This window comes from Vigna unguiculata, chromosome 7, assembly GCF_037176805.1.
Source record: "Vigna unguiculata cultivar grain cowpea cultivar isolate G323 ecotype 2 chromosome 7, ASM3717680v1, whole genome shotgun sequence".
In the NCBI taxonomy this organism is placed as follows: Eukaryota; Viridiplantae; Streptophyta; class Magnoliopsida; order Fabales; family Fabaceae; genus Vigna; species Vigna unguiculata.
This window is the reverse complement of record NC_140798.1, coordinates 43,550,620-43,693,903: the sequence shown is the minus strand read 5'-3', so window position 1 is coordinate 43,693,903 and position 143,284 is coordinate 43,550,620. Positions and strand designations below refer to the sequence as shown.

General features: G+C 30.6%; 15 protein-coding genes across 26 annotated transcripts; 12 read left to right on the top strand and 3 right to left on the bottom strand.

Moving 5' to 3' along the window:
• Positions 1–4,206: 4,206 nt before the first annotated feature.
• On the top strand, positions 4,207–9,778 carry LOC114191415 (amine oxidase [copper-containing] alpha 2, peroxisomal-like). The gene is given in 6 exon segments (XM_028080587.2): positions 4,207–4,988; positions 8,142–8,439; positions 8,441–8,527; positions 8,608–8,721; positions 8,925–9,463; positions 9,574–9,778. Coding segments are annotated over 6 exon segments (2,025 nt in total).
• Positions 9,779–24,978: 15,200 nt separating this feature from the next.
• Positions 24,979–30,899, top strand: LOC114192035 (amine oxidase [copper-containing] alpha 2, peroxisomal-like). The gene is made up of 5 exons (XM_028081584.2): positions 24,979–25,820; positions 29,053–29,437; positions 29,515–29,628; positions 29,834–30,372; positions 30,477–30,899. Exons 1-5 carry the CDS (start codon positions 25,009–25,011, stop codon positions 30,679–30,681), a joined length of 2,055 nt encoding a protein of 684 aa, XP_027937385.1. The 5' UTR covers positions 24,979–25,008; the 3' UTR covers positions 30,682–30,899.
• Positions 30,900–36,946: 6,047 nt separating this feature from the next.
• On the top strand, positions 36,947–38,464 carry LOC114191414 (amine oxidase [copper-containing] alpha 2, peroxisomal-like). The gene is made up of 4 exons (XM_028080586.1): positions 36,947–36,951; positions 37,417–37,801; positions 37,882–37,994; positions 38,194–38,464. Exons 1-4 carry the CDS (start codon positions 36,947–36,949, stop codon positions 38,462–38,464), a joined length of 774 nt encoding a protein of 257 aa, XP_027936387.1.
• A 5,758-nt stretch (positions 38,465–44,222) lies between these two features.
• Positions 44,223–46,754, top strand: LOC114190870 (amine oxidase [copper-containing] alpha 2, peroxisomal-like). The gene is made up of 5 exons (XM_028079934.2): positions 44,223–45,041; positions 45,162–45,546; positions 45,634–45,747; positions 45,875–46,413; positions 46,499–46,754. The coding sequence occupies exons 1-5, from the start codon at positions 44,269–44,271 to the stop codon at positions 46,659–46,661; spliced, it is 1,974 nt and encodes a 657-aa protein (XP_027935735.1). The 5' UTR covers positions 44,223–44,268; the 3' UTR covers positions 46,662–46,754.
• Positions 46,755–47,746: 992 nt separating this feature from the next.
• On the bottom strand, positions 47,747–50,376 carry AO1 (amine oxidase 1). Its single transcript, XM_028081759.2, has 4 exons — positions 49,164–50,376; positions 48,980–49,093; positions 48,328–48,866; positions 47,747–48,183 (listed from the first exon to the last, which is right to left on the bottom strand). The coding sequence occupies exons 1-4, from the start codon at positions 50,334–50,336 to the stop codon at positions 48,030–48,032; spliced, it is 1,980 nt and encodes a 659-aa protein (XP_027937560.1). The 5' UTR covers positions 50,337–50,376; the 3' UTR covers positions 47,747–48,029.
• Positions 50,377–57,608: 7,232 nt separating this feature from the next.
• On the bottom strand, positions 57,609–61,352 carry LOC114190205 (uncharacterized). The gene is made up of 7 exons (XM_028079002.2): positions 61,037–61,352; positions 60,802–60,919; positions 60,332–60,420; positions 60,168–60,214; positions 59,943–60,031; positions 59,314–59,447; positions 57,609–58,687 (listed from the first exon to the last, which is right to left on the bottom strand). Exons 1-7 carry the CDS (start codon positions 61,133–61,135, stop codon positions 58,049–58,051), a joined length of 1,215 nt encoding a protein of 404 aa, XP_027934803.1. The 5' UTR covers positions 61,136–61,352; the 3' UTR covers positions 57,609–58,048.
• Positions 61,353–75,702: 14,350 nt separating this feature from the next.
• Positions 75,703–76,781, top strand: LOC114192567 (uncharacterized). Its single transcript, XM_085675341.1, has 2 exons — positions 75,703–76,049; positions 76,380–76,781. The coding sequence occupies exons 1-2, from the start codon at positions 75,977–75,979 to the stop codon at positions 76,520–76,522; spliced, it is 216 nt and encodes a 71-aa protein (XP_085531467.1). The 5' UTR covers positions 75,703–75,976; the 3' UTR covers positions 76,523–76,781.
• Positions 76,782–82,293: 5,512 nt separating this feature from the next.
• Positions 82,294–87,750, top strand: LOC114190009 (D-aminoacid aminotransferase-like PLP-dependent enzymes superfamily protein). Its single transcript, XM_028078746.2, has 8 exons — positions 82,294–82,542; positions 83,647–83,783; positions 83,894–84,365; positions 85,034–85,151; positions 85,837–85,943; positions 86,536–86,621; positions 87,127–87,236; positions 87,309–87,750. The coding sequence occupies exons 2-8, from the start codon at positions 83,693–83,695 to the stop codon at positions 87,405–87,407; spliced, it is 1,083 nt and encodes a 360-aa protein (XP_027934547.1). The 5' UTR covers positions 82,294–82,542; positions 83,647–83,692; the 3' UTR covers positions 87,408–87,750.
• Positions 87,751–93,332: 5,582 nt separating this feature from the next.
• LOC114191644 (putative serine/threonine-protein kinase WNK9) lies at positions 93,333–97,004 on the top strand. Of its 2 annotated transcripts, XM_028080948.2 has the most exons (8): positions 93,333–93,350; positions 93,618–93,755; positions 93,852–93,889; positions 94,077–94,304; positions 94,441–94,661; positions 94,812–94,969; positions 95,063–95,501; positions 95,629–97,004. In XM_028080948.2, the coding sequence occupies exons 2-8, from the start codon at positions 93,681–93,683 to the stop codon at positions 96,663–96,665; spliced, it is 2,196 nt and encodes a 731-aa protein (XP_027936749.1). In that variant the 5' UTR covers positions 93,333–93,350; positions 93,618–93,680; the 3' UTR covers positions 96,666–97,004. The 2 variants fall into 2 exon arrangements, with proteins under 2 accessions (XP_027936749.1, XP_027936748.1); XM_028080947.2 differs by lacking the exon at positions 93,333–93,350 and having other exon boundaries at positions 93,404–93,755.
• Positions 97,005–100,368: 3,364 nt separating this feature from the next.
• On the top strand, positions 100,369–103,420 carry LOC114190192 (pentatricopeptide repeat-containing protein At2g22070-like). The gene has a single exon (XM_028078990.2). It carries the CDS (start codon positions 100,539–100,541, stop codon positions 102,885–102,887), a length of 2,349 nt encoding a protein of 782 aa, XP_027934791.1. The 5' UTR covers positions 100,369–100,538; the 3' UTR covers positions 102,888–103,420.
• Positions 103,421–105,150: 1,730 nt separating this feature from the next.
• On the top strand, positions 105,151–108,288 carry LOC114190156 (imidazoleglycerol-phosphate dehydratase, chloroplastic-like). 2 transcript variants are annotated; one of them, XM_028078942.2, is made up of 8 exons: positions 105,153–105,471; positions 105,549–105,673; positions 106,176–106,280; positions 106,601–106,693; positions 107,163–107,237; positions 107,333–107,395; positions 107,695–107,804; positions 108,102–108,288. In XM_028078942.2, exons 1-8 carry the CDS (start codon positions 105,240–105,242, stop codon positions 108,127–108,129), a joined length of 831 nt encoding a protein of 276 aa, XP_027934743.1. In that variant the 5' UTR covers positions 105,153–105,239; the 3' UTR covers positions 108,130–108,288. The 2 variants fall into 2 exon arrangements, with proteins under 2 accessions (XP_027934744.1, XP_027934743.1); XM_028078943.2 differs by lacking the exon at positions 108,102–108,288 and having other exon boundaries at positions 105,151–105,471; positions 107,668–107,804.
• A 963-nt stretch (positions 108,289–109,251) lies between these two features.
• LPA19 (photosystem II 11 kDa protein-like protein) lies at positions 109,252–111,184 on the bottom strand. Of its 7 annotated transcripts, none has more exons than XM_028079384.2 (4): positions 111,044–111,184; positions 110,467–110,587; positions 109,643–110,046; positions 109,252–109,526 (listed from the first exon to the last, which is right to left on the bottom strand). In XM_028079384.2, exons 2-4 carry the CDS (start codon positions 110,546–110,548, stop codon positions 109,389–109,391), a joined length of 624 nt encoding a protein of 207 aa, XP_027935185.1. In that variant the 5' UTR covers positions 110,549–110,587; positions 111,044–111,184; the 3' UTR covers positions 109,252–109,388. The 7 variants fall into 7 exon arrangements, with proteins under 7 accessions (XP_027935185.1, XP_027935186.1, XP_027935188.1 ...); XM_028079385.2 differs by having other exon boundaries at positions 110,715–111,172; XM_028079387.2 differs by having other exon boundaries at positions 110,467–110,529; positions 111,044–111,159.
• Positions 111,185–114,457: 3,273 nt separating this feature from the next.
• On the top strand, positions 114,458–125,524 carry LOC114192359 (RNA recognition motif XS domain protein). The gene is made up of 3 exons (XM_028082058.2): positions 114,458–115,468; positions 120,531–120,838; positions 124,670–125,524. The coding sequence occupies exons 1-3, from the start codon at positions 114,654–114,656 to the stop codon at positions 125,023–125,025; spliced, it is 1,479 nt and encodes a 492-aa protein (XP_027937859.1). The 5' UTR covers positions 114,458–114,653; the 3' UTR covers positions 125,026–125,524.
• A 4,262-nt stretch (positions 125,525–129,786) lies between these two features.
• Positions 129,787–132,692, top strand: LOC114190403 (FRIGIDA-like protein). 2 transcript variants are annotated; one of them, XM_028079270.2, is made up of 4 exons: positions 129,787–130,795; positions 130,887–131,062; positions 131,656–131,682; positions 131,791–132,692. In XM_028079270.2, the coding sequence occupies exons 1-4, from the start codon at positions 129,901–129,903 to the stop codon at positions 132,295–132,297; spliced, it is 1,605 nt and encodes a 534-aa protein (XP_027935071.1). In that variant the 5' UTR covers positions 129,787–129,900; the 3' UTR covers positions 132,298–132,692. The 2 variants fall into 2 exon arrangements, with proteins under 2 accessions (XP_027935071.1, XP_027935072.1); XM_028079271.2 differs by lacking the exon at positions 131,656–131,682 and having other exon boundaries at positions 129,788–130,795.
• Positions 132,693–138,294: 5,602 nt separating this feature from the next.
• LOC114189807 (cysteine synthase-like) lies at positions 138,295–142,103 on the top strand. Of its 3 annotated transcripts, none has more exons than XM_085675666.1 (11): positions 138,295–138,437; positions 138,907–138,960; positions 139,076–139,185; positions 139,307–139,364; positions 139,645–139,908; positions 139,992–140,129; positions 140,265–140,316; positions 140,745–140,845; positions 141,407–141,466; positions 141,616–141,696; positions 141,861–142,103. In XM_085675666.1, exons 2-11 carry the CDS (start codon positions 138,919–138,921, stop codon positions 141,951–141,953), a joined length of 999 nt encoding a protein of 332 aa, XP_085531792.1. In that variant the 5' UTR covers positions 138,295–138,437; positions 138,907–138,918; the 3' UTR covers positions 141,954–142,103. The 3 variants fall into 3 exon arrangements, with proteins under 3 accessions (XP_085531792.1, XP_027934305.1, XP_085531791.1); XM_028078504.2 differs by having other exon boundaries at positions 138,344–138,500; positions 140,766–140,845; XM_085675665.1 differs by having other exon boundaries at positions 138,344–138,500.
• The last annotated feature ends 1,181 nt before the right edge of the window (positions 142,104–143,284 follow it).

Below are 143,284 nucleotides of genomic sequence, written 5' to 3'. Positions count from 1 at the left end.
CAAGCAACAGTCTTATAGACTTTTGTTTTTCTAAATTAGCATGATAAAAATGTGTAGTTTTTTATTTATATTTTGTTGAATAGCATGATAAAAAATGTGTAATATTAGTCATATTTTTTTAGACTATGTGGACACTTCCTTGGAAACAATTCATCATATATTGGTGGTGAACATAATGAAAACATTGGTTCTAAATTTTACTTTGATTGTCATGTCATTGGTTGCTTAACAAATTATTTAAATATTTAAATACTTAAAAATAAATACATAAATAATTTTTTTATGTGAGTTGGTGAACCAACCCACTTAACCTACCAACTCATAGTAGATTGAGCTGAGTTGTAAAATTTCGGGCTCACTATAAAGTAAGCCGGGTTGAGTTCACTCATTTTCAACCCGACTTGTGATGAGCCAACCCATGTGACTCAGTTTGACATGTTGACCATGACAAATGTTAATATATATATATATATATATATATATATATATATATATATATATATATATATATATATATATATATATATATATATATAAATTATATTAATAAGATAATTTCGTGTGTTCAAAAAGCTCTCTTTGAAACGTATTTTATGTACGGATGTTTTTCATAAAACTCATTGCAAAAGAGTTTTTATGAGTTTTAGAAGTCTTTTTCGAAAAGTTTAGTTTTGAACATATTTCATATGTTTTAGAAATTCTGTTCTTAAAATTACATCATACGAAATTCGTTCCAGAAATTTTGTTCTGCACATTTCATTCCAAAATGTTGTTTTGGAAATTCTGAAAAACTTTTGGAATATATAATCTGAAAATCACTTTTTCTGACGGCAAGATTAATTTCAAAAGTTTGAGGGGTTCACAAAGAAATCATAGAGGTGCAGGAAGTAAAAGTCTAATGTTTATTTCTAAATACAGTTGACTTTTTTAAGGAAGGCCCATTTCTAGCAGCAAATGTAGGTACTCCTTTTGCATGAGTGAGGGCCCAATATGTATTGTCAAGGCGTAGCTTCTTCATGTACCTCCGTACATTTCAACTTGCACCCTAAAGTTGTGAAATAATCGGTTTACCCATTGCACCTTCTTTTTCCTCTATCAACACATCCCTCTCGCCATTTTTTGTTCCTTCCAAATGCACCCCTCTCCCCTCTTCTTCATCCTCCACCAGCTCATCTATTTCTGCCACCCTTCAATTTCTTTTTGTTATTAAAAAATATTTTTTAGGTTGTATAACTCAAAATATAATTTTTATTTTATATTTTAGAATGTACACGTTAAACTATAACATCTATATTTTAAATTATACATTCTGACATATAAAATTTGTATTTTAAATTATATATTTTGAAACTCAAAATGAAACTTAAGAGTAAAATTGCAAGAATCAAGCTCAATGTCTCAGATCCACAAATGATAACCCACCATCTATAGACCAATCCAACTCAAGCTTATTCCATGCCAAGTTATGCAGTGGACCACATTTAGTGCATGATGAAATACAAACGTGTACTTGACATTTAGTGGTATATTAAATTTTAAATGATCATTTGAGTTGAAATTATTCAAACTTGGCATATGTGAAAAAAATATGATTTTAATTAGGTAGTTTGATCTTCTTGATTTAAACTATTAAAATAAATTGTTGGTGGGTTTTGAAAATGTTTTGATTTATAGTATATGTGTGCATGAAAAGACAACACTTGAACACTAACTTTATAAATTTCTCTTTATACACTTTGTGAGTAATTAATATAGTTATTTTGTGTGTTAATAATAAATCATGTTTATATTTAATGATATAACTATTAATGCTTATATATTATCATACTATTTATTGTGGTTATAATCATAATAATTAACTTAAAGTTGTATATCATGTTAAAGAAGAGTTTTACCGGCTCATGAAATTCTTTTACTTTTTTAAACTAAAAGGAAACCTTGTATGATGCTTTACGTCTTTAATATTTTAAACAATTAAAAAGGCCCCCCTATGTCGTTTTACAACTAAGTATGAAGCACAGAGTCATATCATGTACTATGTTACAACTTTCATAAAAAGGTAGTTTAAAATAATAGAAAATAAAATAAGTGCATAAATTCACTATTTCAATTCTAAACTCTTATTTCTCATTTAGAACTTATCCTAATTTAAATACTTCATAAAAAAAAATGGTAATCACAACTTTTTGAAGAGTAAAAACATAATTTAGATTAATATCTGGTTGATTTCCACATTAACTCACAATAACAATGATTTTTAATCACTCAAATATTATAAATAATCTATTAGACAGTTATTTTATAAAAATAAGTCGCTTTATCCATTTATTACAAAATTATGTCAATTTATTAATTAAGTATATAGTAGAATCAGATTTGACTAATTTTTTCATAAAATAAATCGTTTTGACCTATTTACTAATTAATTATCTTGCAGAGACAGTTTAGTAACGATTTAATTTATTTTTATTTTTTTAACAGTTATAATAATTTCTAAAGTTTATATACTTTATTTAAAAATAAATTTTTAATAATTTGATTAAAAATATTTTAAATAAAATTTTATTTTTGTAAATTTATAATAAAATGTAATAATAAAATTTTAAAATATTAAGTTTTAAAATATCAAAATTTTAATAAAATTTTATTTAAAATATTTTTAATCAAATTTAATTATTGTAAATTTTATAATAAAATTTAATAATATTTTAAAATATTAAGTTTTAAAATATCAAAATTTTAATACAGTTTTATTTAAAATATTTGTAACCAGACTTTATTATTGTAACTTTTATAATAAAATGTAATAATAAATTTTAAAATATTAAGTTTTAAAATATCAAAATTTTAATAAAATTTTATTTAAAATATTTTTGATCAAATTTTATTATTATAAATTCTATAATAAAAATTAAAATATTAAGTTTTAAAATACCAAATTTTAATAAAATTTTATTTAATATGTTTTTAATCAAATTATTAAAAATTTATTTTTAAAAAAGGTATATAAAACTTTATAAATTATATAAAAGTTAAAAATGAATAAAGAGAAGTCAAATCATGTAAACTCACCCAGTCATATAATTAACTAATAAACTGATCCATTTTTGTAATAAAGGGGTTAAAACCATTCAGTTTTGTAAAGAAACCCTATTACACACTCGTAATTTTTTTTATTTCTTATTTATATATTCTTTTTAGTTTGGTATGTTCAATAGAATCATTACAAAAAAATTATCAAATAGTGATTAATTTTATGACAAAAGATAAGTTTAGAAACTAATTTTCTATTTAGAGACTAATTCTTATAATAACCAAAACCTCTAAAATTGGTCATTAATCAAAATTTTTTTTGTAGTAAATGTTCTGATCTCAAATCTGCTGAATAACATCGTTAAGTAGTTGTCTTCCATTTTAGAATCTAAAATTTTGTCATAGTTTTATTTTTAAAATACATCTTAAAAAGTTGAAGAATAAAAAAATATTTAAATTTTTCTTGATCTCGAAACTAAAGAATGAGATTCTGTTATTAAACATACCGGTTAGATAAAAATACTAAACTTTAAACCCGTTGTTTCAAAAAGATGATACCAAACCATTGGTTGGTAACAAATATTCCCCAGCCATGCCAATTGTGTGTTGTCTTTCTTACAACTTGTCTTTTGGAAAATTGTTACCAACTCATCGATTGGCAACAAATTTTCCCTGCCACGCCAATTGCATGTTGTCTTTCTTGTAACATATCTTTTGAAAAAATAAAAATCTTTCTTACTACACCTTAGAAGTCTAACGAGTAAGTTAAAAAAGCAATTAGATTTTCCTTAGCACGAATTTGTTTAACCTAAGAATCAGTCAAACTAAATCATTACTTAAGCAACCACGTGCTTTATCAACACTTGGATTTTATTGAGAATAGTCTTCCGTTAATTATCGGTAATTTTAATCAAAAGGCTTTTCATTTATAAATTTACAGGAAAAATAAACAAATAATGCTATCATTCCTTGATTAAAAAACAAGGTTATTAAATGTAAGTATATTTTTGGTGGTTGATGAGCCAGGGGATTTCTTTACTTTATCCCTTAGATTGAATGTGAAAAGACAAATTGTTTTCTTTTTATTACTTGAACGTAGAGAGAGTGTGACTGGTATATAGTCCCTCTAAGTTGCAAACAGCACAACCAGGGTTTGATTCAATTTTATGAAGAATGAAGCTGCTGGTTTTCTTATTTCTGATAACTCTGTTCATCTCTTGCACTACTTCAGCATCCACCAATAAACACCCCTTAGACCCTTTAACACCATCTGAGTTCAAGTTGGTTAGAAGCACAGTGCAAAAAACATACAAAGCTTCATCCCCCACACTAACCTTTCAATACATTGGGTTGGACGAGCCAGACAAAGCGTTAGTCCTATCATGGGAATCTTCAAAAACCAATAAAACCAAAGCCGCGACACTACCACCTCGTCGTGCTTTAGTCATTGCCCGTTTCAAAAAACAATCCCTTGAGATCACTGTTGACCTGTCCAAAGCCTCCATTGTCTCCACCAAAGTGTACACTGGGCATGGCTTCCCCATGATCACGTTTGACGAGCAAGACTTTGTTGCGGCGCTTCCTTTTAAGTATAAACCCTTCATGGAGTCAGTGCAGAAACGGGGTCTGAATATATCAGATGTTGTGTGTTCAACAGCCTCGGTGGGATGGTATGGGGAGATAAAGAGCAAACGGAGACTGAAGCTTCAGTGCTTTTACATGAAAGGGTCTTCTAACTTGTTTGCAAGACCCTTAGAGGGTATTACAGTGGTTGCTGATCTTGATGAGAGAAAGATAGTTCAATATTTTGACAACTTTAATATTCCTGTGCCCAAGGCTGAGGATACCGAGTACGTAGCTACAAAGCAAAAGCCACCGTTTGGACCAACGTTGATGGGAGCAGCTTTTGTGCAACCAAACGGACCAGGATTCAAGATCGATGGCCACTCTATCAGGTTATATAGTTCATACCATCCCTTTTTTAGCACTGTCACTTGATTTGAGGGTTTTTATTTGCATGGATTTTTAAAGGGTTATTAATCACACTTCTATTTTTCTCTTAGATTCAACTTACATCTCCAAAAGTTATTATTTTAACATAATATTCAGTTTAAATATTTTTTTTATGTTACAGTGATATTTTATGCAACCCATTATTATTAAATGGATATAGAAAAAAAAATAAGCAGTGTCAAACAATGCTTTTTCTTTTGTAAATTATATTGATCTATATTTTCTGCGTTGTTTGTAATGCATACACCATGAATTTCTTGTGATATAGATACTATCTATTACTATTCATATTTTTTTGAAGGGTTAGTTTTATAGGTAAATATTATTTGCACATAAAATTTTACAATTTTCTTATATTTTATTTTAATGAGATTTCTAATTATTTAGTATTTTATTTTAATTAAATTTGTTATTATTTATTATTGTTTATTTTGTTCTACTTAGAAATACAACTATCCATGCGAGAAAAACACGATAAACAGACTTATTTGTATAGACGATTTCTCAATATTTTATTTTATATGATCTTTTAAATTATTAGTGTTCACAAAATTTAGAAATATTTTATAAAATTCAGATATTTTTTGTTGGACTCGATCTATCCAACAAGATGTATCTTGGTAGAGATACTATTGTGCTTGTCCGAGCGATTTCAATTCAGACTTTAATTCGTCACTGTTCTTTTATTATTTTCTTTTTACAAAATACGGATCATTTCAAAGTATGCAAAGAAAATAATAATATAATTCTTCCAACTTCATATTATTTCTAATAAGAGTGACCATCGAGATCGGTCTGGCTCATTTAAGTTCATTTCACACTTGACCCACAAAATGTGGGTAGGATTGGCCTGCTTCGCATAAGTTCTGGCTCGTAGGTTTGCGAGCTGGTTCACTTTTTTTTTAATTTTTTATGATAAAGCTTTTAATATTTAACAAATTGAAAAACTTTAACAAGTTTACCAAATTAAGCAAACATTTTACAAAGTTGAATGATAAATTGATAATTAAACATTTTCATTATATTCATATTTGTACTTTGATATACACGATGTATTCTTCAAATTTTAGCAAGCTCAAAAATTCATAACACTCGTCTTTTCCACTCATAGAATAATTTTGGAACGATTATACATAAATCTAGAAGGAAAGTAACCAATATACACAAGTGCAAGTTTTTTTTTTTATGTGGGTCGTGGACCAACTCGCGCAGGTTGCAAGTTATGCAGGACGAGTTTTTGCGGGCTAGCGGACTTAATATCTTGGTCCACCCTACATATTTTTAACAGATCTACGGGCTAGCCTATTGGGTCAAGCCCACATTACTACTTTTGATTCCTAAGGTGATATGTGTTTGACAATCAAACTTTATGTTTTGAAATGAAACTCACTATTAGTGCACTAATTGACATTCATTATTGACCTTATAAAATCAATATTAATAAAATATAATGAAATTTAAACAATATACTATTAAAGAAATATAACATCATAACTTAACAGTACAAAAAATAACATGCTTTTAAAACATTAAAATCAAATATATCATACAATTTAGATTTATGCATCCACAATATATAATAAATATATAATAGTACACTATTATAAATTTTCATATGTTATGGGATTTTAGTTGCAAATTTATTATAAAATTTTACAAAAAATTACTATTTTTCTTATTTTTTTAAGAGTTTTAATTTACAGATGATTTATTTGTGGATAATCATTTCTTACAAAATTATAAAATTTATAAGTATTACAAATTCTTTTGTGAAAAGTGTTTGGTGCAAAATATTTTGTAAAAAAATTAGTAAAAATTTAATACAAAATATTATTCATAACAAAATTTATAAGTATTTTCTAAAATAAAAGTTTGTAAGAGAAAATTGGCAAGAAATTTAAATTTTTTTAGTGGTGTATTTTTTAAAATTATAAGTTTTTTTTTTTGAAAAAAAATACTTTTTACTTTTTCATTTTCAAAGAAGAGAAAACAGAAATAATATTCTAAAAATATTCTTTGTAAAAATCGTCAGCATGCTAGATGAAATTTTTAGGTTTATAGCTTTATAAATTTGAGGTTTAATTAATTTTTAATTACCGATAAATATTGATATGTTTAATTAAATTTTTCTTGAGTATTCAAAATTGTTATACTTTTTCAATTGATTTATTTGTTTTTTTTTTAATTAGGAGATGTAATTATTATTTTGTTCCATTATTTTATTTATTTATCTTTAGTTATTAAGACAAACAAAAAGTTATCAAAATGGGTTGGAATTCGCAAGCCAACCTGGCTCACCACGGGTTCGGGTTGGGTTGGGTTGAAACTTTTTTACAAATTTTAATACGGATTGATTTTTGATCCAACTCACCTGGTTTGAACCCGTGGTGAGCCGGGTTGGTAAAGGATCACACAAGTATTTTTTTTGTTAAGTTGAGCTTTGTATTTGGGTCATGTTATGTTGTTTTTTTTAGTCAACACACAGATAATTTGTATTTTTGTGATTTTGGTTTGTATTTGAATTGTATTAAAGTTTATTTAGATTTTAATTAGAATTATAATCTAGTTTTGACTAAAAAAATTGTATTTTTTAAATTAAGTGAGCCCGTGAGCTAACCCGTTTAACCCACCAACCCGCGGTGGGCCGGGTCAGGTTAGAATTTTTTTTGGCTCGCTAATAAGTCAGTCGGATTGGATTGACTCACTAAGTGATCAACCTGAGGTGGATCAAGCTGGGTCGGGTTAGGTTACCCGTTTTGACAACTCTAAGCAAAACTTTATGATTAATATAAAATAATACCACGTTAATTGTAATAAAAAAATGTCATGCTTCCTTGTTGCCTTTCATATTATCATCTATAGTAATTAAAATAGTAATTAAATGATTGTTCATGTCACTGTATATTATTAATAAAAACTTAAAATTTAATTAAGTCTACTAATAATAAATGTGATCATTCATATATTTCTTTTAATATACTTACACATATTTATAAAATGAAAATTAATTGGAAATTATCCATAAAAGAAAAATCTGAGAAAAAACTGTGAAATATATCTGAGTGAACTTTTTGTTTCTTTGAATGTACGACCAGTTGGACTAATTGGAAGTTCCATGTGGGATATGATATTCGAGCTGGACCAATGATCTCCTTAGCATCGATTTATGATCTTCAACAAAAAAGGTATCGACGAGTGTTATATAGAGGATATATATCAGAGTTCTTTGTGCCATATATGGACCCAACTGCAAATTGGTACTTCAAGACCTTTCTTGACAGTGGTGAATTCGGGTTTGGCCAATCCATGGTGTCACTTGAGCCTTTCGCTGATTGCCCACCCAATGCTGCATTTTTGGATGCATATTTTGCAAACGAAGATGGTGTGCCAGTAAAAAATACCTAATGCAATTTGTATCTTTGAGAAGTATGCTGGGGATATCATGTGGCGCCACACAGAAACAGAACTCCATGATGAGGAGGTAATATGCCCTGATGTTTATTAAATTTTTAAACTTTTGCTATTAAATGTATTAGGCATTCATAAATTGAACTTTAACAGATAAGGGAAGTTAGGCTTGATGTGAGCCTAATGGTGAGAACCGTTTCAACTGTGGGAAACTATGATTATATCATAGATTGGGAGTTCAAGCCAAGTGGTTCTATAAAAATGGGGGTACGTATGATATACATATTATGAAAATTTCTCATCTTCTCAAACTCTTCGTATAAATAATACATACATATATTAGTATTTATACAATTAGTAGTACATGTATGAACTCTTGAAACAATTAGTAGATACATTATTTATTAAATGCAATGTGTCAATATTTTATGTTTTCTGATGTTAAAAAATTGTGTTCGTGTGTGTGACAGGTTGGTCTGACAGGAATTTTGGGTATCAAAGGAACATCATACACCCATGTGGATCAAATTAAGGACGATGTCTTTGGCACATTGTTGTCGGACAACACCATTGGTGTGCACCATGATCATTATCTCACATATCACCTTGACCTTGACATTGATGGCCAAGCCAACTCTTTTATGAAGACCAATTTGGAGACCGTGACAGTAAGGAATCACAGTTCACCAAGAAAAAGTTATTGGTCTGTGGTGCGTGAAATTGTTAAGACAGAGGCTGATGCTCGAATCAAACTTGGTTTAAAGCCATCTGAACTAGTAATTATAAACCCCAACAAGCAAACAAAGCCTGGAAACAAGATGGGTTATCGTTTATTCCCAAGCACAGTGGCTCACCCACTTTTGCTCACTGATGATTATCCACAAATTAGAGGTGCCTTCACCAATTATAATGTGTTTGTAACACCGTATAACAAGTCTGAGAAATGGGCAGGTGGGCTATATGCTGATGAGAGCAGAGGAGAAGACACTTTAGCTGTTTGGAGTCTGAGGTATATACAATTTATAAATAGTTGAATTGAATATGTATAACAAAGATAGGTATGAGGTGTATTACTGGAAGTGTGATTGTTATTAAATTGAGAGTGTTATTGTAATGCAGGAATCGAAGCATTGAAAATAAGGACATAGTTATATGGCATACAGTTGGGATTCATCATGTGCCATGTCAAGAAGATTATCCTATTATGCCAACACTAAGTGGTGGATTTGAGATAAGGCCAACAAATTTCTTTGAGAGAAATCCGGTTCTTAAAGCCAAAACTCCAAAACTTGTGCTTTTGCCCAAGTGCAACTCTCAACCCTAAATTGTTTTTCTACGTTGTTCACATTTTATAATTTCAATTTTACTTTTTACTGTATAATTATTTGTTAAATTTTTATAAATTAACAGTTACTTTTATATATTTTTTATACGGATAATGATATTTTGATCCACTTTTTTTGACTTACTTTTAACCCATCACTTCAATCATCCTTAGATCATCACATTATACCACTACAAAAAATCAAAATAGATAGTTGAAGGCTGATTGAAGTGATGAGTTAGAATTGGATCAAAAAAAGTGGATCAAAATATCATTATTCTTTCTATAAAATTGTCTTCTATAAATTTGTTCATCTTTTCTTTTATTTTTCCTATTCATCTGTCAACATTTATTTTCTCATATTTTCTCCATTCATTTAACTTTATTTTTAATAAATATAAATTTATTTTATATGTTAACTTAACAACATTATAATATCATCACTTACTAATATAATATCATACATATTTAACAAATACATACGCGATAGAGTTTATGTTTATGTTAATATATAAAAAAAACATTATAGAATAATATAAATTGATTACCCTCATTTTTATATATTAAAATGTAGCAATTTTTAAATATTTATCATATAAAATTTGTTATTACTCTATTAAAATTACAGCATTTTTTATATTTTAAAAAGTTCTAAAATATTTAATGAGATGTATTAAGTATTCCAAAGTATACACATTGCTTTTAGCAAGACTAATGTAAATACTTATTTTATTGGTTAAAACATATCTACCAATTTTTTTTTTTGTCAAATTAGTTATAATTTTGTTTTTGTGCTCAAATAGGTCCTATTTTTTGTTAATTTTGTTCAATTATGCTCAATTAGGTCTTTTTTTTGCCGTTTAAATCATTAACGATAATTAACCGTGATTACCAGGTGTCACTTCGTGGTTTTTTAATTTTTTTTAACTTTATTTAAATGCACATGTGTCAATCCAGCAATGTGTCACATGTCAGAGTCAATGTTTTATATTCAATTTGGTCCCTATATGTATGATTTATGTTAAATTTAGTCTCAATTTTTGTTAACATAAATCAATTTTTGCTCTCTCCAAATTATTAATTTTTATATTAAAATTCACATTTTTAAATAAATATTTTTACATAATATATTAAAATTCACATCATTATAATTTTTATATAAAAATTAAATTTGATCTCATCTTGACAAGAACTTATTTTACAAAACTTAACGAAAATTGAGACCTAAAACATATTTTAACCTATTTTATTTTAATACTCCTTAATTTAATAAATAAATATGATAAATAGGAAAATTGAACTATTATTCGATTAATATAGATATTTGTTGCAGAGAATATAAGTAGAAAGATATATAATAAATAAATAATTTATTAAAGTGACAACCTCTATCATACTTTTGCTAGTACCATGTCTAATAAGACAAACTGACCTATTTTAATTTAACTAATTAAAATTTCAAATGGCTTGTTAAGAGATTTTATCCAGTAAAAATTGTGCGCAATTTCATCGGAAAAAATCAATTGTTTTATATAGAAAATATTAAATATTTAATGATTTGATTAATTTATTTAGTTGTTGAATAGAATAACTTTATTAACAATTTTATGCTTCTGAACTTCTAACATATACATATGCAGGATAAGAGCATTATTATTGTTCAATTGAAATTATGAATTTTTAATCAAAGTTTCTAAATAATTAAAAATGTATAATAAGGTGCATTTAAAATGTCCTAGTATAATCACTTGTACACTTCATGTAAGTAAGTATTTTTATTTTTAATAAATAAAAAAGAAAAATAGGAAAATGTTAAATTATTATTTAATTCATATAAACATGTATTGTAGAGACTATAATTGAAAATGGAAATAAATAAATTATTGAGGTGAATAGTGCTCTTCGTATGCATTGTCCCTAATCTAATCAGGCCGTAGATGTTATTTTTGCTAATAAAATATAAAATTCTTATTATATCAGTGACTATTTGTTATGTCAAAAATAATATTAAAAATTATTTAATAATAACATTCTCTAATTATTATTTTTCTCAGCCACAGTTTTCTGAAAGGTCAAATTTGTGTCCTTATTTAGAATAGTAATATATATTCTCAAAATATACTAATTAATTTGCTATTAATATAATTACTTTAAAAGGTTCATATTAAGCATATTGATTAAGAAGTTAATACCTTTATTTTTTTTTAAACCACCCAAAAGGTGCATTGAAAACATGGGGACTTTATTCAATAAAAAATCCAACTTTTAATTTCTTAATAGTACTTAAGACTCTAGTTAGTATTTTCAATTATTAATTTATACAATTAATGCGTATAAACAATTTTGCATATAAAAAAAAAAAAAAAAAAACACCCATCTGAGTGTCTAAAAGTATTCTGTATTCATGTATACTTTCTGTCGGTTCTTGTTCAAAACTTTGTCCATGAATTTCAAGATTAGAGTATGCACAACATCCTTGCCAAAATGGCTTTGTGTGCAAATTATGTAACCATGTTTTCTCGGTCTTTCATGCATTCATAGTTCATAGAGTGTCTCATTTAGACATTACAACAAAACTCAACTGTGAGAATTATATATAACAAAACTCAACAAATTACTTTTACTCTGGCCCGTTTAGGGTGGTGTCTATATGGGCCAAGCCCAGACCACTCTGCAGGCTAATGTGTTACTCCAATGATTTTTATATGATGAATTTGTGCTCTTAATATTTTTGTTGCAAGTAGGATGACAAAAGACCTTCCAAACTTATTTTGACTCGACTCATTGTTGACCATAAATAAATCGGTTCGATATAAAAAAAAAGAAAAACAAATTGTAACGTGTCTCTATGTAAGTTGGACCGACAGTCTCATCTATTATTTTCTTAGTCTTAATTAGTTGGCTTAATTAGTTGGAACATATCCAGTTTGGTCTCAAAGTTTCGAAATGGTAGTTAGTTTTAAGTTTGTTTCAATTTAGTACTCAAATTTAAAATTGTGCATTAATGTAGAGTACACTCCGTTAATTTTTCGCAAACGCCGTTAACTACGTATTATGTGTCAGTCTCTATTTTTTTTTAATTTAAAAAAAAATGCCATGTGTCAAATCATTTGTGTGACACGTGGCATTGTCAATGACACGTGGCATTGTCAATGACACGTGGCATTGTCAATGACACGTGGCAAGGTACCTGTCAAGTGTCATTGTCATGATTTTAATTTAGTCCCCACATGTGTCTATTTCTTTCAATTTAGTACCCATATATATTTATTTGTTTTAATTTAGTCCTCGCTCTATTTGTTTCAATTTTGTCCGAATATTTTCTTACAAAATAGAGAAATATTGTATCTCCCTTAAGACCAAATTTATTATCTATATAAATGTTATATTTATATTTGTTATTAAAAATGACTTATAAAATGAAATATTGAAATTTATATTAAAGTTTAGTAACAAAAGTCATGAATAACAAATTTACCAAAACTTTGTTATTCAGGAGTATAACAAATATCAATATAACAAAACATAAATTTGTTATTTATGACTTTTACCATTAACTTTAATATAAATTTCAATACTTAATTTTATAAGTCATTTTTAGTAACAAATATCAATATAACATTTATATAAATAATAAATTTTGTCTTAAAGAGAGACAATATTTCTCTATTTTGAAAAAAAAAATATTTGAACAAATTCAAACAAATAGAGCTAGGACTAAATTGAAACAAATAAACATATATGAGTACTAAATTAAAACAAATAGACATATGTGTGGACTAAATTGAAATCATGACAATGACACTTGGCAAATACCTTGGCACGTGGCGGTACCTTGCCATGTGGTGGTACCTTGTCACATGTCATTGATAATGCCACGTGTTATACCAAAGATTTGACACGTGACAATTTTATTTTCTTTTAAAAAAAATAAAATAAAATTTAAATTTAAATTTAAAAATTAAAAAACCAAAGGCTGACATGTGGCATGCCGTTAACGGCGTTTGTGAAAAATTAATGGAGTGTACTGCATTGACAATTACGAATTTAGATACTAAATGGAAACAAACTTAAAATTGTGTACCATTTTGAAACTTTGGGACCAAAATAGGTATGTTCAGACTATTAAGACTAAAATATCACCTTTTTATTTATTTTTTATCTTTTTAAAAGTTATTTTAATTTTTTATTTTTAAAACTTTTTTATATATATACTTACAAATAAACATTTAAAACATATTTAATTATATAAATTCTTTTCAACTTTTTTTTATTAATTTATATTTTTAATTGAATAAATTAAAATAATTATTATATTTACATATTAAATTATTTTATTATAATTAATAATTAAAACCTAATTTATAGATATTAATGATTTAAATTATAATAATATTATATATTTAAGTCTTTAAAATAATATAATATAAAAAATTTACTTTTTTTTTAATTTTTAATTTTAATTTTAAAATATAAAAAAATAAACGGATCAATGAGTTAGGGGCGTACACTAACACAAAAAAGGCCTTTAACGTCACTCCAATAACGTCTGCCTAAAAAAAGCCTAACGTTAAAAATGAGCGGTGACATTTTTGTAAATAATGAGACATTTTTAACGTCTGACGTGGAGCGGGCAGACGTTACTTAACGTCTGTTCAAAAATACCCCGACGTCACTCAAAAAAGGACGTCGGCCCCCAGCTCGACAGACGTCAAGGGACGTCGGACCAGCGCGCGCCAGACGTCACTTAACGTCGGCCCCTCCCACCCCCGACGTCACTTAACGTCGGCCCCTCCCACCCCCGACGTCACTTAACGTCGGACATAACACCCCCGACGTTAAGTTTTGCTTTATCTCTGCGCGAAACGCAGAAACCCTCGCGCTGTTCATCGTTTTCGCGAGAGTTCCCGCCGGCGACGCCATTTCCGACCCCCTCCAGGTGAGTTTCGAAAGGTTTTCGCCATCAAACTTGTTGGGGTTTAATTATGGGTTGATTTTACGCGTTTTGAACCGATTATTTTCTGTTTTCATCCCCATTTGCAACGTTTTGAGATTCGTCCCACTTGCTCTTCGTTCCCATTTGGCCAACAGTGTGCGGAGACCCTAGACTTCCTCTCAAAGTTCGTCTTTCAATTAGAGGAGGTTAGTTTTTCATTGTATGTATATATTTGTTCATTGTATGTATAAAATTACTTGTATTAATTTATAAATGTCATTATAGTTTTAGTCTTAGACTATTTTTTTGTTAATTTTTTTGGCCTATTTTTATATTTTATTTAAAATTTTATAATAATATTTGTAAAATTAGTAAATAAAATTATATTTATTATTAGATATATGCATTTTAAATAATTCTCATTGCATTTTATTTTTGAATATTATTGTTGCAGTGTTATTTTATATATGTAGATTTATTATACTTATAGTATACAGTGAGCGAAACTTAGTTCCCGTTTGAGATTTAATACAAATGATTAAATTTTTAATCGTTTGTATTAAATCTTGAATTGTCCGATTGGACAGTTTGAAAAAATTATTTTTCATAATTTGCTACAATGTGTACATTGAGGTTTACGCATAAATTTCATAAAATTTCGATTGAGGCTAATTTGTGTTGTTATCTGGATGCATACTTGATTGTGATCATGATTAATCACTTTCATTTCGTGTACTTCAGAGACCAATGCGAAATGCTGTCGAAATTTTGTGAAATTTATGATGTTTGACTTATTTGTACATGTGTTAGCAAATTATGAAAAATAATTTTTTCGAATGGGTAGGGCCTCACCTTGTGAGAGTTAAAAGTTTGAGACTGATTTTCAGGTGTGTGGATATTGTAAAAACAGTCAAATTTTTTAAAAAAAATGGTGCAGTTTGACGTCTGGTGTGCCCTGACAGACGTAATTTAACGTCAGACTGTACCAGGGCCGACGTAATTTAACGTCTGACTGTTGCAGGGCCGACGTTATTTAACGTCTGACAGTCTCTGACAGACGTTAAATTGCTCAGGTTTTTCCCTCTTTCTGGTGCAAAAATTGACGTCTGCTATTACTGGCCCCGACGTTGAATAACGTCGGACTCTCAAAAGGACCGACGTCAAGTGACGTCTGCTATTTTGCCGACGTTATTTTGACGTCACCCGATACGACGTCGGTGTTTTGACAAACATCAAAGGTCGAAAATGTCGGACGTTAAAAGGCTTTTTTGTATTAGTGGTACTAACCCACCTTTACCCTATCAATTTAACAAGATAGATAAACTAAATCAAAATAATTGACGAATTTAAAATTTCAATCAAGTCCGTCTTATTTTAACGGATTGAACTGCAAACTAAAATCTCTTTTAACATATATATATATATATATATATATATATATATATATATATATATATATATATATATATATATATATATAAATAAGTATATAGGTATATGACATGTATTTACCGAATGGTAAAATTCATATTCATAACAATATCATAACCCTAGAGTTATGTTGAATAATAAAGAAAACTTTTCAGAAAAATGAAAAATTGACTTCAAAGTGTACAATAATGCACTTTTTTTTTCTCTCTTATCAATAATAAATAATTTTACATTATAATAAGATACTTAAGACATTTCAAACTTTTATTTTTTATATATACAAATTATAAACATTAAACTAATGTGATGTTCGCCAATATAAATAACAATTTTTTATCACAATAAATTTATGTAGATCAATTTATGTATAATCTCCGAAATAGTTATGTACGAGATAATTTAAAAGGCAAATAAATAAAATGGTATTGATTTATTATAAATTATAATATGAGTGGATAAATTTAAGGATTAGCATAGTTAATATGTCAAAGTTTATTCTGATGTCTAAAAGGACTGTATTTAAATTGAATTTTGATATTATAATTAAGGGTCTTGTTAACCAGTGTTTGAATACTAATGTGATGTCCGCCAATATAAATAACAATTTTTTATCACAACAAAATTATGTAGATCAATCTATGTATAATCTCCGAAATAGTAATGTACGAGAGAATTTAAAAGGCAAATAAATAAAATGGTATTAATTTATTATAAATTATAATATGAGTGGATAAATTTAATGATTAGCATAGTTAATATGTCAAAGTTTATAATGATGTCTAAAAGGACTGTATTTAAATTAAATTTTGATATTATAATTAAGGGTCTAATTAACCAGTATTTGAATACTAATGTGATGTTCGCCAATATAAATAACAATTTTTTATTACAACAAAATTATGTAGATCAATCTATGTATAATCTCCAAAATAGTTATATACGAGAGAATTTAAAAGGCAAATAAATAAAATGGTATTGATTTATTATAAATTATAATATGAGTGGATAAATTTAGGGATTAGCATAGTTAATATGTCAAAGTTTATAGTAATATCTAAAAGGACTGTATTTAAATTAAATTTTGATATTATAATTAAGGGTCTTGTTAACCAGTGTTTGAATACTAATGTGATGTTCGCCAATATAAATAACAATTTTTTATCACAATAAAATTATGTAGATCAATCTATGTATAATCTCCGAAATAGTAATGTACGAGAAAATTTAAAAGGCAAATAAATAAAAAGGTATTGATTTATTATAAATTATAATATGAGTGGATAAATTTAAGGATTAGCATAGTTAATGTGTCAAAATTTATAGTGATGTCTAAAAAGACTGTATTTAAATTAAATTTTGATATTATGATTAAGGGTCTTGTTAACCAGTGTTCGAATACTGCTAACCAGTATTCGGACATCGGTTAAAAATAATTAATAAACATTAAATTTTACAAAACTTCATAATTAATTATAATATTAAATGAATTCTAACCATAACATTATTAATGCAATCTTACTTTATTTAGAAAATAAAAATGTGTAAAAGTATTACACAAATGTAGTTAATAATTTATTTGATGCATACAACAACAACAAAAATTAAAAGATTATTAAATAATAAAACAATTATAACAATGTTATACCGTTTTTTTGGTTTTTTTAATTGTTTTTCTTTCATTTTAGTGTTGCTATAAATTAAAATATAATTAAATGTTAAAAGAAAATTAAATTAACATAAAAATCAACAAAAGCCAAAGTAAGCAATCCGGTGTATCAACTATAAGTGATAAATGATTAAACATGTAAATGAAGTAAAACTACATTAGTGAACAAATTTGTCCTCTAAATTAAGCAAAACTACGTTAATAATTATTAAAGTCAGAATTTATTTATTAGAGTCAACTATATAATATTTATGGATTTATATTATTTTAATTAATGAAATTAATTATTCCAAATTTAAAATACATCATTAATTATATATTAAAGAATGACCTTAGTCACAACAGGTTAGCATTCCCTATAATTAAATATTAGATAATTTTTCAAAATGTGAAGACAATAGTAACAAATTTTTTATTCATAGATGTTTTAAAATTGTAAAATGTATTAAATTAAATTAATTAATCTATTAAATATGTTAACATTTAATTAATAATACACTTAAAATATCTATCTTTGTATAGTCTATATGTTAAATATTTATACTAATTACACAATAATTACCATTTTCCATCATCTTTATCTCTTTTATATTTACTAAATAAAATTTTTTTATATTTTAAAGTTATTATATTTAGTTCTAATTTAATATTTTCTATATAAAACTATTGAATATTTAAATATTTTGTATAATTAAGGTCACATTTACTCTTTCTTTTTAAGTTGAGTTAGATTATTACCGGGCATAAAAATATTTTAATTAACTCTGTCTGCATTTATTAATTTACTTGTTAAACTAAATTAATTATTGAGTCGGTCAAGCCTATAAGTTTTGATAAATATTTAAAATAGCTTGATACTTCATTAAATATTTCTTTTGGAACACATTCATTACATAAATTCAATTTAATACCTTTAAAAATAATTTTTAAATAAAATGGTTAAATTTTACCTGCAACATTGCATTATTACATACATAAAGTTTATATAACTTAACGTGCATGATGGTTAACTTAATATAAAACATTGAACATTTAATAATGTAATATAAATATAAAGAGTTATCCAAAGATATGACCTGATTTTTCCCTCATTTTTATATAAAAAAATGTTTTAACTGAAAAATATAGTATTTTTTAATATTTATCATACAAAAATTTATTATTACTCTATTAAAATTACAATATTTGTTTTACTTTTAAATAGTTCTAAAATATTTATTAAGGTTTATTAAATATTTTGTAGTATATACACATATTACTTTTAGCAAGACTCTAAATGTAAATACTTATTTTAATTTATTATTTTTCATTTAATAAATAAAAAGATAAATTGGAAAATATTGAACTGTTATTGAAATAATATAAATGTTTGCTGTAGAGATTAGAAGTAGAAAAATAAGTAACTGAATAAATAATAATTTATTAAAGTGACAAATTATCTAATCCAACATTGATTTTTTTTAATATTAATTAATTAAAATTAGGCCTAATTTTGTAGAAAGATTTTCAATCATTTTATTCTGAAAATATTAATTAAAATAAAAATATAATATTTTAAAAGTATAAGATCAATCAATATATTTTTAATTAATGTTAATATTCAATTAATGTAAGAATTTTTCATAATTATTTAATTAATGTTAATATTTTTGCGTATGAAGTTTGACTGAAAAGACAAAAAAAATCGCGTATGAAAAATATTAAATATTAAATGATTGGATTAATTTAATTTAGTTATTGAATTGATTACTTTATTATGAATTTTATGCCTTTGTAGGTCTTAACATATACGTATGTAGGATAAGAACATTATTATTGTTATATTGAAATTATGAATATTTATTCAAAGTTTCTAAACAATTAATGCTTAATAAGTTGCATTAAAAATTTCCTACGTATAATTACTATTAGTAAGACACTTAGTGTAAGTACATACTTTTATTTAATTATTTTTTTTAATAATAAAAAGACAATTAGAAAATGTTAAATTATTATTTAATTCACATAAATATGTGTTGTAGAGTCTATAATTGAAAATGGAAATAAATAAATTATTGAAGTGATAACACTATATTCTTCACATGCATTGTAGCTGCTGATAAGGCACCGCAAATGTTTTTCTGTTATAATTAAAGATGTCACATAAACTTTTTTTTTTAGTATTGTCTGAATCTGTTCTCGTTTTGATGAGAAATTTTTGCATTTACTGAATATAAGTATGAAGATGAAGAATTTTTTACTTTTTCAATTGCGTATGGAGATGAGTATGTGGATGTACATGAGAACATATATTTTCCTTTCACACGAGAATGTTTAATACTCTCAATTTAAGTATTTAATAGCACAACCATTTCATTTATTAGGTAATATAAAAAAGCAGTTTTTTTCTTATTATTATTAATTTTTGTTTCATTTAAGAACTATTTTGTTTCGCTAAAACAATTTTTTTTTATTTCTCAACCATTGAATATATATGTTGATATTTGAAAAGTTTTATTAGATCTCTGAGGTATTTTTTATCTTATAATATCCTTAATTATACATTTGTTTTCCTTTGTGCAATTTATTTCAATAGTCTTTCAAATTGTTTCTAAACATTTGTTAATTTTTTAATATTTTTATTTGTTGTTTATTTTCATCATGTATAATACTATTTCAATATGTTTTATCTAATTATTTTTTATTTTCTAACTCATTATCAATCATACTGTAATTTTTTCACTATAATTGTATAAATAACTTTTATTCACAACAATATAAATATTTAATGTAATTGTCATGAATATTTTTTTATCACCATCCAACATATATTGAAGTTCAAAAAATATAAGATATATGTTAAAATTTTATTGTTATGTTTATTATTATTTTTTCATCATTTTTTATCAAGTGATGTATTATAAATTTTATTAGTATATAAAAAAAAGATTCATTAGAATTTAAAAATTGAAGTAAACAAACATTTACAATATATTTAATTTGAATATTTGTTTTCCTTTTATATTTTTTAAAAATATTTTTAAATTTTATCAACTAGGTTTCATTAATGTTTGCAAATTTAATAAATATTTTGGTTCTCATGAAATTTTATTTGGTATTCTAATATAAAATGTAAACAATTATAATTTATTTCAAAGTATTTGATAACGAAGAAACAATCATCCTTCTAATATTGAATATTTGATAATATTATGTTTCTTTTACTGTAATTTTTTATTATTTTATAAAAATCAATTAAAATTAATATTGAAGTAGGAAAAAAACAGGTACGGGTATGGGTAAGATATTATACCCGTTATCCGGTGGGAATGAGGATGAGATAAAATTTTGATACTCGTTCAATTTGAGTACGAGGATTAATTTTTTTTGTTACGAAAATGAGTATGGAATAGCGAAATCTGTCCTCCCTCCACCCATTGTCATCCCTAAATATAATAAAGGAAAATTATAATATGACTCTCATTTTTCTTTATTCTCATTATTTACTTTCTCATGTGACTGAGTGTGTGTCATTGATTATTTTAAAGGTAAAAATAGTGATATACGTTCATACTAAATCACGTCAAAAAATAAAAGATAAAAACAAAAAAATAAGAGTCATAATATAATAAAATATAAAATTCTACTTATTATATATATTCGTGAGTTGTTTATTTTGACCCTATACAATTAATGTGTTATGTCAAAAATAATATATTTTGTATGTTGACCACTAATTTTTGTTTGGCCAAACGCGTTTCCCTTTCTTGGAAAAGTAATATATATTATATACTGATTAAAATATTATCATTATAATAATCTATTTAAAAAGCTCTTATTAAGCACAATGATTAAGAAATTAATGACTTTAATGTTTTTCAAAACCACACAAGAGCTGCATTGAAAACCATGGGACTGTATTCAATATAAAACAAAACTTCCCATTTCTTTATTTCTTAATAGTACTTAAGAGCTCTAGTTAGTATTTTCAATTATTAATTTATACAATTAATGCGAATAGACAATTTGGCATATAAAAAAAACTCATCTGAGTCTCTAAAAATATTCATGTGTGTTCTTGTCCAAAACCATGTCCATGAATTTGAACAACACGAGCTTTGAGCCTGCTGGTTTCAACTATGGACATCATCCTCACCAAAATGGCATTGCGTGCAAATTATGCAACCATGTTTCCCCAGACTTTCAAGCATTCATAGCCCACACAGAGTCTCATTTTGCTCAGCAAAACTCTACTGTGAGAAGGATGTATTCACCAAACCATGTCAACTCTCAAAGGGAAATCATTCCCAACCCTTTGCGACCAAATTTTCATAGGCCAACGATGATGCAGGAAACAAGAAACTTTAACAACACAGTTTTCCAGACATCACCACTGCAACCTGTGTTGATGCCTAGACCGAGAACAAACTTATTTTCTCATACTAGGCAACCGGTGATTGCTGCTTCACAATCTTTTCATGGTCCACCTTTAGGTGTGTCGTTTGACAGGAACAGTGTTAACAAAATGGCATTGTTTCCTTCTCCGCTGATCCACCAAAGAGAGATGAAGACTTCTCCAATTGATGGAACTAAGCCATATATCAACTTGCTGGATAAACCCATAAATAACAATGGATTTTTCAAGTGTGCTATCGTTAGTGCTAATCCATTGGATCTTTCATTGAGACTTTAGAGCCTTAAGGATTATTTTCTGTGTCATCGATATCAGATATTTTTTAGCTTAAAATAAGGTAGTTTTAATTCTGTCGTGTTGATTTTATTTTAGCTTAAAGATGTTAAAATTGTAGAGAATGAGATGAGAAAAGTTCATATTGAATAGAAATGTCAGTTTGAGATTTTATTAAATGAAAATTTTTTTTTTTTTTACATTATACCGGTTGATAATTTATTTTTAGCGTTTTTTTTTTGTAATTAAAAAGGTTATTTCTTTACTTGTAAAGAAAAAAGAGAGATTGAAAGTAAAATAATAGATGTGAAGTGTATATAAATATTTATTGGGTGTGAAAATAGTAATTTTAAATATTATCATGTTCAATAATTAAATTAAAGTTAGAATCACAATTAACGGGTGGGATTACGTAAGTATAAACAATCTGGCAACGCATTTTTTTTATCCTGACTTTTTACTATTATTTTTGTTGTGAGATTTTTCTTTCCTCTCATTGAGTCTTATTTTTTCCTATATATTCGATGTTTAAAATTGTAATTATAGTGACAACTGAAATGTGACGACAAAAACATACGAGTTTAATTAGGTCTAAAGTTTGAAATTCACGATTCCCATCTTGACTAAAGATATTAATTTCTGTTACTGAAAAGGACTCGTGAACAATAAAAATATCGACCAAGGTTTTTCATTATTGAAATTTTCATGTGACATTTTGTCTTTTCTCTTAAAGAATCTTATGTTTCATTTAAAATTTTCAATTATAAGTACAATCATATATAGCGATTTAACCCCACATACAATAGAAAAATAAAAAATATACCTATTTATTATACTACAAGAAAATCAGAATAACAAAATATAATTAATTATTATTGTGACAAATTTAAATATTGGTTTATAAAATAAAAGTTATTGATAATAAAAAGTTTTAAAAATTATATAATTAATCTTTAAATTAGTAATCAATTAAGATAATTTTTATTATGAATTAATTTCTAAATTGGTCACTAATATTAATTACTAAGATGTTTATTATCTAATAAATTGGTCATTACATTGGTCTTTAAGTCGAAAATGGATCAATAAATATGTTTTTTGTGGTTATTATTATAATTTTTTTTTTGTAGTGTTACGGTTTGACAATTTCCTACTTATATCAAAATTAAATGTTAGCCACTTAAAAATAATAATGAATTATAAATATGTTAGTTTGCTTTATTATATTTAGCCTTTTTCATGTATTATTACGATTTTCTTTTTTCTGGGTAGGTCCCTCCATACTGCACAATAAAATCGCATCTTATTTTTATTTTAATTGTGAATCACTATTTAACATTTTAAGCAAAATTGTTGTATGTCTTATAATATAAAGTGAATAAGAATATTTTATTTTACTTTAATAAAAATAAAATGTATGAAATACTTTATGTTGTTTCGACCAGATTAATAGTTTATAAATGATATTTAAGATATTAAGGTTGAGTTTTGATCCATAAATAGAAATGTCATGGGTTGGTTGAATAATGACTACTTGTAAGTCAATTTTTTATAAAATAAAATCCGCTATCTGTTTTATTATTCGTGCGGATAATTATTTAAAATATATTTATAGATTTTTTGAAATCCACATGGTATCCGCAAATATTTTAAAAAATATATTTTATAAATTTTTAAAATAAAATATATTAAATTTAATATAATAATATATAAATTAAATTTTAATTTTAATTAATTTTAACTTAATAAAATATTAATTAATTTTAATTTTTTATGGATAATGAGTATTTATGAATACGGATAGTATGATATCTACACCTAACCTATTTGTAAACGGATATTAAAATGTCCGTTACTCGCAAATAATAAATACTCACAAATACTAACTATCCGCCATAGATTTTATTTGCGGATATTCACGAATACGAATATTTTTATTATTCTGTAAAAAAGTAATTCTACTTGGTTACTTTAGTTATATTATATATCAAATCACTTACTTAATTAGTTAAATATTAATTTGTAAATATTTAAATTTATATCAGTATATTGCAATTTCAATTCTTTGATAATCAGAATCAAAATTAAATATGAATAAAATGTTTGCAGGCTCACAACATATCATAGCATTAAAAATAATAATATAAATCTGTTAGCGAACTGAAAAATATTATTGATTTTTACATTATTCTTATATTCGTCATGTTTTTGGGTAAGAATAATTAAAAAAAAAGTATGAAGAAAAGTTTGGAAAAGAAGACGAAAATGGAAAGTTTAAAAAATAAAGTAGAGTGACTGGTTGTATAAAAATAGAGACCTAGGTAGGTTCCAAGTAGTTTCGAAAGTATTAAATAATTTTTGAGTTGGAAGTACCAATTATATTGGCACCATATTTTTGAAAAGTATGTACTAATTATTTTATTATTGTTAAGATAATATAAAGAAAAGAAAAAGAAAGATCACTGGAAGGGCTACATATAAACCAATGTTTTGTACCATTTGTATAAAAAATTAGTAAGAATAAAAAGGGGATGTTGATATTGACGAGGAAAGCCATGGATGCAACAACAAAAGTTACACTGCTCAGTGTAATGCTCTTTTGGAGCTGTGTAGAATGCGACCATCCTCACCCACTTGACCCTCTAACCTTTTCTGAGCTCAACCTTGTCCAAACCATAGTCCAAAACGCATACCCAGCCTCAAAAACCACCAACCACAACCTCACCTTCAACTACGTGGGTTTGGACGAACCCAACAAGTCTCAAATCCTCTCATGGATATCCTCAAACCCCAAAACCAAACCATCTTCTCCTCCACCTCGTCGAGCATTCGTCGTAGTTCGGTTCGAAAAACACTCGCACCAGATCACAGTGGACTTGTCCACACGTTCCATCATCTCAAAGGACGTGTACGAAGGAAACGGGTACCCTATGCTGACCTTCGGCGAGCAAACCGTGGCGTCACAGCTTCCATTCAGCTACGAACCGTTTAAGGAGTCTTTGAGGAAGAGGGGTTTGAACGCGTCTCAGGTTCTGTGTGCTTCATTCACTATTGGATGGTTCGGAGAAGCAAAGACCAAACGGAACGTGAAGGTTAAGTGTTACTACACGAATGGCACTGCAAATTTGTACGCCAGGCCTCTGGAAGGGGTGGCTGCAGTGGTTGATCTGGATGACATGAAAATTGTTGGATACAATGATAGATACGTGATTCCAGTGCCCAACGCAGAGGGTACTGAGTACAGAGCTTCAAAGCTGAAACCACCGTTTGGTCCAAAGCTTAAGGGAATTGCAGTCACGCAACACGGTGGACCTGGATTCACCATTGAAGGCCATTCCGTCAGGTACCATTAATTCTTTGAAAAAAAAATTATTTGACACCATTTGATTATTTTAGATTTTATTTTCTTCCTTTCTTTAAGCATTTCTTCCTTCTTCGTGATTCAACTCAAAGTGCATTTTGAAAAAAGAAAATTATGCTTTTAGGGCGTTATGAAACAACTATTTTTTAACCAATAATTAGTATATTTAGTGATTTCACATCATTTTGAAAAAAGTGGGTAGGAAGAAAATATGCGTTATTTTTGTGGATGAGATCCATTAGCGGTGTGATTCAATCATAAACTAATACCGACATCATCTCCTGTGTCTAAAAGAATTATTCCTTGATTTTTTTTGGTGTTTTTCACGCCGGTATTAGTTTAATTTAATTTCATGTGCACTATAAAGTTTCGTGAAGAAAATTATTATATCGATAAATTAGTTAATTTAATTTTTATTTATAAAAAATAATATAAGTGATTTTGTATATTTATTTAATTTTTTTTATAAAAAATATAATTTGTTTATGTTTGGTGAAGCATAAATTTTATCATAAACTTGGTGTAATTACTTATAATTTGTATTTTTTTCTAATAAATTTTCATATAATTATAAATAATTGATGGAGGGATATCAAAGCTCCTATAATTTATATTTTTTTAGTGAATTTTCATATAAATAATTGATAGACTGATATAAAAAATAATGATACATGGACTTATTTGAAAAATGGGCCATCGGCAACGCGCAGTCCTCTGGTCCATTGAACAAGGCTGGCTTGCGTATAAAACAGGATCATCGGTCGATCGGTCCCACAGATGAACTATATAGCACCATCAGTCGATCGGCCCCACAAACATATCACATGTTATCCCAAAAGGGACCATCAGTTGATCGGTCCCACAGATGAATTGCATGTTTTCCCACAAGGGACCATCGGTCGATCGACCCTACGTATGAATCACACGATAGTCTTTAAGGGACCATCGGTCGACCGGTCCCAGAGACGAACCACGCGTTAACTCGTAAAGGACCATCGGCCGATCGATCCCACAAACAAACCTCTCGTTACCTCACAAAGAACCATCGGTCGATCGATCGATCCCACAGACGAACCACGCGTTAACTTGTAAAGGACAATCGGTTGATCGGTCCTCAGGCCGATCACGCATCAACCCATGGAGATCCATGGGTCGATCAGTCTTACAGATGATTCGTGTAGCGCCTTACGTATGACTATCGGTCGATCGACCGTATAGATTAATTATTCACTTAAGGTTGTTAAAATCAGAAGATAACCAGCCTAGTCAAGCGACCATCGGTCGATCGGCCAAACAAGGCCAGTCAGCTGGATTAATTAACATTAAACAAGTCAGTAATTTTGATTAGAGGATCATTGGGCCGTGATTAAGGAACCCTAATCACAGGCCCACACCGGAAACTATAAATAGGGCCCAAAGGTAGGTTGGTGAGGATCTTTAATTCGCATTTATTACCGCTGTTATACCTATACACCGATCGGTTCATCAACTGACTTAAGCATCAAAGCCTTTTAGACAGGTACCACGATCGTCTGTTCAACCGATCGAGCAAGGAAGAAGATTTCTTGGTGAAGCTATTGCAGATTGCAAAGAGAAGAGACTTAAAGAGGAAATGAGTGAAATTGAAATGGCTCTTAGTAGGCGCTTGGTCCCTACGTCCGAAACAAAAAAGATATAATAACATTTTACATTATTAATTTATTATATAGGGAACTGTAGACATATTATTAGAATAATGGTGACAAGATTATTTCTTACACGAAAAATTTGACCACTTCAATTGGACGCAATCTGGCTGATTCGTCAGGAGCGCTGTCGTTTTCTTTCCCGTGTTCTTTTAAGTATTGGCCATTGGTAAGCGGTAAAACCAATATATCCGATAAGAATTATTTTGGTTAAAATACTTTTTTGGTCCCAATTTTTGTCAAGTTTTTTTAAACAAGTCCTAATTTTGGTTTTGTGTTCAAATAGGTCCCAATTTTCGTCAATTTTATTCAATTGGGTCCTTTTTTACTAACAGCGTTTAAATCATTAACGGCCATGAACAGTGACTAACACGTGTCACTTCGTGATTTTTTTGAATTTTTTTTATTTTTATTTTTTAAATTTTTTGAATTTTTTTTTTTAAATTTTGTTATTTTTTTTTTAAATGTACACGTGTCAACTTAGGAGTGTGCCACATGTTACTTCGTGATTTTTTTGATTTTTTTTTGAATTTTTTTAAATTTTTTTTAAAATTTTTTTAAAATTTTTTTTAAATGTCCACGTGTCAACCCAGTAGCGTGCCACGTGTCAAAGTCAATGTTCTAAATTCAATTTGGTCCCTATATTTGTTATTTTTGTTCAATTAGGTCCCAATTTTTGTTAACATTAACCAATTTGGTCCCTCTCCAAATTAAAACCAAATTTAATTTTTATATTAAAATTCATATTTTTATTAAATATCTTTATTTAATATATTAAAATTCACATCATTATAACTTTGATATAAAAATTAAATTTGGTCACATCTTCTATAGGGACCAAATTGGTTAATCTTAACAAAAATTAGGACCTAATTGAACAAAAATAACAAATATAGGGACCAAATTGAATATAGAATATTAACTTTGACACGTGGCACACTACTAGATTGACACGTGGACATTTAAAAAATAATTCAAAAAAATTCAAAAAAAATTCAAAAAAATAAAATAAAAAATTCAAAAAAACCACAAAGTGACATGTGGCACACTCATAGGTTGACACGTGTACATTTAAAAAAAATTTAAAAATATTTTTATATTAAAATTTAAAATAAAAATAAAAAAATTCAAAAAAACTACGAAATGACACGTGGCAGTCACTGTTCATGGTCGTTAATGATTTAAACGGTGTTAACAAAAAAGGACCCAATTGAACATAATTGACGAAAATTGGGATCTATTTGAACACAGAACCAAAATTAGGACTTATTTGAAAAAACTTGACGAAAATTGGGACAAAAAGGTATTTTAACCAATTATTTTTTAACAAAGTTTTGTCCACAATTTTTTTACAATGATACATATTGGACGGCATTATAACGGATGAAAAAAAAAATTGATGTGATTTAAAAAAGAAAAAAAATTGATGTAGGTCAAAAAATATTGTCACACTTTATTAAAAAAAAAGTTTATGAAAGTATCATATTCCTGTAACATTGAAGATGATATTAACCATTTTGTGAAATCAGTTGGGCCAATTGGGATTTTCACGTAGGATTTGACATTCAGGCTGGTCCAATCATTTCTCTGGCTTCAATTTATGATCTTGAGAAGCAAAAACGTCGTCGGGTACTATACAGAGGATTCATATCAGAGTTGTTTGTGCCATACCAAGACCCAACTGAGGAATGGTATTACACGACATACTTTGACTGTGGTGAATATGGTTTTGGACAATCAATGTCTTCACTACAACCTTTCACTGATTGCCCTCCCAATGCTGCATTCATAGATGCATACTATGCTGCTTCAGATGGTTCTCCTGTAAAGATACCTAATGCCTTCTGCATATTTGAAAAGTATGCTGGTGATATCATGTGGCGTCACACAGAAATTTCAATCCCAAATGAAGTGGTACATTTTCTTTATTTTTTCCCTTACTTCATTTTGTTTTTCAGTTCATAAATATTCATCTGTGTTCTTTTTTGTAGATAACTGAGGTCAGATCAGATGTAAGCCTAGTGGTGAGAATAGTTTCAACTGTCGGCAACTACGACTATGTTATAGATTGGGAATTTAAGCCAAGTGGAAGCATCAAAATTGGGGTATGATTCAATGCACTCTTGTTTTAAATGTTTTATATGTCATGTCTGAGATTTGAAGTATTCATTTCTGATTCTCTTGTTGTCAATGAATGCGACATTTACGCAGCAGCTAATTCTTGACTGTCTATTTCGAAGAAAAAAACTGTCTTTTTATTTAACAAATCATGATTTACATTTTACATTGAACTTGTGATTGAACACATAGGTTGGACTTACTGGGATATTAGGGCTTAAGGCAGGGACTTACACGCACACAGATGAAATAAAAGAGGACATATACGGCACACTGTTAGCAGATAATACCATTGGTATCTACCATGATCACTTCTTCACCTATTATCTTGACCTCGACATTGATGGCGAAGTGAACTCTTTTGTGAAGTCTAAGTTAGAGACAGTGAAAGTGAAAGATGAAAACATAGGAAGGAAGAGTCGTTGGACAGTTGTAAGTGAAACGGCAAAAACAGAAGCTGATGCGAGAATCAACCTGGGTTTAAAGCCATCAGAGCTACTAGTGGTGAATCCTAATAGAAAGACAAAGCAAGGAAATAAAATTGGGTACCGTTTGCTTCCGGGCCCTGCGGCGCACCCACTTTTGCTTGACGATGATTATCCTCAAATTAGAGGTGCCTTCACGAATTACAATGTCTGGGTCACACCGTACAACAAATCTGAGAAATGGGCAGCAGGGTCATATGTGGACCGTAGCAGAGGTGATGATACTATTGCTGTTTGGAGTACCAGGTGTGTTACGTTACGTTGCTTACCACACTTCAATTTCTTCCCTAAAAGTTAGGTTTTTTTGAATGAAAATGGCACGTGTTTGACTCTGTGAATTGAATGAGCAGGGATAGGGAGATTGAGGAGAAGGATATAGTGTTGTGGTACGTGATGGGATTTCATCATGTTCCTTCCCAAGAAGATTTTCCAGTTATGCCAACACTGAGTGGAGGGTTTGAACTAAGGCCAACGAATTTCTTCGAGAGCAACCCAGTCCTTAAAGCAAGTTCACCCAAGCCTTTGCAATGGCCTAACTGTACTTCCCAACACTAACTATGTTCGTTCGAAAGGTTTCTACTGTTTACGTGTATCAGAGAAGATGGATTTAAAAATATTTTGTGTTCTCATTTAACGATTTAAGTAGAAAAGCGATGGCTGATTTGCGGGTTTATTCTAAAATTCATCCCCTCAACTTTGCAGAAATCTGGGATGATATTCAAACATTTACTTTTTTACCCTCTTCATATATATTACTAAGATGGTGTGTAAAAGTGTGTGAAATAAGGTGGTGAGTGATTGCAGCAGTGGTGTGTGTGAGTGAGAGGGCACCGGTTAACCGGTGCCTAGAAGACCTTAACACCGGTGTCGACACCGGCGCGTATGTGTTTTTTTTTTAACTTTTTTTTAATTTGTTTTAATTTTGTTTAAAAATTAATTGTGTAACTTTATTTAAAAATTTAATTCTATAAATTTCTTTTACATTCATAATTTTTTTTTAAAAAAAAGTTTCATATAATTTTAATATTTTTTTAATTCGTATTAATTAATTATAATTATTTTTAGGTTAAAATACCTTTTTGATCCCAATTTTCGTCAAGTTTTTTCAAATAAGTCCTAATTTTGGTTTTGTGTTCAAATAGGTCCCAATTTTTGTTAATTATGTTCAATTGGGTCCTTTTTTGCTAACATCGTTTAAATCATTAACGGCCATGAACAGTGACTGCCACGTGTCATTTCATGGTTTTTTGAATTTTTATTTATTTTAAATTTTTAATTTTTTTTTTAAATTTTTTTAATTTTTTTTAAATGTACACATGTCAACCCAAGAGTGTGTCACGTGTCAGTTTGTGGTTTTTTGAATTTTTTTGAATTATTTTTTAAATGTCCACGTGCCAATCTAGTAGTGTGCCACGTGTCAAAATCAATATTCTATATTCAATTTGGTCCCTATATTTGTTATTTTTGTTCAATTAGGTCCTAATTTTTGTTAAGATTAACCAATTTGGTCCCTATAGAAGATGTGACCAAATTTAATTTTTATATCAAAGTTATAATGATGTGAATTTTAATATATTATATAAAGATATTTAATAAAAAATATGAATTTTAATATAAAAATTAAATTTGGTTTTAATTTTTTGGAGAGGGACCAAATTGGTTAATGTTAACAAAAATTGAGACCTAATTGAACAAAAATAACAAATATAGGGACCAAATTGAATTTAGAATATTGACTTTGACACGTGACACGCTACTGGGTTGACACGTGGACATTTAAAAAAAATTTAAAAAAAATTTAAAATTTTTTTAAAAAAATTCAAAAAAAATTCAAAAAAACCACGAAGTGACACGTGGCACACTCCTAGGTTGACACATGTACATTTAAAAAAAATTAGCATAATTAAAAAAAAAATTAAAAAAATAAAAATAAAAATAAAAAAAATTCAGAAAAACCACGAAGTGACACGTGGCAGTCACTATTCATGACCGTTAATGATTTAAACGGTGTTAGCAAAAAAGGACCCAATTGAACAAAATTGACGAAAATTGGGACTTATTTGACCATAAAACCAAAATTAGGAGTTATTTGAAAAAACTTGACGAAAATTGGGACCAAAAAGGTATTTTAACCTTATTTTTATAACATCAAACTATAAAATCATTCTTTTTTTCCATCAAGGGTATTTTGGTAACTTTCTAATTCTATATATTTTTACAATTTATTTTATTTATCACATCAATCAAATCTTTCACTAACTTTCATAAAATTTATCTCCAAATCCACTCACTTTATCCTCTAAATCCACTCAAAAAAACACAAATATCCATCTTCACACTCTCCCCCATATCCATCTATAAAAAGGAACACACCCTAAATGTGTATTTCGTTTTTATTCAGGAAGCTAAAACTCAACTTTACTTTTATATAAGTTACAATATTCGACAGATTTTTGTTCTTTTTGACTAAGTTCTAAAGATGGATCACTTTTACAATAAAAGATTTAAGCTGTGTTCACTTTTGTGGATAAATTTGATAGATAGGGAGTATATGGATTTGAGTGGATTTGAAAGTGAATTGTGTGTTATTTTTTTTTAAAGATTTAAAGGTGATTGTGAGTATATTTGAAAGTAAAGTTTGTGAAAATTTGTGAGTAATTTGATTGATGTGATATATTAAAAAAATATTTTAATGGAAGTAATAGATAAATTACTATTTTACCCTTTATATAATAAGTGTATAAATTGATAATTTTAGGTGTTATATTTATTTCGATAATCTTTTTACCAATACAATGGTAAAAAAAACCTGCAAACAAGAAAAAACAACCACGTTTAGCCACGAAACAAATCAATTCTAGTGTATGAAGATTGGATCCAGTGCATTAGGGATCAAATCTACAAATAATAGGATCGGATCCCTCCATTTCGAACAATACATAGGATCAGATCTCTTCTCTATTGGATCAGTTCCAACATTATAGGGATTGGATCCCTTGTTGAATGGATTGGTTCCACACTTGATTGATCGGATCCAATTATCTATTTATTTACATGCATGTGAAAAGCAAGTACATGGAGTTAATTGTCTTTTCTCATATAATCCTCTTAAATATGCTCATAATAGGCCAGCTTGTAAAAGTATAACATCCCGCAAATACTCTACTCACTCTCGAATCAAGCCAAACAAACGTGTTTCTTACCTCCTATTCCATCTTATCATTTTCTTTGAAATAGTAAATTATCTCAAACGAACATAGCATTAATTACTCATTTGATTCCTAATTCGTTGATTTGGTTTATTTTAATTTTTTTATTATTTTTTAATTCAATCTGGTTTCTTAATTTTTTAAAAAGGTTTAATTTGGTCATTTTCATCGTTGAGTTGATGTTAACACTATATCTGTATATATCACGTGTCATTTTGTATAATTTTTAAATTTTTTAAATATTTTTAAACTTTTTTTAATTAAAAAATAAATAAATTGTCACGTGTTATGTGATGGTTGTGTCACGTGTCAATTTGAGATTATTTTTAAATTATTGTTTATAGAAAAAGAAATTGCCACGTATAAATGATAAAAAATTATTTTAACATTAATATATAAGTTGTAATTAAGCTTAATTATTAATTTGGTCTCATATTAGAAAGGACAAAATTGAATCATTTAAAAAAAATAGAGAACTAAATTGAATTAAAAATAAGTAGAGAGATTAAATTGAATCAAAATTTCAAATAGAGAGACTAAAGAAATAAGTCACTATGTTAGCTTGACATGTGACACAATCATGACATGCACGTGACCGCTTTTTTTAATTAAAAAAGTTTAAAAAATTTTAAAAAAAATCTTAAATTGATACATGACACATGACGTGACACGTCACACGTGGTAGTTTAATTTTTTTTTTAAATTAAAAAATTAAACAAAAATAAAAGTTTCACAAAATGACATGTACCATGTATAGACATGGTATTAACATCAACTTAACGATAATGACCAAATTAAACATTTTTAAATAATTAATGAATTAGATTAAAAATAAAATCAAAATAAACCGAACTAACAAATTAATAAACTAAATAAAGAATTAAGTTAAAGTCAAAATTATAAAGTTCTAGAGTTTCATTCGAGCAAACTTAATTTTTTGAAGTGCAATCCAAACACCTAAGTGCACCGTTTCATTCCACTCAAACAACTCATCTAAATTTTAAACATTCGTGTATTCTCGAATACGTATCTTTTTTCTTCCTTTTCCACAATTCAGCTAATAAAGAAAACATACATACTATCTCCTATCACTCTTTCATTTAATACTTACCAATTTTTGAACACTTTGTTTAAGTTATTTTTTGGTAAATTTTTTAAGATGTATGAATAATTTTTATTTAATTTTTAAATTATTTAAACATTATTGATATAACTAGAATAAGATGGTAACTTATAGTTTTGAATTGTCTTAAAACTTTATCATCGGTTTGTTCTTTCTGTAACTAATATTTGCGATACATTAATTTTACGAAAAGTATAAATTCAAAAATAATATTAATGTAATGATATGATATGTTTAATTATATATTGTAAGAATTTTGAGTTGGTTAAAACGTGAATTAAATGCGTTTCGTTGAATAATGTTATCTAAGATTATTATTATTTCAAAATAATGTATTTGTTATAATTATTATATTAAAATTTAATTAGTAATTTGGTTCTTTGTTTTGTTTTTCATATTTTTTTATTAATTGAATCTTAATATTTATTAAATAAAATGAATTTAAGTTCTTATGTTAAATTAACGGTAAAACATGAATTAAATGTTTGTCGGTATTTCAGAATAAAATTATATAAAATTATTATTATTTCAAAATAATGTATTTGTTATCATTATTATATTAAAACTTAATTAGTAATTTTGTTTTTATTAATTTACTTTGCTCCGTATATGTATTTTTATATTAATCGAATATCAATATTTATTAAACTGAATCGATTTGAGTTTGGGTTCTTCTATCAAGACCTGAATTTTGTTTAACTGAAAGTATTATATGTAAAAATCTGTTTCACATAAACTTTTATATTTTAAAAATTCATATAATTGTAATATATATATATATATATATATATATATATATATATATTTTAATTCGTATTAATTATTTATAATTATTTTATAACATCAAATTACAAAATCATTCTCTTTTTTTATTAAGGGTATTTTGATAATTTTCTAATTCTATATATTTTTATAATTTATTTTATCTATCACATCAATCAAATCTGTCATCAACTTTCATAAAACTTATCTTCAAATCCACTCATTTTATCCTCTAAATCAACTCAAAAAAACACACAATAATCCATCTTCACACTCTTTCTCAAATCCATCCATACAAAAGAACACTCCCTTACCCTGTGTTTAGATCCAGGTGCATATTGTCAAAGATGAAAAATTTGGAAAGAAAATTGGAAAAACAATGATTAAAATATTAATAAAACACGAAATAATAATAAAATAAAAATAATTTATAATTTATAATTTTTAAATAATAATAATAAAATTATAATTTTTTATTTAATTAAATTAATTTATAATATTTTTTTTTCATATTTATTATGTCAATTAATTCAATCACATTATTTACAAACTTTCATACACTTTCTTTTTATTTTCCTTCATTTCTCACTATCTTTCCCTCAATCCAAATAACATCATCTTCACCTCTATTTCTTAAATCTTTTTATTTCCACTCCCTCAAATCTATCATCTAATCTAAACACACCCTTATGGTGTGTTCTTATGTGGGTGATGATTTGAAGGAGAGGGAGATGATTGATTTGGGTTGATTTTGAGGTGATATTTATGTTGTTCTTTTTTATGGATTTGGAAGTGATAGTTGAGTGAATTTGAGAGTAATTTTTGTGAAAGTTTGCGAAAGATTTGATTAATGTAACTAAAAAAATAAAATAAATTTAATAGATGAAAATGTAGAATGACCAAATTATCCTTGGTGTTAAAAGTAATATAAAATGATATTTAGATGGGTTATTATTATTTTTGAAAACATTTTTTATGATGAATGAAATTATTAAAAATAATTTATAATTGAAATAAATAAAAATTAAATACATCATACTATTTAGATTTATGGCTCCACAGTATATAAAATTATACTATTAGAATTTTTATATTTTATGAGATTTTACTTGTAAATTTATTATAAAATTTTACAAGAAGAGACTTTTTTCTTATTATTTTTCTTAAGAGTTTTATTTGACAAATAATTCCTTTGTGAAAAATTATTTCTTATAAAATTATAAAATTCACAAGTATTTTCTACAATTTATTTTTGTGAAAAGTGTTTGATGCAAAATATTTTGTAAAAAGAAAAATTAGTAACAATTTCATGCAAAATATTATTCATAGCAAAATTTATAAGTATTTTCTAAAAGTTAAATTGTGAGAGAAAATTTGTAAGAAATTTAAGTTTTTTTAGTAGTATTTTTTTAAAAATATATATCTTTTTTTGAAAAAAAAAAATAATTTTTACCTTTTCATTTTCAAAGAAGAGAAATCAGAAATAATATTTTAAAAATATTCTTTATAAAATTTGTCAGCATGCTAGATGAATTTTTTTAGGTTTATAGCTTTTTAAAAAGGACAATGATACTTTAACCCATTTTTAACCCACCACTTCAATCACCATTAGATCATCACATTACATTATTAAAAATAATCAAAATAGATGATCTAATGATGATTAAAGTACTGGGTTAAAAATAGGTCAAAAAAGATGGGTTAAAATATAATTTTCCTTTTAAAAATGAGGTTTAACTAAATTTAAATGACCGATAAATCTTGATATTTTTAATTAAATTTTTATTGAGTATTCAAAATTGTTATACTTTTTTAATTGATTTATTATTGTTTTTTTAATTAAGACATATAATTATTGTTTTGTTTCGTCATTTTATTTATTTGTCTCTAGATATTAAGATAAGCAAAACTTTATGATTAATATAAAATAATACTTCGTTCATTGTAATGAAAAATGTCACCCTTCCTGGTTAAGTTTCACATTATCATCTATAGTAATTAAATGATTGTTCAAGTTATTATTATTAATGAAAACTTAAAATTTAATTAAGTCTACTAATAATAAGAGTGATCATTCATATACTTATAAATATTTATAAAATGAAAATTAACTAGAAATTATCTATTAAAGAAAAAATTGAGAAAATCTTGAAGTATGTATGAGTGAACTTTTTTTTGCTTTGAATGTACGAGCAGTTGGACAAATTGGAAGTTTCATGTGGGATATGATATTCGAGCTGGGCCAATAATTTCCCTAGCATCAATTTATGATCTTCAACAACAAAGGTATCGCAGAGTGTTATACAGAGGATATATATCAGAGTTCTTTGTGCCATATATGGATCCAACTGCAAATTGGTACTTTAAAACCTTTCTTGATAGTGGTGAATTCGGGTTTGGCCAATCCATGGTGTCACTTGAGCCATCGGCTGATTGTCCACCCAATGCTGCATTTTTGGATGCATATTTTGCAGACGAAGATGGTGTACCGGTAAAAATAGCTAATGCAATTTGTATCTTTGAGAAGTATGCTGGGGATATCATGTGGCGCCACACAGAATCAGAACTACATGATGAGGAGGTAATACACCCTGATGTTTATTAAATTTTTAAACTTTTGCTATTAAATGTATTAAGTATTCATAAATTGAATTTTGGCAGATAAGGGAAGTTAGGCTTGATGTGAGCCTAATGGTGAGAATTGTCTCAACTGTGGGCAACTATGATTATATCATAGATTGGGAGTTCAAGCCAAGTGGTTCCATAAAAATGGGGTTACGTATGATACATATATTATGAAAATTTCTCATCTTCTGAAACTCTTCATATAAATAATACATACATATACAAGTATTTATACAATTAGTAGTACATGTATGAACTCTTTAAAGTAGATACAATATTTATTAAATGCAATGTGTCGATGTTTGATGTTTTCTGATGTTAACAAATTTTGTGTGCATGTGTGTGATAGGTTGGTCTGACAGGAATTTTGGGTATCAAAGGAACATCATACACCCACGTGGATCAAATTAAGGAGGATGTCTTTGGCACATTGTTGTCGGAAAATACCATTGGTGTGCACCATGATCATTATCTCACATATCACCTCGATCTTGACATTGATGGCCAGGCCAACTCTTTTATGAAGACCAATTTGGAGACCGTGACAGTAAGGAATCACAGTTCACCAAGGAAAAGTTCAATAAGAGTTGATTTTATTAACAAAAGATTGTTAAGATAATGGTACAAATCTATATTATCATGTAATACGGGTTGATAGATAAATGGTAAGGAATTTAGTATATTTTTGTAAGCTCTAGCGAAGAAATTTAGTCTAAAGGTAACATGCAAATTTTGAATTTAAAGCTCGGAAGAACTTAATTAGCTAGCATATATATATATATATATACTACATATATTTGAGAAAATTTAAAAAAAAATTGGGGGACCATGACTCCTTATAACACTACTAAAATCCATTTTTGTATGTAAGTTAAATGAGCGGAATTCAGTTCAATTCGCTTTTAAAAAGATAAAAAAAATTCAACTTAATGTCATTCAAATCTTTTATGAGCCATATTGACTCACGGGTTAAAACTCATTTTAACATCTCTAAATGGAACGGGACAGAATGGATCTACACCTGTAATAAAACACAAAATAATTATAATGTGTAGTATACCAAAAATACCCCTGGAAAATTAAAGCTTCATTTGTATTCCTTGTACAATGAAATTCAAAATCATTCTTAAATCATAAAATTTCAAAACATAAATGGTACTAGTAAATTGAAAGGGAAATCAACGCCACATTAATTGCTAGAGAATTGCTCATGGTTGAAAAGTCACGTGTTAATATTGCTTTAAAGTCAATTGCCCCGGTTGAAAGAAAGTAAAGTTAAGCATCCACATGTTATCATTTAAGTACTTCTTTTTAATCATAACTGTGACTTTTTAGACATGAACGAATAAATATATTATTTCACACTTTTTACTTTTATTATAGGAGGGAGTGCTCCTGTGGACAGGATTACATTGTCCTCAGTTTTTTTTTTTTTTTTTTTTTTCACAATGCATGCATAGAATGAGAATTAAATTATGCCACTTACTTAACATAATTTCTAATTTGTTTTATAATTCTCGTCATTAATTTTAATAAACATTAAAATATGAAATTAAATAGAATTAACAACTATAGAAGGACATTCTAAATGAGAATTAACAACAATAATCCTTCGACGTTACCTAAGACTTTGAGACAAGAAAAAAAAAACTTAAAGTAAAATTACATGTCTCCACCTCTTCTCCATGTTAATCAATTTGGATGAACGTCAAATTCAAAACTGTTCTAAAATTCTACGATTTTAAAAGCAAAAAGTACATTAATTAAAAACTAATGGTCCCAAATTAAGTTAGAAGAGAAATGCCCCCAATTGAAAGTAACAAGCATAATTTTCAAGAACATTATTACTACAATGTGAATTGCCCTCACTTGAAAGGGAATTCAAAAATAAAGTTGGGACTTTCTTTATCACTAGTTGCTCATTACTCTTTTTTTTTTTTTTATACACTTAAAGTTGTAAAAACATATTTTTCTAAATTGATTTATTATGAGACTTTCTTTAAAAATAATTGATAGTTACACCTATTTGTATGCCTATGAAAACACGAAATTCACAAACAATTACTAAATACAATTTAAGAATTTGACAAAAAAAAAATACCTTGCATTAAAATAAATATTATATAATAAAGAAACAATTTTCATAATAAAAACGAAGAAGAAAATTTCACATGCACATCTCTTTGTTTCTCTACCCTGTCCAACACTTAATAAAAAAATAATATTTATACTTTTCTAATTAATTCATCCAACTTTTTTTTATATTTAAAATAAAAGTGTTATTTGATTGGTGATGAATGAAAAATTAAGTATTTGTATATCATCTCCCTAAAAATAATAGTTACCTAATTGTATGAAGACCGTGTGCCTTGAAAAATGTTATTAAAATCGATCATGTTTGTATATATTAGTATAAATGAATATTTTTTATCGAAAGATTTCACCAACTTCACATGCTAAATGATAAACACATAGAGATGTCAAAATGAGTTTTAATATGTGAGTTAGTCTCATTCATTATGGATTTGAGTCAGGTAGGATTGAGAAAAATTCAGTTTTTTCAAAAGTGGTTTAAATTTAACATGACTCACTTAACCCACCCGTTAAACGAGTTGAAGGTGGGTTGACCCACTTAATCCACCAACATTTTTTTTTATTTTTTTTTAATAATTATTTACTACTCCTAATTATATAAATTCACAATTTCATACTTTTAAATGCTCGGATGTTATTTAATAATATTTGAATAGTTTGAATATTTAATTAATTTGATTGTCAAGTTATATACTTTGATATTTTAATCTTTAACTATAATTTTTATAGTAAATTATTCAAACAACCGTCTTATAAATAAATTTTTCTAATTAGCATGACAAAAATATGTAATTTTTTTATTTATATTTTGTTGAATATCATGATAGAAAATATGTCATATTAGCCATGTTTTCTTAGACTAGGACACTTTCATAGAAACAATTCATCATATATTGGTGGTGAGCATGATGAAGACGTTGGTTCTTGATTTTATTGTGATTATCATCTCATAAGTTGCTTAAATAATTATTTAAATATTTGAATACTTAAAAATAAATATATAAATAATTTTTTTATGTGGATTGGTGAATCAACCCACTTAATCCACCAATCGGTGGTGGATTGAGCCGGGTTGCAAAATTTATGACTCACCATAAAGTGAGTCTGGTTGGATTCACTCATTTTTAATCCGGCTTGTGCTGAGTCAACTTGTGTAAGCTGGGTTAACTCAAATTTTTAATTATATATATATATATATATATTATTTATAAATATTTTTTTATTCATTACGTAAAATTAAAAATTATATTTTTTTAATAGTAATTGAAGTTAAATATTTGTAAAAATCAAGATAAAAAAACGAGATATTGAATAACTATAAAGATAAATCTCATTAACTATGAACTTTTTTTAATTCATTAGTTTCTTTATTAACCCTTTAAAGTATATGCAACACTTTTTGACGTGAGCTTTTACAAATAATATATCTTATTTAACATATTATCATTATCATTATGCATTTGATTAGGTTGCCCAATTTTTATACAAAGACCTTTTATTATTTATAAAAGTAATATTACTTATTCACCTTACTTTAAGAACCCATATTTAAGTAAAATCATTTATACAATTTTTTTCATTCATGCGAATTATTTATAAATTTAAAATATAAACAATTCATTTAAATATATATGTATTTAAAATTTTCTAAGTAATTTCTTTTGTGAAAGAAAATTAAGATATCTATATATTTACTTTCCCTATTTTACTTCTAATAATACATAATTCTTAACTGATTTTTTTAGGCCGATACCATACCTATATGTAAAAAAAATACGCATTTTTTGTATACACATCTAATTCTTCTATTTTACCTCTAATAATAGATTTCTTAACTGATTTGTTAATGAAAATATTTATTCATAAATTTGTCAACACTTTCAATCTTACTCTTTTATTCATTCATTCAACTGATTTTGTTTTCTTCATCTTACTTATAAGTTTTAACTTTTATTTACATGTACTTCTTACTTATCTCATTGCATTTATTTTTTTTAGATATTTTTTGCTTCCTTTTTATCTAAATTTCATTGTTCACATTGAAAATATGAGAAAAATATTCATAAGTAAAGACGAAGAGAAAACCAAAACTGCAATATACAAATTAAATGACAGTGAAATACATACCAAAATTTACGCCCAATATTTTTTTGTTATGAAAGAAATAGGTAAAAGGTAAAAGCAATATTTTTGTTACGAAAATAAATAAGTAGAAGGTAGAGGCAGAAAAAACTAAAACATAGAGAGAGAAATTTTAATTTTTTGTACAATGAAGATATTTAAAAAGATATATAAACACATGCACGTATTAAATGTGATTTAATTTTCATACTGTATTATTTTATATGTACTATGATTCAAACAAAATTTGTATTTATCTTATATTTTTTTAAGATTTAATTATATTTTGAGTTCTTATTAAATTTCAAAATTTTTAATTGAGTTTCTATTCATTTTTTAAAATTTATTGAGTCCTCAAACTTTTAAAATATTTTAATTAAATTTCTCTATTTAATGACAAGAATGTCATTCCTGAGTCGAACGTATTTAATGAAAATTATTTTTAAAATAAATTAAATTTATAAAATTAAAAGATAAAAAATATTTAAAGTTATAAAATATAAAATAAGATTATTGGGTAGTAATAAAATTATTTAGTATAAAATAAAAAATATAATTTTATAATTTTAGTTTCATAACTTTTTAATTATCTAATTTTTCTGGTTAATACTTTTATATTCTATAAGCCCTTATAAATTTATAAAAATATAAAATTATATAATTATATAATTATGAAATTGTAAAATTACAAAAATAATAAAATTATGAAATTATAAGATTAAAAAATAATAAATTTTTAAAATTACGATAGTATTATATTATAAAATTACTAAATTACATAATTGAAAAGTATGAATCGTAAAATTAGATAATTAAAAAATTATGAATTTTTTTTAATATTTTTTAGTTTAATAAGTTTGTTATTATTTAATTTTATATTTCAGAATTTAATATATTTTAATATTTCTATTATTTTTAGTTTAATTTATTTCAAAAATAATTTTCGTTAAATATAATAAATCTTTAAAAGAAAGTCTTTTGGTATTACATATAAACATTTGAGTAAGATGACAATAGAAGGTAACTGACATGTCATATAATTAACATTAAAATATTAGGTTTAATTAATTTATTGGTGTGGTTAATTTTGGTCTCTTTATTATTTTTTTTTCAATTTGGTTCTCTAATTTTTTTAAAAGGTTCGTACATGTCACATTTCATTTTGTGGAATTTAAAATTTTTTTTTAAATTTTTTTAATTTCTTTTAAAAAAATTAAACTGCCACATGTCACGTTGTGCCACATGTCAATTTTATAAAAAAATTAATTTTGATTATTTTAATTAAAAAAAAAGTGTCACGTGGCAAGTCACGATTGTGTCACGTGTCAAACTAACATTGGTTGTTTTCAATTTAGTCCCTCTATTTACAATTTTGATTCAATTTAGTCCCCCAATTTTTTAAAATGATTGAATCAATCTAAAAAATTTGGGAACTAAATTGAATCAAAAATTTAAATAGAGGACTAAATTGGAAACAACCAATGATAGCTTGACATGTGACACAATCATGACTTGTCACGTAGCAATATATTTTTTGAATAAAAAAATCTTAAATTGACACGTGTCACAACCATAAAGTGACACATGACATTTTAATTTTTTTTAATAAAAGTAAAAAAATTACAGAATTTCACAAAATGACACGTGACATGTACATAGACGTGTTAACGTCAACTTAACGGCAGAGACCAAATTAAATCTTTTTGAAGAATTAGAGGACCAAATTGAAAAAAAAATAATAAGGGAACCAAAATGAACCACACCAACAAATTAGGGGATCAAAATGATAATTAAGCCAAAATATTAAGAGTAAGATCTAATGGCATGAGTTAATTGAAAATTTTTAATATTTTGAGGAGAAAATTTAAACTAAATTGAAAAGTTCTTAAATTTATTTGATTCAAAACATAATTAAGTATTTTTTTAATTATAATATGACGAAGAAGATATTTTTTTCAATTATCATTTAGATATGGATTATGAGGTGGTTAATTGTGGCTTATCAATTATCAAGTGGTTAATTGTGATTATCAAGTGGTTGATGAAATCTCAAATCATCCTTTCTCTTTTATATGTCATTCACAGTAACTACCTACCACCATGAAATTAAATTCTCATTTCATTTGTCAATTGTTACAATCTATACCTTTTCTCCATCATGCATTACACTATATAAGAGCAAACTGTGTCTTAGAGATTGATCACAAGATGAAGGTGACATTGTTATCAATTGTCGTGCTCTTTTGGAGCTTTGCAGAATGCAGCAATCCTCACCCACTTGACCCTCTTACCCCTTCCGAGATCAACCTTGTTCAAACCATAGTCCAAAAGGCATACCCAACCAGCCACAACCTCACCTTCAACTACGTAGGTTTGGACGAACCCGACAAGCTCAAAGTCCTTTCATGGGATTCCTCAAACCCCAAACCCGAACCTAAACCTAAACCCAAACCACCTCCTCCACCACCACGTAGAGCCTTTGTCATAGTCAGATCACAGAAGCAGTCCCACGAAATCACAGTGGACTTGTCCAAACGTTCCATCGTCTCAACCAAAGTCTACCAAGGAAATGGCTACCCTCCACTGACCGCAGGTGAAATAGAGGAGGCAACACAGTTACCACTAAATCACGAACCGTTTAAGGAGTCTTTGAGGAAGAGAGGTCTCAATGACGTGTCTCAGGTGCAGTGTGTTGCCTTTACTCTTGGGTGGTATGGAGAAGCCAAGACCAGAAGGATTGTGAAGATCAAGTGCCATTACAGAAATGGCACTGTTAATTTCTATGCGAGGCCCGTGGAAGGTGTGGAAATGGTCGTTGACATTGACGACATGAAAATTGTAGGTTATAATGATCGATATGTGGTTGCACTGCCCAAGGCAGAGGGCACTGAGTACAGAGCCTCCAAGCTGAAACCACCCTCTGCTCCAAAGCCCAAACAAGATCATGGACCTGGATTCACCATTGATGGCCATTCTGTAAGGTACAATGAATAATAACAAAATCTCTTTTCAATTTGTATTCTTTGTTTTTCTTTGTATGGTTTGTTCTTTGTTTATTTGTTATTTATACATACGTTTGATAGACCATTTCCTGCACACAGTTGGGACAGTTGGGATTTTCATGTAGGATATGACAGTCGAGCTGGCCCAATTATTTCTCTAGCATCGTATTATGATGTCCAAAGGAAAAAACATCGTACAGTACTATACAAAGGATTCATATCAGAGTTGTTTGTGCCATACCAAGACCCAACTGAGGAATGGTATTACAAGACATTCTTTGATGGTGGCGAATATGGCCTTGGACGGTTTATGTCTCCCCTGAAAGCTTCCACAGATTGTCCTTCCGATGCGTCATTCATTAATGCATACTATGCTAGTTCAGATGGAACCCCTGTAGAGATACCTAATGCCTTCTGCATATTTGAAAAATATGCTGGTGGCATAATGTGGCGTCACACAGAAGCTGCAATCCCAAATGAACTGGTACCTTCTTTTAAAACATCTTTTTTGTTCTTCTCCCCTTTTCCTTTAATTTTACTTCATGAACATTCATTCTCTTCTTTCTGGTAGATTACGGAGACTAGATCAGAAAAAACCTTAGTGGTGAGAACAGTTTCAACTGTGGCCAACTACGACTATATCACTGATTGGGAATTTACGCCAAGTGGCAGCATCAAATCTGTGGTATGATTGCCTACAACAAAAAATAGAGACTGAATTAGACTAAATTATATCCATATATTCAAAACCACAATTTATAATTTACATTAAATTTGTGATTGAACAAAGTAGGTGTTATGTTTTAAAATAGGTTGGACTTACCGGGATATTAGCACTCAAGGCAACGAATTATACGAACACAGAGGAAATAAAAAAGGATATATACGGCACATTGGTAGCCGATAATACCATTGGTGTTAACCATGATCACTTCTTCACGTATTCTCTTGACTTTGACGTTGATGGTGTAGCCAACTCCTTTGTGAAGTACAATTTCGAGACAGTGAGAGTGAAAGATCGTAGCATACCCAGAAAAAGTTACTGGACAGTTGTAAGTGAAACGGCCAAAACAGAGGCTGATGCGAGAATCAACCTGGGTTCAAAGCCTACAGAGTTACTTGTGGTAAATCCAAATAAAAAGACGAAACAGGGAAATAAAATCGGGTATCGCTTGATTCCGGGACCAATGGCACACCCACTATTGGTCGGTGATGATTTCCCACAAATTAGAGGTGCTTTCACGGATTATGATGTTTGGGTGACACCGTACAACAAATCTGAGAAATGGGTAGCAGGGTTATATGTTGATCGTAGTCGAGGTGATGATACTTTGGCTGTTTGGAGTCGGAGGTGAGTTCTTTAGTTGTACATAATTTTAGTTTAAGGTTTTGGTATGAGAAATGATGAATGTTTGGTGTGGTGAATTAATGTGCAGGAATAGGAGGATTGAGAACAGGGACATAGTGATGTGGTACACGATGGGATTTCGTCACGTTCCTTGCCAAGAAGAGTTTCCAATTATGCCAACCTTGAGTGGTGGCTTCGAGCTCAGACCAACGAATTTCTTTGAGAGAAATCCAGTCCTCGAAACAAAATAATACCACCCTGCTCACTTTCCTAACTGCACTTCTCAACATTAGCTCCTCTGCAGTTTACTCAATTTACTGAATAAAATGTTACTGTTTTTTTAACTCCAACTGCTTCACTTTCTATGGTGTGTTGTTAGATTGTTTTCACATGAATATCAGTAAATTATCACTAAGTGATCTATTTTAACTTGTATTCAACTTAATTAAGGTAATATGAAAAATCAAGATCAACTAATGAGTTTATTAACCTAACATGTTATGATAAATAAAGGAAGAACACCGACACTTTAACACAGTACTATTTTTTAATATGATTTGATATTATCCCTCATATTTGTAATATATATTTTAAAATAAATATGATACAAAGAGAAAGTGTATCTTATTACCTGGTATAAGTTAAGAAGTTATTTGAAAAATATATTCAGTGGAAAAAACAATGTGTGGCATAGAAGAACATTAGCACATTAAATTAATTCAAGCTAAGTAGTATCAAACAACGCAAACAACATTAGATCGATGAGTAACAGAGAAAGTAAATAATACTTACATAACTCATCAAACCATAATAATTTATCTAAATCTAATGTGAATACCTAAACAATAACTAAGCTAAGATTAAGAGTTATTTGGACCACCTCTATAGATCTCCGTAGGTAAAAATCCATTAAAAATAATGTAAATAAATAGTTACCTAAAAGCATTGACCACTGATATATTACTCATTTATTGTTTTATAATGATATTCAATTTAAGTAAAATTTAAAAAAAAAAATGTTTCTAGGATTAAGACAATTATAAAAAGATAATTCTGTTTTACTATAACTATCTGTACAATTATTTAGAACTAAGAAATAAATTATTCCTGTATAAACTCTAAGCTTATTGCGAATATATATAAGATCGAAACACTTCTGCATAACTTGGTTATTGTTGATAATGTTATCAGTTTCGGAGTTTTGTTTCGAAAAAATTAATAAAATCTTAAATTGATTTTTCTCGATATCCCAAACAAAAATGGTGATTTCAGAGTACATAATTATTTTTCGTTATAATAAATAAAAAGCTAAATAGTTTTAAAAATAATTTAAATATAAGTAAAACAAATAAAAGATGTTACATGTATTAAATTTTGAAGTGTATATATTTTTTTAATTCTCACAAAAACTCTTAAGTTTTTAATTATGTGACGTAGTATAGGAAAAGGACAATAAACACGTCTCTTGATTTGAATTAAAATTTATTGAATAACATGCTTGCACGTTACAATATTAAAAGAACAATAACTGCTTAATTTTTACAGAACCTTTCATCTTATTTCTGTTTAGGAGTAATGCATGACTATTAGTTTGGTTAATCAGCTGAACATACTCTTATTCAAAGCAATGGAGTGCTTTCAAAAAAGTTAGCTGGCCTCAGTTCAAATCCACCATGAATTGCTGGCATTGCTGGAAAATCTTCCTGATAAGGAACATGATGGATCCCAATTGTGTGCCATAGCACTATGTCTCTATTTTCAATCTCTCTGTTCCTGTATCAATCATGATCGACAAGGTCAAATAAAAATTTATAACTAGACTTTTTCTTTCTATTTTAAGAAAAAAAGGAAAACTATATTAAAGTACAATTAATTTAAACAACTGAAATACACTAAAACCAATAAACAGATTTTTACCTTTGGCTCCAAACAGCTAAGCCGTCATCTCCACGGCTCCTATCAGCATAGAAGCCTCCAGCCCATCTCTCTGACCTGTTATAGGGAGTGACCCACAGGTCATACTTGGTGTAAGATGCTCTTATTTGAGGGTAATCATCATCAGACAACAGAGAAGTAACCGGTTGTGCGGGGATCAGCCGGTAACCCACTTCATTCCCTAGCTTTGTCCTTCTGTTGGGGTTTACTATTAACAGTTCAGCTGGCTCCGAGCCCAGCCGAATTCTACCCTCGGCTTCCCTCTTGGCAATTTCTCCGACAATCGTCCAGTAACTCTTCCTGGGTGTTCCAAACCCAGTTGCTCTTGCCCTTTGCAACTTAGCATTCATGAAAGAGTTCCTATTATCATCAATGTCAAGGTCTAGATAGTAGGTTATGTGGTGATCATGATAATTGGCTATAGTGTTTTCTGACACCAATGTTCCAAACACCCTTTCTTCTATCTCCTTTTTCTCTTTATAGGCTACTGCTTTCATCTCCATTATTCCTGTCAGATCCACCTATGCATGTAACACACAAATACACAACGTAAGTTCCCTTTTGTTTCACTACAACTAAATAGTGCAATTTTTTTAACTTGTCATATATGTGTGTGTCGGAAGAACAATCTTACCCCAACTTTTATACTGCCACTTCTTAAGAATTCCCAGTCAAGAACATAATCATAGTTACCCACAGTAGCAACCATTCTCACTACCAAACTAATTTCAGCTTCTCCATTTCTTATCTGCACAAAACCAAAACAAAGTGAATTCACATCAAACAGAGGAAATTCCATTTCTAATACAACAATTTACCACTTTTTGGGGGTTGTTGATTTCCATGTGCCTCCAAGCCACATTGCCAGAATTTCTCTCAAAAATGCAAATAGCCCTGGGAACCTGTTGCACCTCTCCGTTAGGCCCTGCCATGTAGCCATCCATGTACACTGCGTTGCTCGGGCAATCTACCCTCGGTTGCAAGGTATCAGCCGCACGTCCAAAGCCAAATTCCCCAGCATCCATGAAAGTCCTGAAATACCATTCTTCTGTAGGATCCATGTAAGGAACAAATGTCTCAGACACATGGCCCCTATATAGAACTCTTCTATACGCGTTTCTTTTGGAATCAAATACAGAAGCAGTTGATATGATCATTCCCGCACGAGCATTGAACCCAACATGAAAAACCCAATTAGCCCATTTCACCTCATGGCCATCCACGTTGAACCCAACATCTGACACATTACATGAAGCAGATGTTTTGGCCCTGCTGTTGCTGCTTGAAGATTGAAAATCTGTACCTTCAGGTTTAGGCAAAGGGGCGACGTACCTGTCATTGTACGCAGTAATCTGCATTGAATCAACATCAACTAGTACCGTGATTCCCTCAATAGGCCTTGCCCACACATTAACCGATCCTCCCCTGTAGAAACATGACACTTTGAGGGCTCTCTTTGTGGTTTGTTCTCCAAACCAACCTACGGTAAATGGTACACAAGAAACTTCAGACAAATTCAAGCCCCTTTTGGTTATGGAGTCTTTGAATTTGGAGTACGTAAGAGGCAATTTGCTGGCTTGGAAAAGCTCATTGAATGTGAAAGGAGGATATCCATGACCAGTGTAGATTTTATCCGATACAATGGAGCTTTTGTTTAAGTCCACTACAAGCTCGTGTGTGTCACCTTCGGCTCGAACCACTACCTTGGCTTGGCGAGGAATGGTAGATATGTCTTTTGTATTTGAAGATAACCACTCTAGGACATGTTCTTTGTCTGGTTCTTCCACATCCACGAAATGATAGGTCAGGTTAGGAATAGCACCAAGGTAAGACCCTTCAACTATGTCCCTTGTTTTGTTGATTTCAACTGGGGAGAGAGGGTCTAAAGGGTGAGGCAAACTATTAATGGAGTTCAATCTCAGAAAAATGAATACAATGAGACTTTGAACAATCATTGGAACTGCTTTATCAAACCTTGATCTCATGATCATGTTGTCCACAGCACAGTTCGTTTGGGTATATAATATATCATACGACAGCCATGTTACATTTATACTACCATATTTTAGGTCCCATGGTAACCATGAATTTTGAAGTATCCTATTTTATTCACGTTGAACTTTCAGAATACCGAGTTCATTTTTTTAGAAAAGCTGTATTCTTTGCATTGAAGTATTGAATTGTTTTATTTAAATTTAAAAGACAATTATTTAATTACAACTATGGTTTTTTATTCAAATTGTATTGTTTTATTCTAATTGAAAAGGTATGTTGCATAAATGACAATTCAGATACGAAAAGTGACTTTCATATTAGCTATCAAAGGAATGGATTGAGATTTTAAAATGTTTGAAAGAATGTATAGATTTATAAGAACAAATCCGTTGACTTTTAGAAAACATGAAAAATGATAAGAGTCAACAAAAAAAAGATACCTGGCTAAATATAAACTTAAATCGTTTTATAACCTTTGTTTAGTAATATTGAAAATAATTTTTTTATTCAAATTTAAGATTCATTACAATAATATTTTTCAAAGAAAATAACCAAGTACTGTACATTAATTTTTACCCCCGATTTCGTATGATAGTAGAAAAAGGAAAGTGGCACAACCAATAGAAAAATAATTGAAAGAAGCCTCAATAGTTTAGATAAAATTGTTTGATGAATACAGTATTGATACATTGTATTAAAAAATCAGATGAAATCCATTAAAAACTTTTTAAGCAGTTGATTCATCGAAACCAATATACACTTTTGAATATTAATGAAAAAATTCAATAATATCTTAATTAAATACTATTAGAATTTGTCGTCCTTAAAAAAAGTATTAATTATCCTAGTTTGTACAAGACTTGTTATATTATTCTTCGGTCTTTATATATTTGTTATGTAGTAGTATTGAAAATGAAGATCCGTTTATTGGTTTAATTTTGAAATATACTATAATGGCATTCTCAGCAAAGAAAATTACCAAGTAAGAAAGCAAATTCATTATAACACATGAATGTTTTTACCACCTTTAACTAAGACATATTAGAAAGAAAAGTCTTTTATATATGGTTTAGGTGAGTATGTTTGATAAATATAGTATTTATACATCTTTACCAAAAAGTTACATTGAATTTATTGAAATTTATATACTTTTGAGTACCAAGAAATTTTTCATAAATTCTAAAAAATCCCAATTAAATATAAACAAATTTGACATTCCTGTTTAACAAAAAAAAAAAAAGTATTTATTCTAATTGAATAACACAAAACTTAGTGTATCATTTAAAAGTTTTATTGAGCATCATAAAAAAGTATAAGAGAATCATGTAAAATATTTTGAAATTATCATTCAAATGTACACACACACCTGAACGAAAAATGTGGAACTTTCTATTGAAATTTATAATTTATATATATATATATATATATATATATATATATAATAAATTTTAGTCAATAATAAAAAATGTATTGTAAAGAATGTGTTTAAGGAATCTCTTTGTTGGCATTTCTCTTGCATAATAAACATTTCAGTAAGTAAGCTTCGCGAATGAAGTCATCGTGTTTAGCTTGATTTAATTTGTATTGCTAAAGAAAAAAGACTTGAGTTTAAAGCAGAGAACATCGCAGTTTGATTTTCAACAAACTGTTATTTCCTTGCGTTCACAGCAAGAATAATTGATTAATTTGATTGCTTTACTTTAACAGTGAAACAAAAGAGTATGATGAGATCCTTTGCGTGCATATCTTTGATGATATGGGTTGGTCTTTCTGAATAAACCCCGTCAAGTTTGAGTTTCAATTTTTTAAGATTATTAATAACTTCCTTTCTTTTTTTTTTACATTTTGTTTTAAAGCTACTAACGACCTATAATTAATTTAGTTATTTTTTTTCTTATTTTTAGCTTATTTTCTACATTTTTTTTTCTTTCTCTCTATTTTCCTCGTCAAAAAAATTGAAAGACACCTTTATTAAAAATCTAAGTGTAAGTCTAAATTTCACATTGATTAGAAATGAAAAAGTAGAGCATTATATAATGATAAAAATTCATAAATCTATTGTCTTAAGATTTTGGATTGACAGTGGTGTCAATGTCTTATATGATTAAGCTCAGGTCTCGATGTTGTATCTCTCCGATAAAATTTTCTCTATAAATCTAACAAATGATATCCGAACTTAAAAACAAAGGACCATAGGGTAAGAATTTGAATAAGTAACCACTTTTGCTTGTGTTGTATATATTATTATTTTAATCCCGGTATCATTCCATGAACTGTTAGTTGAATTGATATCTTACTGGCTCAATTTATAAGACTGAATATTCAATTGACTTTACAAAAATATAACTCACTTCTAAGTTGTTTCTTTCAAACTCTACAAATGAACTATTTTATATCTCTCCATCACCATATAATTATTTTCTCAATTATATTATTGTTATAAAGTTGCTTTACAATAGATCAGTAATATCAGTTATTTACCTTTTCATTGTTTTATTAATCCAGTAGAAGACATGTAACCCAAACAATTGACCTAAATTAAAAAAATTGAATAGAAATTCCTCAGAAGAAGATGATTGTGAAACTGAGAGTAAGAGAACTGTGACGTATGGTTACAGGTGGATATCACATCATGACAGAATGCATAATATCTGAGTTGTAGTCAAGCCGGCTAGAGAAACCTAACTTCAAAATTTAAACTTTGACTTTCAACTTCCCTAAACATTATTAAATTCAAAAATTTCAATTACATCTGTATAAATCCATTTCTTTCTAGTTTCTCAACAAAACAATAAGAGAATAAGTCATCAGAAAAAAAAAAAAAAGGCTTTGATTCTTTCCATTCAATGAATTTTGGTGATGGTCCCTATTATGAAAAAAACAATTTTTTATTTAATCCATTACTCAAGATTATTTAGTACTACTTCTAATGAAATGGTCGTGAAGCCACCATTTATGGTGGACATACAATTAGTCCCAAGAAATAAGTAAGAAAGAATTCTTATATAAGAATTTGAATTTTGAATAAAAAATTCGCTTTCATTACTTTCTCGTATGGCTAATTTATACGATTAGAGTGTTTCTTTAAAGCAAGACATACTAAAAGAGCAAACACTTATTATTTAATACCATATATAGACCGTATTCAAAGATAATCCATTTGCACGTTTGAAATAGTTTTATACATACACTACACCGGATTCACCTTAAAGCAAATGAAAGAGTAGAACTACAAAATCAAACAAAAAGGAAAGACTAATAAAAAAAAAATACCTCTGACATTGTAAATATGGTTATGATCAAGCTATAGTAAAAGTAATTAAACATTAATATATCAAATAAGATTTCAGATTTAGACGGTTTCTCAGTGAGATCACATAAAGGTTGAAAAATAAAAAACCATACATAGTAAATACCAATGTTACATGATTAAAGGTCAAATAAATAATTAAACTACAAAAAAACGACATTGGGCCAATTCGTAGTGGCTGTAGACTCTAGGCCAGCCCAATAAAAATCTAACAGCTTTTTTTGTTAAATTCTATAATTTAAAAAATATATTTTATTTTATTTTATTTTACATCACAGTATAATTCAAAATATAATTTATTATATTTTAAATACACAATATAAAATAAAATAAAAATTATATTTTAAACTGTGCAAATAAAATACAGATATATTTCAAATTGTACGATTTAAAATGTATTTTTATTTTATATTTTGAAATGCATGAACCGAAATATAAAAAATTATATTTTAAATTATATATATCGAAATAAAATATGCACCGGATGCAATAAAAAATTTTGAAGGTGGAGGAAGAAATTATTCTGATAATTTGGGCTTAAAATATGAATTAGGTAATATGAGACGATGTTGGGTTCTACAAGAGCTCATGATCTTAGTTGAGAGTTATATCATTTATTTAATAAGAGAAATATTACTTTTATATATGAAAAGAATACATTCTATTCTGACTTGAAGTATGTTAGAATAATATTATTTAAAATATGAAGTATTATTGATTTTGAATTGAATTGTTAAATAATATACGAGAATGAATAAAGAAAAAGGTAGAAAAAGCAATATAGAAATGGAATAGGGGAGTGGCAGTAGAGAAGGACAGAGACAATGACGCAGAATCTCGGGCTAAACTACAAATAGGAGATTAGGAAGATGTGAAAGGTGAAAGCGTTGTGTTGTGACCAAAAACGCCTCATTTTGCTAACATCATCTCACTTCGAGTAACAGAAACCTTGATACCTAAACGACACTTGCTAACGGACAATCAACTCCAATCCCCAATATACGACACCGTATCTATTCATTTTCCTTCCACTTCTCCCAATACTTACCAACAACCTCTATCACTTTTTTAATTCTTTCATTTTATGCCTCAAAAACAGACAAAATATTTAGTAAACTATTTCTGAGAACAACTATGAGAATCTTAAATACTTTAACATTCTCCAAATGTTACAACAAAATCATTTTTCATATTCTTTTGGCAGAAATAGAAATCACCTGAAAAATTAAATCTAAGTGTACTAGTTTTTGAAGTGTTCATTTTAAAATCAACTTAAACAAAATAATTCAGTTCCAAAAGTATAAATAATTGTTTTGGTCACAGATAATAAATAAATATGTGCATGTGAATATAATTTAAATTTTTATTTACTAGTATGATCCAAAATATAAATGTATATGTAAATAATAAATAACTTTTTTCAGTACAAAACTTTTTTATCTTTATGTTTTATATGAGTTGCACTCATTTTATTTTGTATTCTATTTTAAAATATGTTTAGTTATAAATTTTTATTATTATTTGATGCATTGTTTTTTAAATGTTAATTTTTTTTTTCCTTTTGTTTGATTTTTTTCAAAGTATTTAATAAATATTTTGAGGAACAATTTTTTTAGTGAAGTTCAGAACGAGACATGATTTTAATACAATATAATATATATATATATATATATATATATATATATAAATTTTAATTTCAAATTAAAATGACTATGGTCAAAGTTGCTGTGATAATCTAGATATGATAATCAATTATAAGAGTTATTATCCCATCTGTAATGATTATTATTGAACAAGTTACTTTTAAGACAATTTAATAATAATCCAACACAATAAATAAGTTGAAAAAAAAAAAAGGGTTAAATATGTATTCGTTAGTTTAAGTGAAATTTGAAATTAGTTCATCTTCAAAAATTTTGATCAATTTACTCTTTCATTTTAAAAATGCATGAATTTAGTCTTTTTAACTAAATTTTGTTAAGTTTATGTGATATTTCAAACGTATTTCATTATAGTATTTGAATTATTTACATCGTTTGTCACATTTTCGCTTCAATGTTAACTTAAATATTATCATAAAATACGTTTAAAATGTCAAATAAACTTAATAAAATTGAGTAAGAATGACTAAATTCATGCATTTCTAAAAATGAAAAACTAAATTGGTATAAAATTTTGAAGGGGGACTAATTCCAAAACTCACTGAAACTTGAGGGACTACATACATATTAAACCCTAAGATAAATAAAAGTTAATTGTTTGATTAGCCTGAGTGAAAATAAATGAAAAATATAAAAGTAAAAGTTATGTAATTCAACTTATTACAATAATTAATATATATATATATATATATATATATATATATATATATATAATAATAATAATAAAAATGAGTAAAAGTGTAATAAAAACACGTTTTTCTATAGTTATTTTTTGTCTTCTTATTTCTAAAAAAAACACAACATTATTTTTCTCTCGTGAAAAGTACATTATTAAAAATGTAATATATTATTATCATTGACACAAACAATGTATTTTAATTAATTTGTCGATAAATGATTCATACTTTAAAAAGCATATGTCTCATAATTTTATTTATACAGCTATATTTGTAATTGATAATAAATCTAAAAAACATAAGAGTAATATTATCTTTGATTTTTTTTATGCTGAAAATTTTCAATATTTGAATTAGGAAGATAGGATGGTTTTATCTATGTTATGATAAATTTCATCACAAGGTGAATATTGATGGTGTAGTTAGGGATTGTCCTTCTTTAGTTTCATGTGATGGTATATTTAAAAGAAGGGATAAATGTGTAGGTAGTTTTTCAGTTTTTTTTTAGAGTACAAAAACCTTTATTTATGTTAAGTTTATGGGATCATTTATTATTTGGAATGTGTTTGGATGAGAGACTTTTAGAAGCTTTGGTCGGAGAGTGATTATTCCTTAATCAATCATGATTTTTATATAAACGTATTGTTTCTAATGTTGGAAAAGAGGGTGTCAATGCTTACATTATTGTAAAGATATGCAATTCAAAATTTTTCGTGAACAAAATTATTTTTTAATGATAAATTAGCTAATAAATATAATTTTTCATGAATAATAAATATAATTTGTCTATGTTTATGTTTAGTGAAGTATAATTTTTATCATTGGTTGGTTTGATGTAATCCCTTATACTATGTATTTTTTTATTTTATTTTATTTTCTTAATAAATTTGTATATGATAAGAAGTAATTGGTGGACTTTTCTAGTGTCTATATAATTGAAATGTCAATACATATATCTAACGTAACGTTATTTGTTATTATGAATAAGAAAAAGTTGTAAAATATATATTTAAATACGATAAAGTGTTATGTTATGAAAATTAGTTAAAAGGTTTAAACAAAGAAAGTTAATGAAGGAATTAAGTTAAAATACGTTTAGAATGTGTTTGTCCAACGCATGAAGCTACAAATTGATCGTCGACAACCCCACATACACCATCAGTTCTTCCTTTAGCTCTGAAGCAACAGCACCAGCTAGGATGTAACTAGGTCGTAGCCCTTCCCCCCCTCAACACCTGCATGCATTAAATGCTGCATTTTGGTTTTCTCCATCACTCAAACACCACTCATGTGCTGCACCTGGAAATGGAACCTGTGACCAACCTCACTCACTCCTACACTACACTACTCCTTCTAATCAAGTTTTGACTTCTCACTCACACCACCACCAAACCCCACACATATTCCCACCAACTCTCATCCTTCGTACAACCCAACTCAACACATATTATTGCAAACCGCCAACAAAATACAAACTCACCGTACACTGTCATCAAAAACTTTTCAAACTCCTTCCTCCTTTTATTCATTATAAACAAACAAAGTCCAACCCAAGTTTCTACACACAAAATGATTCCCTCAATATTCAATTCTACTAAATAATAAAATACCCTTCATAAGTCTTCTCATTTTCAACGCTTTCCCATTCATTCCATTACCACTACTACCATTACTGTTTCCGACCCACCTGCACTTCAGTGTTCGCCGTTTCGACCACGCTACCTTCTTCCCATGCAAATTAAACATATATCATGCACGCCGTTTCACACCCCGCCTCGCACGTCGTCGTTTTTTATTCTTTTAATTCATCTCTTTAAACGCTGAATTCTAACGTGGTTGGTTAGTAACACCAGGTGCGTAGATTGTTGACGCACGAGGGAACTTGAAAATTGAAATTCAGGATCAAAAATCGAATCAATGTCTACTCAATGGTGGTAATAATACTAATTAATACATTCAAATATACTAATACTATGTACTCGGGTGAAGGGGGAATGGCAGTGGTAAATTAGAGGGGTTGATTGCGGTGTAGTGCTATTTAGATTTTTAGGATTAAAATATTAGAAACGCTGAGAAACGGAAACGTGACGTCTTCTGATGTGAGGGGAAACAATGGAGATCAGGCCACCCAGTGGGGGCCGCATCTTCGACCTGTAAACCATTTCGTCGTACGGTCTTCGGTAGAACTTCACATAGGGCAAGAACGATTCTCGGCACCTCTCTCCCTTCACGCTAACGTGGCTCTCTCGCCGGAAAAACGTCGCCGGCGACTGCAGGAACGAGGTCCGCGGCGGCGCCGTCACGCGCTGCGGCAGCGGGGTGGAGGGGAAGAGGCCCTTCCTTGTAGCCGGGGGGCCGCGGGGGGTCCTGGCGACGGGCGAGGCGAACGAGAGCGAGCGCGCGTTTAGCGGCGAGATCAGCGCGGGCGATGGACTCGTGGGTCCCACTTTCGATGCTGACGTGTCGGTCAGGCTCAGGTACCAGGGCTTCAAGGAGTCCAGGTGGTGAGAGACGGTGAACGAGAAGCGCGACGAGGAGCAGGAGCCTATCTTCGCCGTTGATTTCACGCTGGAGGCATCGAATCGGAGGGACGAGGCTCGCGGGTAGGCCGCGAAGTCGTTGAAGTCCAACGATTCTTCGAAATCCAACGATGACACCACCGTGGTCCACGATGATAGCTCCACGAACGGCCTAACACCCTGCAGTTCAGTGCACCCAACATCAACACAACACACACGATAGTTGCTATTCTGTAATTTAATTATTGATATTAATTTAAATCGATAGGGTACAAAACTAGAAATAAGTGGGATACGTCTTTTTCAATCCTAGCAAAAACCACGTATAGTGTTCCCTCGTACCCTATGAATCTAACGGAGACAACTAAAATAGGTTTGGGTTTTCAATTTGAATAGGATATGACACGTAGCCGAGGTATATGGTATTGTGGTGTATTGTTGCGTTTGAATTTATGATATATAATGGTGAACAGTAACGGGAAAGACGGTACTTTTTGTGCATGGGGTACATTTTTCATTTAGTTAAGGAGTGGGTTTGGATATGGTATGGCATGGGGTAGTGGGTGGACCACCAAAAAATCGGGGGAAGTGGTCCATTCATTGGTGGTGGTCAAAGAAAGTAGAACATGCATGATCTGAGGGTATGATGATGCCAGAAAGGGTGCATTACATACCCAACCAACACACATCAGAAGGAGACTACACTAAAATGTGCTGCAACAGTGTTTGAGTTTAACTGGCACTTGGAAAACAGTACATGGTAGACTACCAAAACTAGGTACGTGAGGATTTTGAATTGTGGTTACCTTCCACAAGTAAGCGAAAAGCGAGGGAGGGTCTATGACAAAGGCTTTGCATAGCCTTCCTGGGTAGTACTCCGCCACAATTTTCAGCGCTGGTAGCAATTGGTTCATGAAAGCAGATGCTGATCTGTAAAAGCCTGCAACAACAAAATAAACAACCCCGTGTTAATTTTATTACATGTTTCCTTGAGGATGTTTAAAAAAATGTGATCACAGTTTATTATAAAATTCTTGGGTTTGGGGTGAGAAAAAAAAAAAAAAGGTAAAGGGGTACTGGCAAAAGCTAAAAAGGAGAATCATGGGTTGTTCCTCTGCTATAGCATAATTTAAGGAAGCATTAAAGATTGAAATGGACCAATTCGGGTAGAGAATATCAATAATGACTCCAATTCCCAATAATACCCTTTCTAACATGGCTACTAATTAATTGTAAGGCTATAGTCTGAGACACCCCAGGGGCACTCCGGACACTTTCTGTGAGCCCCTCAGGCCCTGCCGGTGATCCCAACAGAGTTCCATATCATCCCTGCCCTCTCATTTATTGTTCTGATCCCTCAATCTTTTCTGTTTACTTCTTTTGTTTCTTTATCAATAATTGCTTCAATATGGCTAATGCAACCATCCCCACTTACTTGCGTCAAAAAGCATCACAAATTGCTCTACGTTTTTTGGCATCGTCGAAATAGCCACCTCCATTGTAAAGGCCATCAAACGAGTGAACCTTCAAGATTTAAAAATAAAAAATAAATAACAATAGCATTACTTTATCTATTTCCTTCGGCTATATATAATAATCAATACCACAAATGAAATTGTGAAAGGGTTAAAAAACTCTTATCTCGAGTCTGGTAACTTACATTTTCTGGGAATGCAACTTTTGATAGTCTTGCTTCAAACGAAAAATCTGTTATCACCCCAATTCAAATCACAAGTTTTATTTCAAGCAACCAAATAAAATAATAATATAAAAAATAAGGCAGAAACCCAAAGTCCGAAATGAAGAAAAGGGTAACGAAATTACCATGACAGGTCTGGATTCGTCATCGTGACCAGCCACATAGGCCAACCCATCAGCCAGTTCTGCTGAGAAATCATCCGCTATCAAGTGATCTGTTTTCAAAAGTCCCATCAATGAAAAACAGTATTTACATTCAAAGTTTCAACAAAAATAAATAAGAAAACCAAACGTTTAATTGAATAAAATACAAGTACTAATAGTAATAATTTTTTGTGTGTTATTTGGGGGGTATACGGAGAAGGAAAGAAAAAGAGTGACCTAATGATTACTAGAGTGGGGTGCGTTTCACTTTAACGTCTGTTTGGTTGAATAGAAGGGAAAAGCAAGATTCTTTGGCGAGAGAAAACAAAAAGAGAAGTCGGCTTGTTTTCGCAACGGGAAAAAGCTTTTGCAAGAAAAAGGAATTAAGGAGATGAAGTGGGGAAGGAGAAAGAAGAAAGAAGAAAGAAGAAAAAACTTGTTGTGGAATATACCAGTGATCACACTCTCTCTCCAGGCAAGACAAGCCTTGAGTTGCTTCGAAGCTTTTTTCACACTATCCCCTTTTGCTTTCAAGAACCGTTTCACACAAGCGTAGTTGCAAAACTTCTCCTACACAATAACAACAACAGCAACAAAATAACCACAATTTAAGTCATCCTCGAATCACGTTAAGCAACAAAACCTATGAGTGAGTACCGAAAAAGTTTAAGGAAGAAGAAAAAAAACCTGCTTCACAGTAAGAGGGGTTTGTTTTCTGAGAAGCTCAAGAACAGCTTCGACTTTGGCTGTCTCCTTGTGATCTCCGAGCTCTGTTTTCTTCCCCATTTCGAGAAACACTAAGTTAGAAACGTGACGGGTTTGCAATAATTACCAAATCTCCAAGAAGGTAGCAAGCTAGAGAGTAGAGAACACAACGACTATTATTCCAAACTTCTGCTTCACGCAACCATTAATATAAAAGCAAAGGGCAGGGTTATTGTCGCTGGTCTCAGAGAGAGAAAGAGTGAGAGTGAGAGAGAGAGAGAGAGAGAGAGAGAGAACGTTGAATTGAATGAATGTAATGTGAAGAAGGAAGTTGGAGGCTTTATTTATAGCTAAACGACGGCAAATAACGCCGTTACGCAGGAAGGGGGGAAAACATTAAACACATATACGAGAAAGGCTTTTTGAAAACGTCAACACTTGTGTTTGTTACCCTTGAGAGTCCACAGTGGTTATTTTGAGTCAATGTCCCAAAATGGGTCCCCACTCAACACCACAATGATGCCCCCGACAAGGATTCGTAACGGAAAACGCCGACTTTGCGATCTTAAACTAGTTTCAATTTTTCTTAAGTGTTTTAATATTTTGCCAAGGATGTGCCCAAAAGTTGCAACTGTAATTACACACATGAAAAAGATAAAGGAAACAAACAAGAGTCTACTAGGGAGAAAGGTAAAATATAGGCCAAAGGTCACAAGAAATTATTTTTGGAGGAGATACAAGACAAATAAAGAATTTAAAAATTGATGGTTGTGAGATATCAAATCATTTAACAGAAATCGAATATACGACTTCTAAGTTTGTATAATGCGATGTCACCGACTGACCAAATTTTCGTATTATTTTGTTGGTCTTTTCTCGATAATTATGAAATTATTCTAAAATCATTTTTGTCACAATGCGACACAATTTATCTATCACAATCGATGATTATAGAAGATGTTAAATTTTAATTAAAATAATTATTAATGTCTTGACAATATAATAATGTGGTAAAAATTGAACTTATTTCAGTTTCATTAAATTAATTCAATACAATAAGATTTTTTTTCAGTTACATATTATTTTTATACATTATTTGATCTAATTTTTACGTGATGTGAATTTTCAACATATTCTCTTGCACCGTTGGCATCCAATATGAAAATTGAAAAAAGTTCGATAGACTCAAATTTTAGCTGTTGTAAGTTTTTAATTTTGATTATAATGGATTTTTAGTAACTCTCTATATTATGCTTTGGTAATATATTAGAAATGACTCATATTAAAATAGAGAATTTAATATGAACTAAAATTCAATAAATTGGTTAAATAACATAAAATTTAGATCCACTTATATTTATTATTTTGTGCAATATATGACCAATGTAAAATTTTTAATGAAACTCTCATAAACTAAAAAACTACCCACCATAACTAAAACTTTTAGTTTTTCTTTAGAAACTCTAAAATAACATTTTTAATATGCCTATTGGCACATAACGCATACAGTGAATTTTGGCAAAAGTAGTTCAAATCGAAAAACTTAATAAAAAATTGTAAAACGAATTGTTGGAAATTAAAAAATGTTAAACTATAATCATTTAATAAAGCTTTCTAAGTGACTGATAAATATAAAATGACAAAACTTGACTCATCTAAATTCAATTTTAAATTTTATTCATAAATCAATTATTTAAATCATATTATTCAGTTTTAATTATTATATTTTTTGTATTACTTTATTATTAATCTTATGCACTATCTTAACATATTTTTAATTATTTTCAAATAAAAATACCATAAAAACCAAACATCACTCTCTAACTGGGTTGACTTGTGTATAGTAAGTTATAATAAAAGTATTACCCTTTTTAAAATGAATAAAACGAAAATTTAATAAGTATTATTACAAGGATAATAAAGAAATAAATATAAAAAATTAGAATCTAATGTTTAAAAAAAAAAACTGCTGAAAGAAATTTGTATACCAATTAAAAAAGATTTTCAGCTAGAGAAATTAAAAATGAATTGAAAAGGCTTGCCAAATAAAACCTAGATTTATCATGACGGTCGCTCTCATAGTGATGTTGTAGGTGAACTACTCATTAATTGTACTTCAATTAATTGAAAACAACAAAAGAGAAATTATAACTCCTAAGAATTTATTCTTTCTAAAAGCAGCAAGTTACAAAACAACCACTTGGTATTTTATTTAAACGACAATGAATAAATATTAAGTTAGTCTTTGGAGTCAATTAAACAAACTAAAATTATAAATTGATATTAGATCATAGGAAAAAAATTTTTACTAGACCACTAAAATTAGTTGTTATTAAACTACTAATAAATGTGTATTACTACAAACTCCCTATTCAAAATATACAGTTTTAAGTGTAAAAGAGTGTGAAAAAAAAAAAAAAAACTCATATTAATGTGTGACGGTAAGAAGAGATTTCTCTCTTTGCAACAAATCTCAAATTCAAGAATGCGGAATTTTAAGGATAAATCATTCCTTGAAAATCAAACGGTTACTAAAACTCTAGATGACGTTTCCACTAACTCTCGATATTCCTCATTATATATATTTCGCTTGATTTTACCATATTATATATATATACGGTTGGAAAGATCTAAAAAATTAACAAATGAACAAACAGAACTAAAATTCATATCAAATATTTTTTAAATAAATAATATGTAAAATAATAAAATGTATTAAAGAAATAAGGGAGGAACCAACGAACATTACAATTTTTTAACCTATAAAAATTTCAATATGGAGAAAAATCCATGAGATCTAATTCACTAAAATCTTTCACTCATAATAATTAATGAGTACATCAGGCTCTCTTGGATTGGAGTTTCCAAGGATCAACAAAACATTAAACATTATTCTCTTCGCCAATAAGATAGATAACAATCCCCAATAAATACTTTAAAGAAAAAACAGCAGAAGAAATCTCAATATACCAGATGAGACATAAAACCTTTTAGCTTTCTCTATACTCACAACTTTTGTCTCTTTGTCTCCTCAGATTATTTTTAGCTTCCCTACACTCACAACTTTTATCTCTCCTTTGTCTCCTCACATTATTTTCTCACATAACTAATCTTATGCAAGAGTTGTATATTTTAAATTGCATAATGGGCTGAGAGCCCATAAATAAAACTACATATTTTATTTTCTTTAATTAAATCAGTGTGGACCAAAGGTTTAAGAGTGATGTCAATTCTTTATTTTTTATGTGCAGGTTGAGTTCATGTATCATTGGCGTTGTATCTCCCAAATGATTCCCTCTTGAAAGACCCAACATGTTATATTAGAGTCGAAGGTTGGTGTGGTGACGACATAAACGAGTCTTTGTATCGAAAGTCTCTTGACAACGAGTCAGGTAAGCATGTCCCATTAAGATAAATGGCAGTACAAAATAAGGAGTACTCATGGATTAAGCTCTAGGGGGAAGTACCAATGTAAAGGGATTCACACTTGAGGGAGTGATTATTAGGACTCCAAGTGTGAATCTAAGTCTCATATTAAGTAAAAATAAGAAATTTGAGCATCATATAATGATGAAAATCCATAAACTCGTACCTTAAGGTTTTGGGTTAAGAGTGTTGCAATCCCTTGTATGTGGGTCGGACTAATATTTTATTGGTGTTGTATCTTCCCGATCGAAAAAAATTTGTATAGTAACACTAACCAAACAAATTAGACAAGCACATTAAAAAAAATAAACAAAAAAAAGAGTTAAATTATTGTTAAGAGAAAGTAACCATAAGTTAAAGAGAATTGTTGTTATTATGTTTTATATTTCACTAATTTCCATTATCTTAAAGTAAAATGAAAAAAAAAAGGAACAAGTAAAAGAAAACAACTAAAAGTGTATGCGCTAAACATAATGTCTATACAAATCTGGATTCCAAAAAAATATAACGTTCAAGGAATATTAACAAAGCAAATTTAAACTTGAGCGGACAATCGGTAGAATGTTAAAGTTGTCCATTTTTTTCTATTTACATCTTAAATAATATTTTTCTACTATTTTTATTAGCCGATAATTTCTTTGCCTTGCAACTAATAGAAGATACTATAAAATCAGTTTTGGAGGACTCTGGGTTTTTTTTTTTTAAATCCATCATCGTCTTTACAACATCGACATATGCACAGTGTAAATTTTATGTAATTGTTATAATAAACCTGTATTTTTTTATTTTAAATTTATTGGATCAAGTATTTTCATTATATAGTATTTGCAACGTGTTATCGTTTGATAACATAATATTCAAAAACTTCAACAAATAATTGAAATTTGTATCACACTTAACTATAATTTACCTTCAAATTCACAAGACATAAAACAAATGACAACCTTGTAAATCTTGAGTTCTGAAGATACGAAAGTGTTTCTCAATCACTTCACATACACAAAGTTCCGTGAAAATTCTTTTTACCATCGTCACAAAACTTATTTCCTATTCAATCTTACATAACAACATTATCCCCTTGAATATGAAATAATTATGGAAAATTATGGAATACCAACCACTTTGTCGTATCATGTCTTTGTCATGTAATTATTCAAGAACTTATCATAGATAAGAAGTCTTTATATGATTTTTACAAGTACTCAATCATTCATAAGTTAATGGAGGATTAATATCGCTATTGAATTAATTTAGGTAGCATTTTTTTATAAACGACTGAAATGTGCACTTCAAATGCACAACTTGAATTAATTCAACTTTAACTCATTTTAAAAGCACTCTAATAAAACAAACGCACATTTCGTATTGATCTCCAAATACACAACATGAAAACGGTTAAATTAAATTCTCATTATAAAACAATAACAAATCTAAATGCATAAAAATGCAAAAGTTAAATGACCTATCAAATTGTACAAAAAATTGTTACCATACCCTATATATTTATGTTACTTTTATTGAATTTTCTATATCCATGCATATTTTTACCTTACCTCTGTTTTTTTTACCTTACTCTTTCTATTATTTTTTTGTTAAGAAATGAACTTTGAGTTTTATTTAATCCCACGAAATTGATTTGTATGGTGAAATGTTGTAAGGTAAAGTTTTGGAGTCCAGATTCTCTACTGGTTTTTTTTTTTTGTGTTGTCCTCTGCTGAGCATTATACATTGTGTTGATATTTTAAATATCTTTTTAATATATTTTAAAACGCCAAAATTAGTGGTAATCAATTTATTATAAAGACACAGTAGAGGAACAACACAAAAAAACCAACAGAGAATTCAAATTCAAAGTTTTGCATCCTCTAATATACGATAAGCTTATCTACTTACCTTATATGTGAGATCTGTAACACACCTCTCACACTGAGTTATATACATCTTAAGAAGTGTGAAACTAGATGTTAATAGGTGATCCAATTGCAGCCCGATATTGAGTGGAATGATAGGCCCAACAACCAACAAATCTTGTTATGATAAACTTTAACTCATGACTCTGAAATCATGTTAAGAATTTGGCTTTATGTCTAACTCAACCTCACGATATTGACTTGTGAAGTGAGATTTGCATCCACTTATATATTATAAATTGATCTTATCTCTTGAAACCTTTAACCTAGTGATATTTCATTGCAAGAACTTATTCTCATGGACAATTTCTTCATCATGAATCTTTTCACATGAATAATAAGTAACATAGACTTTTCTAAATTAATATTACAATATTTCATATAAAAGAATTATGAAGCCAACAAAGATGTATGTGTACGTGTGTACATACACAAAAAGTTGTAAATGATTTTGTCAACACATGAACTTTTTTATACTAGCAACCACCGTGAATTTTAAAGCATAACAACAAAGTTTTTAAAAGATTTACATCCACTAGAAAAAATGTAAATATAATATTTTTACCGTTTAATCCTTATCTTACCATCCTTATCTTACAAGTAAATTTTGTGAAGTTAAATTAGATTTAAACTTACTAAAATAATATCAAAGTCATTCAAAACTCATTTTAGTCAAATTCATTAGAGTTGTTATATGACACTAATAATGGATTCATATCAGAATATCTATTAATATTTAATCTTACACAATTATTATTTATCGACATGAAAAATATGCTTTAAATTTCACATAAACTAGAAATATGATCAAATTAGAACACAATCCTCGCTTATCAAGTAGTTTTGTGAGATTTAATTGTACATAAATTCAATTACTAAGAATTAGTGTAAGAAATGATAAATATGTTCCTGTGGTACTTAATGAATACATAAAGTTTGTAAATGTTCACAAGTTTTAGACTATATCTTCTTCAAACGCCTAGTCTTTTAGATAATCAACATAGAAATATGTGCTGATTCCTATTTTTGTATAGTATTGGTAGAGATTTTTCAGCCTAAACTTCAAGAAACCACGAACGAATTCTGTTTTTCCTTAACAATGGACTTTAATTTATTTATAACAATATATATATAAATCAGCACGTAATCATTATAATAATATATGTAAATTTCTTTTAACATGTATAAGAATCAAACCGTCTGACCTGAGCGTTTTTATTTCATAGTGTTACGATTGTTATACGCTATTTAATTATAGATTTTGTTATGTTTAGCTACTACTACTGCCACTGTTACGTACCATCTTACAACAAATGCACTTTGATCCTAATACAAGAAAAATATATATAGGCGAAAAATAACTGGTAGCATTTTTGTTTTCGTGTTTTTGATGGTGTGTCCTTGGACGCTGTTGTGGTTAGGAAATTATGATAGCAGAGGCAGATGCATATATTCCTTTACTCATGTAGCAGCTAGCGGCAAAGTGGCATTGAATTTTCATAGTGACAGTTCAATTATGATGTGTGAGACCTGAAGTGTGGTGTGTGCAGTGGTGGTAGAAGGGAAAGGCTGCAGTGATGGATTAGGATGAACAGGAGAGTGACTGTGCGGGAGAGTAATTACCCCAACAAGTACATGATCATTTTTTTGGAAAATGGGATCATATAAGAACTTCTAAGTATGTGGCCAAAACAATACTCGGGCACGTGAACGGATATTGCGGGATAAGTAGAACTATGATTACCATCTATGTGTTACAGAGAGAAGAGTGGATGATTTTGTTTGTAGTAAGTAACTTCTTACTCATTCAAATAATACACACCTACTACAATACAATCATCTTTCCCTTTATCTATGCCTATCTACCTATGAGGTATACCTAATACCTATCTCTACCTACCTACCTTCCTTCTGATTTTGTGAACTGTGGTGTCTTTCCTTTGCTTTGCGTGTCTCCAATCAACACTACTAGTCTCTACTCTTGTTCTTTGCTTACAAGTGGAAAATTGTGAATCCCACTTTTTCTGCTCTCAGATTGTTCTTATTGCATGGAGGGTTAAAGGGAATATTCATTCACCATCTCCACTCTCTGTTTAGATTTGATGGGAGATTCTCCCCCTTCTTTTAACTTCTTCGTACCACCTTCCTAACTCTTTTCTCCCACTTTTTTTTTCCCCTCTCTGCATGCACTCAATTCTGGATGCTTGTATGAATCATTTGGATACATGCTACCTATGTCTATTGTTTCTTCAATGATTATTCTCGTATATAAGAATCTCTAAGTTTTGTTCCCTTCAATTCGTTACTCTTTCAGCATCATGCATGCATCAGCAATGGACTATAAAACATCAAATCACCATTTTTTTTCATTAGCATTATACCAAACAGAGTTGATAAAAAAAATTATATCAAACAGTACCTTCAAATAAGATCATGACAAGCTACTTTTTTGAAACCCTAATATTTTGTCATCATTTGAAGTAGTTGTGTAATACTTAAAAAATTCTGTATGCTTCCTACACACATGTCTGTATATATATGTATATATGTGTATGATGATAATTAAGCATTTAATGGTGTTGTTTGGTTCTCCTTAATTAGACCTCACGAATGGGACGGGTAGATATTTAAATTTACTTTTGGCATCATGAAAGACAATGAACCACGAACAAGGGAATTCGTACATATGGATACAAAATAATGCATGAAATAGGAGGCTAACACAGTAAATAACCCGTCCTCATGCATTCCTTATATTATATTTATCGAACACACTGTTTTTGGACGACAAATGCTTGTGAAAACAGTGTTGGCAGACTCACACGGAGAAAAATTGTTCAGCACAAAAAATTAACTTTGTTCCATAAGTCAAAACCTTGATACTTGTTCTTCCATGCTATTTAAAAAGACACTTACATAGTAAATGATACACTAAATAAGTTCCATGTTCATAGAAGTTCAAGCTCCGTTGTCCTTACGGCGGTGACCCACCAAAGATAGAAAAAAAAAATGAAGAGAGAGAAATTGATGCCCGGGACATTCTCTACACGTCAAAAATTTAAAAAAATGAACATTTACCATTGCTGAATCGTTTCTTCTCTTATTTAAACAAGTGGTTCTGAGTTAGAAATTTTTTATGCAGCTATCAACCTCTGAATTCCTTAATTAATTGCATGTCTAGAAGAACGTAGCCCGATTTCGAAAGCCAAAGTCAATATATATTGAAATAGATTACATACATAAAAAATGGATTAAAGAAAAGAAATAAAAGCATATACCCGTCTGTTAACTGAAGAAAACAGTGCATTTTGTGGGGCTGAGGGAAAGTAAATCACGGTGTTTAGGCTGCTAAGTTGGGCTTCCAAGACGAAGTTGTAAGCTTTATCGTTTTGGTTAAACTAATATTGATAAAGGTGGAATTTAGTGTGACATATGTTTCACTTGTCGTCATTCAAATATCACAGAGATTCTGTTCTCTCTCTCTCTTTTTTTCAACTTCGTTTTATTTTATGTTAAGAAAGTGATTGATAGTTAAGTAATATTTGAAGTTCTGGGTTAGGATAATTTGAATATAATAATATAAGAATGGGGTGAGGTTGGCTTAGTTGAGCTAACTGCTTGAAATAAATCTGTCCCACGTGGCCAAGCTTTACTAAAGTCGCTTCTCTTGTTCTCATCTCACTCACTCACCTACCCCGTGGGGTGTCACAAAAATCTTTCTTCTCTTCTTCACTTTCTCTAATTTCAAAATTTGAAACACTACCTCTCTCCCTCCCTGTTGCCCTTGTGAACATAATGACCAATGCATATTGCACACCACTTTTCTTTAACTAAAACCACATCATCATTGAATCATTACACCCTTTAAATTCAAAGTGCACGTTCCTTTTCTCTCTCCCTCTAAATAGTAGTCCTCACTGTGCAGAAGATTAGAGAGACAGCGATTTTCCTAAAATAATAGAAGCAAGTATGTAATTTGACTAGAATTGGAGTGAGTGGGACATGGATGTCTGCTTTTATGGCCTGAAACGGACAGAACTTATGAGCCTTCACATTACTTCAGAGGACTATCTTCATATGTAAAAGGACTCATTCTGGGACACACCAATACCACATTCATAAATGACATGTCCCCCACCTCTTCCACTGCAATTATAACTATACTCCTTTTTTTTATTTATTTTATTATTCATATTATATCTAATCATCTTAATACTTCATATAACTCTTTCATCTTATTGCATTGACCATGTAATAAGACATAAGACATAGGACCTATTATTATCTTCATCAACTCCATTGATTTTTCTTGCGGTTTACTAACTTTTCAAAATGATGCTCAATAATTAAACAGGTGCTTCAAAAATTGCAATAGTTTGCATGATAAAATAATTATAATCGTATCATATAATTACAAGCTACGTGTATAGTCTCGCATAAATATATAACAAATATTAAAAAAAAGAAGCACTTAATACTAAGTTGGTGTTGATGTGTATCGTTATTTAGCAGAAATAATAGGAACTAACGAAGGACCTAAAGCACATGGTATTAGTTACAATTCAAATTAAAATTTTAAGGAAATCATATTTGTTTACTTTTAGTTTTAACTAACGACTATTTTTGCCACTTTGGTCCTTTTGTTTTTCCTTTTCGCCGTAGTCGCCAATTAGAAAACGTTTTCATATTTGATCCTACCTTCATTGACATTATATATTTAATACACGTAATTAATAATTATAAAATATGATCTTTTTCAATAATGTAAAAATTATGAATTAATTAATCCTATACTTCCTTTAATATTCATCCTCTCCGATCCCTAGCGACAACGTTATTTCCAGATTTTTTTTTTTATCAGTATGATCAAAGACAACGTTAGCGACAAGATAATTTCCGGTTACAAATATGAACTCCTTCTGATTTATTATCTTATTGGTATTTTGTTTAAAATATCATCTCTATCTATTTTGGGAACATTGCAAAAATATGTTATAAATATACACAAACTCTAAATTATTATTTATTTTCCTTATCAATTAAGCAGTTTTTTTTTAACAATGGAGAGGCAAGTACATATAGGTCAAAAGGGGAATAAACAACTTGGTGCATCAAAGTTTTGAAAGCTTTGTTGTGTATCAAAATATTGAAAATTCAGATTGGCATTTTAATTAATTGAATTAGGTAGTTGGCAATAGTTAGCCACATCTCTGAATATAAAAAGAGATGTCTTGTAAGAACCTTAAATACAGATACATGGAATGATTGTCAGCACAAAAAGGAAGTTTAAACTTTAAAGTTTAAACCCAAAGTAACAAACAATCGTAAAGGAGTGGAATAATTAATCAAACGGTAACTTAAAAGGGTTTTCCATATGTCTTGCAAACTTTTGTGATCATAAAGACTTTACCCAATAATTTGGTACCATTTTGAACCTAAACCACCATATCCACTGGGATTTTCTTTTCCCAAAATAAAAAACATTTGACTAATTTACCTACGTTGGTTTGCTAATCTTTACGAAAGTAACTGTAAATTAAGAAAGAAAACATGGTACTATTCACGCTACAAAAGTAGATGCTATGGGCTGATATCGTTGCATAGAGTGAAACAGTGGATTATGACGTGGACTTGGAACTTTGGTGGGGGCATGTAACGGATGAACTGAAATTGACATTTTTTTTTTTTTTTAATTTGTGAAGATATTGTGATGCATGCGCACAAGTGGAATAGTTGATTCTTAACCAACCGTTGCAAAAGCGAAAATAAAAGGGTGGAGGTAATTAGTATCGAGAACCCACCAATAGCACTAAGTTGTGAGCTTTTATGATTTTAATCGAGTGATAATGTGGTTGGAGCAGGCCATTATTTTGTCCTCAGAGTTCAATCCATGATCCACTGTGAAGACCTGTTGGACACTTGATGCATCAACACAGGGAGAAGTGGATTCTCTGAGAGGGTGTGATCGATCTGGATCCATGCCTTTTTCTTCTGCATCTGCAAATTTTCTGCAACTTGGACCCCCTTTTAACATCAATCTTTTATTTTCCTTTCCTTTAATTATTACATTCAAAGATGTAGTTACACTAATCATCAACCCACACAAAAATCATATTCAGGTTTCCAAAAATTTTCTAACACGTAATTTTTTGTGAAACCCACTTCATGAAAACTTCTCTTTCTAAATGATGACCGATATGTACACAGTTTGCTTTTTTAAAATTTTGAAAAACGATAGTTTGACCATCGATACCAACTAAATGTTACCTTTCTGCGTTTCACAACTCTCGTGTAGAGATTTACCTTTTGCTTCTAATCAACATTCCATGCTCATAGAGAAGTTTCTGAATGTACATGTGTAAAATACTTGCTTTTACTATTTTAGTATGAAAATAATATACAATTATTCTGAATAGTATGTAATATAATTTTCAACGTTATAAAAAAAATATTATAATAGTGGATTAAGCTGTAGCAGTGATTTGGCAATGGAATGGTTCTTTGTTGGGCTTTAACTCCAAAACCATTTTCATTTATCCTGTTGCCAATAAGAAGACGGGTCTTTCTTCCTACACCTCCAAGCATTTCTTCTGCACCTTCAAAAAAATCTTTAAATTCCCAAAATACTCTTTGACCATTTAAACAAACGCACGGACATCACACACCCAAAAATACTTTCGGATGTCGACTTTTGGAAATCAAAAATCATCACCGAAAGTCGACTTCCGAAAATCAAAAATCATCACCGGAAGTCGACTTCCGGAAGTCAAAAAAATTACGGAAGTCGACTTCCGTATATAAAAAAAAATATATTTTATTTTATTTTATTTTATAAAATACATATACAAAATTATAAAACATTTAAATTTAAAAAATATTACTTTAAAAAATAAAAAATAATAAAATTACTAAATAAAAAATTGAAAAATAATTTAAATTCAAATAATAAAACTTTAAATAATTTAAAAATAAAAAAAAACATATATATATATATATATATATATATAAACCGGAAGTCGGACTTCCGTATATATATACAACGGAAGTCGACTTCCGATATTAAAAATTATAAAACATATATATTTTATAAAGTTTTATTATTTTAATTTAAATTATTTTTGAATTTTATTTTCACTTTTACTTATTTTATTGATATTATTATAATTATTTTATTTATATATTTCATGTATATTATTTTATATTTTATTTGAATTTTTTAATTTTGCTTAAAATTTAAATTTTTAATTTTAATTAAATTTTTAAAATTTTTTCAATTATATATATTTTTATATTTTTAAATTTAAATTTATTTTTATATAATTTATTAAAAATTTAATAAAAATAAAAAAAAATAAAAAAATTATATTTGAAATAACAAATATTAATAATCAAATTTAAAATAAATTATATATCATTAGAATTCGATTTTCAAGAATATTCCTATTTATTTTTATTTTAAATTTGATTATTTATATATTATTTATATATGTTATTTTAAATATCATTTTTTTAATTCTTTTGTATTTTTTTTAATAAATTATATAAAAATAAATTTAAATTTAAAAATATAAAAAATATATAATTAAAAAAAATTTAAAATTTGATTAAAATTAAATATTTATATTTTAAAAAAAATTAAAAAATTCAAATAAAATATAAAATAATATACATGAAATATATAAATAAAATAATTATAATAATATCTATAAAATAAGTAAAAGTAAAAATAAAATTAAAATATAATTTAAATTAAAATAATAAAACTTTATAAAATATATATGTTTTATAATTTTTAATACCGGAAGTCGACTTCCGTTTATATACGGAAGTCCGACTTCCGGTTTATATATATATATTTATATATACATTTTTTCATTTTTAAATTATTTAAAGTTTTATTATTTGAATTTAAATTATATTTTAATTTTGTTTTTCAATTTTTTATTTAGTAATTTTATTATTTTTTAAAGTAATCTTTTTTAAATTTAAATGTTTTATAATTTTGTATACGTATTTTAAAAAATTAAATAAAATAAAAAATATATATTTTTATATACGGAAGTCGACTTCCATAATTTTTTTTGACTTCCGGAAGTCGACTTCCGGTGATGTTTTTTGACTTCCGGAAGTTGACTTCCGGTGATGATTTTTGACTTCCAGAAGTCGACTTCCGGTGATGATTTTTGATTTCCGGAAATCGACTTCCGGTGATATATTTTGACTTCCGGAAGTCATATATTTTGACTTTTGGAAGTCTACATAATTTTGGGGGTGTGGTGTCTGCGTTGTTTGTTAAATGGTCAAAGGGTTTTTTAGGAATTTAAAAAAAATTTGGAGGTGTAGAAGAAATTTTAGAGGTGCAGAAAGAAAGACCCTAAAAAGACACAACTTTGGGCTTTAACATGGAGCCAAGGCCTAAAAAGACTGTATTGGACATTAAAAAAAAGGTGGAGGCAAAACTTGCATACAAGTAGCTTCTACAGTATTACATTAATGATTTTTTTAGGGACTTAAACACTTTTCTGATATGATAGAATGTCTATCAATTAAATTAAACTAATTTTAATTTATGGAAAATTTATTTATTTATTTATTTAAATAAATTATGAAAATATTATCCAACCATATTCCAATTAAAGAACTATTACTTAAGTCTATTAAAATATTTAAATCCCATGATTTTTTATTGGTAAAGTAATACGCAAATCGCACTTCAAAATGCAAATTTAAATGATATAATTTCATTATTATTTATTAGAAGAAAACAATATCATAGTTCTAGAGGCAATATCTGACAGATACACATACAAATACTACATAAACCTGATATAACATATCATTTTGATGGAGTACCAAGTGATGTATGATGTGTGCTAGAATCATCCTTCTATGCTCTCTCTATACATCTGTTCTTTCTTTATATTTCTTTCAGCAATCTAAGCAGAGTATACGTTCTTTCATATATCTGATTACGCACGAATTTGACAATAGGGAACGCATCTTTTTTAGTGGACCAGAAGGCAAATTGCTAAATCCTGGTGATTTAAAATGCAATGTACATGCTTTGAAATGCATGTTTGCAGTGATTTTTTCAGTTGTAGATGGAATGTTTCTTTCTGTAGTGACCATTTTCAATATTTGTCCAACAACGAGTGTTAGGTGAGAAATGAATAAGCAGAGCATTTATATAAATTTCTGGTTTTTCCATTAACATTATATATGGTAAAGAGATTGTGATTACAAACAACTAAAGCCCAATGTGTTGCTTTTAGCACCAATTTGAAATATATCTTGTGGAATAAGGCACTGGGAAATGTAAAATGAGCAGCATGGGTGATTGGTGGAGTGGGTTCTTCTTGTGCAAGGGAGAAAATGTTTGAAAGGGACAATGCACCAGCAACAAATTTTAATTCATGAGTGACCTATTATGGTATTTAAAACGTCCCAAAATATATAACAGTGACCTTGCAAAATCTTAACCCTTGTCTAAGAAAAGCGTAGATGGTTCCTCTTCATCTCTCTTACCCCTCTTGTTATCTCCTCCACTTTACTTCTTCTGCATGAGCCACACCCACTTCTTCACCAAATGGGGTGGCTGCAATCCCTCCTCTCTCCACTCAAGAAGTTCTGGCTCCGCTTCAATTCAACTCAAAAGAAGAGTACGTTCCATCATCATTATTTTGTTTTTTGCTGCATCCTGTTTGTTACATTGCTTCACAGACACACTATACCTGTTTGTTACATTGCTTCACAAAGCTTTTCTGTTTATTCTTGAACCGATCATCGAATACACCAATGTTCTCTTTCACTTATTTACTACCGTTTCATTGGGATTCGAAATCGAGTAAAAGACAATCCAATTCAATTCATGTTCTGGGAAACGTGTTTTTTACACAAACACACTATACCTTTTTCCTTTGCTAACTACTAAGGGGGGACACTGCATGATTAGATTCCTTTTTTTTTCACATTTGTTTCCAACATTTCAGGAAGAGGGATTTACATTCTGTATGAAGATGTCAAGTCTTGCCCCTATGAAGACGTGCACGTTCTCTGGTCCATACTGGTGGAACCGCATTCACCTTCTATGCCATCCAAAAAAATGAAGGCCTTGGATACAAGACAAAATTGAGAAGGGGCTATAGTAATGATGTACATAATAAAATATTTATAATGTTCATACTATATATAGAGTGTTTTTATCTTACTTTTACCTTTTCCTTTAACTTTTGTAGCATCAGTAGCAGACAGTGACTTTTGCTTTTGAAGCATCTACCAAGTTCTTATATATAAAAATTTACTTATCTTTGTACCCTCTTGAATGCTTCTGGGTTTACTATCAAGAAACTTGGCTTCATGTTATTGGGAAGTCACAATTTTTTTCTTAGAAAGGGGTTTGTTTAATTTGTATTGTTAGTTAAGGAGTCTATTTGAAGCTGTTGATATGGTAGTTTGTTCCTTTTAATTTCCATTGTTGAAGTTGACCTGTGAAAGCACAGGCTTAAACTTAGTCAGTCTAAAAATTAGTGACAGGATGTTAGGTTAAATGAGAACAGGTCTTCTGGTTTAATAGTGTTAACATATGCTGAATGTGAAAGTCTTCTATGTTATGCCTCTTCACATTAATGGAACAGTTCACACTGCCTTTTGTAGCAACCACACAGCCTGGGATCTAAATAATTTCTTTACAGCAGAAGCTAATTCAATTGAAATCACTAGCTTTCTACTAATTATAGTAATCTATGCAGAAAAAGTCAATACGATGTGAGGAAAAACAGGTATCACTAAGAGTTGATGTGATGTTTTAATTAATTATATAATATATGGGAGCATTTTGTTGGAAAATTTAGTTTTCACCAAACTCTTAAATTAAAAATATATTTTTTAAGAAAATTGCACCTAATTATATTGTGATTGCTTGTGTTTTGAAGTAAAATCACATTCACGTCATCTAGTTTTAAATACACAGTCATATTTTATGTTTTCGTAAATAAAACTCATTTTTACTTTATATTTTTAATAAAGTAAATTCATATTGTTTTATTTAAAAATTTAATATAACTAAAATTCAACGAATGTAAAGTTTTAAAATATACAAATTAAATATTTTATTAAAATACAAAGTGTGTGAATATCATTTTATAAAAATATTAGGAAAAAAGTATCCATTTTAAAATTAAATAACATGTGAGAATCATTTATCGGAATTGATGTGACTTTTTTTTATGTTTAGTTTATCACTCTTCAAAATAGGGGTAGGGTTCACGTCTTATCACCTCATCTTCGTCTCCATTCTCAAAAGTTAATCTTCATTTTTATTCTCATATATCAAAGGTATAAAATATTTATCTTATCATTTCTCATTTTTCTAATATAATATTTAATGTTAAGAACATTTTTTTTCAATTCAAATATTAGAAAAAAATTATAATAATATTAATCTCGAATTAAAAGACTCAATAATATAATAACAATAATAATCAAAGAATTATGTAAAATATTAAATAATTACACATGAGTAAAATTTAGTAACGATCAAAATATTTATTTTAATTTTATAAAATAGTGTTTATGTTGATGAAACAAATCGATAATTATTTTCTTAAAAAAATATAAAAATAACAAATAATCAAGTTTAAAAATATTAAAAATATTTATTTTATCTAAGTCTATAGTTTTAGTCACTTCAAGTTTAAGTACTTTGAACTTATGAAATGTCATTAAGTTCGCCCTGAAGAAAATGTGGCTATATTTGATGTCAAATAACCAAAAGTTATTATGGTATTCTTTGGCTACATTAGATAATGATTATGGTTTTTCTCAAGTTTGGATTTTTACATTATATTTTTGTATTATTTTTGTATTGATTATTTGTCTTTTCTCTTTATTGGTAGAGTGATTTTATAGAAGATAAAAACATTGATATTTTTCATGATGACACATTTTTTCATCAAAGTTACACTTATGATAATGAATTAAAAAATAAAAATATTTATATAAATATCATTGAAACAATATTTTATATCACAAAAATATGCCACACAAATGAAAACATTAAAAAACAAAAATATCAAATGTGTGTTCTAAAAATAAATCATTTGATGCATCATTGAATCAAACATCACATTAAAAAAATAAGGTATAATTAAGGTTATGACAAAATAGAAAATATTTTATAGATTTTAAAAAAACTTCTCATATATTGTCAAATATCAAATCAATGAAATAGTTAAAAAATAATAAAATAATTTTAGCAAATTAAAAAATTGTTATTTATATTGATGATCACATAAGATATAGGTATATTCATGCATTGGTTTAGGACATTTTTATTCATTTGTGCATTATTAGACTCATTTCATCCCATGATTTATCTAGTTTCGGATCATACATTTGGATTGGTGTGTTTATGGTGTAAACAAGTATGAAGGGAGTAAGTTAAACACAAAATAGCATGTTCCACAAGTGCCTGGTGGAATCTTCCACGACTTGTGGATTTAGCTTCAAAGATGCGAGTTTCAAAATAGTTTGTTCCACAGGTGCCTGGTGGATTTTTCCACCATCTGTGGAGTTTGCTTTAGGAGATCATGCGCAAAAATAGTGTGTTCCACAGGTGGCCTGTGGATTTTTCCACAACCTGTGGAATTTCCAGCGAGAAATTTAAAAATTACGTGGACTGATAAAGATTTAAAAGGAAAAGAAAATATAAAGAGGAGAGATAGGAGGAAACGGTTAGAGGAGAGAGAAAATCACCTCAACAAAGGAAAGAACGTGGGGAAAGATAAAAGGGGAGCGTTCACGGAAAAAAACTTCTTCTTTTTCCTCTCTATTTTCGTCTGTTGTTTTGGCTACCGTTTGGAGTTTTTTTTTTCATTATGCAGAATTAATTTCTTTTTGTTGGAGGATTGATGTAAGAATTTGGATTATAGGTTCTACTCTTTACATTTGATGTTTTGTTAATGTTATTCATTTCAGTACTCAGTTTATGGTTTTATAGATTATTTATGAGCAATTTCACAATTAGAAAATTAGGGATCGCTTGCGATTATAAACAAGACAGGTTAGATTATGTCACAATTGGGAAATTGGGCATATCTAATTAGTTTGCAGTAGAGATGATTAATGATTTTTCATGATTTTATTGAATTTTTGTAAACTGACCTAAGGAATTGGGGGTTCGAATTTAATAAATAGATTTTACCTACTAAAGGATTAGGGGCAAAACAACTCTTAGTAAACTCAAGTGGATGATTACGTTACTTGCATCAATTGAAAAAGAGTATAATTTTATAGGAAAAAGTACGAAATCAATCATCTAATGTCTAATGATTCTTCTATTGATTAAAGTTTTTTTGTTATAAATTTTATGCTTGCAATTATATTGATTCGCATTTGCTTAAAATTACGTAAATTAGGAATCTAGTATTCAACTAATCAATCCAATCCCAGAGGACGATATTTTATTACTAGATTAATGATTGGTTCACTTGCCAAACATTCATCATATATTACTTAATAGAATTTACAATATTGAATAGCCGAAATTGAAACAATTGAACACCTTATATACAATAAAAGAAAATTATTGTATATAAATTTTATTTTATAATTACATATTATCCTTTTATACTTAAAAAACGTTAATGACAAAATATATTAATTATTATAACTAAAATTATTTCATATTATTTTTAAATTGTTTAATGAAGAAAAAAAATAAAAGAATAATAATAAATTATAGTATTACAAATAATTTGAATATATTTTAATTAGTTATTTGTGAAAATATAAAATATATTTAATTATTTTTCTATAAAGATAAAATTCCAACTTATAATATATTTAATTCAAAATTATAATTTCACAATTAATATACAGAAAACAAATCACAATCATTTAGGTAAATTGCAATTATTTTTAATGAAATACAATGCAAATAAATTGAAAATAAAAAAGTACATAATTAATTTATTTATAATAAATAAGAAATATACTAATTAACTAAATTATATATTTAAAAATTTATAATTATCTTAATTAAATATTTTTATATTTTAATTGATACTTTTTTATTTTTAACATTAAATAATTAAAATTAAAGATAAGGACCGAAAAAATTTAAATGTTACAAATTTAAAATTAATAAATATTTTTGTAAGGATTAAATGTAGGCTAAATCGATATTTAAAACTTGTTCGTCATTCATAATGATAAAATACATTTTACATTTTTATAATATATTCAAATATCATTTAAAAAATATTATTTTTTATCCGTATAAAATTTAAGCACATTTTTTTTTGTGTTTTCTAAATTTTTTTGGATTTTTTAGAAAACTAAAATATTCAATGAAAGAAATATTCGATATATGTGAAGTTTTATAGAACATAATCTAACATGTTAATCAAGAATATGTCAAAGAGAAACAAGGAAAAGTATGAAATCCCCAAAGCAAGGTTACTTTTTTTTTTTTTTTCTGAGATTGTTTCTGCTGTGTGCCTTTCGTGATTGGTAACCTTCATCTCTTGTTTCCACTTTCTGGGTTTTCGCTTCCTTGTTTTCTTTCAATTTTGTAAATGATAAATAAATAAAACTGATTTTTTTGCTTAAAAATAGCTTTCGAAAAAAAAAGTTAACAAACTTAAAATTTAAAAATCAATTCTAAATACAAACGAATGTATATATAAACTAAGGGTGAAAATTCGAATTTGAGAGTCCTCTGGTCCACATATTTGCAGAAAAAAAAAAAAAAAATACACCACAGACTGAGATATGAAATAGCGTTGGCCAACGTCGTCCTATAGAAATTTGCGGTCTGCCTGGGTTAAAAGAGGAGCAGGACAGACGGTCCGCTGTCCTATTTACGAAATTATATATTTTTATTTTTAAATTTTATATACAATGATTATATTTATAATCATTGTATATAAGTTTTTTTATTTATTTATTATTATTATTATTTATAATCATTATAAGATAATTATTTTAGTTTTTTAATATGAAATATCTTTTTATTTATTTTTAGACTTATAAATTTATATTTGTTTTATAAGACAGCACACTGGTATTGTTTTTTATTTTTATTAGATTAATTAAAATTATTTCGATAAAGATGGATATTAATTATTATAAGAAAAAAAATTATTTTGTTTATCACAAATGTTTTAGTCTTCAGGCCGGAGAACTAGCTCACGATGTGAGATGGACCAAAATAAATCAGATTAGCCAGTTTTGTCCACCATTATATAAATTTGTTAATATATATATATATATATATATATATATATATATATATATATAATTATAATTATCCTTTTATATAATAATAGTAATAATTTTTATCTTTAAGTTTTTTAAATTATAATTTTATTTTTATTTTAATACTACTTTTATTTTTAAATTTAAATTTATATTAAATATACTTTTACAAATAAAATGATAATTATCTAATTTTATTTAAAAAAATATTTTTTTAATCTTTCATATACATCACATCATACATAAATTTTTACATATATTCATTTTATATCTACTCAAATCATTTTTTTTTTCATAACTCAAAACTTATATTCATCTCCAAATCTAGTCAAATTAATTCAAACTCACTCTTCCATATCTATCCTCCAATTCAAACAGAACATTAATGATATATTGTACCAAACACATTTATATCATAAATACCCAATTTCTTAATAAATAAGATAAATTTTATTTTTTAAAATAATAAATAAAAAAGAGATAAAGTAAAAATCTCTTCAAAAATTTTAGAAAACTATTAATTAAGACTTTCAGTTTAAAAATTAATTAAAATAAATGTGTTAGAAAATTCTTTTAAAAAAATGATGAATGAAAAATAAAATATATATAAAGAAAAAATCACCAACATAATGACACAGACATTACAGGGGAAGGAGACAGAAGCACCAAAAGATCAGCTCTTCCATCGTTACATTCATCTCCACCATTTTGTTTTATCTTCATCTACACACACGTGATCTGCACTCCATCACCAACACAACCAAAAAACAGAAAATCCCGAGAGAAAGCAAAAAAAGAAAAAGAAAAAGGAGGAGAAGCTGAGAAAAGCGAGACAGTGACGTGAGGAGCATCACAGCATCTAAGAAGAAAGAAGTAGCTCCTCAAACGGTGAAGGTAAGGTTTCCTGTCTACTATCTCATTCAAGCCTATTGATTCTGTTTTGCAATTGTGGATGTGGATCACTATTAAGTTTCTACGCTCTCGTCTTTTCTGCACTACTTCTTCTTTCTTTCATTAGCTTCGTTAGCCACGCCTTCACCCTCCCATCCATCATCACCTTTACTCTTCATCTCTGTTCATCTTCATCATCCATCACCTTCTACAGTTCCACACATGCACAGGGAAATCCCAATAGACCATAACATAAAACTCTCAACACCCACACTATGAAGAGAACCGGAAATCAGGGGAAGGCTTGGTAAGACTGAAAAGAAAGGAAGTGAGGAGCAGCGGCGGCTCTGAATTGCAATAACCCGTTTCGGGTCTGCGTCGGTGCTCCGGTGATAGTGCTCGGTCGTGCGACGGCCACGGCATTGTCGTGGTGGTGGCTCCAGATTGCTCTGGTGGCGGAATTCCCGGCGATTTCCGATGTGGGTATTGGGAGGTGGTAGAAACGCGTTTTTAAAGAGGAAGAACACGGAGGGAAATCATGTCGTCGCCGGCGAAGCTTCCGGTGGTGACCGGCGTCGCCAGCGATGGCCCTGGCCAATCGAGTAGCATGCGGCGACGGGAGGGGCTGCTGGCAATGGTGGTTCACACGGGGAATATGAAGAATGGAGGAGACCTTGAGGATTTATGTTTTTGGGTATATTGAAGAAGAGGAAGTTGGGTTAACCCAATAATTTGATTTGTGCACCCCCTTTTTGATTTCTCTGCACCCACACGTGTTTATATTGGACTATAATTGCTCGCTATTTGCACCTCCATTGGGTTTCCCTGCACACACCTCTCTTATGTTTGTTGAGCTCTTTATAAATGACAACCATCATATGTGCGTGTTTGGTTTCGCGGTGTCATATATAATCGATTTTTCAACCCAGAATGAGTGTATTTTACTAAAATCAATTTTGTAACACATAACTTGTAGAAATAGAACATGTATCACACTATGGCAACTATTTGCAGTGCACATGGATTTTTTAGTTGTCTTTGAAGATGGATATTTAGAGAAACTACTGTGTGTGGAGGGTTTTGAGAGCAGTTTCATGTTTTGAACAGATATACGGTTGGATTCTCCTCCTCTCATTGTCTGGAGGCTTAACAAATGTCATCATCAAGGTATCTCCTCAGTAATGGTATCCTTTTACAGTCCTCAGATGCCCCTACAGTCAAAAACTTCCTTGAAACTCATCCAGGTACTTTCAAAATTAACAACAATTTAGTAAAATAAGTAATTGAACTATAGCAAGATTTCTTTATACATATTTTGTTTATTTTAAACTTATTTAGCTAACTTCTGGTCTAGGTGCTTACACGACATCACGTACTCACAGCAATGCTTCGTGGGTGTTATTTTGGGAAAGGCATATGAAAAGACTTTCAGAATCTATACAAATTCTATCAAATTCCGCCCCATGGCTTCTATTTAAATCTAATCATCCTGCAGTTTTGTCACCGTCATCAGCAATCTTGCCAATATGGCAACCCACTGTACAGGTGCTTGTTAATGATTCTCTATGCAAAGTCTTGCCAATTGCTCTGAAAGAAAGGAAAGTTTGTCAGGAGCTGGCCATTACAACTCTTGTTAGTGGTAATTTAGAGGAATTAAATGCATGTGAAACTGTTAGCAACGAAAACATGAGTAAAATTCTCGATGTGCATGTGCATGTTGAAACTTATGTTCCTCCTACATTCGGTATTTGGGGAAATGGTGTACATTTGGCTTTGGTGGGCCATGGGAGGAATGTCGCAGCTGCAAAATATTCAGATTGGGTAAGGTTAGTTTATGCATTTTGATTTGGAAGCATTATTAAACACTTACTTTTTTCCTTAAATCCTGTGCAAAAAAAATAGCAGGATATTACTGCATAAAGATATAAACACTAAAAGGCATGAATATTATTTTTTTCTCTATTATGGTTTTCTTAAATTGCCTTAATTAGTTAGTTGTCTAGAAATTACGAGCATTTTGGGTTGTAAAGTTCAAGAGGGACACATCTAGGAATCTATGATAAGAAGTATTAAAAATTATTTGTATATTGTCTTAGAATACTTTTTCTGTTTTACATCCATCCAACATGTATTGCCTAATGAATTCACATCTCAGGTTTGATCTAATTTGTTTTTTTGGAGACACTGGTGTCTTAATGGTTTGATTTCCCAGAAATTGTATAGCATCTGTCGCATGACTTTAAATTAAGTTATATATTAATGCTTGGTTGGAACCAAGCCAAGTATTTTTACTAAAATAACCCCTTTATTTTTAGTGACTATAACTCCACTAATGAATTGAGGATGATCTACTTTTCTTTTAAATTTCATTATTAATATTTATCTGCAATCTGCTGTCTCTGACCGTGTAAAATTGCATATTTATTCATTTTCTTGCTGCTTGTTGTGGTGATGTTCCTTCAAGTTAATAGTTGGAAATTTTGCTACTATGCAGGATTAGGAAGCCTCTGGAAAAGCTCAGGCCTCCCTCCGTGACCGAACTGGTGCTGTCAAATGATGGGGATCAGATCCTGGAAGGTTGTGTGACAAATTTTTTTGTTGTTTGCAGCAAGGTGGGCTTATTTTATCTATCAATTTATTTCTAACTTTCTATCTTACGGCATTCATACTTATCTCATGCTAGATTCTATATGCCTATTTTTTTGGTACGCATATATATATGCATCACTCTCAACAATCTGAACCTAAAGCTGTTGCTAAATAATGGGGTTGGGTTGAACAAACTTTAATGTTCTAGTAAGTTTTTAAATTTGATTTGTTGTAATGCTACAACCAATGCAACGAGCTTTCTTTAAATAGAGGTGTCTGTTGAGTAGGATGAACCATTCTTTGATTTGATAAAGATTTACAAGCATACCAATTTATTAAAAACCTTTAAGTTCATTTTCTATTCATTTGGCAGGATGGAAATATTCTGTATGAATTCCTATTCTTCGTCATATTGATGAATATACAGTACTGGAATACTCATTGAGTTTCAATCCTTTTTTATATATTTGTGTTCTGTTTTAAATTTGTGTGCTTTCATGATCATTTGATGTTCACTACACTTTTGTGACTGCAAAGGTACTGATGCCATCATTTGAGTTTCCCCTGATCTTTTTCTGTGTATGTGTATGTGCATGTGTGTTCTTTGGAACATTTTATGAAATAAACTCATGCATTACTTTGTATTTCTTTTTTGCTTTTGATGATTAGCCTGTGTGACTTTTAGTGTTCATTTCTTGTTTCATTTAGGTTTTGGATTCAAATGATGGGAAGGACCGGTGTGATTCCTTTGAAGTACAAACAGCTCCTATCAGTGATGGTGTCCTTCCAGGAACAATACGCCAACTAGTGCTTGAGTACGGTTTGATTATAAATCTTACTGATATATTTTCTTTGACCATAGAGAAACCATGCCCTCGTGTAGGATTTATGTTATTTAATATGGTCTATAGTTTAACATATTTTCTTGAAACTAGCATAAAATTAGGGCTGTATCTCGTATTGGCCACAGTTAGACTTAAAGCATTGTCTTTCTGCTTCTGTAGTGTTTGAATATTGTAGATATGATATATTCTCTTGTTTGGTTTAAAGGTGAATGAACTTATACTTTTTTCCTTTGTTCTGCCTAAGAGTTCTATTTTTTTTCTTTTTCTTTTTTACATTCATATGGAGTTCTAAGCTCTATTATCACAGTTACAAACTTAATTCTTAAAGTCAAGCTTGGTTAAACGGGATACTTGCTTTATCTAATATTAAGATTCTGTCTTGGCCACAGAGAAATGTTTGTGGGGGTAAAATGAAACTAGTTTATTGTTGTCAGGAAGATGTGATGCAAGAAGGGCAAAAGGAATGAAAAGAAATGGGGGGCCAGTGTATAGGATAAAGGCTACTGAGAAGCACTAACAAGTTGTTCTCGTGTGATTGAGCATTGACTTGCATTATGTGCAGGGTATGCAGGAATGAAGGAATTCCATTTCGAGAAGTTGCTCCCTCGTGGTCAGAACATGAAATTTGGGAGGAGGCATTCATCACGAGTATTATTTTGTCTTTACAATGCTTTCATTTAATTAGTATTCAAATGCTTAAGAATATACATTAGTAGTTCTTTTAGAAATTTCAGTATCTGTCTAGACTGAGTGTCTAATAAAGCCGAATGGTGGCAGTCTAAAGGGTCAGGATTGTTTCTGATACCTTTAAAGTGGTTCTGACTAATAGTTGGCCGCAAGAAATAAACACAATGCTTTCTACATAAGGATAAAAACCTGGTTTTTATTCCATGTTTGATCACAAACACAATATTCCTCCAACAAGGAGGTCCCTCCTTCAACGTACACGGAATAACAATCTGACACCTTAATTTATTTTTATGAGTCCATAACGCAACTTATGTAGTTATGTATTACTACAGCTGCCACATAAACAAGAAGATTAAGGTAAAAATAAATGCCTACTGATTTCCTAATAGAGATTCATAACTGTCTAAATCAAATGTTGGCCTATCATATTCTTCCATTCACTTGGGACTAAATGTCATTGCAGATAGCTTGAGGCTTTTGCAACATGTGGATAATATTCAGGTTCCAACAGAATGGAAATCAGCCCATTCTAAAACTTGGAAGGAAATATCATGGACCAAAAAGCAATTTCAGGTGATATATTTCTACTGGTGCTGCAATTGATTCTGTTTTTTTAAGTGATTTTCTAAACTAGAGTAACTGTAGGGTGGACCAGGGAGGATCACAACTGTTATCCAGGAAAAGATTATGGAGAAAGCAGTTACGGAAGGGTACCCAATAAGTAACATATATGCATGTTGCTAATGCGATGGGATGAAACGGACGATAGTTGACCTTCTCCTTCTTTGGTTGACTTTTACATTCGCTATTCCATATTTCCTTGGCTCATCAACTACATGACAATCTTATCTCTTGGAACGTGGCCATTTTCTTGAATCTGTAGTCTGAACAACTTCATGAATTAGTCAGAGATCCAATAGAGAGAATAGGAATAAAAATAGAGAATCCATCTCTAATACTCAGGTCTGGCACTATTTTATTTTCTCGTCGTACAATATTATCCTCTTGTATCTGTTTATGTGGAAAATGACTTGAACGAAACAATATAATAAAAAGTATTCTAAAAATATAACTTGATTGTTTTCAATTTGTTGAAGAAAATAAATGGGAAAAGGTAATCTACCATGTACTGGATTCCCAACTACGCTTTAGCCGATCAATCGGCGATAGAGTTTAACTCAAAGTATGTTAAAGTTTTACATCGCAGGATAAGACTTTTCTGGTGTTGCTCACAACTGAAGCAATCAAGTGATTACTATATGAGAAATAGAATGATACAAGTTTCCTTATACCATCATTCTAAGGCGGTCTAAAAATAGAACTGTCTGAAATGGTTCAAGCTAGATGAGATCTACTCGTTGGATCAAGTTGGTTATTTAGAAAACAAAAATCTTTTTTTTAAGTGACATAATAATATTATTTTCTATATTTTACTTCCTGCACCCCACAATTTCTTTGCACACTCCCTCAAATTTTCAAAATGCCATTTTACCTGCTGTGAAACGACTTCCAGAATCCATTGAATTCTGGAATAAAAATTTGGGAACAAGATTCTCGTAACAGAATTTTCGGAATGTATTAAATATATTTTGGAATAAACTTTTCCGAAATATGATTTCTGAAACAATTTTTTGGGATGCATATAATGCCTTTTGGAATGAGTTTTCCTGAATACTCCTACATTAAAATGTGTTCTGAAAGGAGCTCTCAGGAACACATGAAATATGTTTTAAACATAGCTTTATGAAGCGAGTTTTTTTTTCCGTATTTTTTCTCTTCTTCCTCCTCTTAAGCGGCGGTGATGATCGTGCAGTTTGTAATTCTGGAGGTGCAGGAAATAAAAACATGCACAGGTAATACAAAATGCAGAAAATCTGTGTAACTGAAGATTTTTTTTCTTCTTTTTTCTCAATACAAATGTTTTAAATCATAACTACAGAAAAAAAATATGTTTTCATTTTAAGTTACAAATATGTAATTTAATTCTTACCTTTGCTGTTTCCAAAGTTTGTATAAAAGACTATGAAAACAGAATAAAAATTCACTACTTATTCAAATTTGAAGAAGTAGGAAGTAAATAAAATAAAGTGTCACTTTGCAATTAGGAAAAAAATGTTTCTTCAACTAAACAACATTATTTACCAACATATTATTTATTGGAGTGAAATTCAACTACCATCTATAAAAGTTTCGAGTCAGTAAAGGAAAATAAAAAATAAAAAAAGTGATTAGGAGGGAAGATTATATCAAAGTCAAGACAAACCATTAAAGAAAAAACACTTCTAACCAATAATAATAATGTAAAAAAATAAAAATAAAGCACTTGTTACTTTTTGCTTTTTTTTCCTTGCAACTTCTTGAATCTACAAAACAAAATAAAAAACAATGTAAAGATTATTAGCTGTGTTCTGTTTCGTAGCAAACCAAAAGATTCAATTTAAGTCAACAAAAATCTGGCTGCATGACAAGAGAAATTTGGCCGTTAGCAGATGAGCCAGGTTTCAAGTTCCTTAAAAAACAGTAAAATGTATGAAAATGTCACATGCAAATATGACAACAGTGTTGAACTTTGTCTTTAAGCTGATTGACAAAATCAGATTACGATTATTATATAGAAATTATCTGTGAAGTGTTCTACTTGAAGATGTGATTTTATTCTTTTTGGTTTTATCTCATGTTGTGGACACAGTGGCATGTGTACAAACCTTGTTGGTCACTCCGTAACATAATCCAAGTCCAAAGATCAGATAACACTAGAATGTTTTTCTTTTTCTTAAAAAAGTATTAGTTCCATAAGATCTAAGATTATATAACTTCATAAGAGGATTCTTTGGCACATTCACCCATTCTTTTATAACAAACAAAAATTTATATATTAAGAACTCATTTCTTAATATTTTACCCCCTCATCAGACAACACAATCTTTTAAACATATTTTTTATTGGTTAAGACTTATTTATTTATAGCTATAAAACTATGAGGGATATGAATTTAAAATTTTTTTCCGTGATTTCTACTACTTTTCAACCACTAAGAAAATACTTTTCTATAGTAGTTGTTAATTAGCATTTCTCAACAAACAAATCCTTGGACCAGGATTGAACATCTACAACATGAAGGAAAGAGAAAGAGACACAACCCTACTTGGTTCAGAGGCAAACAGCAATAAAAACAACTTTGTTTCTAAATTATGTTTCTCAACGAGTTTAACAGACCACCATCACATGCTATGCTATAGATTAAGTAGGTTTGAATTTTCACATAAGACAACAAGCTAAAGTACAAAAATGAAAAGATGGTGATTTAACTTGATAATATATATTGCTGTATATACAGTGTTCATACGTAAAGAACAATTCAACCGTTTTCTACATGTCTATTAATTTCCTTTTGAGTTCAGAAGAATTTGAGATGTATCTAAATATCTATCGATAACACAGAATTTCTACATCACAGGATTTGAAAAGGATGTAAAAGCTAGTCATACTAGTGTAATTAAAGCTAGCGTGTATCATTTATTTCTTATGGACAACCAAACATGTCATTAGTTTCTTTCTTTGAAGTTATTCACCAGTATTTAATCCACAATGTACGATTTAAAAAAAATAAGTTTTATCGTACGATAATAATAAAAGTATAAGTTTTTTTTTTATACTTTATATTTTTATTTTATTTTAACAAAAATACACCTAAAAGCACAAATGGTTGCTAGTTGTCCGAAACAACCATCCTTTTTTCCTTATCTGGCTGGCACCGTCCTCTCTAGCTGGTCGGCAGCATCTTTGGGGCTCCAAGGGATAGCTTCCTACAAACCACTTTAAATTTTTAGGTCTCTTTGTTTGGTGAGAAAACTTTCTAACCAGGATTAGGTTAAGAATCTATACGGATTTATTTTCAACATTTCTGTAAAAAAAATCATAACAAAATTTAAATTATAAAAGTGTTTATTTAAAAATTTATCCAAATAAAGTCTTATGCTTATGTCGTGTTAATTTGAGAGAGATGATTTGAACCATAGGAAGCGGATGAGTTTGAATGAATTTAAGAATGAATTATGTGTTTTTTTTTTTTATGAGATTTAGAGGTGATTGGAAGTAGACTTGAAAATAATTTTTGTGCAAATCTATGAAAGATTTGATTGATAGATTAAAAATTATATTTTAATAAAAATATTGGTGAGATTACCCTTTTGTCTTTTATGTAATGAGTATTATAAATTGATATTTGTATGAGTAAATTTATTTTGTTAATTTTTTTAACTACTAAAATTGAAAAAAAAATAATATATACATTGAATCCTCTCCCCTTTTAAGCATCCAATTCTGTTCCAAGTGAGGTCTCATGTTCTTTCATGTGTAAAAAAAAAAGCATGAGAGGGTCAAATTATATTTCATCAATGAATTAGCTCGAATGACCTCTTAATATGTAAGATTGAAAAACTTATAAATCCCACTAATCATTGCATTTTCTTGTTCTTAATTCTCTTCAAACGAACGTTAAAATTACTATATAATCTGTCTTTATATTTCCGTTTAACTTCAAATAAACATAGACAAAATTAATTATTTTTATTTGTGAGAAAGAATAGAAAACGGTATTCTTATTTAAATATTATATTATTGGTGAATTTTACTAGTAACTAATTTTTATCAAGTAACTGAAAACATTAGTGAAGTTTTTCTTTCAAAACACAATTTTTTTATCCTTATAAATCAAATATCAAACTTTGACTAAAATATTCGACTTCCATTCCTTTAATCCTTTAATGATACGTTGGTTTCTCACTGCATTTTTTTTATATATTAAAGATGTTGTTGAAAGTATGAATATTTATAAGTTACTCATTTAAAATACTGTCAAAGATATCGATTTGGAACACTGCTTACAAAATTAATAATACTTGACGTTCTAAAGATAAGTTAATAAAAAAATGTTTTAAATATACGAGGTCAATCATAAAACACGTTAAAAGTTAAGTTAAATATATATTTTAATAACTTTAGTTTGAATTATATATATATATATATATATATATATATATATATATATATATATATATATATATATTTTAATAACTTTATAGTTTGAATTATATATATTTTTTATATTGCTCAAATATATTTTTAATAACTTTAGTTGAATCCATAATTTTTTTATATTTATTTTCAAATTCCTCAGATCAACCTTATTTTATGTTAGTGAAAGAAATTAATATTAGACCAAACTTATGGTTCTTAAATTATCATATGATTTCAGTTTTATTATTTGACCGGAAAATCACTTCCTTTCTCAGTTAGGGATTTAAGTTTACAAAAATATATTTAAGAAACAAATTCATGTCGTATCAATTGATGGTGTTCCTGCTAAGAAACATTCAGAGAGTGCTTTGTTTTCTTTCTTTTTCTTTAAATTTATTAAACTTTATTTTGGAAAATAGAGACACATACTCATGAAAAAAAAATATAGAAAAATATTACAAATTAAATTTTACAACTAAATTATAAAAAAAAGGCTGAAAATGTGTTCAAAATCAACTCTCATGAAATATATTAAATTTCAGAAGAAAAAATAGATATTTTGTTGTGCTCCACATAATTTTAGCATAAAATATACTATTCACAGCTTAAATAATTTTTATCGTTGAATTACATATTGATATATTTAAATCATTTAAAAGTTGATATACATGAGATCAAGATAGTAGTAATATTACATAATTTAAGAGCTAAAATAATAAAATAAAATTAACCATATTGACGTTTGGTATCTATTAATCCTATAACCACTCCAATTTGAAGGAACAAAAAATCTTGAAAAGGAATTTAGAATCCAGATAAAATATTGATAAGTAAATTATAAAATGCAGAAAAAACCAAAAATAAAAATTGAGGTTGAAACGCAATTCCCCTCCGAAAATCCAGCAGCATATATAGTGACGTTGAAGGGTAGGCTAGTTAAAGATAAAGAGCACTGGTCCCCTTTCTTTATCATAAGCCACCACTCATTTCTTAACCAATTATCTCACTCTCCCAATCACCACTGCTCCTAACTCTATAAACTTTTTCTATATGCATCCTAAACTTTCTCCCATCAAAACTAATTTTCCTTAGACTAATATCAGTTAGCTGAATTAGACACCACCCACTTCAAAATACTTTTCTACACATTTCTATTTTAAGACTTAGTTTGGTAATCATTAGACCAACCAACCTTGAGTGCAACTTTTTCATTACTCCTCCTAACTCAATTTTTGTTCACTACCTGTTGCTGTCCACAGTGGAGAACTAAAAAAGGAACCCACCATTAGAGAGAAGTAACATAGAGGGCATGGCCAAATCTAAACAAGTTGATCAAGTTCACTAAAATAGTAACAATAGCAAGGAAAGCCCAATTTCCTAACTAGAAAGGTTTCATAAATTTCAATGATGCAACAAAGTCTAACCTTCCCATAAATGCACAGGACCCAAATTCCCCTCCCGTGCATAGAGCACCACATAAAATATTTGATTAATACGAAAGCCTATAAAACAATGGCTGGTCCATGCAGTGCAAGCTGTTGCATTTAGAGAGTGATAATGGTTTTACAGCTCGTGATGAGATGTAAAAAGAGGAGGCTAGAAGAAAGGGAGAGAGAGAGAGTGTGTTTTTGTCAGTTACTGTCAGAGAAGCGTGGTGGTAAATTAGAGGTATGACTGAGGTATCACTCTCCTACCTTGTGAAGCATTTGCTTTCTTGTTTAGGTTAGTTGGCACTTGGCAATAACTTTGTCCTTTTGATGGACCTTCCTACGCTCTTCCTCTCTCTCTCTCTTCCCTGATTCTCTCTTTGTCCACAGAAAACCAAAGTAATTAGTTACACAGTTTCCTATATTCCTTGTATTATGCATTGACAAAAGAAAAACTACCATTTTTTTTTCTCTCATCTCGTGTTCTTTATCCCTCTTACTCTCTCAGAAGAGGAAGTAAAAGTCTTTATAAACTAAACCAAAGGAGAGAACAGATAATAAGAAGAAAAGCATGAATGGTGCTGCATGTGTTGAGGCAGAGGGCTTTGAGTTTGCTGAAGTTGATCCTACAGGAAGATATGGAAGAGTACATATACAACCTTTCCTTTACTCAAAGTTTTGTATGTTCTTTATGTTCAGATTCTTTGTTCTGATTCCTGGATTTGAATTTCATGTTTGGCAGTACAATGAAATTCTTGGCAAAGGAGCTTCCAAGACAGTGTATGCATGATATCCCTTAGCTCTTGGTTTTCAGCATACCCATCTCAGAGTTTTCCAAACAAAATCTTTTGACTGCTTGAGATGTTCTCCATTTTTGTTGTTTGAGTGGAACAGTTACCGGGTTTCAACAAAATGAGTTGTTTCTCTTCTTTTCCTTTTTTAATGAGACCATATTCATTTGTTGCAGCTATAGAGCATTTGATGAGTATGACGGGATAGAAGTGGCATGGAATCAAGTAAAGCTTTATGACTTTTTGCAGAATCCTGAAGATCTTGAGAGGTTATACAGTGAAATCCATCTTCTCAAGACATTGAAACACAAGAACATCATGAAGTTCTATACTTCGTGGGTTGATACTGCCAACAGACAAATCAATTTTGTCACTGAGATGTTTACCTCTGGGACTCTAAGACAGTAAGCCCTCTCCTTATCTTCTATGCATGTAATCGTATATGTGTGTATTCCACTGAATGATTTATTCTGGTAGTTCTAGCTTCTGCTTCCTTTTGTTAACAAATGGGTGTGTTCATTGTATTCATTGTGTATGCAGGTACAGACTTAAGCACAGACGAGTTAACATCAGAGCTGTTAAGCATTGGTGTAGGCAGATTTTGGAAGGGCTTCTGTATCTGCACAGCCATAATCCTCCTGTGATCCATAGAGATCTCAAGTGTGATAACATTTTCATCAATGGCAACCAAGGGGAAGTCAAAATCGGAGATCTTGGCCTTGCTGCGATTCTCCGCAAATCTAATGCTGCTCGTTGTGTTGGTGCGTAGAAAAGCAGCATGAAAGCCTTTCATTATGTTCCAAAAGATGATTATGAAAATGTTACTTTCCGCTATGATAATTAGTCCTCTATGTCTGCACAGTTCACCAGGTTAAGACTCTATTTGCTTTTCCTTCTTTGTTTTACTCCAGGCACACCTGAGTTTATGGCTCCGGAAGTGTATGAAGAGGATTACAATGAGTTGGTTGACATATACTCTTTTGGAATGTGCATCTTAGAGATGGTCACTTTTGAATATCCTTATAGTGAATGCAACCACCCTGCTCAAATTTACAAGAAAGTTGTATCTGTATGAAGCAAAAGTCGTTCTTTTATTTAATTTACCTTTCTGTCCTATATGATTCTTCATCTTTGTCCACTAATTTGTATGTATATTTTACAGGGGAAGAAGCCAGAAGCTCTTTACAAAGTAGTCAACCCAGAGGTAAGACAGTTTGTAGAGAAATGCTTAGCAACTGCGTCCCTCAGACTTTCAGCGAAGGAACTCTTGGAGGATCCTTTTCTACAAATTGATGATTATGGATTTGACTCAAAAGTAGTGCAGTATCAAAGAGATTGCTATGAAGTAGCCCCATTAATCAGACAGCCTTTGAATGGAGCGTATGGCATCAACACCTCAATGAGTAGGTACACTGATAATCTTGGTGGTTATGGATCCTTCTCTGAATTGGATTATCATCAAAACGATTTCGAAACAAGGGAAATCGGTCTCTTTGATTGTGAAGAGGATAACAATTTGGTTAAGGTTGACACAACAATCAAAAGTGGGAGAAAAGAAGATGATGGCATCTTTTTGAGACTCAGAATTGCAGATAACGAAGGTTAGCATTTCAATTTCTTATATTCTTTATGGAACTCTCTGTCTTTGATTATTCTATATTCTGTTGTTCTTCTGATACTTACTGCATAAGCAAATAAAACAAAGTAACAAGGCATTCCTCTAAATAGGTCGAATTCGAAACATCTACTTCCCATTTGACATTGAGACTGATACTGCATTGAGCGTTGCAAATGAAATGGTAGCTGAGCTTGACATAACTGATCAAGATGTATCAGATTTGGCAAATATGATAGACAATGAAATTGCAACACTGGTTCCCGAGTGGAGAACAGGAGCCAGAATAGAGGAAAATTCAGAATGTTCAAGTGCAGGTGTCTGCCTCAATTGTGCTGCAAACGGTTACTTGTTTGATTATGTATCATCAAATAATCCCTGTGGCAAGAACCTTCAATTTCTTCATTGTTCTAAAAATGGATGTGCTGCAATTCATGGCCGATTTGAAGAGATAACGTATCAAGTTGAAGGATCTGCAAGTAGTGACACCGAAGGTACACGGCATGCGTCAAGCCATTCCGATGGCATTCATTTTACAGATATTTGGGCTCAGAGAGATGAACCAGAGTTATGCAATGAAGAGTTAAAAGACATACACTGTGACCAAACTCATGAGGTATCAAACCCGTTGAACATCAAGGAGGAAGGAAAAGCTGTTAATGTAGATGAAGAAAGTGATCTCAATACCAAAAGGCCTCATTCAAACCCTGCAGTAAGTTGTGTTATGTCGGATTGTGAAAATGAAATTAGGCAAGAGCTAAGATGGCTCAAAGCAAAGTACCAGATTCAGTTAAGGGAGCTTAAAGATCAACAACTGGGGGTTAAGCCAAAACTTACTTGCATCATTTCTCCTGATACGAAAAAATTAAATTGTGGGAAAAATGGAATTCAGAGTTTATCAGCTCAATACAAATTGAAGATACAAAAGAATAAACCACAATTAAGATCTATAGTTTCTGGGAAGCATTTTCCTGTTGAAGACGAGAAATTCAACGATTATGCTGATCAAATGGTTCAAAATGTTGATGAGATTAATCAGTCTAACAGTCCTGAGCGAATGGTCACAGCCAAGGATTTCTTCACAGGAGCTTTGTTTCCAAGCTCACTTCAGAGGGCAACCTCGCTTCCTGTTGATGCAATAGAATTCTAGAATCTAGAAACCACCAAAGTTCATAATCATGTACCAATGTAACTACATTAACCGATTGCCTGTTTTCTTAAACTTAGGAAAGAAAATCAGAGCCTGAGACTGATAGGATTTACTCAAAAGATCGTAGCTGTAATTTAGCTTGTGGGCACCCTTTTCCATGATGGTCAGTTGACCTAGTATGAAAAATGCCAGATGTAAATCATGCACAGCCTAACTCAGTCACATTAATGTAAGTAAAGTTTTCCCTTGAGATGCTGAATTTCAGCTCCATCTCCTAGAGGATTAGATACTATAAATGATATGAAATGCTGTGTCAGTAAAATCTGTCAGTTTTCTCTATGATATAAGTTTTTATCCATTTATCATTCCTAACCTTTCTCACTAACCTAATGTAATGAATCATGAGGCAGCTAAATAATGTTCTAAATCAGAAATTATTGTATGGTTCAAAGCCCCCAAGTTAAGTTTAAAATTTGACTAAACCATAGGCATGTGACAGTCTGGGTCGAACAATAACTTTTCCAGAAAAGGAGGTACCATGTAACCAGATACTTGTACAACTAGAAAACTATCTAATTTTTAGTTCCTTCTTCCTCAGCACTGTAATAAACTGGTGTAAAATATTCATAATTTCTAGTCCTTTATATTACTGAAAAGATTACACTTTTGATGAGTACTGACAAAGAGGAACCCTCTGTCTGAGAGAGCATTGTGCGGTGGTTTGGAAGAGCAAAGAAAGAAATGGTCCATCATTTTGTGTGATGTTTAATGTTCTGCTGGTGTGAACACTTCATCATAACAGCGACGCCACATGCTTTTGCAGCTCCATGTTTCAAAGCTACGATAAAGGTGGCTCTGACAAAATCCTATCGCCCTGTAAATTTTGCTGGCCAAACAATGAACATATCCGTTAAAGGAATTTTGGAGATTAAGAATTAATATAAACTGCATAGGTTCACTTTCATTTAAGCAGTCACTTGTCTTAAGAAATACTATGTAAGGTGTAATCTAATGAGCAGAATCTAAATATGAGTTTAGGTTTGAATAAAAAAAATGAACAACATAAAAGATAAGATTCATAAATTTATTATTTTAATGAATCTTTAAAATAATAAATCTTTTGCATGGATTGAATTAATATATTTTACCAACACAGTACAAGTTGGGTTTTGGCAACTCAAAATCATCGGTCAATTTTCCATGGTGCTTATAGGTGTTACGTTTTGATTTTTGTTTTGAGTCTCAGTTTCATTTAATTAAGTGGGTTTTTGGACCCAATGGGAATGACAGAGAAACACGTAGCTTTCGGACATGAGTTATTTGGTAACGATTTCAAACACACCTTAACGTGGAAGGAAAAAATATATGCTTTTTGCCTTTTTAAATATTTCAAAATTACTCCAAGATAAAATATTTAATAATAAATTCTTATTTTAAACATATTCGGCATCGTAATCAATTTTGGCTATTTTAAAATGAACAGTGGAATAAACAATAAAGAACGGGTAAATTACAAATTATAGTTATGAGAAATGATTATAAAAAGTGTATTCCTCTAGTTTTGATAATATATACTTCTAACATGTAACAATAAAAATAATTAATTTAATTGATTTTCTTAAAACATTTTCAATAAGTTTTGTACATTTGAATTATCTTTGGTTTTAAAGTTGAGATACGACTCCGTTGATAAATTTTTATTTGTTATTAAATAACATGGTATTTTAGCTAGATAAGAGAGTTTAGTGTATATATCTTGAATGAATGTAGAATTTTTGTTATGAATAAAATAATGTAGATATTGGCAGTGTTGTTGGTTATCTTCTCTCTTCATTAAAAGGCATATGCTAAAGATGGTGATTGTGTTGACACCTTTTACTAACAACAGTGGCAGCCTGGGAAAAACAGAACATGGAAAAGTGTAATGCATTCAAATGCATTGAATGTCATCATAAACACACTTAGACGGATTCCTTTGTTGTTTGCTTTATTCGCCACTTTACACCTAAACTCTAAATTATCAAACACCATTTCTTTCTTCAAAATTAAATAATTGAACAAGTTCACACGTCATTAATCCTAGTATGACTGAACTATTTTTTTAAAAATAAGTTTATATATATAAATTTACTAAATATAATTATTTGAGTTTTCAAACAAAAATTAATCGATTAAAAAAAATGCATATTTTGCATTAATAATGTGTTACGAAGATTCGATAATATAGAATATTGATAGTCATAATTTAAGGCTAGATATTATTAGTGTAAATTTAACTTTGTTAGTAGCTAGGACAGTAGGGAATGTTTTTGTTTTGTAAACTAGGTTTGTTTAAGGAGTATAATATGTTTATTTAACTACTTTAACTATTTACAAATAAAGGAAATAGTTATTTTAATGAACAGCTTTTTTATTCCTCAACATTTTAATAAACATTTATTATAATAAAAATAATGTCGAAATTCATTAAAGTGGCATATCCTATCCATTAAAACAAAGTTCGATAAAAAAAAAATACACAATATAATTGGAAACAATCTTTTTACATTGCTTATTATATGTCTGCAACACAAGTAGTTGTATAAGTCAATCAAATAATTTAACGTTGTAATAAGTTGGGAAGGCTCAAAATTCAAGATAATTGTATAATTATTTTTTATAACATTATACCTTAACCTTATCTTTGCATAGTAAATTTTCAGAGGAGGATGATTCCTCTTTATATAAATTGTAGGATAGTATAAGATAAAAATATATTGTTTATGTACAAAGTATTGTAAATAAATTAAAATGTTATGAATATATTAAAATAGTTATTTAAAATTAGACAATTCGATGTTTATCAAAATTCGGGATACTTTTTCTATGTCATTTTAGTTCAATGAATTTATGTTAACTCAACTGACATCAATACGATATTAATTTATTCTTGTTTTTAACTTATATCGATAGAGGTTTTTTAAAGTTAATTAGAATTATTATTTGATCGTCTGATCAAGACTAATTAATTGTTGATGTTATATGAACAAGGTTATTTGCTTATTGATATTATATCAATATTATTTCTTAATTTATGTTGTTAAAAAGAATCATCAATATTAATAATGTTACTCAACTAATATGATTCACAACATTTTTATTTAAAATCATCATATATTATTTTTTTAGTAAATGGAGGACTTTTTCGACCAACATCAACTAAAACATATTATTTTTTTAACTAACATTAATCAAGATTTTATTATACAACATTAGTAAGATAATTTTTTTATTAATATAAATAAGAAGAACTTTTTTTTTAAGTTAATCTTAATATGAATTATTCTCAAGTTGAGATTACTTATTTACCAGTGTAAATTATAACTATTTTTTAATAATGTATGTTAAGATTTTTTTTACTAATATCAATGAAATTGTTTTTTGATGGGTGTTTTAAGAAGATCTTTTCAATTAAAAATTTTAATGCTTAATTTTTATTTATATCTCTGTGGTTGAAGAAGTGTTTTTCATATTTGTTGACAAAACAATAAAATTAAAGTTCAATAATTTAAATCGTGTTATCTAAATAAAATAGATTTAAATTTAATATATTTGAACTTTCTTGAAAATTGTAAATTCTTCCATGTGAACGTGATATTTTTACCATTATCATTTCTAATAAGCTAAATTGTTTTTATTTGTGTAAATTCAATTCAACTCTAGGAGACAAAACCAACTGTGGATAGACAATACAACAATATACTACAATTCCAGAGTGTTGAGTGAATGTTTTGGAGGCAAGAAAAGGAAGTTAGTGTTTGCAAAATTGTTGGGAAGGGTTGATGCTGGTGCAACTTTGGGAGGGAGACACTTCAACACACTCTGCTTGTGTTGATGCAAAACCCAAACACTCCCTCTCTTTCCGACAAATGGGCCATCCTTCTCCAATCCGCAATCAAATCCCGAGACCCATTCCTGGGAAGATGCATTCACGCTCCAATCATCAAACACGGCCTTTGCCTTGGCGTCTTCTTGATGAACAACCTCCTCAATTTCTACTCCAAAACCGGGTTCTTCTCCGATGCCCACCGCTTGTTCCATGAAATGCCCCTTAAGACCACCTTCTCATGGAACACCATTCTCTCCATGCACGTTAAGGGTGGTCACTTGGACTCTGCACGACAACTGTTTGACGAAATTCCCAACCCAGATTCCGTGTCTTGGACCACCATGATTGTGGGGTATAACCACTTGGGTCTTTTCAATACCGCTATTAACACGTTTCTCCGCATGGTTTCCTCTGGAATTTCTCCTACCCAATTCACATTTACCAATGTTCTGGCCTCATGTTCTGCAAAGAAAGCCCTGAATGTTGGAAATAAGGTTCATTCCTTTGTTGTTAAACAGGGGCTATCTGGGGTTGTTCCTGTGGCAAATTCACTGCTTAACATGTATGCAAAGTGTGGTGATTCTGTTATGGCAAAGGTTGTTTTTGAGAGGATGAGGCTGAAGGACAAATCAACTTGGAATACTATGATTTCAATGCACATGCAGTTCGGTCGACTTGACCTTGCACTTTCACTCTTTGATCAAATGAGTGATCCGGATATTGTCTCTTGGAATTCCATCATCACAGGGTACTGTCATCAGGGACATGATATCAAAGCCCTGGAAACCTTTTCTTCTATGCTTAAGAGTTCATCTCTGAATCCGGATAAGTTCACTTTGGCAAGTGTGCTGTCAGCTTGTGCAAATCTCGAAAGCTTGAAACTTGGGAAACAAATTCATGCACATATTGTAAGAGTTGATATTGACACTGCCGGGCCAGTGGGGAATGCTCTGGTTTCAATGTATGCAAAGTCGGGTGCTGTTGAAATTGCTCGAAGGATTGTACAGCTAACTGGAACTTCGAGTCTTAATGTTATAGCATTCACATCACTGTTGGATGGCTATGTCAAAATTGGGGATATAAACCCTGCAAGAGAGATATTTGATTCACTGAAGTGTCCTGATGTAGTTGCATGGACTGCCATGATTGTTGGTTATGCACAGAATGGCTTAATTAGCAACGCTTTGGCTCTCTTTAGGTCGATGATAAGAGAAGGTCCAAAGCCAAACAGTTATACTTTGGCAGCACTATTAAGTGTCTTCTCAAGCTTGGCTTCTCTGGATCACGGTAAGCAGCTTCATGCAGTTGCTATGAGATTGGAAGAAGCATCATCAATTTCTGTGGGTAATGCTTTAATTACCATGTACTCAAGATCTGGTAGCATCAAAGATGCTAGGAAAGTATTCAATCAGATCTGCTCCTACAGGGATACATTGACTTGGACTTCCATGATTTTGGCTCTAGCTCAACATGGACTTGGAAATGTGGCCATAGAACTGTTTGAAAAGATGTTGAAAATTAACTTAAAGCCCGATCACATTACTTATGTTAGTGTGTTGTCTGCTTGCACACATGTGGGATTGGTAGAACAGGGTAAACGTTACTTTAATTTGATGACAAATGTTCATAACATTGAACCCACCTCTAGCCACTACGCATGCATGATTGACCTTCTTGGGCGTGCTGGATTGCTTGAAGAAGCATATAATTTTATTACAAATATGCCCATCGAACCAGATGTGGTGGCCTGGGGTTCACTTTTGTCTTCTTGTAGGGTTTATAAAAATGTTGATTTGGCTAAAGTAGCAGCTGAAAAGTTGCTTTTTATTGATCCCAACAATAGTGGGGCTTACTCGGCACTTGCTAATACACTTTCAGCCTGCGGTAAATGGGAGGATGCTGCTAAGGTTAGGAAGTCAATGAAGGACAGAGCAGTAAAGAAAGAACAAGGATTCAGTTGGGTGCAAATCCAGAACAAAGTCCATACTTTTGGAGTTGACGATGCACTTCACCCCCAAAGAGATGCAATCTACCGTATGATTTCAAAAATATGGAATGAGATCAAGAAAATGGGCTTTATTCCTGACACCAATTCTGTGTTGCATGACCTGGAACAAGAAGTGAAAGAACAAATCCTTAGACATCACAGTGAAAAACTTGCTATTGCATTTGCATTAATAAATACTCCAGAGTATTCTACACTGAGGATTATGAAGAACCTTAGAGTTTGTAATGACTGCCACACTGCCATAAAATACATCTCTAAGCTTGTGAAAAGAGAAATTATAGTTAGAGATGCAACCCGATTTCATCATTTCAAGGATGGTTCTTGCTCTTGTCAGGATTACTGGTAGAAGAAAGAAACAGTTACATTTGGTGTAGACTACAATTTGACCAGCGGTTTACTAGCACATTCAACTGAAAGCATAAATTTCTCATTACTTTCTATCCATATTGGTGTGGCTCTGGCCACGAGCCAAAATACATACGTTCTGCGTTTTCTATAGTTTTGACGACAAAAGAATATTTATGATTGTGACACAATCAAGATTGCAGAAGCCTCATTACCAAAGTGGACATTTTCAGCAACTTGGGATTTGAATCAACCACTTCGTTAATTCAGTGACACTCATGCTTGTCTTTAAAGGTTTAACTTCTAGGTGTACGTAAAATTGATAACTCATTGATTGATACCGCTTTAGTCAGGAAGTGATAACATTATTCTGCTTCAGTTTAGTTTCAATTTAATTTTTAACTTTCTAGTGATATTCATTGATATCTTATGCCTGAAACTGTGGTAGATTTACATGATTTTATTGTAAACCTTATTACTGTAGTTTGTTTTACTATAAATAAACTGTGCCCTTGTGTAGTAATTTTAGTACAATTTACGTTATTTAGTATGTTCTGTAGTTTAATAACAAATGAAGCAATTTGCTTAACATTAGAGCATAACATTGGGGCCATATCTCGTATTGATAACAATAATACTCAAAGCTTTGCGTTTCTGTTTCTGTGGTGTTTGAATAGTGTACTTATGATATATTGTCTTGTTTGGTTTAAAGGTGGATGAACTTATAAAGTTATAGTGTTTCCTGTTTTCTGCCTAAGAATGGAGCCTTAATTCCATACTTTCTAAGCTTTTCAAACTAATTACGCTTTGAACTCAACGAAGATAGCCATTTTCTTGAATCTGAAGTCTGAACAACTTCACGAATAAGCCAGAGACAGAATAGAGAGAATTGGAACAAAATTTGAGAAATGTAACTTCCCATTGAAAAATTTTGAGCAGACAAAGATACAAGGAAACCTATAAAAATATGCTATTGTGTTTTCTGTGTTAGAAAAAAGCTAATTAGAGATTGTATTTTCCTCATGCAAACTACTACTTCCACGTTTCCTTTGGAAAAACTCAGCTATGCTTTATCTGCCTAATTTAGTGAAATAAAGTTTAGCCCATTATATAAACATTTTACGATTGAATATAGAAAACGGTTTCATTTGATATCTTAAATTAGACAAAAAATATATATCAGATAGAATAAAATTTTTAAATATAATACTTTTACGAATTTTGGTTCTCCTAAATTTTTGTTGTACATTTTAGTCTTGATGTTCGTTGAATTAAACAATCTTGGTCTTGAATAATTCTACCATCCATTCGTTACTTCCACTGTCTAAAAAGAAAAAATTGTCTGCATTATCTACGTGCGCGTACAGGAATATTTAATTTTTTTAATAATTATTTACTACTTCTATTATATTTGTTCACAATTTCATATTTATAAATGTTAGAATGTTGTTTAATTATATTTGAATAGTTTGAATGTTTAATTAATTTGATTTTCAAGTTATATATATGTTGATACTTTAATATTTAACTATAATCTTTATAGTAAATTACTCAAGTAACCGTCTTATAAACATTTTTTTCTAAATTAGCATGAAAAAAAATGTATAGTTTTTTTTATTTATATTTTGTTGAATAGTATAACAGAAAATTTGTAATATTAGCCATGTTTTCTTAGATTATATGGATACTTTTTTGGAAATAATTCTTCATATATTAGTGGTGAGTATGATCAAAACATTGGTTCTTGATTTTAGTTTGATTGTCATCTCATGGGTTACTTAAAAATTTATTTAAATATTTGAATACTAAAAAAAAAAAATTAGGTGGTTTGGTAAGTCAACCCACTTAACCCACCAATCCGTGATGGATTAAACCGGGTTACAAAATTTTTGGCTCACCATAAAGTGAGTCGGGTTGGATTCACTCATTTTCAATCCGGCTCGTGGTGAACCAACCCGTGTGAATCGGATTGGCTTATTTTGACATGTCTAGGTCTGTGTAGTATTTATATTTAACAAAGAATTGAGTGTTGATGTGATTTTAAAATTCCGAGAAGATGTCAATATAATTGATAGGATTTAAGCGGGTTAAGGGGAAATAAAGAAGAGATCTAAGCGTTTGATTAGCACGAAAAGATGCAGAAAAGCATTTTGGTTTGATAACCACCCCATGAGGTTGCACATAGAAACTATGGGGCTCTAGAAAGAAAAGGCTTACAATAAGCCTATTATATAATCTTGCAATTTATTTGGGCCTGACACTCTTTTTGCCCAAATCCACCTAAGTTTTTCTGTGGACTGAAACCACCCTCGGAGAAGATCGGCGCGGTGCTGCCGTTCTTGGTACACTCTCAATGGAACTATCTGCTCCTCCCTCTTTTCCAGCATCTCCTTCTTCCCCACTTCTAAAATCAAGGGTTAGGGTTTTCAACGCAATACCCAACCCCACGCCCTCACCTTTCAAAGCTTCAATCTTTTCACTCAATCCACGCAAATTCACTCCGATGGATCTTCCCAGAAACGTCTCCTCCGCTGCCGTGGTGGGAGACAATGATTCAGCTACGACGACGTTGCCTATTGACTCAGGTCAATGCAACCCTCTATTCCTAATCTTCACTTTTTGAGATTTTGGTTTCTCCAACACCTTTTTCGACCACTTTTAGGTGCTAGAATTGGAGAGGTTAAAAGGGTCACTAAGGAGACCAATGTATCAGTCAAGATAAACTTGGATGGTTCCGGGGTTGCTGATAGTAGTAGCGGAATTCCCTTCCTCGATCATATGCTCGACGTCAGTAATTTCAACTCAATTTTAGTGCATTCTTGTTGAGGATGCTTTATGTTTTTGTTTGTTATTACCCCCCTTCGTTTACTTTTTAATTCCCGTCATTGTTATCTGCCTCAAAATGTTAATTGAGATTTCGATCATTGTTCATATTCTTGTAATTCTTGTATGATGCGGAAAATAATCATGGGAGCCAAAATATATTAAATAATTAATTAAAGAATTGTACAGTGAATTATTCTTTATACACTTGACATTTACTTAGTAAAACACATCTAAAATGAAAATGCATATTATGTCATCGAAGTTCGTGCTATAACAATTTAACGAGCACGGTAATGTGGAATGAAATAGATGAAAGGCTAGTTGGATAAGAGTTGAATTTTGTGATGAGTATTTTTTTTGTCTGCTTTATATCTTCGAAACTAAACACTAAATGCTACTGAGGATGTAAAACACTCAATGCAGATAATAATTTTGGAAACTATACTTGGCTGTGTTTTTTCAGCAACTTGCATCCCATGGGCTGTTTGATGTACACGTAAAGGCTACAGGTGACATACATATTGATGATCATCACACAAATGAAGACGTCGCACTTGCTATTGGAACAGTATGCAAACCTTTCTATGAACAAATGAGCTGATTCTTTATTTCCTTTTTTGGTTTTCTATATTATATTTGTTCCTTCAAACTAAAGCATGCTTGGTCTTGCACCGAAGATTGGTGCGAAAGTTGTATCTTTATATACTTTTTACCTTTTCCTTTCTTATGCACGCTGACATCTAAGTAATTGTTGATCATTTTAACAATTATAGTGCCAGTTCTAATCTTATTGCAACAGGGATTTGTAATTACACTAGTCTTTTTTTTAATAATTTTGCATTTATCTATCATGTCAAAACTAAGAGGTTTCTGTTACTACATCTTCAGGCTTTGCTGCAGGCTCTTGGTGATAGGAAGGGTATTAACCGGTTTGGTAACTTCTCTGCTCCACTTGATGAGGCATTAATACACGTTTCGCTGGTAACTTGCATACAATTTGTAGAAATACTAATTTGTCGGTAAATGTTAACTTAGGTGTTGTGGGAAAGTGTGATTTGCCATTGCTTATAAACACGGTAAATGGATAACCACACTTCAAAATGTGTTAGGACTTCTTCTATGTTTGTTATGTGCATAAATAAATTCAAATTACTCTTAGAGTTTAGTTGCTTCGGACAAAGAGACACTGCATACATGAGCTTGTTTTGAGACTCGATCATGATCAGCTCTAGTAGTACTTACACAATGCTTCTGAATTGAAATTAGGAAGTTCTTCTTTCCAATTTGATCAATTTGTTATTTGCATAACTACCTTAGAGCATCATATCAGTTGTTAGTTAGAACGGTTGAAAACGTTTAACTTAAATGGGAGTAGTAGTAGAAGGAATTAACATCTAACTTTGTTTTCTCTGTTATTCTTCCATCATGGATTCCTTGCACTCTTTTCCAGGATTTGTCTGGCCGGCCATATCTAGGTTATAATTTGGACATACCCACTCAGAGGGTTGGGACATACGATACTCAGGTACTATAACCATCTTTTGTGCTTCTTGTTCCTTTTATCTTTACCTTTAGTATTATTATATACTAATGAATTCTACTGGATATCATCGTTTTTAGTTGGTGGAACACTTCTTCCAATCATTGGTGAACACGTCTGGTATGACACTTCACATTCGGCAGGTATCAATACATAGAACTTAGGTCATCATCAGTTATAGTCATTCAATTTGTAGATATATTTGAGCATATCATTACGATTTAAACATGCTGGATATTGTAGATGTTTGACCTGGGATCTTTGATATGTCTCATAGCCACGTAGGCTGGAAAAATGAGATATTGTTTCTATATTTTTCATGCATTAACAGATTGACTACATAATCCAACTTGGAGCCTATGCTTCTTTTTTCTAGTTGATACTTTTTATCCCAATTTTGAAAACCTTGTAACAGAACTTATATGCATTCCTCTGAGCACAGCTTGCTGGAAAAAATTCCCATCATATTATTGAGGCGACCTTTAAAGCTTTTGCTAGGGCTCTTCGACAAGCAACCGAGTATGATCCACGTCGCCTTGGAACTGTACCAAGGTATGGTGCCTTTTTATTTTGTGCCAAGATGAAGAGAATTAGATTTCATTCGATGTACTATTTGCTTCTAGTATTACTTGAAAACCATCTATATTTCTCCTCTCTCTTTTTTTTTCTTTTTCTTTTTTTATAACAAAGATGATATCTTTGCTGTAGAGGATGAAACCAGCTTTATGCTTTGTCTTCAAATGATAATAGTTTTTGTTTGTTTTCGTTCTTTGGATTTACATGATTTCCATGAATGCAGTTGTGTTGTCGTGTAAAAAACTAATACTTCCATTGATTTTCTATGCACAGCTCGAAGGGGGTTCTGTCTCGTAGCTGATATCTGCTGTTGGACCTTCATATATTTTTGGTATATCATAATCGTTGTGTGATGATAGATGCTTGTTGTAAGTATTTTTATTGTAGAAATAAAATTATTTTGGTGGTTTTCTTTGGTGTATATTTTAAAATAAATAATGGGGGAAAAGCTTTAGTGCTCCGGAAACTTGTTTATACTCTCCTCTTCCAGAGTAGTTAAATTAGTTTAACTTTTATCTTAAAACAATTATTGTTAGTAAAATAAAGCACTTTAGTGAAAGTATTTATTTTATTAGTTTTTAACTGTTTAAATAATGTTTTTTCTAACATGTGAAGCTATAAAACCTTTTAGTTTATTTTTCTATCATCACTTGTTTTATTAAAATTTCTTTCATCCTTACGTTGAGCAGCTCCATGTTTTTTCACTTTTCCCTCACGAATTTTTTATATTGTATCAAACTATAATCTGAACAACTATTTTTATTTAATATTAATATATAAAGTGAGGATAAAGTTTAAAATAGTATGTTAATTTTTAGATTATTAGCTATTTAAAGAATTAAATTTTTTAATAAATTATCAGTTAATTTTATTAAACGTTTTAAATTCAAATAGCTTAACTGCTTTTAGATTCGATAAACTTTGACCAATATAGCATCGTTTCCCCTCAATTTTAAAAAAGGGAAATAATAAGTTAAAGACACAAGACATTTACACGAAAAATGTACAAGAAATTACTGCTGAAAAATAATGTACGCTGCGCCAGAGGCAAGTGGTTGACCACGACCAATGTTATATTATTGTGGTGATGAGATGAAAATCAATTACAAGAAGCTTAAATAAACGAGGAGTTTATTTTGCTAGTGGTATCAAATAACTTATCTAGTTTTTAAAATAACTATTATATATATATATATATTTATTATGCTATGGCAATTTAATTTATCTTAATGCAAATCTTATTTTCTGGTAAAAATATGGAAATAAAACAAGATAATAGATATCTTGCGCTTTTAATATAACAGAAGAATATGGAAATAAAACAAGATAAATAGACTCAATTTTCCCAGTCTTCTCTAATTTTGGACACAGGAGAGAGGACGGAGAGGGGAGGATAATCATCAACCAAAACAAGCAATCAGAATTCGGATGAAAAAATAAAAAAAGAAGTTGGATCAATTTTTTGGAACTAAATTAATTTGATTGAAGAATAATTTTGCTTAATGACATGCTATGTAGCACCAGCGAGTTAAAAATAGTGCTATTTCTATAACATTTTTTCTACAAAAAATCTTCAGCTGTATTTAGGTAATCTAATATTTCAGACTTAACTTCTTGTGATAGTGGAGCTGATGGCCCTGCCTTCGAGTAAAAGTTTGCCAAAGATCTTATTACTTTCTCCAAAATAACATATGATTCCTGCGAGACATCCAAAACATGATCATAAAAGGGTAATCTGCAACAAAATTTCCACATATTAGTAGTAAAGGCATTGAATTTTCGTTGCATAAAGAGTTTCAAGTAGAAATCCATACTTCTTGCACAAGAGTCTGATTTCCCCTCCAACTGCCCAAATATTTCCGAATTGACTCCTTTGCGGAATCTGCAGTCCTTCTAAATTTGGCAACGTCATCACTGGTTTCATTTAAAGATTCACGCAGTGTTTTCACTACTTCTCTTGCTGACTTTAAGTAAGCCTTAGGCAACACCTTTCCATACTTTGTTTTCTCATTAGGATCAAATAATGATTTGATAGCCCCAATAACCCCTTTATCTTCTTCCTCTTTCTCACCAGAACTCTCTTCAGCCCATACCATTGATGGTGACAAACCACAAGCCAAGGTAGCCAATGAAGGGCCAACACCGACTAAAAGATGCCTGCGACTTGATGAAGCTTCCAGATGAGGCAATGCAATATTAGACCTGGATTGCACTTTATCTGTTATGTTGCAGAAGTTGTCAATAAATGAAGGACCTACTGTACTCAGGGTATCATGTTGTTCTTCACAAACTATGTATAATGTTCTTATTGATTCTACTTTCTTTTTCCTTCTTCAAATGAAAATAAGCTATTCTTTCAATATAATCAATCAGAAAATAGCAATCCAAAAGAACTATGTCCTTTAGTATGACAAATAGTGAAATGGGAACATAAAGGAACAAGATTAAGAATAATACAGAAACAGCAAACATAAAAAATAATAAGCTATGATTGGAAACATGTCCACCCGAAACAGATCTCGTCAAAATGGTTATAAAATGCATAAACTACAACTAGTAGCTTTCATCCAAACGTTAAAAACCGCATAAGGTGTCACAAACATGCCCTAAAAAAGGCTTTTTGAAATTTTAGGCATACCTTCATTAGCAAATCTTTTGATCCCTTCAACCGTCTTGGAATTTGTGATGGAACACATATTTGCTGCAAGGATAATTGCCATCCTCCTTTTACAAATTTCCACAATACAGAGCTACATCCACTAAATACACAAAGTACCAATAATTTCACCATCATTCCACCCAGTTAATCATAAATTTTGTCTAGCATGAATGTTCTTCAATCGAACTGACACTCGTACTTCTACACACGATCACACAAACACATACCAATACATAACTAAATGCCCGTCTCCCGCCAGTTCCGGCTGCTTCTGCCTCCCCGACCACCCACCCGGCGCCGCCAAGGGCAAAAATTTGGATTACAAATAAAATAAAATAAAAGCTGCAGTGTGCTGTATAAATTCAAGAAACATACACTACCAACTAACAAGCAAAATCCAAGTACAACAATGAACGGTTCAAAATCTGGATATCATAAATCAGAATAAAGTTTCAAAAGTTTAAAGCAGAGCAAAATTTTTAAAGAAATAATTGAACACAACACAGAACATAATAGCGTTTGGAATAACGAAATGAAAATGTTATGCTTCTCTTACCTGTGCTTTGCAGCAACCACAATCTCTCCGGAATCCTGCGAAACAATTTCCTTTGCAGACTTATCGAAAGGGATCATGCTAAAACCCCCCATTACACAATTACATATATTCATACTGATTTTACCTGGTTCTTTATTTTTTTTATTCATCCGAAAGCTTATTTAACAATGAATAAGAAAAGGTTTCTTCCATTCTTTTTTATTTAATATTTAGTAATAAAAATATATTTTTATTCTTTGAAGATCTTTCATTAGACCCTTTTTAACAAAAATATATTTTTATTCTCTTAAGACCTTACATATATGATTTTCTTTAGTTTTTAGGACCTTTCATTAAACGTTTTTAACAAATTTTTTGTTTTTATCTTTTTCCTTGTGTCATGTCTTCAACGTGATATATTTATTGTGATAACATTCAATGTATATACGTTTCAATATAATAGCTCAATGAGTTTGAATTAATGCAAAAGTTTCATACAAATTTGAGGATTAAGCTTGAATGATGGATTTAGAAAAAAAAAATGTGGAAATGAGTAGATTTGAAAAACATAATAAGTGAAAATCAAATTGTTTAGATTAAGAGAAATATATAAATAATTTAATAGATATGATAGAAAAAAAATATTTTTAATAGATAAAAATTATGATTTATAATAAAATTACACTGAAATAAAGTATTGAAAGTTAAATATGTAATTTTTTTTAATATTTTTATTTTAATTAATTCTTTATTTTATTATGAAATTTATATTAATATGTTTTGTTAGTGTTTTTTCTTGTGAATTAGTTTCATACGATAGTGGAAAGTGAAGATGAAGATGAAAAGTAATGTTAACGTACCTAGGACACTACTTAGCCAAAGATTAAGACTCTCTATAACCTTAAGGTGCCCAACACAATGGAGACTATATATATTTTCATATTAGAAATTTCAAATGAAATTGCATAGACTTAAGTTTGAATTACTTTCATTATGGTATTGTTTGTCAAGTTATTATTACTGTTTTTCATGTCAAATTGACCACTTATCAAGAAAGAGGAAACTATATAGTAAGATCTGTTTGCTCTTTAACTTCATTACCATACATATATTTATACATTTAATTTGGATATTCTAAATTTTTTGTTATGGTTAATTGAATTGTATATTTTTAGGACTTGCAATCAGGTTTTGCTATCCATGTTGGCAAACATTGATTCACAAATGTAATGTGAACAATGTCAAATGTAAAGTATTGGTAAAGAACTCACCCGAAAAGTCTACCAAGATTGGTCATAGATGAAAAGAAGTTTTGGAGATCATGTTATATTCCAAACTGAGAGAGAAAAAAAGTAGACATTAACTTTGAAGTTTTTGTTTGAGTAAGCATACTTTTCTTTTAATTTTAAGGTTTAAATACCTTTTTGGTCCTCATTTTTGTAGTGTTTGTTGCGGATGATCTTCATTTTGACAGAATGTTTAAAATGGTCATCATTTTTACAGAATGTTTTAAATGGTCCTCATTTTCGCAATTCGTGTTTTATTTGGTCATTTTCTGTAACGCGGTTTAAATCATTAATGGAGCATTGTACATGTGGCATGATTTGTATTAGGGTGTGTTACGTGTACTGTACATGTGTGTTAATTAGATATTTGGGGATAAATAAGTGAGTTAGGGTTTTGGTAAGAAATGTTTGGGTAGTTGGTGAGTTTTGACAATCTTGTTCCTCCATTCTCAATTGGTGTTGCTGCAATCTTCTTCTTCCTGCAATCCCATTATATAGGTATGTTACGGTCCCAATTTTCATGCACTGTTGGTGGTTCAACGATAAAATTTTGGATACAATCTGTTTTTATTTTTGTGTTAATAATAAATTGGTTTTAATTTTTGGTTTATTGATTTACAGAGTGGTGGTTCCAATAATGTGGGCTGCAACTTTTTCAAAAACGGTGGTGTTAATGAGAAGGATGTCATCATCATTACACAAATGAAACAGATTAATGATTTGGATAAGTCATTGAAGGTTGCAGAGAAGAGGCTGCAATTAGTAATAGGGTTCACTTGTGTTGTTATTGTATTATTCGAACTGTTATTGTGTGTAATCTTTTAAAGTCAAATCTATTTTATAATATTGTTAAATGAAGAAATGAATTAGTTTGATTATGTTAATATTAATCCCAACATGTTCAAAATGACATCTTAATATGAGCATTGAAGTAAGTGATATTGATATAAGCTTGAAAAAAATTAAATTGATCTAAGTTTAGAAGAAGTTAAATTCATAACTTTAATTCATCTTCATCAGAATGCACTACATCAATGTTTGACAAAAGTGAGATTGAACGAAGTTTAGGGAAAATCAAAATGCATTACATCAATAATGAATTCTACATCAGAAATTCCAAAAAATAACTAAGACGTTCGTAGCTACTATCATGACCTCCTCCTAATCTGTAATTTCATCCTAAACTGAGATGGTTCTTCTGGTGTTGGTAGTGGTGCTGCTTGACTCTCCACTTCATTCCTTTGTGGTTGAGTTGTTTGAGTTTTAGTAGTTGGTGCATTCTCAGCAGTTTCACCAGTTGATCAGTTTAGGCATATGGTGTAGTCTCAACAGGTAATTTAGAAACCATGCAGAACATCACAACAATCAAAAGACAAATAAACCCCAAGATAAAATTACGAAAACCCTAACCCACGAGCAAATACAACCCAAAAAATCCTAAACCCACTTACCTCGTTGATGATGATTAATTGGAAAATTGAAATGAAGAGCGCAACTGCAATCCAACGATGAAATGACAAGTATTAGTTGTTTCCTATGCAAATCCGAGCTCAAGAAAGACAAAGATAAATTTTTTTTCCTAATTACAAAATTTTTCCTAAATTGAAAAATTAACGTTAATTAGCCACCTGTATAGTACACTGTGCCACATGTACAATGCTCAGTAAATGATTTAAACGGCGTTACAGACAATGACAAAATAAAACATGAATTGCGAAAATGAGGACCATTTTAAACATTCGATAAAAATGAGGACCATTTTAAACATTCTGTCAAAATGAGGACCATCCACAACAAACACTGCAAAAATGGGGAAAAAAAAGGTATTTAAGTCTAATTTTAAAATGTTTTCTATAGTCATTTTATTATGTGATTCTATTTGCAACAATGAAATAAAAGTAAACTAAAAAAATATCTAAACTTTGTGATATTTCCACTTTCATATAAAATTAAGTATTGTTTATCTATATTTATTTTTTGATTTGTTTAATTAATTGATGAGTTCACTGATATTCTATCACGTTATGAAAAAAATTATAAATTTTCAAGAGTTGCTTTTTGAAAGCTTTTGGTAAATGGATTTTTTTTGGAAGAAATTTTGTTGATAATGGTCAATCAGAGCCTTGAGCTCTAAAATAAAAAGTGAGGTTCCTCTTCTTCCCACCAGAATGATTCTCTATTTATTTTATTTTTCGTTTAATCTCTTCGTTGTTTTAAAACTAAACACGTGAAACTCTCCTGGTAAAGTTGAGAAGGGGCAGGAGTATTAAAGCAGAGAAAGCAGTGCCCCGGCCGTGAAATTTAGCCGGATCGGCAAAGATCCCTTGCAATCTCCTCCGTGCAGGATGGCCGGCGGCAACCATCCGAAGTCTTCTCTCCACAACAAACCTCCGCCCTCCTCCACCTCCTCCGCCTCCCACCGTAAATCCCGCTGGGAACCAAACTCCTCCACCGTCAAATCTCCACCCGATCCCAAACCCTCCACCGCCCCTTCACCCAAACCCAAGCCCAAACCCAACTCTAACCCTAACCATAGCCCCAAACACCCATCTGATCACCCTCCTCTTCTCCCCTTCCCCTTCCCAGATCCTGCCCCTCTCGGCCCACCCCCTCCTCCCGCCTACGGCTTCCACATGCTCGAACGCCGTACCATCGTCCTCGCCGACGGCAGCGTCCGTTCCTACTTCGCCCTTCCCCCGGATTACCAGGACTTTGCGCCCCGCCCTCTCGACTTCCTTCCTCGCTTCCCTCCGCCCCTCAGCCCCGGTCGCTTCCGCCTCCCTGACTTCCCTCCCGGCGCCGGAAAGCGCAAGTACGGCGAAGACGATGGCTCCCGGGATGACCTCGCCAGACAGAGGGAACAGCTCCTCCGTAACGCCAATGGCCTCTCTAGGATTTCTGGCGGCGAGTTCTCTGCGGGTCCCAGCGGCGGTACCTCCCTCAAGCGTGAGTTGGTGGACCCCCCTGAAATGAGGCCCTCCAAGCACTCGAGGCACGATGGGGCGAGTTTCAGTAGGCACTCGCAGGTGGATCAGGACGCGTTGAAGAAAGCCTTTGTTACCTTCGCGAAACTCATCAACGAGAATGTCTCGCAGAAGAGGAGTTACTTGGAGGATGGGAAGCAGGGACGCCTTCACTGTCTTGCTTGTGGCACTGGCAGGTTTGGTGCTATTCACATCATTGCCATTGTTTCTTCGAAGTTTGTCTGTCTGTGGTCTATTTATTTATATGGTTGAAAGCAAGGTATTAGTTGATGTCCTTGAGGGTGATATGGGCTTCGGTAGCTTCAGACAATGGGCATAAAAAATTAGATGAACAAGAAGGAGGAGGGGGTTGTATAATATATTATATAATGCTGTTTTTCTTGTACAGGTTAACTTTTCCACCTTAGCATGACAATCATAAGTTGCAAAATTTAGGTGACCCAGCTTCTTGCTGCTAAGATACAGAAGATTGACAACCGGTTGTGTTGAAAATTTTGGAGAACCTTAGTGGCTGGGCTGGACTTCATTGGGCAAGATGTTTTTTGCTTCTGAGGCGCTCCTTTGACTACCTTTTTAGCTTATTAATAGATATGGGGAGACAAAAGAAGTGTTAGGATTTTTGGAATTTTTGTGATAGCTGTAAATTTGTAAGAAATTAGGTGTCTTTAGTTTTGGACGATAGGTCTGTTCTGTCTTGTGCACCTGTGCAGTTCAGTTGAGTAGTGGAAGTTGATTACTCTATTTCAGGTTGACAACACTTACCACTTGGATTCGTCTGGAGCTTAGGTTTCGAAAAATTCTAGGTTCCCGATCCTACTGTTTCCTCCTCATGTAGCGTATCAGTTCTACTACCACCACCTGTTTCTGTTGTTCCTTTAAAGTTCAACATGCACTATCATAAAGTATAGCTGTACGATAAAACACCTCTTTGAACTTCACTATCGTCTGCAATCATAGACAATTGCTAATGCTTTTGTTTTCATTATAGTAGTCTTGTGTGACGTTCTTTTTAATTTGCCCATCATTTTATAATATCCAGTCCTAATATTTAAACTTCGAAACTTTTGTCTGATGTCTTCTTTCAATTTTACTTGTAGGTCATATTTTGTTTGTCCCTTGGTAAAGTAGCAATGTATGTAATTTATCGTACTCCTACTTTAGTGAAAGTCCTTTGCTTCTAAAGTCTGTCTCCAAAGCTCAAGTTTAAGCTACCTACTTCCCTTAATTTCTGAATCAAAAGTTATCATCTGCAAAAATATGCAATTGGGGGTGAGATAGCAAGCTAATCCTAAACTAGATCAGGGTTATCAAATATCATCCACGGCAGACTGTGGTTGCACTTCTGTCCCCCGCCACTACAACAAGGCAGTGGTGAATCAGGTCATGGTTTGTTGCTGTTGCTATGGGGTTGCGGTATGACACTGTGGATCGACCATGGCTTTAATGGTGCTATCATTTCCTCATATATCCCTTGAGCAAGGAAAAACTTTTGGGTCATGCAGCCCAACTCGACTCTGTAGACTTTTTTGTGGGTTTGGTTTCCTTACTGGACCAAAGGCGACCCACTTCATTTTTTTTTTTCAAAAGAAGGGGTTGGGTCCTACAACCCACAATCTAAACCAAACCCAGCAAAACTTTAGAAAAACCCTATTGTGCCACTCCTCACTTCCTCAGTCTTACTCAACTTCACCTGACCATGTTGCTGCTGCTGCTGTCCAATTGTGCCACTCTTGAAATTTTAGAAAAACCCTATTGTGTGTGTTGCTCTTCTTCGTGCCAAACACAATGTGAAGAATTTTTCTTTTGAAAAATATTCTCCTTGAGTTTGAGGGGGCTTTTAGTATACTATAGTTACCTATAGTTGGCTTGTATTCATTATTTTGTATTGTGCAGCTGTAGGTTCTATTCTAGTGTATCTCTTTTATTTTCTTGTACAGCTGTCAAGTGTGTAACAGTTACAGCTCAGTGTATAACAGCTGACATGTATAAATAAGTCAGTGAACATATGTTTCAGTGTCTGATGTTAATAAAATACATTTAGTTCATTCTATCTGTCTTCGATGTTCACTTTATTCAATATTGCATTAAATAAGGATATGATAGGGAAATTTCTTACCCAATGTTTCCCATTATTATATATTGGTTTTGTTCGTTATCATTTGTATTTCTTCATTATAAATAAGAATAATCATGTGTGTACAACACACAAAATTCATTATATTCCTTCTTGGTTTCTATGTTCTCAACATGGTACCATAGCATACCATTTTCTATGACCTGGTTTGTCACTAATTCTTTGAACATCGCGTCAAGAGCCTAGTAAGAAGGAAATCCTAATCTGTGCTTTCTCTATGGACCTATTGATCATAAGTGTACTTTTTTTTAAACTGTGTGTGTTTTCGATGTTTTTGTTTCTTTGTTAGCTGTTGTTTCTCTATGGACCTATTGCTCACAAAAGTTACCGATTTCATCACCAACACTGTTCACTAACCCGTCAATGTTCACCACTAATGTTACTATTTGATGGTGGCATTGCTGCTCACCACCAATGTCCCTTTAATGAGCTCTTGTCAGCTGATGAACACCACCACTGACATCACTTATCTCTTGATGACCATTTGTTGCTCCCAACGGTCATTGTAAGACATCTGATCATTTTTTCTTTCTGATGACTACTGTGTTTTCAAACTTTTGCTTTTCCGCAGTTGCCATGTCCAGAGTTTCTTTTGTTTTTGGGCAATTCTGGTGTCCTTTGAGCATATTTTGCTTTTCATCTGTCACTGTGTCCTTTGAGTTTTCTTTGCTTTCTGGCAACTGCTATGTCCTTTGATAACTTTTACTTTCCAGCTGCTGCAGTGTCCTTTTAGCATTTTTTCTTTTTTGGCAGCCCTTGTCATCTATCGATTTTTCTCAACATTAGAGGTGGCAAAACAGGCTAGCCTGTCGCTCTAGTGACGTGCTTGCAAAAAGTGGGTCTGTCCGGGATGGCCAGGCATAGTCGGCTTGGGCTGAAGTCCTTGGCTTTTCTTGTCAGAGGATATGCCATTCTTATATACATATTAGGCACACTTAATCATGAAAATATCTTTTGAGTCTTTGACTGGTTAATTAATACGTTTCATTGGAAAAGTTAAGAGGATTATTTCTATTGCTAAATTATTCAATTAAAATCAATAATTGGAACTTAATTTGTATGTGTTCAGATTTGAAGTACAATATTGTTGCATATTTGTGTCTTTCAAACAGCACAATGCAATAATTGGCTGGTGGGTTGGCAAGTTGAAAATGCCTACGCACTCTGTCAAATTGGTGATGGGCTAACGGATTAGCTCTCATTCCATCCTTACTCAGCATGGCGTTAGGGAGGACATATTATATGGTTACCAAGCCCCACAAAATCTGACGGCTATAGTACACATTCAGTTAAGCCTAGAAAACACGGTCCTTGAAACATCATGTCAAATTTAGTTTATTGCTTATAGTTGACAGCATATAATCTAGTCATGAAGCTTCTGATGTTACGCTTATGAGTATCAAGAGTTCTCAGTCTTTTAGTCCATAAAAATCTCAACTAGTTAGTTTATAATGTTATTTCATTAGCTCTGGTTCTTGTCAGGAAATCTTGTACATAGATCTTTGGTTCTGAGGTATAATGGGAAAATAATGTGTAGTGAGGTAGTCAGCCTTTGAATTTTGTATACTTGTATATATGTTGTCTGTATTCAGTCATTTCCATTAGTATTCATATTGAAATGACCAGTGTAACTGTTGAACTTGTCCATTTCTGCTGTTGCTGTTATAGTTCGTTAGAAATAGTGGGAAATGGTATTTTTTGACATGTTACTATGAAGTGAGTTGATGATTCCTTAGGATCTATGGACTGGGAAACCTAATTCTTAGATCAGATATACTTGTGATGTTGCTTATCTCGTAATTCGTATGCGTCTATTGATTATCTTTCCTTGATCTCAATTTTGTTGTGGGCTAGTGGTTTGTCTTTGGAGAAATTTTGGTTGCCATATAACATAGCTAGAGCTCTTATGTTTTCTAATATGGAATTTGTAGAACGCCTGCTTCATTTAGCTTTGTATTTGTAACAGGTTTATACTTCTCTATGCCTTTTAATATGGAAATAGTTGTGCTTTCGGTTTTTTTTTTCTTAAAAAGTGTTACTTGGTGTTACCTAGGGTTTAGAGGTCACAATGTCAAATTGTGAGAAAAACCTGCTCCAGGGAGGTTGTTTAAGGTTTTATCTATTTACCCTCCTAGATTCCACATGATGGGAGCCAGCCCTGTGTTGGTTTGCCTTTTCTTCCTCCCTTTTCTCTAATGTTGCTTGATTTATAAATTGTAATACATTTCTATCAAACTCTTAATTATTCTAATATATGACGGCAGCACAGCCTTCTCTGTTCTGTATGTATTAAGACTTTTTAATATTTTTGAACATGTGGTGCAGTGTTTGTTAGAGTATTGTTATGTTTTTCAATCGTTTATTAAAGCTAGGGTAATTTTGTAGTTCGATTGTTCAAAAGAAATTTGTGATCATATGGGCATTTTCTGAGGGTGATAGAGATGTTCTTGACTTAGGTTGATGTTATTGTCTTAATACATAGGTGGGCTTCATCCATCCCTTTTATTTTGTGGAACCTTAGACCATGCATATATTCCATATACAATTATCTCCTTCTTCCTTTAGTTGATGATATACATTTTCTTCTGAGTTTTCTCGCTTACCTCTTCCTTTTCTACTGGAATTTAGCCTCACAAGTCCCAGTTTATTATGCCCAGTCAGTTTCCTTTAGTTCATTGCTTCTGAAGTTGACTCTTGGCATCATTGGTGATAATTGTTTATACCAAATAGAGTTATCTTTCTGTATCTCTTTAGAGAGAGCAATGTACCTTTATATTGCACAAAATGGTATAATTTTTCTATGTTGTCAATTTGTCTTTGGAAATCTTGGAATCTGCAACTCTTTGGTACCAAGCTTAATTCGTAGTGCTGATTAGAACTTTCACGGGTTGTGCTTCTCCACTCTCGGGTTTTCTTAAGTAGTACCTTGGTGCTTTGATGTACTTTAGGATGTTGGTTCACTGTGTGATTTCAGAAAGAACATCTTAGGTTTTAAATCTAAATGAAAGGAAGTGAACATGTACCTTTACTTTGCCTTTTCTGTGTACTTACAGGATGGAAACCTAAAGTATATTCTTCAATGCCCTTGATATTCCAACTTTCAGGTCTGCTAAAGATTTTCCAGATATGCATGCTCTCATCATGCACACTTACAACTCAGATAACGCTGATTCACATGTTGAACATTTGGGATTGCACAAAGCTCTGTGTGTCTTAATGGGTTGGAACTACTCAAAGCCTCCTGATAACTCGAAGGCGTATCAGTTTTTATCTGCCGATGAAGTAGCTGCAAATCAGGATGATTTGATCATGTGGCCACCTTTGGTGATCATTCATAACACAAATACAGGAAAAAGTAGAGATGGTCGTATGGAGGGTTTGGGAAACAAAACTATGGATAATAAAATTAGAGGTATAATGTGAACCTCCATTCTTTATCGTCTTCTATTATGATGTCTCTGTTAATGGTGGTTATGAGCTCAGGAAAATCTTTCTTGCATGCATACTGAGTTGACCCTGTAGAGCATTTTCAGTAGTTAGTTCCCTTTCCCATTATTTATTTCAGCAAAACTCTGCTTTAGGCTGATGTTTTTAATGGAATATTCTTATGGCATTATCTCTTCAAAGATGAGGAGATGAGAAGTCATTTTGACTGTATAAGATTTGCCATCAACATCAAACTAGAAACTGGTACATTAGAGACTCCCCATAATTTAAAATACAAATTTTGATTTTATTTGACTTTCCATTAAACATCAAAGAGTTTTTGGAGTTGATTCATCTGTCAAGGGTGCTCTTTTGCTTCTTTTTTTTTAATTTTGCGAGGTAATAAGTCCTGTCTTATATATTTTCGTGGTAGGTTCTTGACCTGGTTTGTGTATTGAGTAACTAAATTTATATTTATCAAAATTTTTTGGTCATTTCTAGTTTTTGTCCTTTTCATTTCAGTAGCATGTACTGCCCCTTTATGTCTCAGTCTGAATTCACTCTTTTGTTTTCGTTAGATCTACAAAATATAGTTAGTTTTTCTGGAACTTTCTTGTATTCTGTTTTGGTATCTAAAAAGAATAGCTTTTCATGTGCAGCTATTGGCTCTCAATGAGTGAGCTTGTTTCACTCTATATCCATGGATGCATTTCCATTATAGCTTTGACAAGATTATGACAAATTATTGATAATTTTTATTTTAAGTTTCATTTTACTTTACAAAATAAAACCCATCTAGATTTACTTGAATTAAGTTTTTAGAATTTTTTTATAATGCATTGATGCTTGAGTCGAGTAATGAGTTAGAAATGTTAGATTCTTTTTGTTAAATTTACATATTGGTTAAATTTCCTTATGGTCAGAATGAATGCTATTGTGTATTCATTTTTGGATTGATTTTGGGTTGGCTGGATGTAATTGTCATACTAACTTTTAGATATAGCTCCTAAGGATTCAACTTCTCAATAAGCAACACAGATCACTCTTGATTTTAGAGTGTGACTAGAATGCATTGGGAGGATGTTTGATACTAAAACTTGAGTCACATCTCATAGTTGGTTAGGTGGAAGAAGCAAAGTTCATGCATGCAAAAGTGTATACACACACACAACAGGTGCATCTAACTACAATCAGATGGTGAAAATTGTGTTAATGTTAGGTGACAAGTGTGTATGTGTGTGTGTTTGTGCATGTAGCTTTATGTGGGGGGGGGGGGGACTATTTTATTCCTCCACATGATGCTTAGATATATATAATAGATATTTTTTTTGAGACAGTTAAATCAATATATATATATATATATATATATATATATATATATATATATATATATATATAGAAGTTCTTTCCTTTCTTTAAGTTACTATTTCATAGATTCATTTCTAATACGGACCATTGTACTCTTTTCCATTGAACCTCATGATGACTCCTCTCCTTTATAATCTGCTTCGTCCATCAAAGGAACTACTAAACATTGGTCCCAATTCATCATCAGTGTGGTCAGTTACATGTTCTGGGCCACTAAAATTTCGTTCCACTCCACCCATTCTTTGCATACTTTTTGTAATTGTATACTGAATTATGAGAACTGGAAGTCAATGGTGAGTAGCTCAAAATGGGTTTTGGCACAAAGATACTGTGATTGACAATCAAATATGGGATCCTGTAAAATAGTCCTTAGAATAAGTTTAAGCAATAACAAGTACAAGGACATATAAGCCAAAAGATAGAGAATAAACAGAATTTGGCTTCGGACTTGATGAATTTATTTAATTTTATTTCTCCTGAAGAAGTTTTTTTGGTTTTGGTGTTGAGTAAGCTTACCAATCCTAAATGCATCCATTGTGTAGCACATTATTTAGACTGTATAGGTGACCTGAATGAAATGCATCCATACGCCCTCTCTCTCATAATTTGATTTTTTGGATGATTGTTCTGTTTAATTGTAAGTTCCTTTGGCTAGCTTTAAAGTTGTTTCTTGGAAGATTGGAGTGTTCATAAATAGATATTTCTACCTAAGATTGCATAAATGCTAGGGGATATTTATTGGTTACCTGTGCATATATGCATGCCCAATTGTGTTTGTATCTTGATGACAGTTGATTGTACAACCAAGAAAGTAGGGTGTGTTGCTGTTAACTGTGTTATTCTAGTAGGATGTGTTGCTCTTCATGTTGTGCCCAAGTTTTCTGATGTTAATCTAGTTGTTGCATAACTGTGTTATTCGTTTGATTTGATACCCAGCCTTGAGGGCATATGTTTGTTGAGTTGAATTGTGTATGGACATATGAACTTGTCCATTTATTTATGTAATTCTGCACGAATGTTGCTGTGCATTTATGCCCATGCATATATTGATATTTTGGCGATGGTAGGTTGGAGAACAAGCAAGAAGTTTTGGTGAATGTTTTTGTAGGACAACTCTTCATCTGTGTATAATTTCTGGACATTATCAAGTTTTTGCCTAACTAAATTGTTTTTGCATCAAGCACAAAGGATGTTTATGTAGCGATGGAGAATATTTAGTGTTGCATGTGCATGCCTTTCTTACCCATCCCTTTATGCATGCCCACATGTAACAGATCGTTTATGCACAGACGTTATTTTATTGATATCTGTTGGAACAATGAGGAAAGTGGTTAACATTATTGTGAGGATTGTTGTTTGCGAAAATAATTACTATTCATTTAGTTGATGCTTAACCACATTGTTTTAGCACATATTGTAGTATTGATGTTATATATAGATAAGGAAATTCAAATTATATTTTTAACTAGTCAAGGTAATGCTACTACCTTGATCTTGAACAAGGTCAAAAGGAGTTGATGTTTGATCTATGGGTTTCCTTTAAGCCGAATGAATTATTTTGTACTTGTCTAGTGTTTTTTGTGCCTAATGTCTTTCAAATGGAATTTTCAGCCTGGCCTGGCCTGGCTTGGCCTGGCTCTACTATCTTTGTCAAATCTCAGTGACTCGTGAAGTGTTACTTCTTTCTGCTTGCATACTTTTTCTTTTGAGGGTGAGCTGTTGTATTTTTTCTCATCTCTCACTTTTCTAGCTCCGTGCAGTTGTATCTAGTATCTCTTACCTCTCTTTTTTATCAACTACTAGCTTGTGAATCAGGATTGTAGTCCTATTGCAAGTGCTTGGGTACTTTGTTCTTTCAAACAGCTATAAGCTAATTCTTTTAAACTCTCTTTTTTATCACCTACTAGCTTGTGAGTTCAGCAAATCTTTGTAAATCGTGATTGTAGTCTTACTGCAAGTGCTTAGTTGGTTACCTTGTCCTTTAATTAGTAATCTTTAAGCTAATTAGTTTAGACCTATTTTTGGTTTTGAATATATTATGTTATATTCTCATTAGTCTGTATTGTGCTAATTAAATAAACCATCTATACAGATGAGTAAAAAATTAAGAGATACAAAAAATCTATCTCCCATAGTCCATTTGCTTCCCATGCTTTCTAGTCTCTTGATTTAGATAGTTTGCTCACTGGTCTGCCCTTTTGTTTTTTCTCTTCTACTTCCACCAAATTTCACTCCCTCTTAGTTTTCCTTGAAGAACAGCAATTTTGTTGGGCTTATGTAAATTAGTTGGTCCAAGTGCAGTGCCTTTGATGGAAGCGTTTGTGCAAACGCTCCTTGTTAGGAAGGACCTAACAAATTCTAAAGTTTATTTTTGAATCAGCCTCTCATATCTGATGATATAGTGAGCTTTTATATTTTTTCCATCTGATATTCATGCATGGTTTTCCAGAGCTTGGATTTATGGGTGGCAAATCAAAATCATTATATGGAAGAGATGGTCATTTGGGCATAACACTGGTTAAATTTGCTGGGGACCAATCAGGCTTTAAGGAGGCCATTCGACTTGCTGAACACTTTGAGAAGGAAAACCATGGACGCAATGGTTGGGCCCGTGTGCAGTCACAAACATTAGGAAAAGATGATGAAAATAATGCAAACCTTGTTAATGTGGATGAGAAAAAAGGAGAGAAAAGGAGGGTCTTGTATGGCTATCTTGGGACTGCTTTTGATCTTGACAAAGTTGATTTTGACACAAGGAAGAAGGCTGTCATAGAGAGCAGGAGAGAATACAAACCACCCATGTAGTGTTTGACTATATGCCAATGTAAAATGGGATACATGGAAAGTCTTTCCAGTTGCATAGAGACGATTCCTGAAGATGATAAAAGGTTTTATGTATTGTGCTGACCGTTTCAATGTACAATAGGAGGCAGCGTTGCCATCTTTTTTATTTTAATTCGAAATTTATACTGAAAATTTTCTGCCATAGTTACTATTTAGGCACATTAAGAAGATTTGCATGCCTTTACACCATCTGACAACCTGGAACGCACTATCTCACTTAAAGTCAATGACTGGTTTCTAAAGTCTTAGTCTTATCCTAACTTTTCCCCATGTTGGCTGGGAACTGTTTGTTTACAGTTTACATTTTTTAATTACAATGGTGGGGCATGGAAATTTGTAGTCATGATTTCCTGCGAACTCTGTAAACCCCTTATCAGTAGCCCTTTTAATTGATTATTTGCAGTTCAGTTTAATTGATAGAGGAAACCCTCTATCCACTGCAAATTCCTAGTTGTTGTTATTCGTTTTCTCTATTTTTTTTCTTTCAACCTTTCTTTGAATTTTTGGTCAAAGGCTGTAGAAGGAGGGCTCATTGATGATATGGCTTTAAGTTTCAATGAAAAAGGTCATGGAGTTGATGGATTTTGGATTCGTAGCAATGTGATTGTATTCCAGCTTACTAAAGTTTAAGGCACCAATACATGTTTTTTGTATATTACCCTGCACCACAAGTGGTGTTGGGAAATTATTTATCATAGAAATAAGTGGATTCTGCTGGAGTTGGAGGTAAAGCTAGATCTTGCTGTCTGTACATCAGCGGAAGTAGTGTCTATAAATAACTGCAGATGATATACTCTGGTCTGGCTACAAAGATTTGCTGGCAGATGTAGTTTTTCTTTTGTTCGTAAGATACCAAGGATTGTTATTTTCAAGCGATATCGTTTCTAGTTAGTATAATATTTAATTTATAGTATATTATAACTATGTAATTGAACTTTAATGGTAAATACATCTCCACCCAGAATACAACTACGCATCAGAGGACCCTTTTTTAGAGACATTAGTAGCTATATTTAGAGTTCAAGACATTATTGACTTCTAATTCTTGCGATGTTAATAAAGATTCAGATACACTTGTGTGGATTGGATAATTTCTTGTGCTCAATTTTTATCCTGTTAATAGTGTTTAGTTAAGGGGAAGTATATGGGTAATGGAGACAAAAGTGTTTAATGTGTTTCCATAACTAACCACTGTTCTTATTGTATTGGTTGAAATATTATAGAAGAATGTTTCTATTGAGAATCATGCGAGCACAATACGTACTTATAGGAGAATGTGTTTCTATGTAGTTCAATAAAATGTTTTATTTTTTATTTTTCTCAAAATTCTATAACCAATACGTTAGGATATTGATTAGCATTTTCTTTTATCTATGCATGTAAATGAGTTTAATGTTCATACATTGTTAATTTAAAAAGTTATTGATACGATTTTTAAGATAATGATTATATAAGTTAATAAATTTATCATCTATTTTAATTTAGGATTAGAAGATAGTGAAAATTGTATTAGATTGTTAGTGTATAATTTGTTTGTCCTTTGATTATTATGTAATTATATTTTTTTATATGTAAATGATATATTGTTTAATATTTCTCTGATGTGTGTGTGTGTGTAGTAGAGGAATTTGGTACCATTCCAGTTGGTGTTGATTATCCGGGTGTGCCCTTTTACTGAATGTAACTTCACATGTACATTGGTTACTCTCAGTCGATGTCTTAATCTGTATGGATAATAACTTTGCTTGGCACACTAAAGATTTTAGTTTCCTCTTAGTAATAATTTTACTTTTTGTATGCTTTTATTTTTATTATTCTTGTGCTCATTGAAAACAAATTTATATGTTCAATTGGCAGGTTCACTAATGAAATTAGTTTTCTATAACAAAAATACGATGATACTCGCATGAATTTTTGTATGAAACATCTTGAAACTCTGTTATATTTGTTTTTGTGCGTTAACATTAGATTTTTAGGAATGATTTAACCAGCACTAAATTTTTGGGAGGTGCATGTTAAGTTCCCAGACGTATATTAAATAAAGGACAAAATCATAGTCACTGTAGTACTACTATTTATATCTTTGGTGAATGATTAATCCACGTTATCATATATATAATTAAAGTTTGTATTAATAGACAATTACTCTTAACATTTATGTATATGCATACTCAACCTTCAAATAAAAAAATTGTTTAATTTATTAGTTTCTCAAATCCATAACTAAATTGGAGATATAATTAGTTTTAAGGAGAAAAAGTTACTAAATTGTGTGTCGAGGATATTATTATAGAGAGGGCTAATATTTTCTCTTTCTGATTTTTTTTTATGTTTATCTATGAAAAAAAGATGCTTTAAAACATTATATAATATGAACTTTTGATAAAAGATATTGCTGATGTACTGTATCGTAATTTGAAGAAAAATTGTGTGAAAAGTTTATTTTTGTTCTTTTAACTAATGCCTTTTGGGATCGTGGTTCACAACATTTGAAGAAAAATGAAAAGAAAAGAAAATCTGAAAGAAATGTTATAGAATTGAAAAAATATATAATTATTAATTGAGAGAGATGGGAGAATATGTGTGTGGAGGGAGAATTATAGGTTATCTTAACAGAGACAGAGATTTGTACGCATGCATGTGTCTTTGTGTGGCAGCAGGTACTGTACCCTGAAACGCAATGTTTATTGTGTTTGTCTGTTTTTAACCCTTTGGTTTGAATTAATTTAGATTAGTATCTTCATTCCCTCATTCTATTCACTCACTTTTACTACTTTATCTGACTCTTCCCATGTGGAGCTCCACTCCTCTCTGTCTTTCTCTTTCTCTCTCTCATTCATCGGATCCATCTTCGGTTTCTGGGAAAGTTCCTTACCTTATCTGTACCATTCCATTCATATACAACTATTCTACATTCTCTCTTTCCTCCCATATGCGCGTATTATAGTGTGTGTTTCCTAGGACACATACCATCATTTTCATCATATTTACACCATTTTTTATTTATTAAATATTTTTCTGCAAACTCATTTCACCAGACAACTAATAACTTTATTCTACAGATCTCATGTATTTTTATTATATAATTTGATCACCTGTATTTCTATTTAAAAATGCAACTTAAATGTTTACTATTATAAACATAATTCATGTCTCTCAAGATTACCTTCTTATTTTCAGCCATATAAAACCTCTTATATAACTTTTTCTTTTGCATGTAAAATTTATTTGTCTATCGTATATTACCTACATTGCTATTAAAACAATGATAAAATAAGAATGAAACCTTTGATAAAAAACGAAGACATGATAAGAAAATTTGAGATAACTTTTAATATATATATATATATATATATATATATGACTTAAACTGTATTACTATTTTATTTTATTAATTATATCGTTCCCACATTACATTATTAAAAATAAAATAGTAATACAGTCTAAATCAGATTCGTAAAAATAAATTAGATGAGTTTTACACGTTGGTTTTCCAATTGTGAAACTAATAAAATAGTTTTGTTTTGTTTTCATATATAATTTCATAACTTTGGAATTAATGAGCAAATCTTAATAAACTGAAAACTTTATCTATATATACGAGGAATATAATGTCATATCAATTCAAATATATACATTCTCAATCAATAGACTTTTTTTTTTTTAATTTAGTTATTTCCTGCGTGCATAAATATAAATTTTCTTTTAGCTGAAAGGAATGGTTATGTAAGTCAAACAAATCAAAGTAACTTTATGATTTTTAATTATTATTGCAACATTTATATTTTATTTTTATTATACAATGTAATATTTTGATAGTTATTATAGAATTAAAGATAACGAAAAAAGTTAATAAATTAAATAAAATAATTTGATAAAATAAAAATAGATTAATTGAATGCGGTGAGCATATGGTTGAATATGTGATCACAAGTCAAGTTGTCTTGGTAGGAATATTTATAATCAATAAATATACTATAATTAATAACTTTGCTGTCTATTATTTTATGATTATCAAAATAAAGGACTTGTACGGAATTATGAAATTGTTTTATTTATAAATTTGGTTTCAACACAGTTTAATCATTTCTACCGTGTGGATTTTAAAATAAAACAAGCGAATATTTAAAAGAAAAAATTATGCATGAAACATCAACACCCATCAATTACACAATATATATGATTAAAATCTACTTTGAATACCGCTAATTTAAAGTAAAGGTACGAAAAGTTATACAGAAAAAAGAAAAAATATAAACCAAAATATGAAATATGTATGAAAACATTGCTTTAAACATTTTTATTTATTTGACTTTAATATTAATACCATTATTAATGTGAAAATGTTGTACTAACAGTAAAGAAATTTATTTTCATAATAATCTCTAATTAAAATACAGTACATAAACTTGTATAAAAAGAGTATATTTGAGTTTTGAAACATTATCTAAAAGCAGATATATAGAAAACAGGTATATACTATATATAGCGATATGTGTGTTTGTTTTATCGTATTTTGAAAAGTGAAATAAATAATTTATAGAAACTAATATCAAGCTGGCCTAGTTGGTTTCCCAGTACGCACACCTAGCGCATTGTAGCATCGCCCCTCAACCACCTTTTTCAGACAACGACAACACGTGTCTCCACCTTACCCATCCACGTCAGCACAGGCTCTTTCCCTCACTCTTCATTTCATTTTAGCACCACCACCTTTACTCTTTGCTTCGTTCCTTCTTTCATTCTTTCTTTCTTCTCTGATTGATTGAACGCAGTGAGTGAGTGAGTGAGCGAGCGAGGTAGGGTTTTCGTGTGTTCTCTCTAGAGTTCGCAACCATGGGGTCCATCCCCGATCCTGGCGAGTTGAGCGAGTTGACTCAGCCGAGCTTCGACGAGTTCCAGCGCCAAACCTCTCTCATGACCAGCTGCACCCTCCTCTGGAAGGAACTCTCCGACCACTTTTCCTCGCTCGAGGAGGACCTCAAGCACAAATCTGAAGCTCTGAAACGCAAGATGCGCACACTCGACACCGCCACTTCTGACTCCCTCCGCCTTCTTGACCGCCGTGAAACATCCCTCGACGCCACTCTCCAGATCGCCCTCCGCACGCTCGACACGCGCCGCACCGCTGCCCTATCCTCTTTCCTTGACGACCACGTGGACGACGACGCCGGCGAGGTTGACGACGCCACCGGCCTCGTCCTCAAACTCAAGTCCTTCTGCCTCCGTATGGATGCCTTCGGCTTCTGGACCTTCCTCAGCGCCAAGAAGAAGGAGCTCGATGGATTACGCGCCGAGGTCCCTGTCGCCCTTGCCGAATGCGTCGATCCGGCCAAATTCGTCCTCGAGGCCATCTCCGAGGTCTTTCCGGTCGACAAGAGAGGGGAGAAGCCCGGTCACGACCTAGGCTGGGCCTGCGTCCTTGTCCTCGAGTCTCTGATTCCGGTCGTCGTCGACCCGGTCATCGGAAAATCGAGGCTGTTGGTCACCCCCACCGTGAAGGAGCATGCCACGGAGATAGCGGAGACTTGGAAGGCCAGCCTGGAGGAGCGTGGCGGCGCGGAAAACGTGAAGACACCTGACGTCCACACCTTCTTGCAGCACGTGGTTACCTTCGGGATTGTCAAGAACGAGGACTTGGATTTGTACCGGAAGCTTGTTATTGCTTCCGCTTGGAGGAAACAGATGCCGAAGCTCGCGCTTTCGCTTGGTCTTACTCAGCAAATGCCTGGTATAGTCACAATTACGGTTCTACGCAAATTCATTTTGTGGATTTGTTATTTGTTTGCTGAAAATGTTGTGTTTGCGTGTGTTGTTTTTAGATATGATTGAAGAGTTGATCAGCAAAGGGCAGCAGCTTGATGCAGTTCATTTTACATATGAAGTGGGTCTTGTGGATAAGTTTCCTCCTGTTCCCTTGTTGAAGTCTTTTCTCAAGGATGCTAAGAAAGTTGCGGCTTCTATTTTGGAAGATCCTAATAATGCAGGCCGAGCAGCGGTATTTTTCCCCTTTTTGTTTTTAACGTCTTTGTGTGTGGTTGGTTTGGTTGAGTTGTTGAACGAGTAAAACTCTTCTAGAAACACTTGTATCAGATGAAAATAACAGGGTAAAAAGAAGTTTAGTTATTTTCTAAGCTCAACATCTGGAGAAGTGGAGAAATTAAATGTGAGAACTTTTATGAGAAATAAGTTTAATTCATAAGGAAGTTGTTTAATTCATAAGAAACAAGTTAGCTGTAGCTCATAAGGAAGTAGTTTAATTCATATTATTTCGTTCATTTAGAAAAGCTTATGGAGTAGTTTATCCAAACCCGCCCTTTCTAGGTCAACGTGCGGAGGCTGAACTGCCTTTTCTTTTATGCTCGACGAGATTGTCTGTGAATGTGTAGTTGGTACTTGATGCACGTTTCTATTTTTGGTTTATTTTGTATAGACAGAGGATGCAGCTTATTAGAAAGAATATGCCTAGGATTCAGTTTCTGATAGGGGAAGAGAGTGGTGATATCTTTCAGGGTCTTAGTGTTGGTACTTGGTTAGACACTGATCTGATTTCTGATTCTTCTCATCTATTTGTTTTTCTTCTTTGGTTAGTTGGAAGATAAAAAAGGGCCGGAAATGGTAAAAGCGCTCTATTTGTGTGGTGTTGTTTTCTTGAGTTATTAGAAGTGATGGGTTTAATATATTAACGATCATTTTGTTTTTTTCTGTGTTGAATGAAATTGGCAGTACCTAGCTGCAAGGAAAGAGCAGTCTGCACTCAGGGCTGTGATTAAATGCATCGAAGAATACAAACTTGAGGCTGATTTCCCTCCAGAAAATCTGAAGAAGCGACTTGAACAGTTGGAGAAGGTGAAGACAGTGAAGACCGAGAAAAGGAAACCGGCTGCTGTTCCTGCCAATAAGAGAACTCGAGCAAGCAACAGCAATGGAGGTCCAATGCCACCAGCCAAAGCTGGGCGTTTGACTAATGCGTATGTATCATCTTTCCCTGCTGCTCCTACATTTGTTAGGTCTCCATCACACGGGCAATACCCAGCTGCTCTTCCACCATACCCTTCCCCACCCCACATGTATGGCAGCAGAAGTCCCCCGGCAAATCCTTATGCTGCTTATTCGCCTGAGCCTGCACCAGCTATTGCAGGATCTTACCCAGCGGCTCCCATGAACTATCCTGCATATGGTGGCTATGGAAATGTCTTGGCACCCACTTATCAGCAGGCTTACTACCGATAGAAATGACAACCCTCGAAGATGGTAACCACTGATATGACGACCTTGATCAAATTTACTTTCGCAATGTTGTTTGTAATCACTAACCGTTTAACGGTAGCAGTTCTGTGTGTTAATTATAACTACTGTCCCACTTCCTGCTCTGCGTGGGGATAAGCTGTATTTCTAATGTTGATCCCATAGTACTAGGTGATTGTGGAAAGTAACTAGGACGGCCAAGAAACATCAGAAACTCAACAACCACTGTTCGGTTTAGTTGTAGAAAGACTTACTGTGTTTACATTATATGCTTATCTTGGGATCGAACTGAAGGAAAACAAAAAAGGAAAAAAGGTAATCTGTTTCTTGGCAGCTGTTGACTATGGTATAAAGACTATAAAGGAAATAATTTTGTCTGAGATGAATGTTTTTTACATTGATGAGGGGTTCTGATTTCGCATTACTGGACGATGATGTTTCTTAGTATTGCATTCTTCCAAAGAATAGTTCTATTTAACCCCTTGGATGAAGTGCTGATGTGTTTAAGATGTTAAGAATGTTTTTTTTATGCAATATATGTTTCTATAAAATGTTAGAAAGATTAACTAGAGAATAATGTCAGGCTAACAATTACCTTTTTTATTTCCCCAAAACCTAAGATGAGAAAAAAGAATGTGAGTAACCCAGGTGGAGTGGGAAAGTTAGGAGAATCCTGCCAGCTAAATCAGGGATGTGTATGAGGTTTGGTGTGACAGTAACAGTATATCGGTTGGGGATAAAAAAAATAAAGGAAACAGATAACAATTATGTATTCCTGAATAGTAGGAACAGTATTCGCATTCACGCTACTTACCTAATTAAACTGAGCGCAATAACCCATATAAAGAAAGGAAGAGAACATTCAGAACGTGAGTTGGTAGTAAAGACCACTAAGGAGGCAGGGAATCTTTGATGAGTATCCATAAAAAGAAGGAAGAAAGCACTCGGAACATACAGTTATTGCAATGACCGCTATGGAGGCAGGGAATCTTTCATGGCTAGTTTTTCTGCACTCCTAATACCCCAACTACGGTATTTGTTAGTACCACATTTAACTGTGGTATCTTATTACATTCCTTTTGTGGCATTCTTCTAAAGAATAATTCTAAGTTAATCCTCTTGTTTACTAAATGAAGAAAGTATTCATGCTTTCTTATGTTTTTGACAAATATTTTTCACATATTTTATTATAGAATGCTGACATTAAAGAAGCTGGAGTAGGAGAAATTGACGACTAAATTTAGTCTGTAGAATATTATATCTGTTATTGAAATAAAATATGAAGGGAAGAGATCGCAATTATGAATCCTAGGAAAAAAGTATTGACACTACTCAACAACCCAAGAAAAGTAGGAAGAAACACAGAAGATAGGTGGTTGCAAAGAAGACCACATGGAGGCAGGGAATCTTTTCTCACATGTTAAGCTAGCTTACACAGTCGAGTTACAACTTGCTACTCCACTTTTCTTATCACTCATACTTTGCTTTGGATTACTTTGATTTCACATTCCGCATTTCCACGAGGACATCCAGTTTCTTCTCGGTCCTTCACGACCATTCCCTGTTATAGTAACTTCCGATTATGTTTTCTAGTCTCAGCCTTCATCTTTCATGTAACCTTGTTTCTCTAATGTCAAAATCCTTCAAATGGATATGAGACTGTGTTTTGTGGATCATGATGCTTGAGCTAGTAAGGAATGTCTTTAGATTTTAGGACAGATTATATGATAAATCGTGGCAATGTATTTAAATTTGGGTACAGTTCTGAGGATAATCAAGAATTGGGATAATGAAATATTCTTGAAAGGAAAACAGATAAAAAAACAAGTCTAAATGTGAGTTGCAGAGACGTTGATTAAGTCTGAAGTAAAAGCGAAATATGTATCTGCTGTACAAAATCAGTGACAGTTCTTTTGTGAGTAAGACGCAGAGTTGGCAAGGTGTCCACGGGTCCTTATAATATCATGAAACATCAAAGGTCTCCGTTCATGCTTACATTATTGCTGTCATTCCATTTCTAAATATTCCAAGTTTGGCCTAGCTAGCATCTAAGGTTGTTGTTGAAGTAGCAATTTTGGTTCAGTTGAACACGTAATTTACACTCCAAGGAAAGATGAAAAACTGAACCAAGGAATAATAGCTTCAAAATTCAAAAGGAAACCCAGTGGCCACATTTTGTAGTTGACAGATAAGATGTGATCGATAATTGGGTATTGTAGAGACATGAATGACGCATATAAATGAAGCATCTTGTATGAGTGTTGTAGCACCTTAATGGGGGACATCAACTATTTATTCACGTGAAAACCCTAATTGTCTATGTGGAGCAAGCCTAGCTACCCTTCTCACACTCAACTTCTACTATTTCCAATTTCAAATTCTCTAATATATTAGGATCATATAATATTTTTCGCATCTAGAAAAAAAAATCAAAATAATAATAATTTAATTATATATGTATATATATTACTTTTTAACTTTAAAGTATTAATATATATTATTCAAGCGGATAGTTAAGTGATTTTTTTCCTTGAAAGAGTTCCAATCTATCATTTCTTATATTGATGAAAAAATATGTTTTTTTAGTCTTTATAAAAATAGATAAAGGTGGCAAGATTTTTATATATTTTTATCTTTAAACTTAAAAAAAAAGACATATTTAGTATTTCTTAATTACTTTAAAAATTGATGAATTTTTAAAACGGACTAAATTTTCATATTTTAGAAAAATATCAAAATAATTACATAAAATTGTCAGATTTTTTTCATCAGAAAAATTGACAGATTAGAAACATATACTCTTATATTTGAAAAACATTCAACTGTTCGTTATTGATTTTTTTATGAAAATATGTTGTGCCTGCGCAACCGATCCTGTTTTGATTGAAGTCATACCTTGAACCTCAGCCAATCATGATTGAAAAGCCCAATTATGGGAATTAAATCAAAATTGCATATTTCTATGTATGATTTGCTTTGCTTCAGATTTTATATTGTTCAAAATTTGAATATCCCTTTTCATATATGATAAAATTCAATACAAATAAGCTGAGATTAAAAAAGTATATATCCTTATTTCTTAAGTATTACTGCCAACTTTTCATATATATATAAAAACTTGTATGTGTTCACCATCTTGAATAATTTAATAAGAACAAGGTGATACTTTGATAGTATCAAAAAAATATCAACTAAAAAAAGTTGGATTCTCTTTTCCTTTTAAGATTCTTTTATAAAAAAAATAAAATAAAAGCTTAAGTAAACATATTTTCAAGAAACTGTACTGTAAGTTTGAATAATGATAGTAAATGTAGTAAATCGAAGGTCCAATAATAATTAAAAGAACCTAAGTTTAATTATTAAAATTTGAATTTGTTTAATTGGGTAAAATTTAATATCATTACAAAAAATATATAAATCAGTTATATTAATATAAGTCATATTGAAAAGAAGTTGACAATTGTTGTTATAAACTATTTCTTTTCTTTGTCATCGTATTTATTATTTTTATGTTAACTAATAAACTTAAATTATTACTTACATCTAATTTTTGTGATATATGCTATTTTAAGTTTTTAATTACAGGAGTAACATTGTTTATAAATTTATGAAATATATACGAAGGTAAACATTTCAGTCTCTTACTCCACATAGTTTCCTTCCGATATAATTTACAAACATACCACAATTAATCAAAGATAAGATGAGATTGATTGATCTGTAATCGGTTTAATTAATTAATTTTAAGTAGCTATAACTTATAATATAATATAATAATAACATTGTTAACTAACTAAAGTGCCAAAGTTTAAACCAGAAATAATTAAATATTTTTATCAAATATTGTTTGAATAAATTAACATCAATCTCATATATATAATAGAAACTATATTATTATTATTAGCAGTAGTAATATTATACTATAAAACTTACATTAAGTATTATAGTTAATAAAGCACATAATAATCAATTTAATTATGATAATGTGAATATTTGGTGGTACTATTTACGTTAAATTGAATGGGAATGTCATTTTATTATTATGTAATTGGATTTTTATTGTGAATTTTATAGTTGATTATTATTATTATTATTATTATTATATTTTATTTGAGAGTTTAATAACTTATTTTTATACTTTATTGATGATTTATGTTGTATTATTTGAGTATTTTGTGTGAAAGGGTAACTAGTTTGTCTGGCATTGTTATTTTATTTAGCATAGTATTTTTCTTTGCCTATAATTACGTGAAGTGCGTTAAAAAAAAATAATCTATCAAATATTTTATGAGTGAACCCATTTTCATAAATTTTTTCCGGCAATACACAAACAAACATACAAAACTTGCCGAAATGGACCGGTTAGTACAAATTATCATATAGTTAGTTACATTATTTTTTTTGTCAGTATTGTTTTTTTTATAATACATTAAACATTACAACCATGTTTATTGTACCACATTGTCGTTTCCCATAAAACTAAAATGACAATTTGTATCTTTTATATACAAATTTTGTCCCATAAATTTTTATCACATCATAGTTTTGATATTACCAAGAAGTAAGAAAAATTACTTTTTTTCTTAAAATATGAAGAAAATAAAAAGCACAAGTAACTTTAACGCCAGAAAATAGTTTGACAGGAAAACACAAACCAAATATAGAAAGCAAGGAAGTCAACTTAATAAAAATAAAATGAAGAATCAATTTGAAGAAATAGTAAGAGAATATATAAAAGAACGTATTGATAAAAACTATTTACTTAATATAATTATATATTTTCATGTAATTAAAAGAAATATTCTACATAAGATTGTTGTGATTGTATAAAATATTAATAAAAGGATTAAATATGATTGTAGTCCATAAACTTTGGAATTTTTTTTTTCAAAATTTCAATACATTTTTGTCCTCAAAATAAAAAAGAATGATTAGATATAGTATTTTTGTTCCAATTATAACTTAAAGAATGAGTACATACATTCTTTTCGACCCAATTATTTTAAGTTTTTTTACGTATCAAATGCATTTTCAATTTACATTAAAGCAAGAATGTGGTAAACAACTCAAATGTTAATATAAAAATTTTGAACTAACATTAAAACAAGAACATATCAAATGATATAAACAACTCTAATCTTAACATAAAACGAAATACATTAAAAATAAAACTTAAAGTAATTAGATTAAAGGATTATATTTATTTATTTCTGAAATTTAGAGATCCAAAATATATCACAATTTTGGACCAAATCTCAATTTCACGTCAAGATTCAAAGATTAAAAACATATTTAACCCTTAACAAAATTTAACAAATTAAATAATCTATTATATAAAATAAAAACTCATAATACAACTGGCAACTGAATTGATTTATCTAATAAAAACACATACTTGTTCTGATCAACAGTAAAAAAAAGTGTTTTCTGTACAAATATTTTAAAAAAAATTGATTGACAAAAAAAAAACAGGAAATGAATACATCGGAACAAATAAATATTTTTTGTTTTCATTAATTTTTCATATATTTTCTCTGTTTTATCCCCGTTTTTATTTTGTTATACTCTTTACGAGGTTCTAACATATTTCTGACATGCAATAAATTTTTATTGTAAATAAAATATTAAACTAACTCAATAAATGAATCATCTTCAGTGATGGTCCATTTTATGTTTGTGTTTATCATGATGTGTACGTGCTTAGCTGTGTTCTATAGTACAAACAAAATAAGAAAGAAAAAAATAGAATATAGAAAGATAGTATTATGAATAGCGTCCAAATACACCAGTGTATTTTCCTTCTTCTTTGTTCTAAATTCAGTGTGACAAATATCCTTTAGGATCATAATTGAAAAATAAAACAAAAACTGAAAATGCTCTTTCTATCCATTCCAATGCTACATTCTACTTTTGCATGCATCACAGCCATCTATGTTTGAATATGATAAGTTTAACAATTTCTTTGAAACTTATGTGGACGAGAAGTTGGCAATGTTCAAAATCTTTCAACTGGAACCAATGATTTTAGAAGAATTTTCAAACAAAGAAAATAATATCTCTACTTAATATGGACAAGAACTATAGTCAGGTCACACGCTAGGCTTCTGCTATTGTCATTTCCAAAGGTCGCTCACTCTTCGTCCTCTCCACTAAATTAGGCTAAATTTCCAATTAGTCATCTAAACCAGGTTTTTTCTTCATCACATTCGCAGCACCACTGAGGAATTAATTTATCAATACCAATTATGTTCAATTTAGTTCTTGCATTGTGTTTTTTTTTTTTTTTCTTACAATTTTAAGTTAAACCAGATCCCTCAGTTTAGATACTTCTGTAACCGAAGTTATATATTTATCAGACTTAGGTATAGATGTTTAACCAAAAGGGTTGAGATTTTTGTTGTTCTTGTTGACACTGATTGAATTTGAAGTGGTAGTGTTTTTAAGGCTAATTGCCAGAGAGAATAGGAAACTATGTGAATTTCATATTTCAGAAATAGTTCATATTCCACAGATAGACTGCACAAAGTTGGTCGTTTTGCGGGTTAAAGCACATATGTATACTAATTTATCTTTTTTTATCTTCCATCACTGTAGAGAGCTGATATCATGGCAGTTGAAAAGTCTGGAATTGCCAAAGATGTTACAGAAGTGAGTTTCTGCTCTTTTATCACATTTTTAATGTTTTTTTAGAAGTGTTGTTCCCTTGTGTTTTGGTGTTTGTAACTCGTATACATAGTGATGTATGTTGTTTTATTTGATGAAGTTGATCGGTAAAACCCCATTAGTATATCTGACTAAAATCACGGAGGGTTCTGTTGCCCGGGTTGCTGCCAAACTAGAATTGATGGAGCCATGCTCAAGTGTAAAAGACAGGTAACGATTTCGATCTCTTTCACCTTGCTACAATCACTTGAGTTTTCGTTCTTGCTTTCAGATGTTTTTTGGAATCACTTGATGACTTTGTTCCTATGATATATATGCACGCTAAATTTAGGATTGCGTTTAGTATGATTGCTGATGCCGAGGAAAAAGGAATTATCACCCCTGGACAGGTTAGTACAGAGAAATATCGTCGAATTGAGCATCAATAGTGAAGCTGTTTGAGTCACAAACAACTTAGTGTATGAAATTGATGAACTTCGTTAAATCTCACGGCACTTATTTGTTTAAAGGTGTATGAAAACACTGGTATGCGTTAGGTTAGTTTGTGCTAAAACTTTTCTAGGAAGTGGAGGAGAGAAAATAAAATAAAATTGTTTGTATGAATTTGGTGTAACCCTGAGTTGACAAGTACAATTTATGGTGCATGTGGGTTGTGTTATTTTACTGAAGAGCACCCTGATTGAGGCAACGAGTGGGAATACTGGGATTGGATTAGCATTCCTGGCAGCAGCGAAGGGTTACAAGCTTATAATTACAATGCCTGCTTCAATGAGTCTTGAAAGAAGAACCATTCTTCTGTCGTTTGGGGCTGAGTTGGTTCTCACAGATCCTGCAAAAGGAATGAAAGGGGCAGTTCACAAAGCTGAAGAGATATTAGCTAAGACTCCCAATGCCTATATACTTCAGCAATTTGAAAACCCTGCCAATCCTAAGGTAATCTACAAATTTGTTCTGTAACTGCAGCAGTGAATGCTTGACAACTTGGGTGACACATTTTGTTATCATTGAATTTGAAGGTACATTATGAAACTACAGGCCCAGAGATATGGGAAGGCTCAGGAGGGGAAGTTGATGCACTTATTAGTGGTATAGGAACTGGTGGCACCATAACTGGTGCAGGAAAATTTCTTAAAGAGCAGAATCATAATATAAAGGTTAGTTTTTAAATTTGTATGTTTAAATATAATTTAATAGAACTGTGCATGTAATTTTTCCTGAGAATGGAGCCATATATTTTGGCTATGGTTTACAGTTTTATATATTTATGTACTCATTTTATTTTTATGAAGCTATATGGTGTGGAACCAGTTGAAAGTCCAGTGCTCTCAGGAGGAAAACCTGGTGAGTATTTACACATTCTTTGCTCCACTGTGACGAAAACTGACAAAATGTTCAATTTGAAATATTTTGCACTCCTCCACAAAAATGTTGGGCAGTTGATTTTTGTTTAGTTTTCTATTTATTCATTATTGGAAGATTGCGTGAGAAATTAAAGTAGAGATTGTATTGAAGTTGTTGTAGCAGAACTGTTTTTTTGTCTTGATCTGCGTACTCGTATTATTATTACAAGAAGATTGCCACAAGTTTTATTTATTCAGCAGAACATTGATTGTTTGTGTCCCTACGGAATTTTATTAGTCTGTCCCTGTACGTTTTCCTGTTTGTTTTCCCTCTGGTAATTACCTATTTACACGCTGAATGGTTTTTCTTTATAATAAAAAATGAGAGTTGAGATAAGAACATGTTCTTTAACTGTTGCTGATAAGCAGATTGCCATTGTGAACATCTAGGTCCACACAAGATTCAAGGGATTGGTGCTGGTTTTGTCCCAGGAGTATTGGAAGTTAGTCTCTTAGATGAAGTAGTTCAAGTAAGCTTTTAATGCCTTTTGAATAGTCATTATGTTTTTCAAGGCTTAACAGAATAATACATAAGGAAATATTATAACCTTATTCTGAAGTTGTTTGGAAACGAAAAGCACAGTTTTGGGAAACAATGTGAAAACTCCTCTATTTATTATTTCATATGATGATTGACAAATAACGTAAAATTCTTTTTACATGGGTTTGCTAATGGGTGTTTCTTGTTTTAATATCAATTTGCTGATATTGTTGCATTGTGCCCACTTTGGTTTGAGCAAAGCCGATTTTTGCAACTAAATGAGGTATTTCATGTTTAGGTGTATATTGTTTATTATTTTTTTGGGTACCAAATGAAGGTAGTAAGGAAGTAATGGTGCGCATTCAGTTATAGTTTCTGCTATATAATTGTCCTACAAAGTACAATGGTTCTCTCCTTCCATACACAAGTCCTGAGTTGGGAAAATTTTGAATGGCACCCTCGTTAGCTCTATTTCTCATTGTTTTTGCGATTTTTTTTGGACATTTCTAACAGTTTAAGATTTATTAACAATGGATGTATGATTTGGCAGATATCAAGTGATGAAGCAATAGAAACTGCAAAGCTTCTTGCACTTAAAGAGGGTCTATTCGTAAGTTCTAAACCTCTAAAACAGCAATGATTGAGCCTATTCCTCTAATAGATGCCTATCTATTTTGTCTCTTTTTATGATTTTGGATACAAATTTATTGTATAATACCTGTACAGTTTGTTGAATCTATACTTGAAATATTACTGTAGGTTGGAATATCATCTGGAGCTGCAGCAGCAGCTGCCATTAAGATAGCAAAAAGAGCAGAAAATGCTGGAAAACTAGTTGTTGTAAGTTGATCTCTTTCTCTACAAATGTCTGTCAAGAACTTGCAACATAATCCCATGTTTTTGGTCAATGGATTGTTTGTTTAGTTTTGATGGATGACAACTGAGATTAATGAGCATTATTTTAAGTTTCACTTAGCGGACAGTTCTGTTTTGATTATGTACAGGTTATTTTCCCAAGCTTTGGTGAGAGGTACCTGTCCTCTGTGCTGTTTGAATCAGTCAGACGGGAAGCTGAAAGCCTTACTTTTGAATCCTGATTTCAAGTGGCGGATTCAAATTGCAATTCTCAAATAAACACTACTTCAGAAGAAAATAAAGGAAATTTTTTTACTTATGAAGAAGGCTTCTGAAATTATTTAGAATGGCACTTTTTCGTGGAATATAATCTATGGTTTTTATTCTCTTAATGAGTGCATTTGATATCTCGAATAATAGCAATGAAAATGACCACTATACTAGTTAAATTTTACTATTATGCAGAGTTATCAAACTTGAAAATCTAAATAAACTCTTTCGTAGACTCCCAAGAGTTTTCCTAACATAAAAGAAATCTATTAATGACATATTAGCATAACATAATGACCAATAATTCAATATTTCCACTTCATAATAAAGTATGATACTACTAAATAAGATTAAACTAAATAGATGAATAGATCTGTGAAACCACGTAACCCAATTTTTTGGCATAAAATTAAAACATAGATAGTTGAAAAGTTTGTACATCATGCAATTCTAGGCTACTAAGTTGGTTAGGAAGCAGACAAACTTTTACCTTGCTTATTAATAACCATTTTCATCCTATTACCATAAATAGTAAGTCATTCCATGAACTTGATGCATTCCTATAGTGTAACTCCTCATTTGAGGGAGTTAGAAGCAAGGGTATTCTATTATGAGAGAGTGTATTGTTTCTCTACTCGTATTTAGAGAGGCTGTAGTTTTTCTTCCACTTAGTGAGAATACTTTTCTACTCTTGCCCCATGGTTTTTCCCTTACTAGATGAGGGTTTGTTGTGTGAAAATAGTGTTAATATTCGTACTTTCTCATCTTCTAGCTAAGATATTACTGTGACTATGATAACCAGCACTAGTAGTATCAAAGTGAATAGGTTATTGATATTATTCCATTGTGATGTACACTAGTATAGTGTTGATGACAATTTGTAATATGCATTGTGGTTGAAATATAGTCTGATTTGTCAATCAGAAAGGAGTTTATCTTATTACTTGATATTTAACATGAAAGTATATGTCTAAGAAAGTTCTATTTATAAAGGACTTGATATTCAAGTGTGCCCGTTGACGATTCAATTTTCTTTCTTGGAAACTCACCTGGGTACTATTTTACTTCCTACCATCATTATTTCAATAGGTGGTACTATTGACAATTAAAGTTGCATAAGCCAAATCAATGAAAAACAATAAAACAGAGTGAAATAGTGGCAACAAAAATGAGACAGAAGTTCAACGGGAATATTTTTTTTCCTATGGGAATTAAAGATCAGGTCAACTTTGAGGAAACAAACTTGTATAGATGCAATTAAAAGTAAACCGGCAGATATAATTGATGGAAAGTGGTTAAAGAT

Excerpts from the sequence above, each read along its gene's own strand:
- LOC114192035 (XM_028081584.2), top strand. The coding sequence starts at position 25,009 with ATGTTGATATTGACGAGGAAAGCCATGGATGCAACAACAAAAGTTACA. Across the intron at positions 25,821-29,052 it reads ATTGAAGGCCATTCCGTCAG|TTGGGCCAATTGGGATTTTC; the intron begins GTACCATTAATT and ends TTGTGAAATCAG. Across the intron at positions 29,438-29,514 it reads TTTCAATCCCAAATGAAGTG|ATAACTGAGGTCAGATCAGA; the intron begins GTACATTTTCTT and ends TCTTTTTTGTAG.
- LOC114191414 (XM_028080586.1), top strand. Across the intron at positions 37,802-37,881 it reads CAGAACTACATGATGAGGAG|ATAAGGGAAGTTAGGCTTGA; the intron begins GTAATACACCCT and ends GAATTTTGGCAG. Across the intron at positions 37,995-38,193 it reads AGTGGTTCCATAAAAATGGG|GGTTGGTCTGACAGGAATTT; the intron begins GTTACGTATGAT and ends ATGTGTGTGATA.
- LOC114190870 (XM_028079934.2), top strand. The coding sequence starts at position 44,269 with ATGAAGGTGACATTGTTATCAATTGTCGTGCTCTTTTGGAGCTTTGCA. Across the intron at positions 45,547-45,633 it reads CTGCAATCCCAAATGAACTG|ATTACGGAGACTAGATCAGA; the intron begins GTACCTTCTTTT and ends TCTTTCTGGTAG. Across the intron at positions 46,414-46,498 it reads TTGGCTGTTTGGAGTCGGAG|GAATAGGAGGATTGAGAACA; the intron begins GTGAGTTCTTTA and ends ATTAATGTGCAG.
- AO1 (XM_028081759.2), bottom strand. The coding sequence starts at position 50,336 with ATGATCATGAGATCAAGGTTTGATAAAGCAGTTCCAATGATTGTTCAA. Across the intron at positions 49,094-49,163 it reads TCAACAACCCCCAAAAAGTG|ATAAGAAATGGAGAAGCTGA; the intron begins GTAAATTGTTGT and ends GGTTTTGTGCAG. Across the intron at positions 48,867-48,979 it reads GTGGCAGTATAAAAGTTGGG|GTGGATCTGACAGGAATAAT; the intron begins GTAAGATTGTTC and ends TTACATGCATAG.
- LOC114190205 (XM_028079002.2), bottom strand. The coding sequence starts at position 61,135 with ATGGGGAAGAAAACAGAGCTCGGAGATCACAAGGAGACAGCCAAAGTC. Across the intron at positions 60,032-60,167 it reads AAGTTGCATTCCCAGAAAAT|GTTCACTCGTTTGATGGCCT; the intron begins GTAAGTTACCAG and ends TAAATCTTGAAG. Across the intron at positions 58,688-59,313 it reads TTTTCGCTTACTTGTGGAAG|GGTGTTAGGCCGTTCGTGGA; the intron begins GTAACCACAATT and ends ACTGAACTGCAG.
- LOC114192567 (XM_085675341.1), top strand. The coding sequence starts at position 75,977 with ATGGGGTGGCTGCAATCCCTCCTCTCTCCACTCAAGAAGTTCTGGCTC. Across the intron at positions 76,050-76,379 it reads CAATTCAACTCAAAAGAAGA|GAAGAGGGATTTACATTCTG; the intron begins GTACGTTCCATC and ends CCAACATTTCAG.
- LOC114190009 (XM_028078746.2), top strand. The coding sequence starts at position 83,693 with ATGTCATCATCAAGGTATCTCCTCAGTAATGGTATCCTTTTACAGTCC. Across the intron at positions 84,366-85,033 it reads AAATATTCAGATTGGGTAAG|GATTAGGAAGCCTCTGGAAA; the intron begins GTTAGTTTATGC and ends GCTACTATGCAG. Across the intron at positions 87,237-87,308 it reads GGACCAAAAAGCAATTTCAG|GGTGGACCAGGGAGGATCAC; the intron begins GTGATATATTTC and ends GAGTAACTGTAG.
- LOC114191644 (XM_028080948.2), top strand. The coding sequence starts at position 93,681 with ATGAATGGTGCTGCATGTGTTGAGGCAGAGGGCTTTGAGTTTGCTGAA. Across the intron at positions 94,662-94,811 it reads TAATGCTGCTCGTTGTGTTG|GCACACCTGAGTTTATGGCT; the intron begins GTGCGTAGAAAA and ends GTTTTACTCCAG. Across the intron at positions 94,970-95,062 it reads TTTACAAGAAAGTTGTATCT|GGGAAGAAGCCAGAAGCTCT; the intron begins GTATGAAGCAAA and ends TATATTTTACAG.
- LOC114190192 (XM_028078990.2), top strand. The coding sequence starts at position 100,539 with ATGCAAAACCCAAACACTCCCTCTCTTTCCGACAAATGGGCCATCCTT.
- LOC114190156 (XM_028078942.2), top strand. The coding sequence starts at position 105,240 with ATGGAACTATCTGCTCCTCCCTCTTTTCCAGCATCTCCTTCTTCCCCA. Across the intron at positions 107,238-107,332 it reads TTGGGACATACGATACTCAG|TTGGTGGAACACTTCTTCCA; the intron begins GTACTATAACCA and ends CATCGTTTTTAG. Across the intron at positions 107,805-108,101 it reads CGCCTTGGAACTGTACCAAG|CTCGAAGGGGGTTCTGTCTC; the intron begins GTATGGTGCCTT and ends TTCTATGCACAG.
- LPA19 (XM_028079384.2), bottom strand. The coding sequence starts at position 110,548 with ATGGCAATTATCCTTGCAGCAAATATGTGTTCCATCACAAATTCCAAG. Across the intron at positions 110,047-110,466 it reads CAAAAGATTTGCTAATGAAG|ATAAAGTGCAATCCAGGTCT; the intron begins GTATGCCTAAAA and ends GCAACATAACAG. Across the intron at positions 109,527-109,642 it reads ATCAGACTCTTGTGCAAGAA|GAATCATATGTTATTTTGGA; the intron begins GTATGGATTTCT and ends GATGTCTCGCAG.
- LOC114192359 (XM_028082058.2), top strand. The coding sequence starts at position 114,654 with ATGGCCGGCGGCAACCATCCGAAGTCTTCTCTCCACAACAAACCTCCG. Across the intron at positions 115,469-120,530 it reads CTTGCTTGTGGCACTGGCAG|GTCTGCTAAAGATTTTCCAG; the intron begins GTTTGGTGCTAT and ends TCCAACTTTCAG. Across the intron at positions 120,839-124,669 it reads TATGGATAATAAAATTAGAG|AGCTTGGATTTATGGGTGGC; the intron begins GTATAATGTGAA and ends ATGGTTTTCCAG.
- LOC114190403 (XM_028079270.2), top strand. The coding sequence starts at position 129,901 with ATGGGGTCCATCCCCGATCCTGGCGAGTTGAGCGAGTTGACTCAGCCG. Across the intron at positions 130,796-130,886 it reads TCTTACTCAGCAAATGCCTG|ATATGATTGAAGAGTTGATC; the intron begins GTATAGTCACAA and ends TGTTGTTTTTAG. Across the intron at positions 131,063-131,655 it reads ATAATGCAGGCCGAGCAGCG|TTGGAAGATAAAAAAGGGCC; the intron begins GTATTTTTCCCC and ends TTCTTTGGTTAG.
- LOC114189807 (XM_085675666.1), top strand. The coding sequence starts at position 138,919 with ATGGCAGTTGAAAAGTCTGGAATTGCCAAAGATGTTACAGAA. Across the intron at positions 138,961-139,075 it reads TTGCCAAAGATGTTACAGAA|TTGATCGGTAAAACCCCATT; the intron begins GTGAGTTTCTGC and ends TATTTGATGAAG. Across the intron at positions 139,909-139,991 it reads AAAACCCTGCCAATCCTAAG|GTACATTATGAAACTACAGG; the intron begins GTAATCTACAAA and ends TTGAATTTGAAG.